Source organism: Euleptes europaea, chromosome 2 (assembly GCF_029931775.1).
Source record: "Euleptes europaea isolate rEulEur1 chromosome 2, rEulEur1.hap1, whole genome shotgun sequence".
Taxonomy (NCBI): Eukaryota; Metazoa; Chordata; class Lepidosauria; order Squamata; family Sphaerodactylidae; genus Euleptes; species Euleptes europaea.
In genome coordinates this window covers 56,731,406-56,875,584 of record NC_079313.1, presented here as the reverse complement: position 1 = coordinate 56,875,584, position 144,179 = coordinate 56,731,406, and the positions used below count along the sequence as shown (strand labels likewise).

Here is a 144,179-nt window from a genome sequence, read left to right as displayed (position 1 = left end):
GAGAGCAGATTTTCAGGGGTGGTGGTGATATTGGAGCCAGCTGAAGTCTTGACCGTGGGGGCTGTCTGAAGGAGAGTGCTCATCTGTGTAGCTGAGAAGTCTCCTTTGGAAGCCTGGTGGTAGCAGCAGCAGTCAGAGTTGGCACTTTTTAGTTGGAGGGTATATCCCTCCGGATGGGATTGGGTGAACTCCATCTTTTAAAAAACCCTTATGCTTGATCCAGATTAACCCACTGAATGGTGATGGATGGATAGCTGTAAGGTTAGATGTTGGTCAGACCAAGTCTTCTGTTGGGTGATATACCTGGAAAGTTGGTCAGACCAAGTTGGCTTCGATTACATAACCCCTACCTCAAAAGGACCCAAATTATGGGGCCCTAACAAAACCAGTCAAAAAAAGAAAGAAAAAGAGGAGAAAGCACAGATCTGTGCCTCTCAGCAAAGGTGAATAGCCAAACCCAAAAAAGCCGAAAAATTATCTGGCTTTTTCAGGAATCACCTATTTGGCTTTAGGCAAACCCCCATGTTTTGGTGTTTGGTAAATGCAAAGCCTGAAAATTACCAAAATGGCTAATTTCAGGTTTATTTTTTGGTTTGGGTTTATTGATATGCACAGCCCTAGCCATTTTCTCACATTTGTCCATCTAACCAAGGTGTGAAACTAACGCACTCGCTGTGAAACTGATCAAGTAAGCAGCCAGATAGGTTGCAGTCTCCCTTTTGGTTGATGATGGAACCAAGGAACAGAAAATCTTTAACAAATTCAATTTCTTCTTCATCAACATTAAAGTTGTGTAATTCCTCAGAAGTCATTACTTTTGTCTTCTTGATGTTCAGCTGTAATCCTGCTTTAGTACTTTCTGCTTTAACTTTCAGGGGTAGTAGTTTCAAGTCTTCACTATTTTCTGCCAGCAATGTGGTATCATATGCATATCTCAAACTGTTAATGTTCGTTCCACCAATTTTCACTCCACCTTCATCTAAATCTAATCCGGTTTTCCATAGGATGTCTTCTGCATATAGATTGAACTCCAGCACTGTGAAAATTGGCAATTTAACAGTTTGGACCTGACCAGATTTTCCCCCCACAGGTAAAAAGAAGAAGCAAGGTCACCTTTGACCACTTACAAAGGCTATGCTGGAAATGATGGGACCTACCTGGACAAAAGCCATGTGGGATTAGAACTAGCCAAAGTTGACAGAAAAAGTTGGCTGAATCTAATCCAAGGAGTTTTGGGAAGAAATCGTACTAGATAAAGTGCTTTAAATGATATTTATGAAATGCAAATCAGCACCTTCCTATTATTATCTAGAATTCTGTGTGTGTTTCAGAATTCAGAACTAATAGAAAAGAGGATAGAGCATAAAATGGTTTTAAAACTGCTTTGGTGGTAAAGGTGTAAAGCATGTTGAGGTTACCCCCCAGATCCAAAATTAATTAAATCTAATGTTGGCCGCCTTAGGTAAATGTGCACAACGGAACTGCTTGCCATTTGGCTCAAGGCTGTCTTTTCCTTTGCAATGTAGTTTTTTACCAGTTGGAATGGTGTACTGGAAAGATATTTGGAGACTTTATGTGGTTAGAAAATATATCTTCAGGCATCTTTTGGTTGACACAATGTTTGTATAATAGGCTTCCATTACCATTGCCCTATGTTTTTTGCAACTTCTTTCGATCCTGATTTGGGGATTTTACTGAAATATAAACCTTATGATTTAGAACCCTGCTCAACTGCCTTCTTTACAGAAGAACCTCTTGCATTTATTGATGTCCTGCCTTCATATTTTGGGTAAGCATAAGAACATAAGAAAGGCCCTGCTGGATCAGACCAAGGCCCATCAAGTCCAGCAGTCTGTTCACACAGTGGCCAACCAGGTGCCTTTAGGAAGCCACAAACAAGACAAGTGCAGCAGCACCATCCTGCCTGTGTTCCACCGCACCCAAAATAATAAGCAGTTCAGTTTGTACTTGAGAATATTACATTTGCACTATAGTTTCTGTGCTGACCTTATAGCACAAGAGATCTAATCTATTAAAAATACCTCCTGCTAGACCTGATATGTGGGCTTCTGAGTCCCTTAGTAAGTCAAAACAATATCTATTTTAAATCAAGGTGGAAATAGCAAAAAAACAAAAACAACCCAATATGATCATATGTTTTAAACAATTATTCTAAGTTATTTACACAGCCAAAGTTCACAGAAAAATCCATGAAATGCTATGCTGTTTTTAAAACATACAAACTATCTCCAGTTGGTCTCTAATTAGCCTTGTGGTTGACAACAACACCACAGCATCAAACAAGAATGGCCTTCTGCAGTGAGAATGGGGACTGGTGGCTTGCTGAGTCACTGAGTCACATTGCCCCAGCATGGATCTATGATCATAGTTGCTTCTCCTACTCTACCTCTCTTATGGTTCTTATTAAAAAATACTGCTGCTGCTGTTTTCCCTCGGGTTAATAAAAGTCTGGAGATTGCCCTCAATAATATCCTGGTTTGTGATGTTACATTACACCAGTGGTTTGTGCATCTGGTTATTTATTGGGTTGATTCCAGACAGCTTTTTCACTCCCATCTTGTCTCGTTTTGATCATGACTACAACCCCTGTGCCCCATGGCTTTCATCCATGCAGGTCTATGATCCCCAGCAAAGCCTTTTTAGGGTCAAAGGGCATACATTCCTTTTCCATCAGTGGAGGATTTGGTTGGATCCAACCCATTGGTGCAAGCTTTCTTAGGCTTAAACTATAATATATATACAGATGGTGGACTTAAAATTTATTTCTATGTACATACCAATGAAAATGTATGTTAATAAGAACAGATGCAGTATTAATGGTTTTCAATTTGTCTTTTATTAAATTTTGAATTAATTATTAGATGCAATTTCTGGTTTTAAGATTTAGTAGCTGTATTAACACATTTCAAGGATCCTCTCCCTTTGTTTTTGTTCATCCTTCCTTTTTTGCTTTGGCTTCAGTACTTCTGAGCCACGTTGATTAGTCCATCCTTCACTAATCCATTAATGTTCATAATGGGTCTTTGCCTTTGTTCTATTGCTTCATCATTCTCACATTATGTCTTTAGTTTTAAACCCTACTTTTGCTAGGAGGAGAGAGTTGCATTTTGACTATGGCATGTTTTTAGACACCACATTTATTGTGTATATGTCTTGACTTCCAAGTCCAATTGAAGTTAAATTAAAGATGAATGTCTAAATAGGCCAAAGTTATTAGTTTTGGAAAACAAAACATAAATTTTCACTATTGTTTCTTGTTCTGTATCAGCACCAGGATGACTTGAATTTGTTTCACACTTGGGTTAAGATGGGACCTTCATAATGTTAATTACACCTTGGAGATAATGATTAAAAATACCAATATTCTTGCTGTGTTCTTACATTAAAAAAATCTTTTAGGGTTGGTACAAATAATACCCTGTCATCTTTTTACTTTCTCCTATGAGACCCATAAGAGAAAAAGCCCACAGCTGAACAGCTGTAGTGAGTTACTGCATTCCTGGCGTTCGTGCACTCACTCATTGGAACATTTGTTCCATGTTGAGCTTGCAGTAACATGAGGTATAAAGTGCAACATTTGTAGTTCAATCCTAGACGCAGATACTCAGTTTAAACCCAATGAAATAAATGGTCTTAGACTGGAGTAACTCTGCACAGGATTGCACTGTTAGTCTGAACTCTGTGATGAATTATGTGAGGGATCCTGAATTTGAATGGACTTCATAATTAACCCACTGAGCTATCATTATTTTAGAGTCCATGACATTGGATCATGGGTCTGGATTTAGCAAATCTGAAGAATCCTGTGCACCTCAAGGTGTCTGTGCTCCCCCTGCAGAAATACCCATACCAATCATCAGCATAGCAGATGAGGACAATTGCTATCTATAGATTAGGTCAAGGGATGGTGTGTTGTAAGGAAGGAAAACCCTGCCCACAATGCCTGGGTGATCACTGATGTTTTAGTTTTCCTAGCTCAGGTAGCCCCTTGACAAATCACTGTGCAGTTAGTTTGTGCTTGTATTTTTTGTTGTTGACCTATTTATTGATTTCTGTTCTAGACTCTTGTATTGTATTTTATTTGGGTTTTTAAATAAAGAAATTTAAAAAAAGACAAGTCACTGGGGTTGCACTGACCTTATGAAAATGCCAGTGCCTAGCAGAATAAGCTAAAAGCGATGGGCAGTTATAGTTTATATTAAAACAAACAAAAAGGTTGTATGCTGTTGGGATGCTTAAATACCTGCTGGTTTGGTCCATGTTCTGTTTACCAGTTGTGAAAAATGGATTTTTGATGGACTCTTCATATCTTCATTGACGCATTCATGGCTATTCAGCAGGTTGCTTCAACTATCTCTTCCTAGCAGAATAGTACAGCACAATTAGCTCACACATTTGGATGGAATTTTACTCTTTATTGCACCACTGTTCTGCTTAGCAGGTAAAGGGTAAAGGTAGTCCCTTGTGCAAGCACTGGGTCATCACTGACCCATGGGGTGATGTCACACCATAACGTTTACTAGGCAGACTATGTTTACGGGATGGTTTGCCATTGCCTTCCCCAGTAGTCTACACTTTACCCCCAGCAAGATGGGTACTCATTTTAGCAACCTCGGAAGGATGGAACCTTGAGCAGGCTACCTGTCGGGATTGAACTCAGATTGTGAGCAGTGCTCTTGACTGTAGTAATGCATGCCCATTCCAAACAGATCAACAGCTATTAATGTTGCTGGGACAATTTAAATGAACGTCGAATGGTAAGATTCTTTTTAGAAAACAGCATATCTTTACCACTGATTTATATAATATGTGACTGATTTAAGAGTCTATTTAAATAGACATATCAGTCACATATTATATAAATCAGTCGTAAAGATATGCTGTGTTCTAAAAAAATCTTACTGTTCGATGTTCATTTAAGTTGTCCTTAGCAACATTAATAGCGGTTTGGACTGGGCGTGCTTTCACATATACTCATTACTGGAAATCCTAAATACAAAACTGCATCTGATTAAGGGAAAGAGGAACAGTCCTTAGGTCTCCATGTCTGAACTAGCAGTATCACCTTCTCTAGTTTCTGAAGTGAATGCTGGTAACATGTTTTGCTGCACAATTGAAAGGTCAGGGCCAGAACAGATGTGACAAAGATCACATCTCCATTTGTCCTTAAAAAGTCACTTGCAGAGGCACTTGGCCTCAATTCAGATTGTGGCCATGCAGGGATGGGGAGGAGGTTTAACCCTTCAGTCTCCACATGGAGTTGGGTCTCAACATCTCCTAAGGAGATTGCTAGTAAGCCCTGTTTGCTATTCCCACAATGAAGTGACTTATAAAGTCAGGCAATATCAAGAAATCTCATAAATTTCATTTAATCACAGTGACAATTACAAAATCTTTTTAAAAATCACAATACCTCATTCTGTACATTTTTCATTTAAACATAGCTTGAATCCTGCAATGTTGAAAAAGTAGTAAAATATATCACTGGTCTTTCTTTTGTTAGTCTGCTATGATCCTCTTTTTAAAAATATATTTTATTTTCTAACCATTTAAAATACAAACATACAATACATCACATCAAAACAAAAACAACACAATACAAACATTCATACAGTATACAAGCTTTAGTTGGATGAACATATAGAATTTTGTTTTCATGTTGTAATCTACTCTATGCTATGATCTTCTTCACTGTTCTATCCGAGAAAGGTTTATCTTGCCAATAATTCACAAATTCTCTGGATATGCGGGACATACCTACATTCCAACTCTGTTACAAGACGTAAACTCAGTTTACGTTACAAGATGTAAACGTTACGTTACAAGACGTAAACAAAACATACTCAGTGGCAAGATTTTGTGCTGCTGCAATAGATGCATGGCGGAGGTGGGTCCACGCCAATCCACGGTCCTGAAATGAGGGGTGACAGCTCTAATTATATGTGTTCCCCTTTTACTGAAGTGATTTTATTCATGTTAATAAGTGAATCAGCAAGTTTTATTCTGTTATACAGATATTCTATATTTATGCAAACTGGTGGTTACTCGTGCTGGTCATTGACCATAATAAAGATTATCTATCTATCTATCTATCTATCTATCTATCTATCTATCTATCTATCTATCTATCTATCTATCCATCTATCTAATCGATCTTCTTCACTATTATTTACTGCTTCCTTCTCCTACTTTGTCTTCCTCATCTACCTTTGAAATCAACTCAATGAAATTTAATTTCATCAATTTACAACTATACAACCCTTCTAAAACAAATGATTATCTTAAATATCATCAGTGTTGCCAATATTTTTTTTTTAGTTTTTGTCTCATCTTTTCTCAATTACTGTAAACTTGAAGATGAATCCAGTGGGTATGATACACAAGGAAGTCATCATGCTGGTATGTAACCTCTTCCCAGCTGTTTTGTAATATGAAAGCCACAAACACTGAAAAGTTAGGTCCATCCCACTCCTTACAGACCAAGGACTTTTGACAGATTGACCTTTATCATACAGTTGACACTCTGCCACAAGCTAAAAGCTTGAGGATCTAAAAGACACTAGTAACACTTCAAATATTACTCATTTCCTACATGAGATGCACTTTTATGCTTTGGTAAAATAATGAAAAATATAACTAGACACAGTGGCGTAGCGTGGGGGGTGCAGGGGGGCCGGCCGCACCAGGCGCAACATCTGGGGGGGGCGCGCTCGCACTCGCAGCTCTCTGCCCCGAGGGGCCGGGTCTCCATGGCTGGGGGAGGGGGGGCAGACCCCCCCCATCCCCAGCAGCCGCTCTTCTCCAGAGTCCGCTCCAGCCTCGCCTCGCCCGCCAGGGTCTCAAGGGGAAGCCTCCCCTCCGGCAAAAGGGCGCTTCACCCGACCCGCCATCCCTTTCCTCTCCAGTGGGGACCCAAGACGGCTCACGTCGTTCCCCTCTGCGGCATGTTATCCTCACCCCCACCGGGTGAGGTGGGCCAGGCGGAGAATGCACGTGCTTGGCCGAGACCACCCAACACGCGTGCACGACGCAGCCGGGATTCGACCCCTGCCCCGCCGAGCCGAGCGTCCGCCAAGCCACCCTTCCTGGCGCCGCAGTCAGCCTGGCCGCTTGCTGGCAGGGAGGCAGGCAGGCAGGCCGGCCCCGCGCCTCCGCGCCAGCCCGGGGGCACGCGCACCCCCCCAGCCCCCTGGCCCGCTCACCTGCGCGGCGTCCAGGCGGCTCTTGCTGTGGGGCCAGCAGACGTGGCGCAGGGAGGTGAGGCCCGGCCCGGCCCGCCCCCCTCGCCAAGCACCTGCGCGGCACAGGGAGCAGAGCCGGCCCGGCCCCTGCGCGGCACAGCAGCCCCACTCCCGCGGGAACGCGCCCTTTCGGCTCAAGGCCGGCCCTTCGGCTTCTGCCGCCGGCCTTTCCTTCCAAGCCAGCCCCTGGAGCACGACCTGCAGCAAGACCCCCTCCCCAAGCCCCAGAAATCAAGCTGCCCTCCCTTCTGCGCCCCCCAGCAAAGCCAAGATTTGAACCCAGGCCTCCCAGGCCCCAGTTAGCACAACATGCTCTGCAGGGGACCAGTGCCCCCCCCCCCCACAGGCCCTCTCCTTGGAAACACATTACAGCCCTGGCGGAGGCTGCGGACACCAGGATGCTCTTCTGAGAAGTGTTTGAAAATAAACTTGTATTTAGATGCATTTTACTTTAATTACATCAGTATTTTCATAACAAACAATACATGTGCTTAGGGGGTAAGGGTTTCTTTAACTAATCTAGTGGAAGAGACTCGAGTGCTAAAATCCACGCGTTAGGGGGCGCAAATTACTTACCTTGCCCCGGGTGCTGACAACCCACGCTACGCCACTGACTAGACAGTCACATGATGTTTCATAGCACTTAGGAAGTCTGTGTGATTGTGCCATGTGAAACTGACACACAAATTTCCAGATTTCCTTTTAACACAGAGGACACAACATGGAGGCATTTCTATGTAGGAAAATGTAACAGTGGAAGCAGCAATGAATCAGTCATGTGAACAGGACAAGCCACACATTTCCCAATTTTAAACAGATAGCAGGACACAAGGAAGTAAGACATACTAATAATTAAGCAGACATAAAGCAAATGGAATGGTTGGACCTTGACATTTACTGACATTCAAGTACTCAGTTAAAAAATCGTTAAAACTCCCCAGAGCTTTTAATAATTGATTTTTTTGTCCTCTTTCTCCTTTATTTTTGACCTAATGTCTCTTTACGTCTGATTTTACTATTCTTTTGATTGTTTTATTTATGTATTTGATTTGTATCCTGCCCTTCCCCGATTAATTGATTTGAAAAGTGGTAGTAAAATAAATAAATAAATGTTGGTGTTGAACATGTGGACCTAATGAGATGGTGAACTTTAGTCACCAGAGCATTTAGACATTGATCAGCCTTCTACTACTCCATAAACATGGTGATTAATCAAACCCCAAGTAGGAAGAAAATCTTACATGCCTAGTCTCCCTGACAGAAAGTTTTTGGGCAGTATGAAGCATTGTGTAGTGGTTAAGGTGTAAAACTAGGACCTGGGAAACCCAGGTTCAAATCCCCACTCAAGCCATGAAATCTTGCTGGGTGACCTCGGGCCGGTCACACACTCTCACCCCTGACTCTGGCTAGTATTTGGATGTGAATTCCCAGGAATACCAGGGTCATAATGCGGAGGCAGGCAATGGCAAACCACCTCTGAATGTGTCTTGCCTTGAAAACCCCACCAGAAGTTGTCATACATCAGCTGTAACTTGATGGCAAAAAAACAACATCATCCCCTTGGCAAATGTGTCTAAGCTGAATGATCATGCTGCATGGGAGTTACTTTTGGTTCTATTTGTGCTATATACATACTTTGCTAATGCAGGACAAAACATAGAAGAATAATCAAATATATTTTGTTACCAATATAAGTTTTGCATATATGTTGTAGATTATTTTCAGGCAATGCTGGTGTACTGGTAATGCCTAGTGGAAAGAAACCAATGCTACCACATCAGTGTTGGTGGCAGCACCTCTCTTGTTCATTCATTCGTTACCTTTATTAGGCATTAATATAAATGGACAAAATTACAGAATCAAGTAAAATGGATTGCATTAAAATAGCATTACTTAAAAGTACCAACATAGGTGTTCGCGTACCCTTTGTACAGACAGCAAAAATCTGGCAACTTGTTGGGTGACAGAAGAGACTCTATTGGATAAAAGGTACATCACCAGCTGCTGATCTGAGAAACTCTGAACACTAAGCACTAGGGGTTTAATAGAGATATTTCTCGGCCTCATATAAAACTTACACTACAACAGCACATGGGTTAAGTGTTCAGGGACCCCAATGATACACAGACAATACCTGTCGTTGAGAGGGATTCCTTTGTATCTTTTTTGTAGGATAGCTGAAGGGAGTATGTTGAGTCTCGAGAGCATAAATGCTCTGTGGATGTCGGGTGACTCCAAGTAAGACAAGTAGGAAGCTGCAGATCCATAGACTGGGATAACACCATGAAACATGGGAGAACAGTATCTATTAGCTAGGGAGGTCAGGGTCTGCATTTCTATATCTAGTATTGATCTAAATGCCATCTCTTTCCCAAGCATCAAAAGAGAGTCAAATGAAATACTGACAGACTTGATTTTTCTATTAATTAATTTCAACCACTGGCTTATGTGAGAATCCGCTAGCAATGCAGGGATATAACCAGGGTACTCAGTTAGGAAATGCAGTTGTAACCAAAACTTAATGGTCTGGATCCAAGCCCTAGCCTCCAAAAAACCTTGTCCAGTTTCAAGGCACAGAGCAGCATACCCTACACAGTTGGGGACACCAAGAATACGGAGTAAAAAGGTGCACTGAACTCTCTCAATGTCCTGGTTGAAAGCAATTACCCAAATGGGAACTCCATATAGGAGTTGGGAGATGGATTTAGCCTTAAACACTCATAGAGCGGCGGGAACTAATTGGCCACCATAGACATAAGAAAAACAAACTGTGGCCTCATTTGTATGTAACCTCTCTTGTTTTGAGGTCTTGGTGTGGTCTTCAGTTATCAGAAGAAGAAGAAGAGTTGTTTTTATACCCTGATTTTCTCTACCTTTAAGAATTCTCAAACCACTTACAATCACCTTCCCTTACTCTCCCCACAGCAGACACCTTGTGAGGTAGGTGGGGCTGAGAGAGAACTGTAACTAGCTCAAGGTCACCCAGTAGACTTCCTGTGTAGGAGTGTGGAAACCAACCTGGTTCACCAGATTAGAGTCCACAGCTCATGTAGAGGAGTGGGGAATCAAACCCAGTTCTCGAGGTTAGAGTCAGCCATTCTTAACCACTACACCACACTGGCTCTCTTAAGTGAATTGATAAGACTTTGTCCAACAACATGATATAATCTTCTGAATATGTACATCAATGTAATGACTTATAGCAGGGATAGCTAACAACCATCCTGCAAAGAATTTTTTTCTTATCCTGTCTTCCCAATTGAATTCTAATTGGGGTGCAGAAACTTTTTGCTTTGCTTTATTATTAATAAAACCCCTCAGTTTCTTAAAAGTTGTGTGATGGCGTTTCTACACATTTTCATGCTTTATCTCCATTTGGGCTTTACCCAAATGCTATAATCCTGTGCTCCATATCTGTGAAGCCCTTACTGCTAGATAATCCTGATTTTATTAGTTCAAATACCCATGAAAGTTTATATAGCAAATGTACTTCTTGCCTCAAGATGATAGAGCATGCATGCTTCTTTGGTTTGGCATTCAGTTAGGTGAAGGAGCAGTACTATGATACATCAACATTTGTTAACAATGAATTAAATTAAGCTAAATCTTAAAACTAATTTATACCAACAGTTTCCTGTTTACGACCTTCTTAAGTTTGAATCCTTTCTCTGGCCCAAGGAGACTTCTTTTAATAGAAAAGGTACTTTATTAGAAGATTTGATGGGCCAGAGGAAGGCTTCAGACTTGGCTGTGTGAAGTTAGTAGGATGACAGTCACCTATCTTCCCATCTGGTCTTTTATCCACTGCCTTTAAGATGGGATCAAGAATCAAGCATTTTAGTCACAGTGGGCAAATAGCAAGAACAGGTTGTGTGCTATAGCTGAGATCTGGCAATCCGACAGTCATTTAGGATATAATGTCAATATAAATTAACATGCAATTCCATTTAATTCACAAAATGAAAACAAAAAATTATAGCACTGTAAACCAGAACGAAACACAAGGCATGAAAATTACTTCAGACAATCGGAACAACACCAACATTATCTTTTGTTTCACTAGGAAGAATAAGATCACAGCACAAAAGTTGTGTTAATTAAAGTTCTTTTTCAGAAAATGAATGGCAGAACCTGAACGGCTTGATCCTTCTATGTCATACTGCATAGATACTTGGTTTACTCATACCATTCACTTTTTAGCATTAGGGGAGAATTGGAAAAAAATGCCCTGCAGTGGGGCCTTTCAAGAAAACCATATTATTGTGCAATAAGGATTATTCTGTTTCTGTAGGTAATTCAAACATGCTTCATCATTGGCTCCCATAGTTAGTGCCAATATATTGTAGTGGTTAGTGTGTTTGGCTAGGACTGGGAAGAACCAGGTTCATATTCTTACTCAGCCACAAAGCTAACCACTAGGCAGATGCCCTCTCTCAGCCTAATCTATCTCAGTGGAGTGGCTGGGTTATGATAATAAATTGGAGGGGGGAAGAACCATGCACACTGGCCTGAGTTCACAGGAGTAAGGCCAGGATAAGAATAGGTAGTGCCTCTCTTGTTAAAAAAACCAAACCCCCCAACTTCTATGGTACATTTTATTGATGTGAGCTCCAGTAGAACACCTGAACCATGAGGTTCATATCCCTGCACAAACAGTGGTAGTAACTGATGAGTGCTATTCAGTGAGTTGAGTTGTACTTAGACCTGGTAGAGCTAAACTTAAGCCTAGAATAGCATGGAGGGTTTCAGCAAATTACAATATCTCTGATACAACTTCTAGTACATCTAAAAACATCACAGGTAGTTACAATGGGAAATATTTTAATCAGCTGGAGAACAAGACTAAAATTCTCTCTAGTATATACCACCCCATTTTTTATTTTCTGTGGCCACGATAATGCAGCTTTTCTCATTCTTTTGAAGCTTGCACAAGAGATATTCAATAGCACCATCTGGAAGAGACAAGGAAATTTAAACTTATTTTGTTCATATGCTTGAAACTGAGGCACTAATATTTATTTAGAGTTGTGTAACAGACATCGAACAAGATCAGTTATAAGGTCCTGGCAAAATCCTCATCAGTAAAAATAAAGAATCAAAACAGTGATGGTATATTACAGGTATATTACTACAGGTATATTAGCAAGGACAGGCATAAAATGACATCTTCTTAACCTAAAACAGAGGCCCATAGCTCTTAAATGTTTGGTGGAACACATAGGTGGATTTGGCTGATTGAAATAAATTAATATTCAGGGTAGAAACTTAAGTAGGGTGTTAATAAGAAGAGTTATTTCTGGTGTTTAGGACACTTCACACGAAGTGTTACTGTTACTTTTTGAATATCTAGAACAAAGTTGTCTGTGGTGTACATGTGCAGTCTAGATTACAAATTCATTTAAAAATAGCTTTTAGTGCATTGATATGTTAAGTAATGCTGTGCTATGGCTTTCTGAAATAGGAAGCACCTGACAGAGTTTTGGCCTCAACCAGATACTATATAAAAATACTCTCTTTTCTGGAAATGTTCTTAGAGGAATTCTTGTAAAGTTCAGTAAACCAATCTTATGGCTTGGTAGTGAGAGCCAGTATTGTTGGCAGGTTTGTCTGGATTTAGCCTGGTGGTGATTACAGACTCCAGATGTGGAATGAAAAAGATAAAAGTGAGATTCACTGCATATAACCTTTCAGGATATTATCCTCTTTTAAAAGATGAGCAATGTTTACTAAGAAATATGTCATACTGAATTCACTGTGGTGTAGCTTATAATTACAACTTAACTCTAATAATCATTCAGTGTGTTATTATGGTAAGCAGATTTTAATATGAATCAAATTACATGTGACCCTGCAGACTGTCAATGCAATTCTCTAAGACATGGGAGCCTGGCTAGAACAAGAGAGCTGGCAATCCAATACATCCGATTTGCCTTCAGAACTCTATGCCTGCTCTATGCCTGCTTCAATAAATGGTTGGATTATGTCACAGCTGTGTCTCAGAGTCATTGGGTTTCATGGATAGGGATAATTTCCCTCCCCGTGCCCATGATAATTGCTAATCTCAAATGTCTTCAACATCAATCTCATACCAAAAGGGCTGGCAAGCAGCATGGATGGCACATCCCAAATGATTGTACCCTTAGCTGTGTCTGGAATGTCTTCCAGGTGTTGGAACTGAAGAGCTAGAGTATGTTACACCTATGCATTTCCCCTGTGCTATGCCTTTCTCTGTGGTCTTTTCTGCCTTGCTCAGTGTGGCTGGTGTTGATGCCCAAAGATTCCTGATGCCATATACAGTTGGTTGTGTGGTTAAAGAACTACTCCTGATTGAGTGAAATGTGAGTACAAATCCAGTCGCTTCTTTTGTGCTGCCAAATTTCCACTTGAAAAATGAAGGATTTAGTTAGTCTGCTATGAAAACACAGAAGCGACTACATTTTGCAGAGTGATTTTTCATTACCAAACACATCTGAAAATCAAATTAGTAAAAAATAGCAACATTTACTTACCCATTACCTTTTCTTTGTCCAGACCTGGCTAATATATCAACTACTTATCTAGGGTGTAAACATATGAAAGACTTTTTGAAAGTTTCTCCATTGTGCTTTGTGCACTTAATCCCCAACCCAAGATATTTTAACCTGTTCCTTTTGGGAAAGTCATCCCTTTCTTGCTTTCATTATTCAGTTCTTGCTTGTTTGGCCATTTTCTGTCTGAATAGGTCTTCCAAGTCTTTTAGCTTCCCGTATGCTATGCATGAGCTCAAGAGATATGAAATTAGAATTCAATACTTTTATTTTGCTTATTACTTGTTTTATGCATTATTTTTACTGCTTTTCAACTTCAAAAGACCTCAAAATTACTTACAAAATGCAATAATCCATTAATGGCCTTTAACATGACTACAACAGCCTTTAGGTGGAACAGCTTACCACCATGAAGGCCTTATCATCTTGGCTTCTGGAAGTTGGCAGAATTCAGGAAGCACTTTTATCATCTCCTCAGTAACCTCTGGTGGAATGGTTGACTGTTAAATGGTCAGATTGGCTCTGGCTCTTCTGGAAGATTTTAGAATCCAGGGAGTCTTCTCAGCAGTCACAGGTAGCATTTACAATTTTAGCTTTAAAAGTTGTGTAAGGTCTCCCACTTTACTCTGTGCTTTTTTTTTTTAGGCAGTTTAAACAATGGTGGATTTTCAGTGCATTCCTGACTTCTGAAGATGAAAATCCTCAGGAGACCAGGAAGGGGCTGTGCTGGCATTGGGGGCCCCCACGCCAGCGTCCCGGCTACTTATGCCACCATAAATGGCCCCAACGCCAGCGTGGAGGCCTGAACACCAGTCTCCCAGCGCTGCCACAGCAGCTCCACCCCAGGATGCCAATGGGGCCTTCCGCCAGCATCCCACTGGCTTAAAGACCTGCGCCAACATTCTGGGGGGCGTTCTGGCATCCCCAGGGGTGTTCCCGGGGTGTGCGGTGGGAAGGAACTGCCTTTAGACAGCTCTTGCTGCCAAGCAACTGCCTTTAGACAGCTCCCTGTTCCCTTTCATCTCGGCACGCCGGCAGCGAAAATGGCGGTGCTGCGCCTGCACTGACCTGGATAGTCTAGGCTAGCTTGATCTTGTCAGATATGAGAAGATAAGCAGTGTCAGCCCTGGTCAGTATTTGGATTGGAGATCACCAATGAATACCATGGTCGCTACACAGAGGTATGCAATGTCTCTTGCCTTGAAAACTCTATGGGGTTGCCATAAGACGACAACAACTTTATGGCAAAAAAAGGTCACCTTGCTTCCAAATAAGCCTGCTTAGTATTGCTCATGTAGTATGTGATTATTGATATTCAGTATTTGTATTGAGACTAGGAGATTCTCCATTTCTGCCTTATATTATTTTTCTTTCATGCCAGGTGGGAAAACTTTTTGTCTTGGATTAGTTGAAAAAATGTATTAGTCTGACATGAAGAACAGTATTGAGACAATTTATGAAAAACAACACATGCTCCTTGTTTCCAAGGCCTCCAGGTAAAATCCCTTCAGTCTGAAAAGCACTGTTTTAAAAGGAACTCCGAACAACAAAAATCTAAAGAATCACTGGAATTTGAAACAGTTATTCCAGCAACCAATTCTGAGAAAGAAATGCATTTGGAATTGAATTTGAAAATGGATTTTGAAAAATTATTGAAGTTCTGGTTTTAAATATATCTGTTCTCTGCTGTGAAACTGAAATATTGGGGGGCTCAACATGCTGACCTCTGGAAAAAGTGGAAGTGTATTTGGCTTTCTAAAGATGCATTTGTCATGTCTGTGATTTTAAAGGAATGCAGACATGGTTATGCAAGTTCCAATTTTTGTAAATTACAGATATATTTTGTACCATCAGAATCCAGGTGTCTTGTTAGCTTCTTCTGGAAATAATCACTCACACATGTTGCTTACTCAGTAAGATCTGATAGGGATGGAGGAGTTTGCTTCCAGAGACTGCTAGGAAGACTGATTGTGAAATTGAGTTCTAGAATGTAAAAGCCAGCAAAGGTAGGGTGTTTCCCTAATTCTGGAAAATCCCAGGCAAGATACCTGCCAGTAAGTTCTTCAATAAACATGCTGCATGTGCATGCACACATATCCATGTACACGACCTTCTGAGCACGACTGCTTATGTTCTGCTAACCCTGGATGTTTTTTTTTTTTTTTAAGCCCTGTATGGTTTGGGACCAACATATTGCCTAATCCTTTATGAACTTGCCCAACCACTATGGTTATCTTTGGAAATCCTGCTTCAGGTGCCCCCACCTTCTGAGATTTGGCAGGTGACAACCCAGGAGAGGGCCTTCTTGGTCATCAGGACACCAAAGCTCTGGAACTCTCTCCCCAGGGAGATTTGCTTTTCCTTCTCTGTTGCTGTCTTCCACCAGCAGTTGAAAACTTTTGTTTCATTTGGCATTCCCTCAGTGATCCCTCCTTTCTAACCAAGGTTTTTGTTTTATATGTAATTTATCTCTGGTTTTAATTGCTTGAATGATGTGTGTTTGCTGGGGTAGTTGATTTTAATGGTTTTAAAATGTAATTTTATCAGGTATGTTTTGAATTGTTAGCTGCCTTGGTGGCTCTTGTAAGGGAAGAAAGGTGGGATAAAAATTCCATAAATAATAATAAAAATGAGGTTCAATAACACCTTACTGGTGTTAGCAAGGCTGAAAGGAGCATGAAGGAGTTGCACACTGTTCCCTCCTGTCACCATGATTCTGCTACCAGGAAATGGAAGATTGTTGGCCTTGCCTGCATCATGAAAATAATGGAACAGCAGCTGAAGTTTAAAGCCTGTTGGTCTTTAATAGAAGCAGCTGATCAAAGATCAGTACACTCTCCAGAGTTTTACCTGTCACTTTGAATCACAAGTATCCTTTGCCCTCTTTTTCAAAATTCCCAGTCCAGCTTTAGGACATTCACACATAGACCTATGGACATCTATTGTCTGGTACATATTTATGCCTCCCTTCCTCCAAGAAGCTCAGGGTGGCATAAATGGCTCACTTTCCCCCATTTTACCTTCACAACAATTCTGTCTAGGCTAGGCTGAGAGAAGTTGTGACTGTGCCCAAGTTACACAAAATTCCTGAATGACTGAATTGGGGCTTGAACTTTTGTTCGCCAGATTTGTTCACCAGTCTTGACCACTACATCAGATTGGCTCTCTCCGCTTGCATCTTATTTTTATTTATTTATTTATTTACATTATTTATAGTCCACCTTTCTCAAAGTGACTCAAGGCAAATTACACACAGAGAACAAGTACAATCACACCAAAAAATGGGACATTTGCATTAAGATTTTCAAAATCTGCAACTACCAGAAAGAATGGAAGCATAGCATAAATATTCACATGACACATTAAGCAGTACAGAAATTACATAAGTAGGATCCTACTTACAATAAGCTACATAGCAGTATAGACTAGCGCTGTTGACTCGGTTCGGACGAACCGAACTCAAAAAGGGGGGGAAACCGGGGAGCCGAATTCGCCGAGTTCGGGGTGTTCCCGAATAAATTTGGCGAATTCAGCCCCTTTAAACAGATCTGCGCCTTCCAGCTGGAAGGCGCAGATCTGTTTCCCCCCCGCGCGCCTCCAGGGAGCTTCCCTGGAGGTGCGCGGCGAGCCCTTTAAATAGATCTGCGCCTCCCGGCCAGCTGGAAGGCGCAGATCTGTTTAAAGGCCCCCCCGCGCGCCTTCAGGGAATCCCCCTGAAGGCACGCGGGGGGCTGAATTTTCTCCCGAACTCCGGATCTCCCCGAATTTCCGGGGATCCGAAGCGGGGGAGTTTGGACTTCGGCACGGCCCGAATAAAAACGGGCTGAATTTTGCCGAAGCTGAACTATACCGAATTTTTTTTTCAACAGCCCTAGTATAGACCATTGCCCTTAATCATTTGTTTGTAAAACCATTTTGTCTAGTGCAACCCTATTACCTGCACAGAAAAGCCCTCTTGAATAGTTTGGTTTTGCATAGTTTGTGGAAGGCCAGGAGAGAGGGAGCTTTCCTGGCCTCCTTGGGCAGGGCTTTCCACAAGATGGGAACCACAATGGAGAAAGCACATGTATGCACAGTTATTGATTTTGCCCATTTGCAGGTTGGCACCTGTAGAAAGCTCTGCTGACTTGAGCAAAGTTGTCATGGTGGAGCATAGGAAGAAGGCTTTGTATGTGATAGCCAATACCTTAAACTTGGCCCAGTAACAGATGGGCAGCCAATGGAGTCTCTGCAGAATGGGAGTAATATGTATGCTCCATCTAGCTCCTCTTAATAGCTAAGCCACAGCATTCTGCATCAGTTGGAGTTTCCGAGTTGATTTTGAGGGGAAACCACTGTACAATGCATTACAGTAGTCTAGTCTTGGTGTTACAGTAGCATGGGTACAGGTGACCAGGTTGGCCATATCAAAGTAAGGGGTCATTTTACAAACTAGGCTGATAGAAAGCCTTATTTGCAGCTAAATTAACTTGCTTCTCCAGTAATAAAGCTTGATCCAGCATAACCACAAGGCTTTTAACTGAGTCAGCAAGGGTCAATTGAACTCTATCAAAAGTGGGGGAGAATGATGTCCTTCAAATTTCCAATGGAGGAAAAATGGGGCCCCATAAAATTGTCCCTGACACAAACTTTACCACACTCAGGGGTTCTTGTAAGGAGAGTCACCAGCAGTTCTGCTGCAAATTTAGTGTCTCTGCCTTAAAAAACTGCCCCCCAAGAGTCCTGCAAAGATTTCCCACAGACTGCCGTGCAGCTGAAAATTTCCCCATGCTTCCCTATTATTTTCTACATTTGGGGAGATGGCATTCTCCCCTCACACAAGGGGGAGATGCCATCCCCCATGAGGGGGAGATGGCATCCCCCCCATGTGTTTCATGGGCCCCCACTTGTAGAAAATAATGTGGAAGCATGGGGAAATTTTTTGACTGCATCTCAGTCTATGGGAAATCTTTGTGGGCTCTGGGGGTGGGTTTTAAAAGTAAAGACACCAAATTTGCAGCAGAGCTGCTAGTGATTCTCCTTACAAGAACCTCCAAGTTTGGTAACATTTGGGTCAGGGGTCCAATTTTATGGGACCCAATTTTTCTCAATTGGGGGGCAATAAAATTGGACCCGGACCCAATATTTACCAAATTCAGGGGTTCATGTAAGGAGAGGCACCAGCAGCTATGACACAAATTTGGTGCATCTACCTTGATCCCCCCCAGAGCCCCACAAAGATTCCACATTGATTATAAAGGAGCTGTGCTCTTTAAGTTTTAAAGAGCTACTGAACACTCTGCCTGATGCGAATCGACCAATGGGGTTCATGAGCTCTTTAAAAATTTTAAGAGATTTAACAGCCCTTTAACAGGAGTGGAAAAGGCCAAAAAGGCCAAAAATTATTTTTGAATAATGCTGTTTTCAGCCAATAAAAACGCTGAAAAGGCTTTTTGGGGCTATTTTTGGTTTGGCATATCCAAATACACACCCCTATTTGTTACCACTCTCTCAGAAAGGGAATATTAGAGATTGGACGATAATTGGCCACAGTGTTTTTCTGTAGGGATTTTTTTTTAAGTAGTGGATGAATAACTGCCTCTGAGTGGCTAAAGAAAGGTGCCCTGAGTTAGTTACTGATTTATGATAGATGTTAAGGGTTTATTCATGTGGTCCTTACATGATTTTATCAGCCAGCATGGGCAAGAATCCAGGCTACAAGTAGTGGCCATCACAGATCCCAGGATCCAGCATGGAAATATGGTTCAAAATGATCCATAAATAGTCCAGGCGGTACATTAGCCTTTCTTCTGGTATACCTACTGACATCTAGATCAGAGTGTATTTTTGATATTTTATCAGCAAAGTGACACACAGCACTTCAATATGGTTTTTAATGAAATAACAATGTAATGGAACGTATACCAGACAGTTTGCATGATTTTATCCCATTTGTTTTGAAGAACAAGGAATACCTTGCACTAGATCTTGCACATGTAAAAACATAGCAGCGATACAATCACTTTCACTTAGCGCTGGCAGAAAGCAATTTTAGCACTTCCACGAGGATGGTTTCACATGTTAAAATCTTCCATGGGATTCAACCCCACGTTTGTTATTCCAGTTCTGTCCTTAAACTTTTTCTGTTGGTTGTGGGATGCGTGTGTGTGAGAGAAATGGGTAAATGCATGGATGACTGAACAGAATTTTCTCATACCCTAAGCCTGAGGTACTTCTTTGAAGTTGGATAAAGCATTACACAGATTAAAATAACAAGCATGACTTTAGAAGATCAAGATAGATTCTTTAATAGAACAACAAACTGTAGTTAGCTTTCCCCCACACCAATATTATGGAAAAATTGTGCTGAAAATATTCATACTTTGGATATTTCCAAATACAAATATTGCATTTAGGGGCAGTTTTATAAAATGCACTTCTTCAACCAAGTAAAGATGTCTGCAAATCGCTGCTTTTTGTATGAGGGACTGAAAAGGCTGCCACCTGTCTATTCTGTTGAAGATTCAATAGCCCTCTGATTACAGACCAGTGGCTTAATATTGTGTATATTCCATCATATAAACCCCCACAAGTCTATTAGTTCCAAAGCTTATTGGTTATTCAAAGAGAGAAAGGTTCACAATTGCAAATGACTGTAGGAGACTGCTTAGCTATTGTTATAGGTAGTGTAACCTTTCTTTCCTGTACCAACAGTATACAGTATATTTTCTGTTAGAAACTGATATTAGCTGGAGTAAAAGAGCAAATTGCTTCTGACAAACAGGACACAAAGGACAGAAAAACAATTTTTGTTAATTTCTTTCCATAGCAGGGACATGGTTTAAGAAGGGTTGGGCAGGGGAACTTGCACACCATGTCCTTTGGAACATTTGATTACTTCTCTGCAGCACGTACAACTGCTGGTTAGTATGAAATATATAAAAATAAACACACCATTACACTTGAAGTATACTGCTATTTTAAACATTCAATCTTTTCTATATCGAAGAGCAAGCCTTTGAATTGCTGTTGTGAATCTTTGGGTGAAACATCATCTAACTGTGCTGTCCTAAGCAGGTCTATTCAGAATGCTACCTAAGTCTATTAATGGGTCTTACTACCAGAAAATTGTTCTTAGGATTGCATTGTAATTCCCTTTCCTTCTCTCCAATAGAACATCTTAGGAAATGAGGCAATGTTCAGGCTACAGGGCTGTGATGGCTAGATTCCTTTTTTCTGTCATCACACTCAATGGCTGTGGTTGACTTTTTCTTTCCTGGTCACTAGGGCTGCTCATGAACTGTAGATCCGGAGCTCAGACAAATTAAAGGGCTGATCTAGGGTAAACAGATTGTAGATCCCACATAGCCCCTCCAAACCTTTCCCTTAAATCCACTAACGGAATCCAAAGCCCCAAATAATTGACTAACAAATGGTAGTGTTTAATAGATGTTTGGGTGTGAGTGGTCAGTATGACTAAAGGTAATTATGGAGACATCAATTACAGCAAAGCTTTTGATGGTGTGGATCACAAAAAGCTATGGCTGATTTTAAAGGAAATGGGTGTGCCACAACATCTGATTGTTTTGATGCACAACCTGTATTCTGGACAAGAGGCCATGGTTAGGACAGAATATGGAGAAACAGAATGGTTTCCAATTGGCAAAGATGTTAGACAAGGATGTATTTTATCTCCCTGTCTCTTCAATCTGTATGCAGAACATATAATTAGGAAAGATGGATTAGATTTAAATGAAGGTGGAGTGAAAATTGGAGGGAGAAACATTAACAATTTGAGATATGCCGATGATACTACATTACTGGCAGAAAATAGCGAAGTCTTGAAACGACTACTGCTGAAAGTTAAAAGAGAAAGTGTCAAAGCAGGACTATAGCTGAACATCAAGAAGACAGAAGTAATGACTACAGGAGAATTACTCAACTTTAAGGCTGACAATGAAGAAAATGAAATTGTTCAAGACTTTCTATTCCTTGGCTCCATCATCAACCAAAAGGGAGACTGCAGCCAAGAAATCAGAAGGAGATTGAGACTGGGAAGGGCAGCCATGATGGAGCTAGAAAAGATTCTTAAGTGTAAGGATGTGTCACTGGCCACCAAAACCAAATTAATTCATGCCATCATATTCCCTGTTACTATGTATGGGTGTGAAAGCTAGACATTGAAGAAAGCTGATAGGAAGAAAATAGATTCCTTTGAAATGTGGTGTTGGAGGAGAGTGTTACGGATACCGTGGACTGCCAAAAAACCAAATCAGTGGGTTATAGATCAAATCAGGCCTAAACTGACCCTAGAAGCTAAAATGACTAAACTGAGGCTATTGTACTTTGGTCACATTATGAGAAGACAAGAGTCACTGTGATTTTAGCTTAAAATGGAACTTATTGATGTTCACCTGGCAAAATTGCCTAATGATGGAACATTAGGCCTTTCTTTCTAGCTGTAGCGGCAGATAGAAAGATTTTGTCTAAGTGATTCTCGTCATGGGGTGCCGTCTCTCTTACCCAAACCTTTAAAAGATCTGTCTTAAGCATTATTTTTCTAACTGTAGACTTGAAAACAGAAAACAAAATGTAAGGAGAGCTAATACAACCTTTTGAAAATCATATTGATTTTTGTTCTGCTAAAAACACAGAATCCTAAGAATAGTGTGTAAGAACATCTGTAAGAAGATGCCTGCTGTTTCAGGCCAAGGATCCCCATAAACATAGTCTGCCTAGTAAATGTCATGATGTGATGCCACCCTATGGGTCAGTAATAGGGTTGCCAGGTCCCCCCTCTCTACTGGTGGGAGGTTTTGGGGTGGGACTGGGGCGGAAGTGACATAATCGCTTCGTGTTTGGCCATGTGTGCATGCGATTGCCACTCCAAGGAGCCTGGTGCGCCAATTCCAGCAACCTCACAACCCTAGCCAGTAATGACCTGGTGCTTGCACTGGGGAATACCTTTACTTTTACCTTTATTTCCAACACTGATCACCCAACTTTTCCTAGGAAGCAGCCCCTAGCAAGGCATGAAGGCAACAGCCCTCCCATGTTGTTTATTGCCAAGTGATTGGAATTCATATGCATTCTGAAAACAGAAGTTCAGTTATCATGACAGATAACCAATAGCAGAGCTATGCTATATTCACCCTCCTCCATAGAGAAGCATGTTTACAATGCTTTTCTATGGAGGAGGGGGGCAACCCCTTCAGGACCCCATAAAATTGGACCCCCTGACCCAATCTTCACCAAACTTTGGGATTTATGCAAGGAGAGTCCCTTGAAGCTACCCTAAAAATTTGGGCATTTGAAATTTACTGATTTTTTTTTTTTGCACAACCCTACATGGGACTGACAACTCAAATTTCAGATGGTGCAAACTATGATGGCATGACTATTGACTGGAACAAGCTGATTTGAACAAACAAACCTCATTGGTTGCCTATTTAATTTTGACGTTAATATAAGGTGCCTTAAATTGGGACCTTTAATTTGAGCTAAGAAACAAACTTACAAAAAACAAAACAAATAGACTTTAAGGGCTGTCATTACCAGTGAGTGACAAATTTGTAGGACCATTCTTTCTGATATGAACCCATGTAACCTCTGTGTTCTCCACAGTTTTTACTTGTTGTTCCATCTGTCAGGGCTATGAGATCTGACGCAGCCCATTTGTGGGCCTGTTCTTTGGAACAGTTTTCATGAAGAAATCAAAAGAGTCTTTCCTTCTGGTTTTCAAAAGCTCTTGTATAACAGTGTTATTCAGAAAGGCTTTGGATAGAATATAACATGCAAAGATTGGGATTGGAATGCAGGGCTTGTTTTTGGATTTACGATGTTTTGCATGCTATCTGGTTTTAATTTTTTTTAAATTGCATTGCTATTGCTCATGAGCCCATTCTCTGTTCAGCTTTGTGTGAGGAAAAGGTATAACAAAAATATTTTAATTAATTAATAAATGTGAAATAGGGTTTAATTTGATTGGAAGCTTTGATTTTATTTTCTGTTTTTTATTACGTATGCATAGATAATAGATCCATTTATTTTGTTGGAGACTTTGAGGAAACACGGTTAAGATTTTGCTATTAAATTACTCTGCTAGGTTCATGCTTAAAGTTAGTCACAAAACATCATCCCTTGCATTAATAGGGAAGGCATTAAACCTACCCCTTTCTTTATAGTGGATAGTTTTAATGCTATGTGGTTATTATTACACTGTGGCTTTATATGCTAATTATTATCATCTATGAGCATGACAAAGAAATATAGTAAAAGTACTTTTATCAGTGTGTCACATTTTTATACAAACATATTTTTTTACACAAACCCAATGCAAATTCCATGTGGATTTCCTTTGGTATAATACTATTTCAGAGTTTAAGGTAGGCTACAAGTCTTGTTGTGGTAGCAATCTGCATGTATTGTTAAAATCCTTTTATTTAACCTGTATGACTGTAATAGACAGAAAGAAAAACAAATAATTATTGAAAAAGGTAAAGCACCGGGTCATTCCTGACCCATGGGGTGACGTCACATCCCGACATTTCCAAGGCAGACTTTGTTTGCAGGGTGGTTTGCCAGTGCCTTCCCCAGTCATCTCCCCTTTACCCCCAGCAAGCTGGGTACTCATTTGGCCGACCTCGGAAGGATGGAAGGCTGAGTCAATCTTGAGCCGGCTACCTGAAACCGACTTCCATCGGGATCAAACTCAGGTCGTGAGCAGAGCTTTTGACTGCAGTACTGCAGCTTAACACTCTGCGCCACGGGGCTCCTCTGATTAAATAATTATTACCTACAAATTAAAACAATGATTAGAAATCAAAGATTAGCTATGGTGTAAAATTAATTCAAATGGGAATAAACAGCACTGTATGTTTGGGGAGGACTTATATTGGTTTTATGAGTATCTATACATTCCTGAAATGGAACATATACTGCAAATAAAATAAAACCAGCAGCACTTGCCATATCATTGGCTACTTTAATTGGTTGATAGTACCTCCATTAAAAACAAGTTCCAGACTTTTTTATATACCACTGAGCTATGGCTGACAATGACAATCTATTTACAACCTTTTTAAGATTCTGAAATACAAGAGACTAGAAATAGCAGAGCGATTTGCTTAGTACTACAAAAAGGTGCTGAAAAATCTCTCCCAACTACTCTTGTGCTTAGCTACTTTTATATAGTCCTCCTTTTCCAGGGCAGTGCTATTGGGTATGGTTATGGTTTCCTTTAGATGGGGTGGGTGGGTGAGAGCGCAATGGAAGCTTCTGTTGACTTTGTAATCGTTGCTTTATTTACAAAATATACTAGGGTACAGATGAAATCAAAGAGGTACTTCTACAGGATAACAGATATGCTATTGCACATCAGGTCTCCAGAGACAGCTCATGCCACCAGGGTGCACTTTTTAACCAGCTCCAAGCTCTGCTTGGTCCTTGAACAAAACAACTGTCAGGAGAATATCAGCTGACCATTAGTGCAAGAGTCATTTTAAACACCCCCTGTATGTCATTATTACTATCCACTGTGAATCAATGTGGTTGTTGATTTAGATGGTTTTACTGATTCCTTTCTCTGTGTTTTGTATTCTTCTGTTTCTTTTCTTCTCCGCTTAATCATAGTCACCTTGAAAATCTTGAAGACCCCCTTCCTACACATGCTGAACTATGTGGAAATTGTTTTCCTGTCATGTAGCCACATAATGGCACCAAGCAGGTCTTTCTGCCTCAAAATAGCAGCTAGTACTCTAGCAGACTGTTAGCCAAGCCAGTCATGCTGAACACTTGAAGCACATCAGATTTTCAACCTGAATCAACCTTGGATTGACTGAATTGTTTTTTTTAAATAGCAGCCAGGAATGGAAACATTAAATTTGGGCTTCTCATGTCTGTGAAAGATAAATGATGTGCTACTTCTCCTTCCTGAGGGAATTGGGGACTTATTGGCATTATTGTACTCTTAATAAAATACCTTTCTATTGTTACACTGCTTGATTGTTGTATAAATTCTTCTGTACTTTTCTTGTTGCTGCTTACAATGCTGATACTTTCCAATTTGGAGTAACGCAGGTGATTTCTATCCCAGTTGCAGGTTTTCTTTTCCAGTTGTAATGTGTTTGATATTTTAGTAATAAGATACAAGTGATAGACATAAGTGGTGTACACATGAACACATGAACACCTAAAGCTGCCTCATACTGAATCAGACCCTTGGTCCATCGAAGTCAGTGTTGTCTACTCAGACTGGCAGCGGCTCTCCAGGGTCTCAGGCATAGGTCTTTTGCATCATCTACTGGCCCAGTCCCTTTAACTGAAGATGCCGGGGATTGAACCTGGGACCAGTGTAGTGGTTAAGTTGTCAGACTAGGTAGGACCTGGGAAAACCAGGTTCAAACCCTCACTCGTGCCATGGAAGCTTGCTGGGTGACCTTGAAGCTTGCTGGGTGACCTGACACTCTCTCAGCCCTGACCCTGGCTAGTATTGGATGGGAAACCTCCAAGGAATCTCAGGGTGACACAGAGGCAGGTGATGGCAAACCATCTTCAAACATCTCTTGCCATGAAAACCCTATGGAGTAGCCGTAAGTCAGCTATGACTTGACAGCGAAAAAGAAGAAGAAAACGACAACACAAGGTAGCATTATTTGCAGGGTACTAGTTTACCACTTCATGACTTGACTACATGAAGCTGCTGGCATTAATTTTCCATTTTGGTTAATGACCAAATGTGCCTTTTACCACAGCAGGGAAATACTTCTGAATGGGGACCAAGAAGTACTAACAGAGCAAAACAGAGTTCCCAAGTAGTGTCCATGATGCACAGATTTTTGCGGCATCTGCCCTCAATCATCTGTGGGCCGCATGACCAGAGGCCCAAGGATGGCTGCTGGGTCAGTATTCTAGGAAGGGAGGCGGGCCAGCTGGCAGGGTTCCTCAGTCCTCATGGGTATCATTCCATCCGTGCTAGGTGACAGTGGATACCCTCTTACTTGTTGACACCATATCCTGAGGACGACTCACCAGACCACGCAACCAAAACCAAGCCCACCACTAGACATGCATGGTCATAGAGTGGACATTTGGCCAGCTGAAGATGCGGTTCCATTGCCTCCATCATACAGGAGGGCGCCGAGCAATGCAGCCTCTGGGAATCACCAAGTTCTTTGCCATCTGTTGCATTCTCCACAACATAGCCATCTGCCAACAGCTGACTCCACCCCTCATAGGGGGCTTGTTGTAAGGTCCACTCTGGAACCTGGTACACCATACGTTTCAACAGTGCTTATTATTATGGTTGCCATTGTCCCTAGCATAGCCTACTAGAAGCTGACACATGCAATAGCCACAATACTAATCCTTTTTGCAAATGTCCCCCTACGAAGACCAAACTTTGTGGCTTTCTCTCGCTCTTTACCTTCATTAGCATACCCAAATGGGGCTGAGGTTTCCAGGATCCACCTGACCCTTCCAGGTCTCCGTAGTGCTAGTCTGCCTGAAATTGACCAGAATTGTTTTCCAGAGCTGAGAGTCAGCCATCCAATGCAAATGCTGGTGGCAAGACATTGCTAGCAGATGATGCCACCCGCTTTACCCCCACACAAGTGGAACAGGGCACACAAGGTCCAGCTCTGTTCTGTGATCCCATAGAGCCCATTCAAAGTGTCCTCCCAAGCATTTGGAATTGTTGGCAAAACCTAGTTCTGAGCTGATCCGTCTCTCTGCGATGCAGCCCCAGGCCCAAGAACCCAGCTAATCTTTCAAAGATTACTCTTTACACCCTGCCGGCCCTCCATGCATTGTGTGTGGTATCAGATGGGGTTACCCAGTTCAGAGGCCAAGAGCATAGGACCCCTTGGTCTGTTCAAGCAGATGCATGATGGTTACCAGCAGGATGATCTGCTCCATGGGCAGACTGCAGCACCTGCAGTGCAAATCAGCCTCCCCACTAGAGTTGCCAACTGCCAGGTAGTAGCAGGAGATCTCCTGCTATTACAACTGATCTCCAGCTGATAGAGCTCCGTTCACCTGGAGAAAATGGCCGCTTGGGCAATTGGACTCTATGGGATTGAAGTCCTTCCCCTCTCCAAACCCCGCCCTCTTCAGGCCCCACCCCTAAAACCTCCCGCCGGTTGCCAAGAGGGACCTGGGAACCCTACTTCCCACCCACCCTCACATGACACCAAGAGACACACACACAAAGACCTAGTTGTGGCCAATGAAGATGCTTTATTGAAGGGCTTCAGGGGCAAAGTAGTGGAGAGAACCAGAATCCACCTCTACGTAACCTCAGTGGAAATGGGTGCAACTCTCCTGGGTGGGTTCCAAATGGGGTGGAGGACCAAGTAAGGCAGCAGGCTGCATACACTTGATGCCTTCCAAAGGTAGGTGTGTTCTGTGACCAGAGAACAGTGTGGCAGGGGGTGTCATTGGTTGGAGCTGCAGCTCTCCCTGTTGGATCTCCACCTGCAGAATGACAAACATAGACACGTGCATCCATGACAAGGAACCAGGAGCTTGTTGGTGGACACTGTTGGTGGGGTCGCTAAAGAGTCCACTTTGTGGCCCTCGGCGTGGTCCTCTGCCACAATCCCCCCCCCAGTAAAAGCTTAAGCTACCCAAAGCACCCTCATCTGTCTAGTACTCATGTCTCAACCGATAACAAATTATGGGTCTACCTTGGCATTCGCTCCACAGGAGTCTGCTCCTGCAAGGGAATGAATTCAAGGACTGTGTATTTATCCAATTCACTCAGTATGGAGGGAATCTGCCCCCCATAGCATCCTGTCCGAGGGGGAGCCCAGCAACTGCCTGATCTGCCAATCCAGTGCAGAGCGGAAAGGTGGGACCCCCTCCCCCAGCAGCTGTTCCAGCCCAGTCCCAACTCACCAAATTCCCTTGTGCAAGGGGGCAACGGTGGGGGGTCTGGAGCTCTTGCTGCCCCTGCTGGTTGCCGGGCTTGGGCGTAGGAGGCTGCTTTGCCAAGGCAGCTCCTGGTCATGGACAAGGGGAAGGGGAAAAGCAGGTTGGGAGAACAGTCCCCTGCTTACCTGTCAGTGTGTGGCCATCCCCTTGGTTCCTGACTGAGTAGATGGAGTACCTGTTTGGATTCAGAACTGAGAGAGTTCAGCCACAAAGTGTGGACTTTGCTCTCCGTGTTCAGTGTTTGTGCAAAGTGTTTGCTCTGTAGTGCTAAGTGCCCTCTCTATGCTTTTCCTGCCATCAAGGTGCCTCGGTAGCTGCCAGACAGCATCCTTTGCCACATGCCTTACCTCATGAGTTGTGGGGAGTCCTGGCTGGGGTTTTGTAAAGCTGGAGGGGCATGATTGGGTGCTGGGGATGGGGCTTAGTTACTGCAGGGAAGGGAGTTAATTGGTCATGCCCTTAGTTGGCATCCAGAACTGCTTAGAGCCTCATGGGCATGGCAGTGGCAGTGGAGGAGGGACTTGGTTTTTGCTGCTCTATGGCTGCCTATAGGCTGCAACGCCTTTTTTCTTGGTGCAAGTTTGCGCCTCTAGCAAAGGGCATTCCTGGGCTGAAAGGCATTAGGGAACTGACTAAACTCCAGCCATGCTCCATGATACGCTCATAACTACGCCGGTGCAGAGCCTTGTGTCTGAGTTATGCCACTGCACAGCAACGTAGTGCCAAAGATCGATGCAACAGCACTGGGGACCTGTGCTGGTGTAACTAGCCCTTATGACAGCGCACTTGTGAGATACGCTGGTGTAAGGGTTGGCCGACTTCCTAAGGGACCCCCTCACCATTTTAGGATTGCACTGAAAAAGACAAAGACTGTATATTAGAAGCTTAGATGTTTCTAGCTTTGGCTTAGACATTAATGGCAAAACTGTAACCATAGTAAAAATCATAAGACATTTATAGCACTAACCTGGTAAATGATAAGTAGCAATTAGCTACAGCCCTATAAGGAGATGGACAGGTAGACTGAAGGCCAAATTCGATGATACCTTGTCCACACGTCCACCACAGATATGCAGCACCATTTTAGAGCCTTGATTTATACTTTTCAACATGCTGCAATGGTCCAATCTTGCCAGAGACCATGGAGTGTGTGTGTGTGTGGGGGGGGGAGAGGATGAGGAGCTCCTGTCTTCTCCCTGTGCTGTTTTCAAAAGCCAAAATGGTGACTGTTTCAGCAGTTGAAAATGATATTCGTGGGGGGGAGACAACAACCCCTAATCCCTCTGTTTTGCAGTCCCCAGTTGGATAGGCCCCCTGTAGCATTTCGTAAAATAAAAATCAAGGCTCTAAAATGGTACTGTGTCCCTGTGGTGGACTCAGGTATGCTGTATCCTCTTATTTGGCCCTGGGACAGAAAAAAGAAAAGTTTCAAAAGAGAGGAAACAAAAGAGAGCGATCCTTTTGCATAGTTAACTTGGAACACTATACTTTCTCTTTAACAGATTTGTTTCATAAAAATTGGATCTCATTACAAAAATTTCTAATATTCAGTCCAAGACATTGTGTAATCAAATGTTCCATACAACAGTTTATTTTAAAATTTATTGCCCGTTGTTCGCTTTCATTTGGCATCAACATCAGAGTTTGCATTTTTGGGGTCAATTGGAAAATTGAGTGAGAAGAAAAATTAAGATTGAATTTAAAAGGCAGCCATATGCAGATCTTAGGCTTCATATTTAATGGCAGGACTTCGACCTTGTCATGCCAATGATCAGATGCGTCAGATGAGATGTAGAAGCTATTACAGAAGCCTAAGGCCTGATGTCATTCCAATATTGCAGGAAAGTAAGCTGACAGAGGAGGGAGTTTTCAGATAGAACACAAGGTAATTGGCTTAAAAAGGAAGCTGTGGCCTGAAGTGCTGTAGTCTGGGGTGGTGGTTAGAATTTTTTTTATTTCTTTCTTCTAAAAAACAAACAAAAAAGAACAAGAGAAAAAATAAAATCTAGTAACTAAATAAGATTTTTTAAAAGAAAAATATATATTCAAACAGACAAAAAACCACAAAGGGGGCGGATGATCTAAACATAAATTTCTACAACTGGCTTTCAATTATCTAAAAATAAGTCCATATGCAATTGCTGTCTATATGCCATGCATTCAAATATTGATAAAGTTCTAAGGTTGTCAATTCACTGATTCACCCGAGGTTTTTTTTTAGCTGTAGTAATGGCACGGATGGTCCATTTTTGTTGACCATTGGTTAGCCTCCAAGAGATGGGGAGATAGTTAAAAATATATATAAGCATCCTCAAGAATTAATGAACATTCTAATACAAAATTTAGTAATAACGTCTTCCCATAGAAACCGAATAACTGGGCACACCCAAAGCATATGTTTAAGGGATGCATCCTGTGAATTACAGTGCCAACAATTAGACCCTTTATTAAAGGGTCACTGTGGTGTTGAGTGTATCCTACACATAGTCTTTTGCTGAATAAGTGTCAACTTAAGATGTAGGTAAAAACTTTAAGACCATATCCATTGCTTTGGCAAAATAGGGCAATCTAGCTCCTTATTCTATTCATTCCTGAGACTCAGCATATCATATTTACTAATCATGATAAAATATTTATAAACAAATATTGTAGATTTCGTTTAGAGTTTCTAGGAGCAAAGGGACTCTGAGACCCTTGATATTGCAGGGCTGTATTTAGATACCAACAGATGTTGCACCTGTAAATATGGCCATTCTACATCATAATCCTTCAATCGGTCCAATGTAAAAATTCCCTTATCAGTCCAAGTTTTACACAAAAAAGATTTCTTACCAATTTTTAAATCTGGATTGGCTCAAAATGTTAATTTAGCATGTGAAAATGGATCAAATTGACAGTGTATATTGTCATCATTATACACCATTGTTCTCTAGTTGCCAAAAGTTTAGGAGGAATGGGATCCACCCTAGCATAAGTAGACCCTAATTCATTCCAGTTAGAGAGGAACACCAACAGGCCTGCATAAAAATGTCTTGTCCCTTTAAGAGAGGCTTAACTGGATGTTATTTACCTCCATGCCATGAAAACCGTCACCTGTCTATTTCTACTCAAGAAGCCTCCACTAAAGGGACAGGACACTTCCCCCCACCCCCAAGGTCTGTTGGCAACCCTTGTGAACATGGAATCCCTGACAGACCAGATGCTTAAGTTTTGATTGCATTCCAGGATTCCCTGACATGTAAAGAGGCATCCTTATTGACCTGATAAGGTTCTGGCTGGTTTCGGTTCAAGTAATCTGGACTGCATTCAAATGCAAAGTTTATGCTATGATGGATAAATGAATGGCAGCATTGGCCAGAGGTGCCTTTCCCCATCTTCAGATGGTGAGTGAGCTGTGGCCTTTCCTTGCTGTGATAAAAAATATCAGTGTGGTACATGTCCTGCTATCATCTAGATTGGATAATGGGTCGTAATTGGGGCTGTCCTTGAAGAGTGGTTGGAAGCTACAAGCTCATACAGAATGCTTTAGATAGAATGCTGACTGAAGTGGGTCACAGGGACCATATACTCCAGTCTTGTTCCACTTGCTCCCAATCAGCTTCTGAACCCATTTCAAGGTGTTGGTATTGACTTTTAAAGGCCTATATGGCTTGGCACCAACATATCTTAAGGACTGTCTACTGCCATATGATTCTGTGGAAACAGAGACCCTTTTTCTCCCTTGCAACACAACCAAGCAGTTCTGGGGTTGGACCAGTAACTCACCAATATAGACAAAGAAAGCTTTATTGAATATAAAAATTAAGCAAAAAGGTTTAAAAACACAAGTTACAGTTCTGTGGTACGGTTATCAACCTCCAGGTACTACCTGGAGATCTGCTATTACAACTGATCTCCAGCCGATAGCGATCAGTTCACCTGGAGAAAATGGCTGCTTTGGCAATTGGACTCTATGGCATTGATGTCCCTCCCCTCCCCAAACCCCATCCTCCTCATGCTTTGCCTCAAAAACCTCCCTCCGGTGGTGAAGAGAGACTTGGCAATCCTATTCTGTGGTAATAGCAACAAGAAAGCTGACTAAATACTTACTTAAAGATGTTACATAGCTAGGGTTGCCAGCTCTGGGTTGGGAAATACCTGGAGATTTTGGGGGCGGAGCCTGAGAAGGGTGGGGTCTGTAGAGGGGAGAGACTTCAATGCCATAGAGTCCAATTGCTAAAGCAGCCATTTTCTTTAGGTGAACTGATCTCTATAGGCTGGAGATCAGTTGTAATAGCAGGAGATTTCCAGCTGCCACCTGGAGGTTGGCAACCCTATACATAGAATAATTGGTAATGAAGGCCTGAGGTTTCTTGAGCATAGCAAAAGTCTGAGTAACAGCATAATGGGAAGAGAGAGGGGATAGAAGGGAATGAACTAACCTCTGATTAGCTAAACTTATGGAAGAGCAGGCCAGTAACAGGTGACCCCTAGCAACCAATCATGAGTGTGTCAAGCTCAAAGCTTCTTGACAACGTGGGCCAGATCAAGCTGGTTCTGCCTTCCCATGGGAAGATGAGCAGGTCCCCCTCCGATCTCCTTTCTCAGATGAAACACATATGCTAATTAACTAGAGTTTGCTTGGCCAGTCTTGATGATAAGACACCTGTGAACCACCCCCCCCCCCAAAAAAAACAGAACTAAGCCTCTGATGGAATTTTACAAGCTAGAAGAAGACAAGATGGGTTCTGTCTTGACAGAACCTACTCAACCACTGCAGTCTTCTTCAGGGGCCCTTCCTTGGGTGCCTTCACTATCTGTGGTAAAATGGGTGGCAACCCAAGAATGGTCCTTTTTGGTCATGGCACCAAAATGATGAAATTTCCTCCCCATGGAGGGACTGTCCCTATAATTGTACTCTAGACAGCAGTGCAAGTAGTTGTGCGCACACAACAGGGCATTAGACTTCATTTTTTCTCAGATTAATATACACACAGGGTTGCTTTGAGGAAAAAGTATAGGATAATTGGCTCCATGTACAATATTCTAAACTCCACGGATGATGGGTGGTTTATAAATACTAGGAATAACTAACATCTAGATAATATTGGAAGCCTCATGTACAACACTTTTGAAACATATTTCTTAAAGATATAACACGTTAAAGACTTGCAACAACAATGGCAACAAAATCTTTCAATAGCATATAAATCCAAGTTTTATTGCTATGGAAAGCTTTCAGCAAATTCTTCAAAATGCATTTGGTATGTAGAAAATTTGATATGGGTGAATAGAATTCAAATCTCAGCTAAGCCAAGGATTTATGAATATCCTAAGAAAGTCAGTATCTTTTCATTGTAAATTACTCATATTAGTATTCATTCAGAGTCTATGGATAAGGAAAACCTATCATTGTAATTCATTGAAAGAATTTGAATTTTGGATGCTTTTTTTCATTCTGGAAAACTTAAAAAAGCAAAATAAAAGAAAGATGTCCTTAAATGTTGCCTATTAAAAGCAAATGTAATCGCATGTATAAATAACATATGTGATTACTATTCTAATTCAAACTGAATGTCTCATTGGTATTTATGACAGTCACTTTTATATAAAGTCTCTTGCCCAAGCCACAAAGGAAAGTTGTTAAATATTTGAGAGACAGCTTCTTTGAATATTTAGTTTAAGAAGTTTTTTGCAGCCATAGCCTGGTTACTTGCTTCATTAGACACTGTTTTGGGACAGCTTTCCTTTGGGTATGGGAGTGTTGCTGAGTTGAATGATAAATACTGCATTTGCTTGCAAGGAAGTGTCACTGCAGATCATTTCTAACTTTGTTACAGAAGAAGTTTACAAGTGTAAACCAAAACTAATATTCCATTTTCATTTGTCTTTATATAACATTAGAAACCACGTTTGTCCACACACAAATACCCCTTGCAGTAATAATAAAATATTATTTATTGCACGTGGCAGAATTGGCATACAGGAGGAGTCTACCATTTTTTAATTGTCTCTTGAGTTATAAAAATAAATAAATTACTGCCTGCAAGTATAAAACTAGCATAGCCCCTCCCCCTTTTTTAAAGCTGTGCTACCTTTCACATTGCAGGAAGGTTTTTTTTTTAACCAAGGAAAGGTTTTAAAAGCATGATCTTCTAGTTGCATTCTGAAGGGACACAACCCAGTCAACCACTTACCCAACTTTTCAGTCTTTCTGTGCACTTGACAAAAATATATACAAAAGGAAATGCCTTTAAGATTTTTAAAAAAATTTTCTGTGCTGTACCCAAGCTATTCAGTGACATGGGAATAAATAATGCTGTTGCCTTAGGGCTAGTTCACATGACCAGTAAGCAGTTTGTATTGGGGAGTACATTTTCACACCATGATGTTTTCTACAATTGTTGTAGCACTTTTTGTAATCATTGAATATTTTATTTACCTGTTTTGACCATTTACATCCTGCGAGCGCACACACACATACCCCTGCCAATGAAGTAAACAAAAACTGTGAAAATGGCTTGGGTACAAAGTGTTAATCCTTCCTCTCTGTGTTGTAGTCTACACAGCTGCACTTTAAAGTTGATGCAATTGGGTAAACTATCATTCACTGTCTTGTTCCTGTCCGGAGTGTTGCCTAGATGCATTCAGGGCAAGAGCAGACTCAGAACAAGGAACAGGGCAGTAGGTCATGCATGTTGTGCATGCTGCCCCCATCCCTGATTTTGTGTAGGGTTAAGAAGAAGAAGAAGAGTTGGTTTTTATATGCCGACATTCTCTACCACTTAAGGCAGAATCAAACCGGCTTACAATCACCTTTCCCTTCCCCTCCCCACAACAGACACCCTGTGAAGTAGGTGAGGCTGAGAGAACATGACTTGCCCAAGGTCAACCAGCTGGCTTCGTGTGTAGGACTGGGGAAACAAATCCAGTTCACCAAATTAGCCTCCGCCGCTCATGTGGAGGAGTGGGGAATCAAACCCGGTTCTCCAGATCAGACCCCACAGCTCCAGACCGCTCCATCATTGGCAGTATCAGAAACCCAGCCCACTTTTTAAACATTTTTACACAGGCATTCTAATGATGGTACACACTATCGATGAAATAATATAAAATCAGAGTGCCCCACAAGAGGGAACTTCTTCTGCAAGGAGAAGGGGGTAAGCAGGGAGAAAAGGACATGTGAGAGCATCCTTTTGGGATTTGCAATCTCTTCCAACTATGACAGAGGCATCACTTACAGCTCTTTAAAAGGCTAAGTCAAAACAGTAATTTCTATACAAGGGCACTTTTTCAGGACTCATCAGCAAATCAACGTACCAACACTAATGCACTACATAAAGGATAAAAATTGGTGTTCTGGCATTTTTTTTATGTGGAGAGGGGAGCAGAGAGGAGGGCAGCTTGCCAGGGAGAAAAGCACTGCGAGAGAGGCATTGTTTTGTTCACTCAGGCCATTTCTGCATGAATGGTTTGCGACATTTCATGCAACGTGTTATTTTTTCATGACCACATGTTTTCTCCTCTGTTTGGTGTTCGAAATGTTTTGCCATAGTTTTATCTTTGTGTTTTTCACAACCACTTATACCACAATGTTTCCTTTTTCTCTGTATCAAAGGCATACTCCTTTGAGGTGCGGACATGTTTGAAATACTCTTCATTTTTTCATCCCCCCATTGTCGACATCCATTGTGTTGCCCATCTCCCTTCCCATCTCCTCATGCCACCCTTTCCCCAGCATTTAATTTTGTTAATTTAATGTAATTGGACTAGTGAAAAAATGTTGGAGCATTAGAATAACCCTCCCCAGTGCTGTGTTTAAAAGAGGGTGGTTTGTGCATTGTCCTGATGTTTCTATTTCCTATTTGTGCATATCGTTGCTTATTGTATTTTGCAGGAGACATAACCATCCAAAGTTTTTTTAAGCTGTGAAGGGGGGAAATTCAGCCCACTGTCCATTCCCAATTTGTTTGTCCATTAGCGTTCTGTGCTGTTGTTCCCACTCTACCCATTCCTACAGCCTGTTTCTTTCTTGTTTTCCTTGGAGATGGATGAAAGAGGAATGCTTAATAATGAACTCTAAAGGTTACCATTTATACATAGTGCAAATTTAATAGCACAGTGACGGATGCGGTCTGATTGTTTTTTTTGGGGTGGGGCATGCACATGTGCCAGCATTTAGATGCAAGAATCTCATAAAACAGTGGAAGCACCAACTTTTTAAAAAAGGAACTCAGTGAGGCAGCAACCAATCACTTCACACCATCGCACGATTACTAGAGTGCATGCACAAAAACAAAAAAAGGGATGAAGTGGGGAGCGTTCAGCGAATCTATAACATCATGAATGATGCCATGATCCCCAGGAGGAAAAAAAATCATTCTTTTTAGGAAAGTGTGGACAGGGTAAAATATTATCAGGAAAACAGAATACAACGGCAAAAGAGGAGACATGTGGACTAAAAATTTGAATGTTTTCCCAAGCCTCACAGATCAACCACGAGGAAAATCTGTTGTATGTGATTCATGAAGTCATCGGGGGTTACCGCACTTGTATACCCAGCGATGTATTAAGAGTTTGAAAATATTATAAAAATACTGTTCGCACTTTCTATGTATTCCCACCGATGTATTAAGAGTTTGAAAACGTTATAAAAAATACTGTTTGCACTTTGTTTGGCCCCTTTAGCTGTGAAGACGTCTTCCAACCATTTATAAGCCATGGTATCCAAAAACCCTTTTAAAGCGGTGTTTTTTATAACATTTTCAAACTCTTAATACATCGCTGGGAATACAAAGTGCGGTAACCCCCTTAGTCTCAAAGTTACAAGGGTGTTTGGTTTCACAACAGATCAGCAAACCAATGAACTAATGTTAGTTCACTGTACAGAAAATTTTAAAAATACAATGACAAACACAGATAAGAAGTGGAAGGGGGAAAACATGTGGGATAGAGGGGGTGCAGATTAACACATTAATACCATGGGGGTGTGCATTTTCATGGACAACGAATTTGGGAAAAGCTTTTTGCACATAGAGTCAAACCAATTAGGTCTCACTTCAAAACCGCTTGGGCAAGAAACAGGGAAATCATGACTAGAGCCCAAACCAACTTTGGGATGGACCCAAAAACATGCAGAACATTAAAAAGTTGCAATCTCCTACATCAATAAATCCAGCGAAAATAGGACATGCATAACAGCCCTAAGGAACAACAAGAGCTGTTGTTAAGTAGATGTTATAGCAGTGGGGCCAATGCAGCAAATGGAAGGTTTTATAGTTCACCCTGTCACTTATACCTATTCTTATGTAGTATTAGACTTGATTAGACTATGCAAAGTCAAGTCCTTGTGCGGCTTTCACTTTTCTCTTTATAACTTGTCAGTGAAAAAGACAGACATACTTCAAAAAAAATATGAAAGCTGGGAATTCAAAGATGATGGCAATAGGTTATTAGAACATTAGGACATAATAGTGAAATAGCAATTATGATTTTTTCCCAAAAGCTCTCTGATGTTGGTAGGCAAATTGGCCATAGGTGTATGAAAAATTGATTGTGCTGCACTGTTGGGAGGAAATATGATGAAGCAATATGCTGAACAGCTACAGATGGATAGGTGAAAAGACAGTCCATCAAAAAAGTAGCTCCTCGTTTGTCATTGACGAAGAGAACATGAGATGAACCTTGTAGGTGTCTGAGCATCTCTAAATTAAACATGTGATCCCTCACTTGCAATCTCATGTGGAAAATCCAAGACAATATGGATTTTACATGATTTGGAAGCACTGGCTCAGAAAAGAGGGTAAAGATAAGTAATCATTGAGATACACAGAAAAGATCATGTTTTGCACTGCATGTTTCCAAGTACTAAAGTGTTCATAGGATTTTGCATGAGCTTCTGCATGTATTCAACATACGTGCTAAAATAAGACAAGTGCTCATGAAACCATATTAGATTTTAAGACAATTGCCTGCTGTGAGGATCAAATGTCATAACAGAGGTAGGAAAAACTGTTCAGAGAGAAGCCTACTCAGCAGAAATGTCACACACAGACATTTTCTTAGAAAGTGCTTATTTCCTTTAAAAAACTAATCAGTATTAAAGATTCAAAACAGAATATGGGAAGTGAGTATAGGTCCTATTCAGATTAGTCTGAAATTAACGTGATTCAGAAAGCAATCCTAAACAAGTGTCAGAATTGAATTCCATGTTACTAAATGGGGCTTAGCCACTGGATAGTGTTCTTAGGATTGCAGCTTCATCACTCATTTTTTAAACTGAACAATTCAGATGATGTTATGGTCAGCCTGTTGATGATAGTATTCTCAACACAGACCATATTTTCTGCATTGTTTTCTTTTCTTTTTACTTAAAGTGAAATTGCAGTGCTAGGCTCTCTTATGTGGAGTCAATGTGCTATTGAGGCTTCTGAAGTCTTGCTATTGGGGCAGACAGACAGATTTTAAAGGAGAATGTAGTAGGTGTCCTTTGACATTAACTGTGGAACAATAATTCTTTACCATTATAGAATAACCCACAGGTGGATTTTTCCTGTCTGAGATGTATCTGTTTTTCTACCTTTTGGGCATCCACTTATTCTAGTTTTATATCTATAAAAATACCTATATTTCCAAGTAATATGCTTTTCTATATTTTTCATTACTTTGGGATAACATGATTTCATTTCCCCAATGAACTAATTGTGGCTTGTAAACATGAAGAAAGTCTTCTCAGCGTCTAAACTGGTTCAGAATTTGAACCAAATAATTTCTAGTATCTAATTTCCACCGCCTAATTTGGGAATCTCAATGAAACATTTTCTGATGGTTAAAAAGGTAAAGGTCCCCTGTGCAAGCACTGGGGCATTCCTGACCCATGGGGTGACATCACATCCTGATGTTTTCTAGGCAGACTTTGTTTGTGGGGTGGTTTGCCAGTGCCTTCCTCACTCATCTTCCCTTTATCCCCTGCAAGCTGGGTACTCATTTTACTGACCTCAGAAGGCTGAGTCAACCTTGAGCCGGCTACCTGAAACCAACTTCAGCTGGGATTGAACTCAGGTTGTGAGCAGAGCTTGGACTGCAGTACTGCAGCTTACCACTCTGTGCCATGGGGCTCTTCTGATGGTTACTTATTTATAAATGGCACTAAGGCAATTGTAACAATAGAGCTTACTTTAGGGGAAAATATTGTTTATTGCATATGCAAAGTGAACAATTTTTCTGTAGTTTCATATGACAAGCCCAGAAATTAATGCCATTTTGGTTTTCAGTAGGAAGCAGTGGTAGAATGGATTCAGAACAAGATTCCAAAGTCTCACACACTGGAGGAATATTTAAAATAATCTCTGTTGGCCTTCTGGGTGTTCTCTGAAGACTTATTCTAGAAGGCTGTTCAAGAGATTTGATGCTTTACTTGGGTTTTAAATGGTCTTGGTTTCTTTCTTATGGCTGAATTTTACCAACCTTTTTTTTATATGTTTGAGTCCTAAGCCACTTTGAGCATTGAATGGTGGTTTAGGTACTGATTAAATAAATAATCATGAACATAAATGCCAGGAAGGAAAGAGCAAGATGAACTTCCCTACAAATGGGAATTCTACAATTCTACAATCTCAACATGTCACTATTGAGAAGACGTCTCCCTCCGCCCCCACTGTACCCATTCTGAAGAGCAAACATAAGATGCTTGGTAAGAACTGGTATGTTGCTCCTAATTCCCCTATCTTCTAGTGGCCTCTTTCCCAGTTCCATGGGCCACTCTGGTGTCTGTGGCCCTCTGGTCTGTTATACCACTATTGTTTCACACTTGGTGGCCCTGAATATATTAAAACTAACACCAAGAAATGATTCTAAACATACATAACAGTATGACACAACATACCTAATGCTGAACAAGAAGGTACCCCAGTGTTTTGAAAACTTATGTTTTACTGCTGGTGACCTTTCCCCCCTAAACATCAGAATATCTTGAGACACAGAGTAAATGAATTTCAGCTGTAGTAAAAAAACACTGTAAACATGCTGCAATGAAGAACTTTGGACTTTCAGAGACTTTCATTTTCTGCACAGGTGGCTTCATCAACAGGATCATAGTTAATTTTTAACTTAAATTTTGTTCTAATGTTATGATGTTATGTAATGATCTGAAGTACAGTGAGGCTCAGTAAAACACCAAATAAAGGATCTGGGCTTCTAAGAAGGTCTAAAAGCTTCTTTCACTTGACCATAGTCTTTTGGACAAACATATTTGTTCTGAACAAGTTTGGGAAGCCCAGTAATTAAACAGATGTTCCAAGAGCAGCACAGTGTGCAATTCATCATTGCCGAAACAGTCAAAACAAAATGGAAATGACACCTGCTCCAGTCCAGTCCCTTGGTTGGGATAAAACTTACAGTTCCAATCAAGTCTGTACACAGGCCAAGACTGTGAAGTAAGAGGCACAATATTTTGCTTACAAAATGAGTAGTGGCTGCAGAGGGTAGGGCTACTCTCAGATAATTAAATGATTGCTCATTTTAACCTTTTCCATTGGTGTAACTTAGCAAAAGAGAGCAGGCAATCTAATCCTAACTTGACCAATTCTCAAAAACAAGGACAGGAACAATATATTTCTAGAGGCGCCTTACCAGTAAAACGGTTTCTTTCTCATATTCCATTGATTTCAGCCTTGGTGTACTCGGGGTCCTGGTTCATGTGTTCTGAAGCTGAAAATTCACACATACCTCCTTTCAGGAAAAAAAATCACAATCACACATACTGGGATGACTGTGTGTAGGGTACACGCCTGATATGTGTGGTTGCTTGGATGCCTATATACACGACCATAATGACAGAAAAGGGCTAAGGAGAGGGACAACATGCTCCTAGAGTGCTTACTCTACTGGAGCTACTGGAAAATAATCATTACTCCTAGTATAATAATCTCTTGGGTAATATTTAAATGACCAATCATATAGATGAGCCAATAGAACAGATCTCAACCTTCTAATCTGGTAGAGGGAGATTGTTTTGTGGGAAAGACTCATATGATCAGACTCCCGCTATGTGGTTGAGCCATTACCTGAGTTGTGTGGGAGCCCTCTGTAGAAAAATGGCTCTCAGCAACTATAGTAATATTGATTTAAATATTTAAGTAATAATAAAAGGCATTACTTACAGTACTCCCATTATAAGTTGCTTTCAATGATGCCATTCACTGGCCCTGGAAATGAACTATGGAAAGTTTACATCAAAGTATTAGATTGTATTTGTATATTGTACTCTGAAGTGTATCGCCTCTTGTTTTCATTACCAGTAATTTGAACATGCACATATTTTTCTTTCTTTTTTATTTAAAACAAGATCAAAATCTCATGGGAAAATGTTTTGTAATAATCCAGTGCCTAAGGGCTTGAGCTGGAAATATATATTTTGGCTGGAATATATAAGTTGTGGTAGTGGCTTTTTTAGTCTTAGTAATTCAAATCTTAGAAAATTTCCCCAAAGATAAAGTAATGACATGTGTATATGCAACTGAACCAAAATTATATGTTTTTATTCTCCCTAGCATTTCCCATTTTTTGTTTCCAAGATACAATTTAGACATGGTGCCACTAAGCAAACATGTTCCACACATTGAGTATCATATTCCTAGTTATTACTGTTTATGACAAAGTGATCCAGGAAAGTGATTTTATAAAGGGAGAAGGATTGTGAACTATACTATTATGTTAGTATGCATTATCATACTTGCTACTTTTTATATTTATGTAATACCAGTTTCTGCATTAGAAGAAGAAGAAGAGGTGGTTTTTATATGCCTACTTTCTCTACCACTTAAGGAAGAATCAAACCGGCCCAATCACCTTCCCTTCCCTTCCCCACAATAGGCACCCGGTGAGGTAGGTGGGGCTGAGAGAGCTCTAAGAGAGCTGTGACTAGCCCAAGGCACTCAGCTGGCTTCATGTGTAGGAGTCAGGAAACCAACCCGGATCACCAGATTAGCGTCCGCCGCTCACGTGTAGGAGTGGGGACTCAAACCCGGTTCTCCAGATTAGAGTCCACTGCTCCTAACCACTGCTCTTTATCACTACACCATGCTGGTTCTCTTTATTGAACATACCATATCTAATATCTATGTCTTGTGTCAGACTGCAGTAATCGTAGACCTATTACATTGCTTATTGGATGTCTCATCCTGTTAATTGCATTGATTTATACTGTGTAATCTGCCTTGAGTCTCAGTGAGGAGGGTGAACTACAAAGTAAATAAAAATAAATAAAATAGCACCAATACAGCACCATCAATCTACACAGTGCTTTATGTATTCTATAATTAAATAATAATTAGATATTAAATAATCAAAACTTGAGCCAAAATGCTTTCTTTGTCAATACATAATTATAACTAATCTGAACTGAATAGCAGATGATCTATAAATTGGCAGATGGTGGGTGTTAATCTAGTGCAGGGGGCCATTATGTGTTCCCTGTGGGTGCCACAGTGCCTCCCTCCTGACACCTTTCTTGGTGCCTGCCAAGTGTTTCCACAAATTGGGCAGGGCTAGGTGGGGCTTTCGCCAAGCAAGGTTTCTGATTGGCAGTGATCCCTGGTCTAGCACCCACCTGGATGACTTACTGTTTAAAGGCAGGAAGTGACTCAACAGATATATAACTAATATGGCTGCTGTCCAAAAGCAGAGTTACACACAACTCTTTCTGAGCAGATGTAGATCTGTTTCCGTAATATTGTTTCCAATTATATTGTTGGCTCATTGCAGTACAGGGATTTTTTTTTTAAATTCTGTATAAGTCGTTGCTCTGTTTTGCTTGCTATTCTGCTGGCGTATGGCAATCACTGCCGTCTGGGTGGTGGAGATAATTGTAAAAGCTATACTTTTACTATATATGTGTGTGTGTATTTATTTTGCTGTCAAGTCACAGCTGACTTATGACGACCCCATAGGGTTTCTAAGGCAAGAAACATACAGAGATGGTTTGCTCTGCTTAGTGACCCTGGTATTCCTTGGTGATCTCCCATCAAAATACTGACCAGGGCCAACACTGCTTGGCTTCCAAGATTTGATGAGATCAGACTACTCTGGGCTATCCAAGTCAGGAATACACACACTATATGCTTCCCATCCCCACTGAACACATGTAGTATTGCTGCCAAAGCTGACAAACAGAAACAAACCTTTTACTTGTAAGTGCCAAGAGAAGGAAATCAGTGCTGCAGACTAAGGAAGGGGAAATGGCAAAATGCCATCTTGGCCCTCCCCCAAACATCAAGCAGCATCTGCCACGCTGTCTTAACATGTGTGCACTGCAGTGACAAAACAAGAGGGACTGACAGGACAGACAGACTTGGATAAACTGTGAGGGATCAGTGATGACAATCTCAGCTTTCTTGATATGTCCTAGCAGTCATGGGTACACTTAAAGGGGGGTAGTGTCACTTCATTTTCCTAATAAAGATTTCCCTGTCCCAGCTGCTATTCTGCATTGGGGTGGGGAGAAAAATACTCTTTTAATTAGTTAAATTAAAGGCCAAATGAAACACAACAGGGGAAATGATATATGTGCTTGCTCTCTCCCTGTCATGTAAATAAATGGTATATATGTGCCTATTTTAAAACAAAACATGAAGAATTCAGGCAAGGGAAATGAAATCCTGCCCCTTCTTACACCCAAACTTGATGAATTTCATTGGATTAATCTTTAGAAGAAGAAGAAGAGTTGGTTTTTATATGCTGATTGTCTCTACCACTTAAGGGAGACTCAAACCGTCTTACAATTAGCTTCCCTTCCCCTCCCCACAACAGACACCCTGTGAGGTAGGTGGGGCTGAGAGAGTGGACCTAGCCCAAGGTTACCCAGGTGGCTTCATGTGTAGGAGTGGGGAAACCAACCCAGTTCACCAGATTAGCCTCTGCCGCTCATGTGTAGGAGTGGGGAATCAAACCCAGCTCTCCAGATCAGAGTCCACCGCTCCAAACCACTGCTCTTAACCACTACACAATGCTGGCATTATTTTCTTTCCCAGCCTGGTTGGGAGAAAATTAGCACCTGGATGTAGTGAAGTGATATGAAGTAATAGGCAGCTTTTAGTTCTCCTTGAGTCTACACTCAATTTTCTGCTTAAAAGTGGACCTCTTGTTACTTGCCTTTTCATGTTAATGGGCAAATTTTCATAAACACATGAGCTTCTCTTACATAGTATCATATATTCATGCTATTGCCTGCTTTCTTGGGTTGCCAAATGCATATCTTGTGCGCACTACGCAATTGCCTATAAAATGGGGATGCTTTCTTCTAATTGATTACAGAAAACTGTTTTTTTTAAAATGAAAATAAACAGAAAGTGAAAAAATTGTACACTTATAGACATGAAGTTGCCTTATACTAAATCAGGCCATTGGTCCATCAAAGCCAGTATTGTCTACTCTGACTAGCAGCAGTTCTCCAGGGTCTCAGGTCTTTAACAAGAGATGCTGGGAATTGAACCTAAGACCTTCTGCACACCAAGCAGTTGCTCTACCACTGAGCCACAGCACTAGTACTAACATGGCAGTGCTCTATAGTTTAAGTGGATTTGTCACTAGCATACTAATGCTTTATCTCTGATGAGAATACATCTTTTAAATACTCATAAACATACTTTAAATATGATCCCAGGCTGAATGAGAAAGTCCTCTTCATGCAGCTGGCATCATCTAATCATCAGATGATCTAAGTGTCAGATATGGTTGGACAGAACTATGCATTTTCAATCCATGCAGATTTTTAATTGCCTTTTGCCTTGTTTGTTCAGTCAATGAATAAGGCAGGAATTTAGAATTCATTTGTTATTGAGGCTAGATGAAAATCAAAATGGTTGTCTGAAACCAGTGAACGTTACACTGAAAGTTAAATTTAGGTTTCTATACCAACAAGATTGTCCATATATAAGAAACAGTTTTGCTAAAAATTTGACACATTATCTATATTTCTTACATTATTCATATTTGCTGTAAGCTTCCTTGTTCACATGCATGGCTTGCGTAGGAAGGCACTTGTTGGGGGAAGGGATTAGACTATAGCAGGAGGCCCATAACTTATATATTGGACCCTCCTGGTCGCTCATTGCTTCTCACCAATGTCAAATTCATGGGACGAACCACCCGGGGCCAATTATGTTGCTGTTCCCCTATAGTTTTATTACAGGCATGTGCAGCAAAATTTCATTTGTCTTAACAAAACTTGTGGTGTTCCTCAAAAATTCATAGGTGAAGGAATCACTGAACTTTGTTGCCTTAGGCAAATACTCTGTGGCATCTTTAGTTGGGTTGCCAGGTCCCTCTTCGCTACCGGCAGGAGGTTTTGGGGGCAGAGCCTGAGGAGGGTGGGTTATGAGGTGGGGAGAGACTTCAATGCCATAGCGTTCAATTGCCAAAGTGGCCATTTTCTCCAGGTAATCTGATTTCTATCGGCTGGAGATAAGCTGTAATAGCAGGAGATCTTCAGCTAGTACCTGGAGGCTGACAACCTTAACTTTTAGATTAATAGACATGGGGATGATGCAGGTACCTATTATCACCCCTGACTTCATTTGGAAACAGAATGTGAACTCAAATATTTTCTCACCACATCCAGTCTCACCTTTTGGAAATACACTGAGAATAAATAAGTCAAGATGGAGTGAAATGGGCTCTAGTCCACGAAAGCTTATGCCATTAAAATTGTTGATCGTTAAGAACTCTTTGTGGAAGTGGCATGGATGCACATTATTCAGCTTTCACAGTTGGAAACAATTTTCTTTTGAGCCTGTTTGAAAGAGGATAGCGGGAAGATAAAACGAATTTCTCACATCAACACTTTATGCAGAGTTGAAGTGTACTGAAAGCTAGCTCTAAATTATAGTTGGCACAGAGTTTACGGAGAAGCTTGCAAAAACAAATAAGAAGGCTCGGCAAAAACTACAACCTTCTGTCCAACCAGAGTCTGCAATATCAAATGAATTAACTATGCTAGTTCTGGGTCCTGTAAGGGAAAGTCTAGGAAAAACTCCTAAGATCCCAACATTAGTAGCTTTCTCCAGGACTTACTTTATCGAACTTTAACAGAATGCAATATCACTTTGAAATGCAATACACTATACATGCACAGAGGGGAGCCCCTGTTGCTTACACCCAATGGCTTCTCGTGAAATTTATTCTGTTTAGAAGAGAACAGATGTTAGTTAGACACAGAAAACTCACCTTGTTCTCTCAGAATCCAGCTGAGCTGCTTTTACTTTCTGTGCTACATCACCGGCAATAAAAGATCTACAGGATAGATCAGGCTTGCGGGAAAATGTGTAGCTGTCATTTTGATTGCCCTCTCACAGCAAGGAAAGAAGAAAATGTAAACTAAGATAAAGCCATGCTATACTTCATCCAGCAGCTTCACAGTAAAATAAAACTCTGATAAAATCTAATAAAATGTGAGAGTTACGACTTGTTACTGATTCAGTTTATGAACTTCCAGGCTGAGAACATCAATGTTTTCTCCCAGATGATTTTTATGTACGAAGTTAGGTCTGAAGCGAATGTTGAAAAGACACATTTGAATGCTTTCATTTTCAAGTGGCATCTTTAGCAGCAAACCTGAAAAGAGAAGTTTTCCTTTCTGGCTTGGCTGTCTATAAATGATCAGGTGCTTTTGTGCCAGACCTTTTCTACACTTCCCTCAAGGCAGTCGAATAGAAAGGCGGGGGGAGGGGGGACTAACCCTTCCTCCACATATTGTTTCCATAATGAACCCCCAACTGATATTTTCTCTACAGAGGAAAACATACTCATTGTACGGAGGATTTGCATTCTTAATGACATGGGTTAAATTTCTCTTCAGCCCTAATCCTCCATGGTGACCTTTAATTAAATAAAATCAGTATGGTGAGCCAATCACAGATCTCCCTGCCATACCTGGAACAATCAAAGTTAAATAAACTCTCATTCCCTAGTTTCTATATGATGGTGTACATCCAGGTCCCTCTTTGCCATGTTCTTCTTCAAAAGATTATTTGCCATGTTCTTCTTCAAAAGATTCTCATTGGAAGGAATATGTCATCCTTTCATCTCCTCTCTATAGTTCTTCAGTGTACTGTTCCCAGCTTTTTAAAAATTTTGTTCTGTTCAGTTAACGTATTTCCATGTTGATCTTTTAGCATGCCTAACCATGCTTTAAATTTCCCCTTGATTTCCTGGGTCTTTTGGAACAGATCTTCCTTTTTTGTTGTCCTCTTCTGTTTCTTTACACTGGTTATTATAATAGTTCTCTTTGTCTCTACATGCCAGTCACTGGAATGCTTGGACTTCTGATTCCAGTCCACTTTAGTTCACTCACTCCCAGGATTGCAATGTTTAAATGTTACATTTCTCATTTTATGATTTCAATCTTACCCTGATTCATACTTCTTACGTTCCACGTTCCTATTATATGTATTGAACAGTTTTGGTCTTTCCTTTTGCATCCACTTACATCAACAACTGAATGTTCTTTCAACTCTGAGTCATTAAGAATAACACTACTTGTACTTGTCCTCTGCTCTTCCCCCATAGCTGATTGATGCTATCCCACCTGGGGCTCCTATGTTCCAGCACTATATCTTTTTTTCCATTTTGGATTGTCTCATCATAGGGTTTTCAAGGTGTGAGATTATTAGAAGTGGTTTACAATTGCCACCTTCTGACACAGTACTAACTAGGGTTAGCTGTAGTGTCACTGCTGTTGTGTATGACAGATCCTCCACCATTGTCACCTTCCACTACTGTTGCTGCCCAGTAGCAACCCTTCAAGGTTTTATCTGCCACCATCGCCATTGGAACTGTCCATTCTCTTCTGCTGATGTGGCTATTGATTCCTGAAGAGAGTGGATGCATCTTAGTCTTGACAGAGGCTAAACTTCTTACGGTATTGTTTTCAGTTTTGCTTACACACCAAACCCCAACACCATGTTAAGGTGTGCATCCAAGAGGGGGGAACCCCACAGTACCCTTTCTAATTTTGATAATCTAAATGTTTTGAGTGTCAAATATTCAATTACAATAAATGACATACCACTATATTTGATAGTCTGGATATCAACCAAAGCTCCAATAAAATGAAACATGTACTTCTGAAGTCAGCATTTCTGCTATGATGACAGATGCATAGAATTGTATTGTATAATTTTTTCTTTGTTTGACAAAACTGTAAACTCTTTAGTTGTATCAAGTGAATCACTCAGAAACTAAATACGTCATGACAGTGGTAAATGTACTGACTTTTCCCCTCAGCATTTCATAATTCTGAATACTTTAGTTGAATCTTTTTTATACTCCATGACTAAGAGTAATCTAGCATCCTTTAAGATACTGATTCATCTTTTGGCAGTTTCAGCTAGTCTCTTTTATTATATCCAGATGAGATTATGAAAATGCAAGCCAAGGTGTAATTTATAAACCTTTGATGTAAATATTTGAGTAGTTATATAATTGGCCTGAAATCTGAATTTTAAAACCGTTAAACACTAAAGCAGGGTTCTGCAACCTGCTTCACCGCACACACATACACAAAACCCGCCACAGTTGCAGGGCAAATCACAAAATGGTGGGAGGTTCCAAACCAACAACCTTCTTGCAATGGAGGCAGCTGCTTCCAAATAGGTATTCCCTGAAGCCACAAAGATGATACTGCCTCGTTAGGGTTGCCAACCTCCAGGAGTTGGCTGGAGATCTCCTGCTATTACAACTGATCTCCAGGCAACAGAGATCAGTTCCCCTGGATAAAATGGCTGCTTTGGCAACTGGACTGGATGGCATTGAAGTCCCTCCCCTCTCCAAACCCCACCCTCTTCAGGCTCCACCCCCCCAAATCTCCAGGTATTTTCCAACCCAAAGCTGACAATCTTATGCCTGGACTACTCTGAAGTACCTCCTGCACTGGGGAGGTAGAAGAAAGCTGCAACTGGCTCTTTGATTTGAGGAAGATACCTCTCTAAGTATGGTTTCAGTTTCAAAGAATTAGAAGGGACTGCCACAGGGAGAGGTTTCTAAGCCTGGGGCCAAGTCAAGGGCTGTGATGTGCCTGCACAGGAAGAGCCTAGCACTTTGCTAAAAGCTGCTGGGGAGTAAACTGTAGGTCTCTGTTTTCCCCTCTTGCACTTGAAACCCTTTGGATTTTATCCCCAAGACTCAAGAAGCAATTGGGTACCAGCAGACACATAGACAGATACCATACCAGGAATCACTGCAGTAAAGAAACATTTTTCTTTCTAAACTGGGAGAACATATTCCTGGAATTTTATTTTGTTTCACAAGTGAGATGAAAGTGTGAGTTGTACGGCCAACTGAAGTCATGTGTAAGGGAGGTGAACATTAATTATGAGAATTAAATACAAATAAAAGAGACATAAGCCCTAGCAGGGCTCCAATACAAGCTGCAGTCCAACCTTTTTGCGTGCAATCTACTTTTGTGTTTTGTATTATGATAATGTACAAGACCATACGAAGAGAGCCATCTTGTGGCAACCAAAAAGTACTCTGTGTAAAATAGGATGATAGCCTTTTGTATACCTTTATACTTTGGGTTTGCTTAATGGGCACTGAGTTTCCAAAGCCAAGTTGTACCTAACTGCAGGGTGGGGATGTTAGCATTCTGGCCATGCATCTGAGCGTCAAGACAGGAGGAAGAACAGTTTGGAATTCAGGCAGAACAAGAGAAACCGGGTCAGAGTTTCTGAAGCCGACTTGATCAAGGGAGTATGGGCTGATTTAGAACTAGTACTGCCAATCTGTAAAATTCTATTTCTTCTCCCTCATCGTCAGCTTTGTATATTTATAATCAATCAAACAAACAAAAACCACTACAAGTCCCCAATAATCTCTTTTCATGAGGAAACAGCCCCCTTTTGTCAGGTCCTGGAATTTCCTGTCAACTCAGAGAAGTGAGGAATGCAAAATAACCACAACTTACCCCATTTATTCACTCTGCATGTATCATTAATAGTAAATTGGCTCCCCCCGCCCCCACAGCTAATCTTGAATTTAGAAAAATTAGGTTAACTATAGACAGTGTAGGGATCTCTACATACTTGTGGACTCCCCATGTATGAATAAAAACCACTTTGTAAATTAACCAGAAGAAAACGGAAAACTCCCACAAAAACAGCCTGATCAGGACTGGATAGGCCCCAGGAGCATTCGCTAAGGGTTAGTAAAAGGCAGGAAAGGTGGCAGAATGGAAAGAGGGCTCGTACCTGAAGGCTATAGTCTGGTGGGGACATTTGTGGAGGGTATTCCTAAAATTGTTCTCACATTCCTGTGATTTCTCACAGGCACCAAGCTTAGTGTTACCTATATTCTTAAGCCTCATATTCCATTGCTTTGATTCACATTCCTAAATGGGATCATCACCAAACTTTAATGGATTCCAAACTGGGCTTTTAAAAATGGTTCCATAAAATTTATAGGGACATTTATTCACCTCCCATGTTACATGACTTTTGTCCATTCAGGACCCATGATCTCCAGCACAGCCTGTTTGGTGGTCAAAGGAGACTGCTGATGGTCAGCTAGGCAGCGGGGAAAGGGGAGAGGAATGCCAGGCAAAATTGGGAGGATTGGCAGTGCAGAGCAGGCTGGGCATTTCTGTCTAGATCCATAACTGCTGTGGGGCAGGACCTACCTCCTTTCTTGCCTCCTATTCTGTGTGAGAGAGATGATTTAGAAGATTAATAAATGCAACATGTTGAACAGTTAAGATCACTCACTTAGTGATCCCAGGCCTGTTAAAAGGGTAGGAAAAGTAAGAGTTTCTGTACATTCAGGATGTTCTTTAACTATGCAAATAATATTACAAAATTTGAAAAGAAGGCACTCCAAAATGGCCTACTGAGGATCCTCATTGCTTTCCACCATGGAATGTTTGGGTGGCTAAGTATAAAAAGGTGAGGGGAAGAAGAAAGATGGGGGAAGCGAAATTAGCCTGATCAACCCCCTAATATCCTGGAAGGGGAGCTCAGCACCAGGCAATCTGTCCAGGGACGGGCTGATCCCCATACTCACAGCCAGCACTCCCCTAGTCTCAGGATTAGGGTTCCAACCTCCAGTTACTAGCTGGAGATCTCCTGCTATTACAACTGATCTCCAGCCAATAGAGATCACCTGGATCCAGCCAATAGAGATCACCTGGATCATTTTCTTCACCTGGAGAAAATGGCCACTGTGGCCATTGGACTCTATGGCATTGAAGTCCCTCCCCTCTCCAAACCGGCCCTCCTCAGGCTCCGCCCCCAAAACCACCTGCCGATGGCAAAAAGGGACCTGACAAACCTACTCAGGATCTGCACCCATCCATGGAATCAGCCCACGTGACTGGTCTTCATTCAGGAATGTTGGATGTCGATATGTAAATTTCTGAGGATTCAGTCCATGAATCCCATCAGAGATACTTCATTGACTTCAATAAGGGAGAGATTCTCACACACACCAATGATTAATGGGGACAGGTGAGTTCATCGTCATTTTTACAATCCATGCTGGAATTCATTGCCAAGAGAAGAATACTTAATATTTACTTCTCTGTAGATGAACCAGTAAAACCTCTTTGGGAATGGCGTTTCCACATATGTACCGCATGACTGCAGGCAATTTGTCTTAAAAATGATCCATAGAGATTCCACACAGCTAGTCAAAAGGAAAAAAAACGTGGTGTAGATTGTGTAGTATCATGGCCCAGTGTCAGGACTTAGAAAGCACCAGGCAAAGGGTCAATAGCAAGGTCTTGTGCTAAATCTTCTGTTTTTAGGCTTTATGTCACAATTCCTCCCTGCCTACTAAAATAATAATAATAACTGGACTTCTTTTTCTGTGCCCCTCTTTTGAGCGTCATCCCTGGAATGAGTGACCCTGTCCTGGTCCAAAAATCTCAGATTCTATTTTCTTTTGGCTGCAAGTACTATCCTAATGATAGCTGGATCTAGATAACGAAGCACCATCCAATCCTCCCTCCAACTTCCCCTGATAGTGAACGATAAGAAGCTGTGATAACATTGAGGATAGCAACTGGTGGAGTCACAAAAATGTCTACTTGTCAGTTTTATCAGCTGGTAATATTTTGGTATCATGGTAGCATGTGGTAGCATAGGATTCTACCAGCGCAATCCTATGTGGACTTACACCACTGTAAGCCTTTTGAAATCAATGGGCTCTGACTGCAGGAAGTATGCATAGGATTTCACTGTAAAGGTAAAGGAGCTGTGTTTGCACAGCTGAACTGAAAATTACATCTTGAGGATTTTTTAAAATGTTAGCCATACAACAACACTGATTGGAAAACAGCCTAATAAGAAATAAATTTAAACAAGTGGGAACCCACAGGGATTTGTGGGAGAAAAGTTTCCTCTTTCCATTCCTGAAAGTCCCCATAGCCCCCTCCCTTTTCCTGCTTCTCTCCTTCTAGGGTTGGCAACCTCCTGGGGCCTGGAGATGGGTAACCTGATAGACTGCAGACTGGACTCTAGGATAGTTGGGTGGATAGGGAACTGCTTGAGGAACCACATCAGAAGGTAGTCCAGTTTTATTAAATGGGTCCCACTCCCAGAAAAGTGTTCTTAAGATTGCAGCCACACTTACCTAAGCACATTGCCATTACCTGGTTGGAGAACCTTATTCCAGGTATTTCTCTTCTCTCTAACAAGGGCAAAGCACTGTCCAATATTTCAGCATGACTATACATCTGGTAATAGAGCTCCTGTCCTGACTCCTAACTGCAACAGGAAGGATAAGCCTGGGCCAGAGGGGAGGCTTGACTTAGCCATTCCCAGGCCAAACCTGGCTCACTATCCATTTGGCCATGCTGTTGCTGACAACTATGCTGAACGTTTATTGTATGTATCACTTTGCTTTTACTGCATTGTCTTCTACCTTCGTAACTGTTTAATGTTAACTGTTATGGACTGTTTAATGTTGTCTGATATTTTTTATCTTTTTATAGTTTGTAATCCACCTTGAGTCTTAGCAAGAAAGCAAGGCTATAAACGGAATAAATGCATTTGTTTCCAAAACTCCTTAATGACGTGAATAAAACCAAACAAGTGACATATATAAAATCTGAATCTTTAAACAAGAATTTATAAAGTAGGCAAATGCCCTGGAACAGTCACTACCACAGAATCTAGCATTCCTGAAAGTCAATTTTTTAGCACAGCTGACACCTTTGGACAAATCTAAATTACTTATGAAAGGGCTGGATTTTTTCTATAGGCATGATCAAATATATGATCTTGAGTGGCCCCTTGTCATAGCAACATTTTCTTGAGAGTAGATTATTTGAGGGGAGGAGAAGGGAAGAAAAGGATACAAAAGAAACCAATTGCTGCATCTTCCATTGCTCTCCTCTGGAAAATGCAAGATCAGTTTTCATTACCCTTGCAGAGCAGAGAAAAAATTGGCAGGAAACCCACAATGCTCAAAGTACACCTGAAAAACGGTGCAACTATTTTACCGAAGTAGACTTGCTCATTTATTGCAAAAAATAGCTATTTTGTCCCTTCTGTATGGGCACCTTTGTAATAAAAGTAATAACTCTCAGCAGAAAATGTATGCTTAACAGAGCCACTGACTAGGGAATAGTGATTCCTAAAACATTCTGTTATCATATGCTTCACGGAACAAGAACATGCCATCTCTGATTATTATTATTATGTTGTTGTTTTTGGCAGAAGCATCAAATGAGTTGTGTCTTGAGTCACCGATAGCACCTTTACAAAAAAAATCAAAACTAACAACTGAGTCTTGGAAGTTGGAACAGCATGAAGGAAGAAGGCAAAGATGCCTAACACCAAACAAAGATAGATGAACAAGTAAATGAAAGCAGAAGACTGGGAAAGCGTATATTCTGTACCCAAGAAACATTACGAGTGACAGAGGGAGGAATGAATCATCAAAATGTCACAGAAAGTTCTTCACAGCAAGAATTGCCCTGAAAAATGTCTTGCTTTTTTCCTTAATGTAAGTATATGCACCCACTCACACACACCAACCGCTGAATTTTTCACAATGAGTGTTTTGTACCAAAACTTTCCATTTTATTTAACCAGAAGTTGTTATGAACTTTGCTGTCTGAGGGAAAATATACTAAAATATTTTTATTTTATCTTCTATTGGGTTAATTTAGAATGGTTGTACATCAACTGTGATCCCTAATTCTACCATCCTATTAATTTTGCACCTTGAGAATTGTAGAAAAAGAGAATTTTATGGCATTATTCTTGAGCTGATTTCAGATGTGTCTTGTTAAAAGGTGGGGAAAGAGACTTCTCCTGATACTGTAGAACTGCCATAATCTTTAACTAGCATAGCACTGAAGCAATAGGCAAGGCTTCACCCATAGAATTGCAACTCAAACAAGTGATAAAAGGCCCAGTTAGCATAACTGCCAACATTTCAGAGATGCAAATGGGGGCTTTGCTGTGAATGAATAACCTTTCCAGTTTCATATCAACCACCACATTCCAGATATCTACTTCCTAATAATATTGCACATTGCAAAAGGGAGTCAGATTAAAGTAGATCTCTGTAATGGAGAAAAATAAAGAAATGCCCCCCACCAATCTGATGGAGCAGCGAAGCCTTGGGGAACTGCAGGAGACTACCAGCCAGCCCAGCTGAGCACCGGCCATTTCAACAAAACACTCCTGAAATTATGGGAGTAATGGAAATGAATCTCAATGAATTTTGGTAGTGTTTTGGTTTCAGGAAGGCCCAGGAGTTGGGAGGAAGACAGAGTAAGATGGGCCACCAAACAGCTGTTAGTTGGTGTCTCCATTCGTTTAAAGCTGAAACTGAATAACAGCTGATAGTTGAGTGGACATGGTCAAGATCTACCTGCACTGGGCCCTGACCTGGATGGCCCAGGCTAGCCTGATCTCGTCAGATCTCAGAAGCTAAGCAGGGTCAGCCCTGGTTAGTATTTGGATGGGAGACCACCAAGGAATACCAGGGTTGCTGTGCAGAGGAAGGCACTGGCAAACCACCTCTGTTAGTCTCTTGCCATGAAAACCCCAAAAGGGGTCACCATAAGTCGGCTGTGACTTAAAGGCACTTCACACACACACACAAGTGCTGTAGCCTGGTTTCCACTTGCAGCAGAATGAGTTTGTACCACTTCAGAATGCAGGCTGGAGGATTACATTTGTAATGCCTTCCCATGTAAAAACTCCCTGCATATAATAATAATAATAACAAAACTAGCACGCTGGAAAGAAAGGCTTACTGTACAAGTCTTCCACTTAACAGCAATCTTTCAAGCACTGTAAAATACATCCCATCTGCAATCTGAAGTGATACAACCTATTCTGCTACCTCATTTCTATCTCAATTCATTTGATCACTCTTTTCTACTTTATTTTACTTAAGGTGCCCATCATCCTTTCTCTTCAAAGACAAATCCTCATTTGACTTATATGAATGTACAGAAAGGGTGGAAAACACACAATATACTACTGACAGCAAGTATAATGCAGTGGTTAGTGTGTTGGACTGGAATCCAGGAGATCAGGTTCAAGCCCCCAACTTGGCATGAAGTTTGATGGGGAAACTTGGGCGAGTCAACTTCTCTCAGCCTAAACTATCTCACAGGAGAACGATGTAAGAACAGCCTAAAAAAAAAACAAGGCCTGCCAATGATGGTGTGACAGGTTTCCCTGGATGTGATGTCAGTCCTATCTAGGAATTGCCAAAAATCCTACCATAGACTTTTGGCCAGTTCTTAGAGAGATGTGATGTCACTTCTGGGAAACTCAGAAGTGACGTCATGCCATTGCTGACTCCCATCCGCAAGGAGCACCTGGCAATCCTACCCAATGGCCATCCCTCCCATCACCCCAGCCTCCTTAAAACCAGACCTATGGATGCTTACTCTGGATTTAGTCCCAAATTGGTATGTATAGGGTGGCCAACCAACAGAGCAGTGCTAAAAACACTTTCCTTTGAGCAAGCACCATTCAACAGACCTGAGCTGGAGATCAGTTGTAATAGCAGATCTCCAGCTAGTACCTGGAGGTTGGAACTGGAGCAAAGATACCCAAGTACTAATATAGACTGGCTGAGATAAGGATAGTTATCTAACTGCAGTTATTTGAGAGCCTTGTACTATCCTTATCTCAGCCGGTACCTGGAGGTTGGCAACCCTATGTGCAGATAGGTTATAATTCAAGATCTCTGCGCCTCTCAGGCTGAAACGCGATGCTCACTTACTCGGGAGACATGCTTAAATGAAAGAAGACTTACTGCTAAGTAAACATGCCCAGATCACAAGGACAGTCATAGCGTGCATGAGATAAGAGTTTATTTTATGGCGGAAGACTGCCCATAAAGATAAAGAATTTTTTGTAAAAAAAGAAAAGGGATTGGGGAAAAGCAGGAAGAGAGTGAATGCGAAGCAGTCTTTTTTTTAAAAAAAATGAGGAAAGATTATTTGATAGGTACAGAAAACACTTTTTGCAACAACAATAAAAAAACAAAAAACACCCAGGGGATTTCCAGTCTTTTGTTCCTCCCCCGTCCCCTTTCCGTCTGTGCGAGTCACCCATTTCCCGAAAACGAAGGCGAGGCTGCGGTCCGCAACGGGTCTTCAGTTTCACTTTCGCTTCTGCCTCCAGTTGCCGTCGCGGGCCAGAGCAAGCGGGAGGCGGCGGGCGCCGAGAACCGCCGGACGCCGGCGCGCGGACGGGAGGGAGGGAGGGGCGCGCCCGGGTGAGTGCTGCGTCCCGAGCCGCCCAGCGAGTCCCCCGCCTCTTGGTTCGGACCCCGCCCGGGATCGGCAGCGGGAGGCTGCTCTCCCCGCGGCCCGATGCCGACCCCCGCCGCTCTCTCTCTCTCCCCTCCCCCCCTGCCGCGGAGCCGTTCCTTGCCCTTGCGGGGAACGCATCGCTCGAGATTGGGACGCGCGCCGCGTACCGTTTCCTGCCGGATAGCTTTTATTCGGGTCGATCGGGCCGTTCTCCGCCGTTGCGGGGCTGCCTGTGAGCCACACCTTGCCCGCGGTTCAATTGGGATGCCGCATCTTGGCGGGTTGACTTCTAAGTGCTAAGTGCTGACGTGTTGCGCATGTAGTAGAACGTTGCTCGCATGTTGCGCACTGTAGTAGAAAAGGGCCAGAGTCCAGTAGCACCTTAAAGACTAACAAAAATATTTTCTGGCAGGGTAGGAGCTTTCGTGAGCCACAGCTCACTTCTTCAGATACAGCTTAGAATGTGAATCCATCTGTCTTTAAGTAGAGGAGAGTGAATTCAGACAAGCATTAGTATGTAAATGTTAACAGTATGTCAATGTGAATAGCAGGCGTGATGGGATGAGGTGTGGTATGCAGAAGAGTCTGTGATGTCCAGGGGAGAGATGGGCGTGGAGAAATCAGCATTGGTCATGAGCCATGAATGCAAGGTCTTTATTCAGCCCAGGTAAATGCATTGACTTTAGCTTGAATATCAACTGTAATTCAGCAGTTTCTCTTTCCAATCAAAGGAATTTCAAAGGGAGATTGGAAAGAGAAACTGATGAATTACAGTTGATATTCAAACTAAAGTCAATGCATTTACCTGGGCTGAATAAAGACCTTGCATTCATGGCTCATGATCAATGCTGATTTCTCCACACCCATCTCTCCCCTGGACATCACAGACTCTTCTGCATACCACACCTAATCCCATCACGCCTGCTATTCACATTTACATACTGTTAACATTTACATACTAATGCTTGTCTGAATTCACTTTCCTCTACTTAAAGACAGATGGATTCACATTCTAGATGTATCTGAAGAAGTGAGCTGTGGCTCACAAAAGCTCATACCCTACCAGAAAATATTTTTGTTAGTCTTTAAGGTGCTACTGGACTCTTGCCCTTTTCTACTACTGCAGACAGACCAACACAGCTACCCACTGTGAATTATCTCTCTCTCACTATGTAAGATTTTTAAGTCATGGTTTGGCGTTCTAGGTTTTCCTTTCCTTTGCGGCAATTCAGGTTCCTTATCTTTCACTAATTGGCCTTGAAACACTTGCTTGTGGCAACGAAAGCGCAATAAAGCCGCGCAGTTTGCAACCAGACGGCTCTAGCCTGTGCCTGTTGCTGAAAAGGAAGCCTCACCGAGGTCACTGACAATGGGGACTAAGATGCAAGGCACTTTCACGCATCCTGAACAGTGCACTTTCAATCCACTTTCAATGCACTAAGGATCATTTACAAGTGGATTTTACCGTTTCACACAGTCAAATGCAGCCGCAAAGTACATTGAACGTGGATTGAAAGTGCATTATTCAGGATGTGTGAAAGCACCCGCAGTTTTCCTCTTGGCTATGTACCTGATTTCTTAGAAACCATGCACATTCTAGAGCTGTAAAGTTGCAGTCAAGAGTGCAGTTCCCATGCTCACCATCCTGCTCAAATCTAAGGTCTCATGTGTATGAGTAAGTGTACTTAAAACTAGGCTTTTTGAATCAGTGTTACTTAAAAGCTTGCTAATACTAACTTAATACATATCAGGTTATGTTCCTTCCTCACTGCTCCCTAGGGTTGCCAACTCTAGGTCAGAAAATTCCTGGAGATTTGGGGGTGGAGCCTAAAAAGGGTGGGGTTTGGAATGGGGAGGGACCTCAGCCAGGTATAATACCATAGACTTCAACCTTCAGAGCAGCCATTTTCTCCAGATCTCTGACATCTGGATATCAGTTGTAATTCTGGGAGATCTCCAGGCCTCACCTGGAGGTTGGCAACTGTACTGCAGCCCCATCCACACATGTCCCTTGCTATCCCTGGCATAGGTTCTTTGAAGATCTGCTTCCTCTGGCACTTGCAAAAAAAAGTTTGTAGGATCCAGACCACAATCTTAGCAGCTGACCAACATTTGAATGGGTTCTCTGCTAAACATGCTTAAACCAACAGTAGACAGACCTTGTATGTAAATAAGGTTTTTAAATTTCTGAGGAGTTGGATTCATAAATATTCCAGAAATTCAACAAGGGAGGGCTTATATAGAGCCATAGTTCTTTTTGTTCACAACTTTTTCTATAATGTATGTGATTTGAAATAAATAAAACCATTATTTTTCACCATAGCCTCTGCTTTAATATGACCCCACATTTATCTCTCTGCAAAAAGCTGGCTTTGATTTCACATTGATATAATACAAGCCAGTTTCCAAGGTTTTCTGAGATACCCAATGGAACTCATTGCATATCAAGGGGTGAAAATAAGCAGATACACCATTCACAGTTCTCTGTGGCTTCCTTTGATTTCTGTGTGACGTTGAGTATCAGCTACAATCCAAGATGTTTGGGGGAAGTAAAATATGGTATTGGAGGATTAACATGCACCCTAATTACTTTCCTCAATATTGCCATCAAGTCATAGCTGATTTATGATGACCCCATAGGGTTTTCAAGGCAAGAGTTGTTTGGAGGTGGTTTGCCATTGCATCACCCTGGTATTGGTCTCCAATCCCCAGGATCAGGGCTGAGAGTGTGTGGTGTAGTGGTTAAGAGCATGATTTGGAGCGGTAGACTCTGATCTGGAGAACCGCGTTTGATTCCCCACTCTTCCACCTGAGTGGCAGAGGCTACTCTGGTGAACTGGATTTGTTTCCCCACTCCTACAGGTGGAGCCAGCTGGGTGACCTTGGGCTAGTCACAGTTTTCTTAGAGCTCTCTCAGCCCCACCTACCTCACAGGGTGTCTATTGTGGGGAGGAGAAGGGAAGGTGATTGTGAGCTAGTTTGATTCTTCCTTAAGTGGTAGAGAAAGTTGGCATATAAAAACCAACTCTTCTTCTTCTTGTGTGACTGGCCCAAGGTCACCCAGCAAGCTTCCATGGCACGTGAGGATTCAAACCTGAGTTTCCCAGGTCCTAGGCTACACCTTAACCACTGCACCACACTGGCTTGCATCTCTCCCCCCCTTTTATTGTCCCAATAACCCAAGCATCATGGCTGAATTTGAACCCTGCCCTCCCCTGTCTTAGCCTACCTTTCTGAATACGACACTATTGACTTGAGCAGACAAATAAAGGACAGCTCTTCTGACCAATATTGCATGGGCAGAATCCTCCCAGAGACCCTGATAGAGAGTAACATGGCTTCTTGCAACAGAGATCCTTTCAGAGAATGGCAATGTAAAGCAGTGGTTTGACTGTCTGGTATACTGCAGGGTCCTGGTTTTCAAATCCCCATTAAGCTCACTGACCTGTTGGGCCAATCCATCTCTCTTATCCTAGCCTACCTTACCAGGTTGTTGTAAGGACAAAATGGTGTAAGGGAGAAACCTGAGCTCCTTAGAAGCTAAAAATGTAACATGTAGTGAATATCTAGAGCTGATTTCTCCATGTTCCCTCTAGTTGTCCTTCTGATGGACATTTCAGTGATCATGTGGATAAGACTGATATGAAAATGAAAATTCAGGTTGTAAGTGTATAAAACCTGACAGGAATTGGTTCTTGTAGGTTATCCGGGCTGTGTGACCGTGGTCTTGGTATTTTCTTTCCTGACATTTCGCCAGCAGCTGTGGCAGGCATCTTCAGAGGAGTAACACTGAAGGACAGTGTCTCTCAGTCTCAAGTGTGTAAGAAGAGTAATAAATTGTCAGAAAGGGGTTGGGTTTGAGCCGAGTCATTGTCCTGCAAAAAGTATCAAAGGTAATATGCTAATCATTGTCCTGTAAGTATCAAGATAATGTGCTAATGAGGGTGTGGTATGTTAATATGGAACCCTTGTATCCTGGAGTGATTTGTTAACATGTGGAATCCAAAACTAATCCGCATGGCTATTGTGGACTGTAGTCTTTGTTAGTCTGGAGATTTTCAGGACAGGAAGCCAAGCCTTATTCATTATTAAACTCTCTTCTTTTCTGTTAAAGTTGTGCTGATGTTTATGAATTTCAATGGCTTCTCTGTGCAATCTGACAAAATAGTTGGTAGAATTGTCCAGTCTTTCAGTGTCTTGGAATAAGACCCTGTGTCCTGTTTGGGTCAGTCTGACTATTTATTACTCTTCCTACACACTTGAGACTGAGAGACACTGTCCTTCAGTGTTACTCCTCTGAAGATGCCTGCCACAGCTGCTGGCGAAACGTCAGGAAAGAAAATACCAAGACCACGATCACACAGCCCAGATAACCTACAAGAACCAATGAACTCTGACCGTGAAAGCCTTCGACAGTATTCTGACAGGAATTCTTTGTAACCTCTGTTTTTAGATTCAGAATGGCTGCTGTCAAGACCCGTTTGACCAAGAAGGAGGAAGTGCTGTTGCTGCGTCTCTTGGGAAGCAAACGCATAAGCCTTCTCTATAAGGGCAGCGTTCATGGTTTCAATTGTAATGCGTTCCATAACATATGCAACCAGCAAGGCCCAACTGTGGTAGTGGCATACAATGCAAGTGGTTATATTTTTGGAGGCTTTACTGTTAAGAGCTATAGTTCCTCTGGGGCATATTTAAATGATGACAAAGCTTTTCTCTTTCGACTGAAAGGGAAAGAGAATGAATCCAGCCCATTAAAAATCCCAGTCAAAATTGCCCAAGAGGCTGTAAATGACAATGGTGGACATGGTCCTTATTTTGGAGCTGGTTCACTTGTACTGTTGTCAGGAAACCAAGCGGCCGTTACCACAGACCCTGCTGTTGCCTCCTACACTTTCCGTGCTGAAGACTTACATGGGAATGACCTGGTCCTTATAGAATGTGAAGTGTATCGAGTTGAAGGTAAGCTGAAATGGAAAGCAAATGTTTTCTGGTTCAAGTCAGCTTCTTTGTATTTTCATAACTTTCTGTTTTTTTATAGATGTTGGAGATATTATGGAGATGCAATGGAGAAAGATTGAATGGACAGTTGGGTAGGTCAGCTTCTTCAGCATACCTTTGGGCCAGATGAGAATTAAAAAGATTTGTGATTAGGATTTCCTGCAGGGTTTTTTAAAGTAATTACTGGCCCCAGGTGGCTGCTTGGAAAATTATGGAAGGGTTGTGGGGTGAGACAGTGTTTGATCCTTTCCTCTATGCTTGTTTCATGATTTAAAACACCCATCTGAAGCTGCAATTAGTTATGTACAGAGGAAAAGAAAAAAAAGCTGTCATTTCTGCCTCCTCCCCCTACAGAGAGCTATTTGTAGCTCTGGAGGCACTACTTAGATTGTAGAATAGGCATGAGAGGAAAGGTTTAAACTCTGTCCTGAGACGCAGTCCCCACCCCGCGCTCCGGGTCTTTCCGGAACCTCTTTCACCGCATCCCTCACCCGCCATTTATGTCGCGCACTGGGAGTTAGGCAAATATTCACATCAGTGGCACATCCTCAAATGGATGTTCTAGTAGAGCGTATGAACCAAACCCTCAAAGCCATGCTCCGGAAACTGGCTGGAGAACACCCGAACCAGTGGGACTTGTACTCGATCCGGTCCTATTCGCAATTCTTGAAATGCCGCAAGCCTCGACGGGATATGCCCCTTTTGAGTTGCTGTTCGGGAGAAAACCCCGCGGTATTTTGAGGTTGGTGGCCGGGCAGTGGACCGGTGAGGAGGCAGGAGGGGGAGGACAGGAGGTCCAAGTATACTAACAGCTGCAGGAGTGCCTTGAGACGGCCCGCCGGCTAGCCGCCCAAAATCTGGAGGAAGCCCAGGCGAGCGACAAAGAGAGGTACGACGTAGGAACTAAGGCACGTCATTTACAGGAGGGCTCTAAGGTTTTGGTGAAGGGACGGATCTTCGGGCCGGAGGAGAAGACTCCATGGAGAGGTCCCTATGTGATACGGAGGGTATTGGGACCATGGTCCTATGAAGTCCAATGCGGAGCAAATCGGCGCCAGTGTAAACGGCTTCATGTGAATGATATAAACGAATGGGTCCCCAGGAACAGTTGTCACATGGCGGGGGAACCACGTGACTTGCCGGAAGGCAACTTGCCATGGTGCGAACCCCAAGCACCAGACGGGTCCCCCAAAATAGCCACGACCCTCACCCCGACGCAGCAAGACCAGTTACGGCAGGTGGTGTGAGACCTACCCCCCGGTCTTTGCCTTGACCCCCGGTTGTATTCAAGGAGTGATGCATGCAATCCGCACCCCAGAAGGGAAAGTGGCACGGATGCCCTGGCAGGCAATCCCCCGCCAGCGCTGGGAGACAGTGGAACGGGAAGTAAATGCTCCAGTTAGGGGTAATCAAGCCATCTAATCGTGCCTGGCGTAGTCCAATTGTATTGGTGCCCAAACCCGATGGTAGCATCAGATTCTGTGTTGACTACCGAGCCATGAATGACTTGGCTCAATTCGACACCTACCCCATGCCCCGGGCCGACATCTTGATAGACCAATTGGGAACAGCCCAATATGGTCTGCCCTCGATTTAACGAAGGGATACTGGCAGATCCCAATGCAGCCAGAGGACAAAAAAAAAACAGCCTTCGCATCTCCACTGGGCCTCTATCAATTTACATTAATGCCCTTTGGATTGCACGGGGCTGCGGCAACGTTCCAGAGAATGGTTGACCGAGTGTTAGCACAATGCCAGGGCTTCGCCTTCACATACATCGACGACATCGTCATCTTTAGTGCAACTTGGGAGGAACATCCACAACACCTAGAGAAGGTACTCAGGGCTCTCCACCAGGCAGGCCTTAAGGTTAACCCAGCCAAAAGTCACCTCGGGTTTAGAGAGATTTGCTACTTAGGCTATGTTGTGGGCCACGGCTCGCTGAGGCCATTGCTGGAAAAAGTGACCTCGTTAGAACACGCACCCCCGCCTAGAAATAAGAAACAACTCAGACGTTTTCTCGGGCTGGTAGGTTACTACAGCAAATTTATTCCCCACTTCGCCACTCGAGCTAGCCCATTAACAGATTGCCTAAAGAAGTCCCAGCCCAATATGATACATGGACCCCTGGGGTCGCATCAGCCTTCCAAGATCTCCAGACGGCCCTGTCTCGGGACCCAGTCCTCCGGAATCTGGATTTTTCCTGTCCGTTCGTGGTACACATGGATGCCCCCACCTCCGGCCTTGGTGCGGTGCTTACTCAGATGGAAGATGGCCAGGAACATCCGGTACTGTTTCTAAGCCGAAAACTCCAACCGGCCGAGCGAAATTATGCCACTAAAAGAAGCTCTGGGAGTGAAATGGGCTGTCAGTGCCCTACAATATTACCTCAATAATAATCACTTTACGTTAGTAACAGATCACGCCATGCTACAGTGGATTCATCGGATGAAGGATCACAATCCGCGAGTCCTGCGCTGGTACCTGGCTCTGCTACCCTTTTCGTTCGATATCCGTCATCGACCCGGCATCCAGCATCTGCCCGCGGACTACATGTCACATGTGTTCGAAGACACCAGGGACGCCCCTGCTGCGTCTTTAAGAGGGTGTGTGTGTCCCGAGACGCGGTCCCCACCCCGCGCCCCGGGTCTTTCCCACCACCTTCCCCTTACCGGTCCAACCCAGGCGGCCTCTATAGGCTGTGGCTCTTCCCCTGCAGGAGCCTGCAAGCCGGAGGAACGCCGAAGGAACACCTGCGCTGACGCAGACGACCCCGCACCGTGGTCCTGCAGCTCCAATGAGACCGCGCCGAAGGAGGACATCTGCCCCGCCCAACAGCTCATTGGCGGGCAGGCCCAAGCCCGGAACCGCCAAGCTGTCCTCCCTGCATTGCGCGGCCGGCAGGGGGAGGAGGATTTCCCCTCCCAGCCTGGAAGGCCTTACTGGGGGAAGGGAGGTTGGAGAGGGGCGGGGCTGGGGCGGGGTGAGCTCTCTGGACGGGGGGGATAAAAGACCAGAGAAGCCTGACCGCCAGGGAGGATGAACGCTGAGAGTTGCCTGTGCGGGAAGCACTAAGACAACCTGGCGACGTCGGAGGGAGAGACGACTCAGAATCCCCCTCCGACTGGTCTGAGGTGGAAGAGGTTCTCTCGGCCACTCCGTCTTCTGAGGCAGAGACGGCCCTCGGGGCGCGGGACACGCCCACGCCTGACAAACTCCCTCTCCTCCAGTAATCCTTCTTCACTTCCAAGCAGTCTCCTGGAGCTTCTTACTAACTTTATTTTAAAAATGTAGAAGATCCTAATGCAGGGTCTTTCTCCTCTCATCTAGTTCATCCCTTTGTTATGGCCTATGACCTTATGCTTTATAAAAACACCTGGAGGGCACTTATTTTGGAAAACAGGTAGCTGATGCCAGTGAATAGTGGTAACACAATCCTACACATAAACTACAGTACAGGCACAGTGTTTCTGGGTGTTCTTTACAGTCCCGACCCTGACCCCCCCCCCAGGTGATTTATGGCAGAGTTGGAAGCACTGGGAATCTGCTGCTTTTTCATCTATAGAGCAGAGGAGGAGGAAGGCTCAAAAAACAATCAGCAATGCACTGGTTGATATAAATTGCAAACAGTGGCACGGGGAGAGGGAGGGTGTGACTCTTCCTGTGTCGTTTTCCCAAATTGAATGGCCCCTTCCCCCTGTGCTGTTATTTGCAGCATGAGTTTAAATATACAGTTTTCCTTATGGTACTGTTGGTACAGGGCAAATAATTATCCCCTTGAAGAAATGTTCTGCCCCCCTGGGGACTCAATCAAATTTATTCCTTTCAATTCCAAATTATTCATTTTTTGCAGCTGGTATTTGCAGTTTGAAAATAGCAAGGGAGATTCCTCATGGATCACTAGTTGTGACATCTAGTTAAGCCCTGAAACAGTTCTGTGTTAAGGACCATTGTGTCTCAGATGATATATTACATTTCTGGTATGAGGGGAGGGAGACACACACTTAGAAGTGAGTGTTTGTATGGATTTTCCTGTGTTGAGAGATAAATATATACACTTCTTTTAAAATATTTAACAGGGAAAGAGTGAAACTGATGGAACAAATAAGAACCTACAAGCCTTACCTGAATTCTGTGCCACAATTTCGAGTTCTGATTCTTGGGCCAATTGGAGCTGGCAAGTCCAGCTTTTTCAACTCTGTGCATTCTACATTTTGGGGTTATGTGACAAGCCAAGCCATAGCAGGATCAGATTCCAAAAGTGTGACCATGCAGGTAGCGATATGCTGATACATTTAAAATTGAAATGCATTCAACTGCTTCACATTTTTAAAAACAATACTCTTTTTTTGGGGGGTGTTTCAAATGTTTTTCTTTGTCAGATATTCGTTATTGTAACTTTGACAATAGTACCATTTCACCCCAAATATTATTTATCTTGTCACCTTAATCAGTTGTCTATACCTATCTCCCAATTAACTAAAAATCATTGTAAAAGTCTAAAGATAGTTCCATTTCATACTGTGTTTCTAAGATGTGATCTAAATATCTTTGCCTCAGTATCATTAACAAGATACTTGATTTCCCCTTTCCATGTATCTGCCTGTTAGATATTATTCTATCTAAAAAAGGGTTCGCCATAAGTCGACTACGACTTGACGGCACTTTACACACACACACACACACACACACACACAAGGATCTTTGGGTGGTCTACATTGTACTCTTCTTCTTTTCAACTTCATAAAAACCCTGTGGAAAAGAAGGCTGAGAGAAATTGACTGGTCAGAGGTAACACACGTCACTGCAGTGTAAATCTGGACTCCCAACTTTTACCATACTCCTGGTCTTTCCCATTCATTCGTTAGTTCATTCGTTTGTTCATATCTTGCCTTTTTCATGGCTCAAGGCAGCTTACAAATCATAATTAAAACACCTCAATTTAAACCAACAAAATAAAACCCCAAATTACAGTGTGGTGTAGTGGTTAAGAGCAATGGTTTGGAGTGGTGGACTCTGATCTGGAGAACCGGGTTTGATTCCCCACTCCTCCACATGAAGCCAGCTGGGTGACCTTGGGCTAGTCACACTCTCTCAGTCCCACCTACCTCACAGGGTGTCTGTTGTGGGGAGGGGCAGGTGATTGTAAGCCGGTTTGATTTTGCTTTAAGTGGTAGAGAAAGTCGGCATATAAAAACCAAATCTCCTTCTCCTCCTCCTCCCTCAATAGATACCTGAAGTTTATACCCCAGGGGAACCACTGTAAATAAAATGGCCTCCTAAAAACCTCTGAAGACTCTGTCCCCTCACCTCCTTAGGAATCCCATTCCTCAAAGTGTGAGCTGCAATGGAGAGGACACAGACTCTGGTTAATGCCAAATGGGCTGAATTAAGTGGAGGAACAGCTGGTAGGTGTCAGGCTGAGGACTGCAGTTGGCACATAGATGCTGGTTGTGACCTGTAATGTCCTTCAGGGACTAGGATCCAAATTTCAAAATACGTGAAAAGGTGGTCCTTTAAATATTTAGATCCTAGACTCTAAAGGAATTTAGAGGTCATGACCAGCATCTTGAATATGGACTTCTAAACATGGGCAATCCATGTAGCTATGAAGTGATAAAATGTTGGTTAGCCCCTGACAATCAGTGTGGCCAGATCAGCTGAATCTGGGAAGGGTGATAGTTGGCAAACCAGATGCAGACAACAGAAGGCAGTCTTGGCCGTTACATCACTACACTGCTACCTGCTTTTCAAACAGCAAAGCTCTCAAGTTGCTCTGCAAATGCCAACCCCACTGCATGTGCTGCAAGTGCATCCAGTCCCTCTCAACTAGAATCACCTCTGTCTTGTCTGGATTCAGCTGCAGCTTGTTCTACCTTAGCCATCTGGCCAGAGCCTCAAAACACTGATTCATGATCCAAAAGGTCTGTATTTCATTACTATGCTTTGAACTTATTTATACAATAGAAATTATGCAGTTATATAACTGAATCCAGTTTGATCAATAATCTAGAGAATTAATGATTTTATTGTAATATAAATAGGTTCGCAAAAGAAGAAGAGTTGGTTTTTATATGCCGACTTTCCCCTCCTCACAACAGACACCCTGTGAGGTAGGTGAGGCTGAGAGAGAATGACTTGCCCAAGGTCACCCAGCTGGCTTCGTGTGTAGGAGTGGGGAAACAAATCCAGTTCACCAGATTAGCCTTCACCGCTCATGTGGAGGAGTGGGGAATCAAACCCAGTTCTCTAGATCAGACTCCACCACTCCAAACCACCGTTCTTAACCACTACACCACTCTGGTTCTCTGTTCATTTATGGAATATCCCATGGATTTTAGGAGGAGGAGGGATATAAATACTTGAAACAAATAAGAAATAAAATTTATTTCTCAGATTTTCAGCAGTATTATTACATTCTTCTGAGCAAGGATTTTTTTTGCGCAAGGAAGTTGCAGAGAAGAAATTAGGCACACATCCTACCTGAACCATTGCTTTCACGGAGAGTAACTGGACTAGGGCTGGGCATATCGGTATACCCAAGTTGAAAATAAACCTGAAAAAGCCATTTTGGTAAATTTCAGGTTTGGGTTTACCAAATGCCTAAACATGGAGAGAAACCGAACCCAAATTTGCAATCCCTGAAAAAGCCGGATAAATATTTGGCTTTTTTGGGTTCAGCTTTCCCAAGGCTTTTTGTGGTTCCTGGGGAACATTTTTGCAGGTAGAGCCCCCAAATTCGCAGCACGGCTGCAAGGGACTCTCCTTGCAAGAACCCCCAAATTTGGTGAAGTTTGGATCAGGGAATCTGAAGTTATGGGGTTTGGGTCGCACCCCCTCCATACAAAAGCTCATCAGATTCTCTGATCCTCGCCTATGCTTCTCTATGGAGGAAGGGGTGACCCCATTACCCAATCTTCACTAAACTTTGGTGTTTGTGCAAGGAGAGTCCCTTCAAGCTACCCTCAAAAATTGGGAACTCTACCTCCAAAAATGCCCCACAGGAGCTTTGCAAAAAATCCCCCATAGCCTCAATGGTGGGAAATTTCAATTAGCTACTTCCTTTCCACATCACCTCTATGTTGAAAGTAGGCTAATTGAAAGTTGCGTGGGGAATTTTCTTTCTTTCACATCTGGGGAGAAATTAACATAAGCAGTACTTACGTTCCGATCAAACCTGCAACCATTTTGCTGCTTTAACAACATAAAATACACCATTTATAACTTAGTTAACATATACCATTGTATTGATTAGTATATTTATGTAATTTAAAAATATAAATGCCTTTGTTCTTTATAAGCAAAACGGCACATATACACAATACTAAAGCTAGAGAGTGCTGAAAATTGCTGCATCCTATGCTATCTTTGCACATTTCAATCATTCCAAAATAATTCTCATGGGAGTTTTTTCAGTGGTCCCCAGATTTTCAGTTTTTTTTTCCACTGGAAAAATTGAATGCTGTACATTTTGAGTGAATAAAATGTCTTAAAAACATTTCATTCATTACAAAAAAAAAATACTTTGGAGGAGGTTTTTTCAGGGCTTTCCAAGGGGAACATGGGGAAGGGAAAACTTTCATGATTCCTCAAGAAAAATATTTCACAGGAGTTTTGTTCACCGTTTCCCAAAATTTCCCAATATTTTCTTTGGAAAATTAAAAAAAAGGTTCTCAGAAACCCCATTCCCCCTCCCCCCAGCAAATTTGGACTTACTTGCAAGTAAACTTGTTAAACAGTTTTAATAGCCAGTTTCTGCCTTAGCTTCTGTGATGTATTACAAATTCACAACAATTGTTAGAAGTTTTTATGTAAATCAATAGGTGATAAATGTCATTTATATATACCAAAGATAAGTGGATGTTTATTTATCTATTTTCATTTACAATCTGCCTTTCTCACTGGGACTCAAGGCAAACTATATGTACAATAGGACTATTTAGTCAATCAGTAAAGTGATTACCAAATATAACATTTGAATGATAGCAATATTTGAGACTAACAGCAAAGATTCCTAGTAAAACAACAGTGGGCTGGGATTACAGTAGAGCTGGGATTGAAGATCTGATATGAAAAAAACACATCTCTAATGTATACCATGCGATTTTTTTTAAAAAAACTATAGTATAGGACCTATCAAATTAAAAATGGAAGGGATGGAAATCCACTGCCCATTGTTTTCTGTGATACCATGGGACTAGAAGAAAAACAAGGAGATGGTCTGGAAATTGAGGAAGTGCCAAACATATTAAAAGGACATGTTCCTGATAGGTATCAGGTATGATCTGTTGCTTAACATTCTGTACTTTATTTCAATCAAAGAGATCTGTTTAGGACTTTTTGTTTTATATTTGCATTTTAAGAATTCACAGTTCCTGTGCTTCACCATTCACCCTCACAACAGCCACATCCTCTAGTTTTTGGAATGGGTCTTCAGATTAAGGACTTTTTTGCACATGGTGGCTTCTTGGAAGCACAGTTAGATAGAGGATGTTCCATTTGGCAATGTGTTTTTGTGAAGTGGCTTACCATGTGGTTACAGCAATTTCCTTCCACACCATCCAGTTGTCTGTTTTTATGTGGCTTCCAGCCATATGGTGAAAATTATTGGAACCACACAGAAAGCTACTCTCACAAAGAGGCTGCCATGTTGAAGGGACTGCCCATGAGTGCATTTTCAAGTGTCAGCCTGCCAGAGATTTCCTGTGTGAGTCATACCTCTGGCTGTTGTGGAAGTATACCTCAGTTCCAGCTTGTAGCATTCTAGTGTTCAGTGCAGTGTTTTTCATTGCTGTCTCCCAAGCATGGTTCTTGGACCCTTACAAGATATGCAGTTTGGAATGTACATATGTAAATTTGCTCTTTCTGTAGCAATTGTTAGCAAGACAGTTGTAGGTTGTTCTTTGGGCTTGTGGGTAGCTCAGCAACTGAAAAAAAATAGTATGAAATTCTCACATAAAGTATTGCCCATTCCTAACCTTTCAGCGATGGGACAGTGTGGCTGAGGTGTTGCCGCAGCGCCTCCAAACCCGTTTCTCGGCTGCTGAAAGGCTTTAAAAAGCCTTTTGCTGGCTTTTTAAAGTTTAAATGGGGCATTTTGCACCATAGAGAACAGTAATGCTCCGCCTGCAAAAAAAGCAGGCGCAGCCATGCCATTCTCCCCACTTGCGTGCCAGGCTGAAAGGGGATAAGAAGCTGCCTACTGGCAGCTACATCCCCCAGCATGCCCCGAGAATGCCTCCTGGGACACTGGCATGGCCGTTTGCACTGTTGGAATGCCAGTGGAAGGCCCAGCCAGTGTCCCTGGGTGGTGCTGCCATGACAGCGCCGGGAGACCGGCATCTGGGTCTCCCCACCACCGTTGGGGCCACTCTGCCACGGAAATGGCCCAGGCACCGTTGCGGGGGTCCCCAATGCTGGCACAGCCCCTTTTTGGCCTCCTAAGGACTTTCATCCTTGGAGGTCAGAAATGGGCTTCCCATGTCAAAGAAGTAGCTAGATATACATGTATGTGCAAAACTAGCCAAAAAAAAAATACACTAAAAGAAATACCTTTTAATGGAAATTGCAAGATAATGTGGTGGAGAAGCAGTACTACAGGAACCATAATGGGAGGAATGTCTGTTTTGCACATGGTGGCTTCAGTAGAACAATGTGCTGTTTTATCAAAACACTGATCAAAATATCTTTGCTAGCATTTAAGTGAGACACAGATTTGACAGGGTATTTGATAGGGCATATAATACATCCATCTCATACATTTTTATTCTGCCCTTCCATCAAGGAGTTCAGGATGGTGTGCATATTTCTCCTCCCCTCCATTTTCTCCTCACAACCACCTTGTGAGGTAGATTATTATTATTAATGACATCTTATGCTGCTTTTCTACCAGATCAGGATCCACAGTTAGGATGAGACAGAGTGATTGGCCTGAGGTCACCCAGAAAGCATCATGGAAGAGTAGGGATGGTCTTCCAGATCCTAGTCCTAACACTTTAGCCACTTCAGTAAACTGTCTCTTACACTTGTAGGTTTGTCCCTTCCCTTCCTTTCCATTTAAATTTTTCCAAAGCCCGTTCAGTATGAAGCCAATGGAAGAGGGGTGATGCATTGTTGCTGTTGCTTCAGCCTAATTGAAAGTTTTGGCATTGGCAGAAATGCCTCTCACAGTAGTGTTTCTGCAGACCTCTCCCATAATTAGCCTTTGGATATGTGCTCCCAGAGGATGATGGAAATGGCCCAACGTTGCAGTTTTAGGGCTCCATCACCAAGGGACTAAACTGTCATTTCATGTGCTTCATGAAAGGAGTTTCAGGTTGATAAATAAATAAATGTTTAATAGTACAGACTTCTTTAACTGTCTATTCTTATCTACCTTATGCATTTTATTATGGTTGTTATTACTGGGTTTCCTTCTCAGTTCAATCCATCCTCCATTATACACCCAAACGCGCCTGGCTACATCAGGAACCCAACTGTGAAAGACCAGATTCATTGTGTTGCATTTGTTATTGATGGGTCCAAGGTAGAAATCCTCCCTGAAAATCTAGCAGCAAAGCTGAGAGAAATTCGACGGAAAGCAAATCTACTTGGTCAGTTTTGTGTATTTGTGTTTCAAATAGCCTGATCCATAAATGTTTCTACAAACCAGTGTTTCAGAACTGTAGGATAAAAGGAATAGTCACTGAAATGTTACCAAATCTATAGCATTTCTCAAACAGAAGGCCCTTCATCTGTATCAGAATGCTATCCATATATTGTGTGAGCAGAGAGGTTCTTGATGAACGTCGTGTTTTTACATTTCATAAGACATTTAATACTCCCTAACAGTCATGGACTTTTTAGTTAGATCATTAGAGGTTTTATTCCATATCATTTAACGTATGAACATATGAAGCAAGCACACAAATGATCAAAATAGCTCAGTATTGTCTACCCACAATAACATAAGAAGAGAATCATACTAAAGATCCATCTAGTCCAGCAACCTGCTTTTTACAGAAGCCAACATAAGGCGCCAGAAGGTTCAGAAGCAGGGTCACAAAGCTTCCTTTCTCTTTGGCCCTAGTAACTGATATTGAGACTTGTACTTATGAATGTGAAGGTGCCTTTTAGCCATCATTGCTAATAGCTATTGATGGAACTGTCCTGCATGGGTTTGACTAATGAGTTTGGCTTTTGAAGCTCTAATGGGCAGTGAGCATCACAGGTGAACTGTGCATTTTGTCTGTTCTGAATCTACTTCCCAAAGACTTCATTGGGCACCTAATAATTCTAGTATTTTAGGAGAGAAAGAAGTTCTGTGTACCCACGTTTGACTACCTGGGAACCTGGGAGCTGTTTCTACTCCCATTAAATAGCTGTCCCATTACAAAAGTGCCAATAGCCCCAAATGTACCAAATATGAATACGTCAAGAATCAAATTTTAACCTAGCATGATCTGTGTTGTCTGAAGATTTGTGACAATATTTTCCCAATGATGCCCCCCTTTCCTCCTCTCTGGGGTGAGAGCAAATAGCAGCTTTGGTGGCAAAATGGTTTGGAAATGATGGAGTCTTGATCAGAGTACTTCCCCTTCATCTTTTAAACTTGACAGATTTAAACAAAAACAAAAGAAAGCTCCCATTAAGTTAAGTTCCAGTTTGTTTTCCTTGATAATTTCTATTCTACATTTGTTGTCAAAGGCAATGGTCCAGAGACTGGATGTTTTCTCTCTGGCCCTGGATGCAGACTTTGCAGGAAGGGCCAGATAGCCACACTCCATCTTCAAGGCTGGTTCATTCGCCCTCTTTACTACAGAAGGAAATAGGCTTTGCAATCTAATCTGCTATGCAGAATCTGGACCTTTTGCTTCCAAACATGTAGAAGGAGAATTCATATTTACCCCCCCTTTTTTTACTCATTTTTGCTTATGGGTGGGGGGGGGGCCGCTGACTGGTTATTTTTGCTATAGTTCTATGTCGTATTAAGGGTGCCAAATGGAATGAGGTAGATATTTATATTTGATATTTAATGATTGATTTTCTGGGGCAATTTTATATTTAGAAGGTTTTAATGATGGAATTGGAAATATGTTTTTAAATGTGTTGCATGCCACCCTGAGCTTGGCTTTTGCTGGGGAGGGTTAGATATAAATTTAATAAAATAAAAATAAATATGTAAGATCAACTTTCTCATTTTTCTTAGAAGCATGTCCAGATTTATGTCTATAAATTATTGACAGATTATTGTGATGCAGTAGTATAACTAGTTCTTCTCCAGCGATTAAAAAAACTGGCTACTTTTGTTGGTCACTAAGCAAAAATGTAATCTCCTATGGTCTTATACAATAAATGACTATTACTAAGCAAAAATGTGAAACCCTTTCATAACATGAGAGCTTGAAAGTTAGTTGATTGTAATATACAACTCTTTTCATAAACCACTGTCTTGCCACAGGTGTGCCACAGCTGGTTATATTAACTAAAGTGGATGAAATTTGCAGTTTTCTTGAGGAAGATGTTTCAATTGTGTACAAAAGCAAACCTGTTGAGAAGCAGGTAAGATGTGGTTCTTACTCTGGATATTAAGTTGGTAGTCTTAAATGGGCAACATCACTTATGCATTCATGCTCAGTGCTATATGAAATAAATCCTAATCACTGCCCTGTCCTTGAAGGCTGTCTGTGGGATGAATGTACACACAAACTTTTTTGTGTGTTGTTTGCAGCATTCAGCAGTAATTCTGGGTGTCCTGATCGGAAGATGCAGATACACTGTTTTGGGATGGGCACAGAGTCTTAGAGATGTGACTTAAAGGTTGCTTCAGATTTAATAAGTTATTTTCCTACATGGAAAGCCTCCTGTGCTGAAAACAGTGTTTTGTGTGTACTGTTACATATACTTCTCTTATTATTGCATTTGGATTTGAAGTATGTGTGTTGGCAAGTCATATCCATTTAGAGCGAAACTGGGCTTGATAAAAAAGAGCCACAGAATCTATCATAATTTTTATAAAACTGATTAGCGATTAGTGGCTGCTTTGGACAAAATGGAAGGGTTGCTGAGGAGAGTGCTTAGGACTTTGTCTTACGTTTCTTCCATCATTTAAACTGCCAGCACATGGATCAGTATCCAACAATTTCATTTAGTAGGTATTATTTTAATATTTATGAGAGTATTTCACGTGTATATGGAATAGTAATGCTACAGAAGAGCCATTAATAGGAAGGGCTAGGCTAAGTTGTAATCACTTTCTCTGTTTGCAAACTGTGTCCCATGTGCAGGTGCACTGAATGACAGATAGATGCAGGGAGAGAGCTAAAGTGAGGATGGAAGGCTTGGGCGGTAGAGTATGTGAAGAAATCATGGATTTTTAAAAAAATCAAAGCTTTGCACTGTTTTTAAAAAGTGCCCAAACCAGGAAGAAATGTGGGGGAGCACAAGCTCAGTTGGAGCATTCTGAGGATAAGCAACAGCATTTGAGTTCTGCGTGCAGGCACAAGGAGGAGCAAAGGTGTGAGAAGAGAATAAGGACATATTTTAAATGTGACACTGGTGCACAAAATAAACTCACCCATGTAAATGTGTGCATGCCTAGCTTGGTTGAAGCTGGGTTGCTGTGTGTAAATTGTTGGTACTGCAACATGACATTTGCATGGGTTACAGCTGTCTGGAATGCTAACATTGCAGAGTGGCTGAAATATCAACTTTGCACAGGAAAATTCTTGCTCACCAATGTCATGTTTAAATTGGACTCAGAACTGAACAGAATATGAATGATGCTTGCTTTCCACTTAGCCTCAATCAGGGAACAGGCAGAAGAGCTGAATGGGATGCAAATGAAGAGAACATTCAGTTTGGCTAATCTCAGGAACTATATTGTGTGTGGGTCAGACATCATAATATTACCTGGATATTTTGCACATTTTTTTAAATGAAAAGGGAGAACAGAAGATACTATCTAAAAATCAGGAATAAGCTTATCCACAATTGTAAGTATATGCACAGGATTAAATGAAGTGTCTGGGAGAACTAAAAATGAAGTGGACAGAATAAAAATGATAGCAGGCCAGGTTGGGCAAACATTAAGGAGAGATTAGGATATTGGGAAAGTAACAGCTGGCTTCATAGTGCATAGTGGATGAAAAAGGGAGGAATTGCCCACAACCCACCCAAACAGAAAATAAAGCAAATGTTGAGGAAGAGTCCGAAGAGATTATAAACAAGGGAATATGATAAAATAACTGACTGATTTGTAAACTATAAACAATCTCAAAATGTGAAGTATAATATGTTTACAATATCACCATAACGAATATATATTTTTCAAATAAATATTTATTAAAGATATTGATGTTAAATCAAACGTGTTTCATCAAAAGGTAATGCTAGGGTGTGACACAAATGCGTAGTTTGAAACATCAACATTCAGTGAAGATTATTACCATTAAATCAAGATTATTACAATTTAACTGCCGTGTAGGCAGACCAGTTAAAAATTAGCTAATGTTTAAAATAAAATATAATTGAGATCCAAATAACTCACTAAAAAGCTTTGAGCAAAATACCATTGTGAAAGTTGAGTTTCCAGTTGAGCTATAAAACATTAAATCGGTATACAGAGAGAAAATCAGTATACAGAGGTCAAACCTGTATGTCATAATGGCTCGAAACTGTCCACAGGGGTGGGAGTCAGTGGAAAGTTGATGTCTATTAATTCTTTGTTGTACCCCACACACTTCCTTTGCTTTCTGTAATTAAAAGAATATAAATCACTGGCAAAGTAATAACAATGCTAGACAGGATAACATAAAAGGCATATGGAGAAAAGAAAGCCTGGCGATCCAAGATATATATTACAAAAGTGAAATCTCATATAAATATTCCAATGGAAGCAATTTCAAAGTTGACAATATTTAAAATAAAGAGAGAGTTGTATTTTTATACAGTGAGAATAGATGGTTTTGGAATGTAGTAACAAAAAGGTAGGAGACAAACACAAATGTATGGCCCTGCATCAGGTATTTACAATATATGTGCAAAAAATATCTCCAAACATCTTTTGATTTCTGGATCTATAGCAGAAAGTACCCGCTCTTTTGATAGGAAATACATAAAAGTAAAATGGATACAGATTGTTACAAACAGCCTTACTTGTTACAAACAGCCCGACTATAGCCCAGTTCTGGCAGCAATTGCCAAACCACTGCCATGGTTAACTTCCTTGGGAAGCAATAATTCAAGAAAACAGACAGGGAAATAACAAGCCATATTTTATTTCCTACACAGATGCAGTTAACAGCAGAAAGACTTGGGATCCCTCTGTCTCAGATAGTTCCTGTTAAAAATTATTCCTCAGAGCTGGACATTAAGTTTGATGTTGATATCCTCCTACTTATGGCAGTGAGGCAAATGTTGCGCTTAGCTGAAAGCTTCCTTGACAACCTCCCTTTGGACTGCAGTTCTGATCTGGAATCGCACAAGTGACCGTATTTCCGCTTTAGATGTCTTCAAGTTGATTCTACTTGAGATCAGATACTGCTCTACTAATTTTATAGAACTACTTAGAGCACTTTTCCTTGGACTCCATTACATTCAAAGATAATTGTGGTTTCTCATGAGGAAAATGTGAGTCATTACTAAATATTGTTGTATTGTTCAGTATTTTACTTCTGTTGTTTCTCCCATGAGGAGCAGTGCCGTCTGCAAATATTTATGTTCTTTTCCCAAGCTACAGTTTTCTTAAATCTATAACTAGAATTATTTTTTGTGAATCCTTTCTGTTTGATACACTAAAGCAAGAGTGGCCAGTTCATGTATTCTCAGGTTTCTAGACACAGCTTATGGCACAGAAGTCTATTGTGCGACATGAATAGAGTCCTTACTGGATGGTATGACTCCATAACGATGGGTGCCATTGAACGGTAACGGTTTATGAAGTAAAAAGGACATATGATGAGGCATATAATTACATATGTTTTATGTAACATATTTGCGTATGATACATCAGTGGCCCCATGTGAAATCTGGATATGTAGTTCCAGGGAGGAATAGTATCATTCCCTCCATTATCTATTGCATGTTTGGCCCATACTTTCTCTAAGAACCTTAGAATGATATACATGGTCCTTCCTTTCTTTATTTTATCTTCATAACAACCGTGTTGAGACAGAAAAGCCATCTTGTCTCTTTAACATCCATTTTTTCTCTTTCAAGCTGGGCAGCTTGTAATTTTCCACTCTGAGGCCAGTGTCCCATACAAACAGCAGGCGTATTATTGGGAGAGGTCTTCTCAAGGTTCCTCCTCAGAGCAGTGCTAATTAGTTCTTGAGAAACATCTGAGTGATGAGATGGGAGGGGGACTTGCTCATCTTCCCTTGGGAACTGATATCCAGCTTGAACCTGCCTGAAGCACCTAGAAGGTTCCAGCCAGGCACCCATGTGACTGGAGGTTAAGTGTCACGCGTTCTTGGTCAGCTTTTCCATAAGTTTCAGTAACTAGAAGTTAGTTTATTCCTTCTATCCACCATCTTTGCTTCCTGTTATGCTGTCACTTAGAACCATGCTTTGCTTAGCAGACCTCATGCCTTAATTACCATTTTTACTATGTAATATCTTTAAGTAAGTATTTAGCTAGACAGACTTCTTATTTCTTGTTGTAAACAGCCACTGACCTTGTAACTTGTGTTTTTAAACCTTTGCTTATTTTGTACTCAATAAAGCTTTTGTTGTTGCTATTACTGGTAAGTTACTGGTCCAAACCCTGAACCACTCAACTACATTACTGGGAAGGAAACAGGGACTCTGTTTCTACAGTCAGTGACTGGCCCCAGGTCACCAAGTGAACTTCTCATTGCCAAACAATGCCCTCCCCATTGTAATCACTGCATTTCACTGCTGGGGTAGGTGGGTGGATTGAATGTCCTTCAGCAGACGGACACTTTCACTGAGCCACACTGGGTTTGTGTGAGAAGTATTGCATCCTTATTTGGAGGCAGTATGCTCCAGAAGTGGCTTTGTTGTAATGATGTTTTCCTATATATGATTTTGAGAACAGGGTCTGAGAGATCTCATTCCATCCCTTTTTCTAACGCCTCTCAGAATTGGAATTAGTACCCATCTTACTGATCCTTGTAGGCAGCAGCAAGTATGCACACAACAGCTTGCAAATTTATTTTTACCTGTGAATGTGGCTGGTACCGAATTGGAGGAAGTTTGTGTAAGTTTAGAAAGAAAAGGGGAGTTTTCAGAAGTTTTAAAAACACTGTTTATGTGTGAAATCTACAGAGAAAATTTATTGTAGGTAAATTAACTCCACTTGAAACACGTTTTTTTTTTACAAGTAAAATTGGGGAAAAAACTAGAAATCTTCTCTAATATGTCTTGTTAGCTTTTAGCAGTTAAGGAACCAAATATTGTCATCACTGCATGAACATGTTTTAAGCAAAATCAGCAATATTACCTTTGTTGCCATCTATATATTTTTGCTGCACTTACTTGAATCAACAACAATTTCAATACCTTTATTGGCATACCCACTTGAATCAAATGCTATTTTCAAGAATGTATTTATTCGGATTCTTTACTCTGAAAGCTTGTACATGTTTATTTTTGTTTATAATGTGCTACTCTGGATGATGTTTTGTGAAGGCCTACAACCACATACAAATACATTTTTTACTTACTCTGAAAACTCTTAAGTACAGAAATGTTATACAGGTTTGAAACTTTCTTACTTAAAGTTATTACCTTGGTCCCTGCCCTAACAAGGTGCAGGGACTACGTTTTGCCCATCCTTCTGCATAAGAAAGATACTGGGCTTGAGGCCAGGTGCCTCATACATCTTTTCCTCCTGGGAGAAGCAGAAGTGTATACATTAAACATGCTTCACCTTGCCAAGGCAGGTGCTGGACTTGGAGAAGATAGTTGTGCTGTCCTGCTTGGTTGGGCCCGTTATAGTTACAGTGGTTTGGGATCAACCTTTGGCGAACATGTCGCTGTACAGGTGAGGTGTAGCCTTTGCCTTTTGTTACATCATTGAGGCACATTTTCCACCTCAAACTCAGTCACAGAAGTGGCCTGAACAACAGAGCAGAGAGTGCAAATGGGACTCCATTGCAGAACAGTTGTCTCAACTAAAACAGATGGGGAAGCATAATCAGCAATATGTACTTAAAAGCTGGGAAGCTCTGTCCATAGGGCAGTGGTGGCGAACCTATGGCACGCGTGCCAGAGATGGCACGCAGAGCCCTTTGTGGGCACGCGCACCATCGCCCCAGCATATCTAGAGAGTTGCAAATCCAAGGCAAAACTTCCTGTGCGTTTTGGCCATTTGGTCCCTCCCCTCGCCCACCGGCCACGCTAAGACCCTGTGGGATCCGCCCGGGTCTGCCTCCCGCCTTCCTTCCCCCCTGCTTCCCGGAGCCTCACGATGGGCCTCCAAGTGGCCGAGTGGCTCCGGAGCAGTACCAGCAGGCGCCGGCGGCAGTGGTGGGGCGGGCATGGAGTGGCAAAGTTGGGGCTGCTGCTTCCGCTGCTGCTGGCTGGATGAGCTGGAGCTCTTTGGGTGCGTCCTGCGGCGTGCCTCCTGCCTCCTGCCTGCGGCGCTGCAAGCACAGCCTGCCCGTCTTCCAGCTCCGCTACCTGCCGGCCGAGACCCTGCGCGACTTCCAGCGATACACCCCTTACCTGCACCTGCACTACACACTCTTTAAGGTGAGGCGCCCCCCCCCCCCGGATACTGTCCGGCCGCGTGATCCTGTGCAGAGCTACTCCGCTAGCATGAGATGAAGTGGGGAAGTTAATGTATGAGTTGTTTTTTCTAAAGGTTAATTGGGCTTCACTTAGCACATGCCATTGCTTATGCGGTTCCTGCTAAAGTTAACCAACAAGTGTGAGCTGCTGGAAGACAAGTTGTTGAATCCAGTGGTGGAGTTCTGCTAATGGGAAGGGAGCAGTATTCTCCAATTCCCCCTTTCCTAAAGAAAATTTTACTCTGAAAATAGCAGTGTTGCACTTGTGTAATATGGCTTGAATGTGTGTTATTGAGGAGCGCTAAGGTTTGGAATGTGACATTGTGTCCTTTTATAAAATAAGATCACAATCACTATATTTTTGTTAGCATTTTGCTTTGTTTGAAGAAATAAAAATGTGATCAAGTTTGCCCTCTTGTGGAAGAACATCCAGAAGCCATCAGTTTATTAAACACTATTCAGAATGCTCTAAAAATTAATGCTACATTTCTTTTCTAATGGTTGGAAAGTATTGCTGTGGGGTAAGGGAATGCAGGAAGGAAGGATGTTTGGTCCTTGTGTCCCTATAAACCTCTTGGAGTGGCACCTTATTCTGAAGCAGATATACACCCTTTTAAAGTCCATTGAAGTCTGCTAAGTTTAACCTCACGAGTGCATTCTCTCTATTTTAGAGAAGGGGTTTATGCTGGGCAGTTTAGAATGTTGGTTGAGATTGCTGCTAACACCGCTTCTCTTGGACTCCTGCAAATTTTACATGAGATCCAGAGTATAGATACATTGATACAGGGAAATAAGTTTCTATAAATATCCTCAGGTATGATGTACAGTTTATACTCAGTATTTTCCTCATGGTAATGAGGATTGTCTGGGGCACCGCTGCACCCTTCTGGACCCCAGTAAAGTGGTGGCCCTGTGGCCAAACACTACAGTAGCAGAGAAGTATGTTTTGATACCCCAGCTGTCGCTGAAAATGAGTGAAGGTGTGCTCTACCCGTTTGGTTGTTCTTACTCTGAGCTTGCTTCTAATGACCCTCAAAATATCTACCAACTTAATTAGTTACCCCCACACTTTTAAAAAGATCTCTTAGAGACAAGCTGGGGCTTGAGGGTGGAAAATAGGCTCCTAATTAATTGTGTTGCCAGTATTTGATTTCCTTTGTGAGCCTGTGGAGTAGATCTCTGGCAAGTGAAGCCAAGATAGAATCTAGTGGGTCAGAAGAGGAGGTGGGATGGAAGCTGGCTAGTCAGGGTGGAACCTGGCAAGATATGGGTGGAGCCTAGCAAAATCTGGTCTTTAATCATTTTAAAGATTTAGTACTGATTGTGTGTGTGTTAAGTGCTGTCAAGTAGATTCTGACTGATGGTGACCCTATGGCGACCTCCAAAACATCCTGAGGTTAACACCCTTGCTCAGGTCTTGCAAACTGAGAGCCATGGCTTCCTTGATTGAGTCAATCTGTCTCATATTGGGTCTTCCTCTTTTCCTGATGCCTTCAGTTTTTCCTAGCATCATTGTCTTTTCAGGGACTCTGATAGACCTCTGTATGAAAGAAAAGCAGCCTCTGTATGAAAGAACTGCATTGATATGGCTTAGAGACTAGCAATGTCTGCATGCTTGTTTCTTATATGTGCAACTTGCATGCTGATAAATAAGCAGTTGATGACAAATGGCATAGCCTTAGGGGGTTTCTGTTTGCTTCCACATATGGTGGGAAATAGGGATTTGAAAACCTTTAGAATTTAAGTTAATAAGGTAAGCTTGAGTATATATCAGGATGCCTGAAATGTTTGCAAACCTGTATATCAAGGGGCAAATTACGGATTTAAACTAACCCAAAAGAACCACTAGATGGCACGAAAGGTTTACAATTCAAACTGCAATTCAGTATAAAACTCAAGGTGCCTAGTTTTAGCTGTCTTTTTTCTGTTCTAATACTATTATTTTATATGATGGTGTTTTGGAACATGATCGGAAAAAAGTCTATTGACACTGCATATTAGAAGCCATTTTCATACATTACAGCAAATGTGTATAGTTCCTTCATGTCCATGTACCCATTTGTCTGTAAGAAAGGACTAATACTTGTACACTGTAAAAACAAAAACAGGGACCAGTGCTGGAACAAATGTGGGTTTAAAACAAAGCAAATTCTTGTCAACAGTCTTGTGTAAAAGTGATGAATTATTAGTGCAAACTGTGACTAATGGTTCTAGAGCATGAATGAGAATTGTTTGAGTCCTGTACCCAAATTACAATCACATTTGTACAAGCTCTGTACAGTGTACACTTGATTTTTCTCTGAACGTGTACTGATTCATAAGTACATTCAATGCAAGTACCATTGAATGTGCAATTTAAAGTTTCACCTTTTCCCTTGAATGTCAAGTAGCGGTGCCTAAGCACTCTGCCAGAACTTGACATGAGAAACACAGTATGTAGTTTGTTTAGGCCGAAATGTCCAGTTTATGCCTTTCATGGCATGGGACCCACCTTTGCCTGTCCTCCACTTCCAAGTAAGGAAGATGAGGATATGGAGGGCTGGCCATGCTTAGGAGCCTTGGCTCTGGCAACCAATCAGGGGCTGTACTTCAGCAAATATTTAAAGGCTTGCTTTACCCCCTTGTACTGTACATCATGTTCTGGCTCAGTAAGGGTTATAGTAAAATAGGGCTTGTTAGGCCATAACTGGGTAGGATGTAATGGTATAAGTTTGTGCTTGAAAGTAAGGAATTTTGGTGAGCATCCTGAGGCTTTCCAAACCAGTCTCTAACAACTGACCAGTTGGGGTGAGGAACCCCTCAGAGCGAGGACTTCACTATCTGAAAGCATAGAGGGAGAATGGTATACAGACTAACAGCCCATTCCTGAAGAGGAGGTAGTTAGTTGACAGACAGGGAGCCTCGATTTTGCAGGCGTAACTCTATGGCTGCAAAAGGGCCCATTGCTGACACAGAGCTGAGCTGTGGGGCTCTGGCACCTGGCCCTTCCACCCACCGAGGCGCAGAGCCCTCCCCCTGCCCAACACATATTATGCTGGCCCACCAGGGCGGGGTGCTGCTGTAGCAGCGCGGTGCTATGAAGAGGCCTGCAGCGGGCTGGGCAACAGGCTGGGGTTTCTGAAGCTGAGGTTTCTACAGCTGGCAGCTGTACTAATTGGGCCCGTGAACGCACCAGCAGCTTACCTCGCTATTTATACGAGTCGAGTACAAAAGGGTCCAAAGCGAAATAATATTTCTGTTCCCACCGCACTGCATTTCTCCGTTTTTTAAATAAAATCAGCAAGATTTCTGTCCCCACTGCGCTGCCTTTCTCCGCTGTACTGAGGTTGAAGGAAGGGGAAGGCTGTTTAAAAAATGGCGGCAAAAAAGGGAAAATAGGGGGGGAACCGAGAATTCTACTGCGTGGCGGGAGTTCAAGGGGAAAGTGAAAGTGGTTGCCGCCATCCCACCCTCTCGCATCTAAGCACTGCAAAGCCGAAAAGGGGGGGGGAACGAGTGTGGGCGGTTAGGAAGGATGGGGGCGGGGCATTGGACTTTCACCGGGGTTGCATGTTCGCATTTCAAAGCTCGGCGTGAGGAACACGTTTCATGTCAATACTTCGCCATATAAGCGGATCCTCTTACCGTGGAGAAACTGTGCACTGAAGCCGTGTCCGGCATCCTTCGGGTGAGATGAAGTGCGAACTTGCAAGGAAAGCTTGCAGAAGTCGGCGCCGCAAATGGCAAGTGTGGACATGACCTGGGAATGGGCGTAGTAGACAAAGTCCAGTAACAGTCCTAAGGTCAGTCAGGGTGAAAGGCAATCTGTCAGAGCAAGAGGCAGAGTCGACGTCAGGCTGGTCCAAGGTCAGGCAGGGAGTCCAGAAGAATTCAAGGTTGAGAAAACAGTCCGAGTCGATACACCGTCAGCCAGAGTGGAGTGTCGCAGGTTCGCCATGCTTTGCTTCCACAGCTTCTGCTGAAGCAGCCCTCCTAAATACTTGCAGCTGTCTGGGGGAGGCAGCTTCTGTAAAGACTCAATCACTATCTCCATTGCTGTCCCGGTTCCTTCTTTGTTTCTCCAGCCTGGCTGAACGCCGGCGTTGTTCTGCCAGGACCCGGCCCATTTTCCTCCGACGAGTCCCAGGAGACATCTGTTCCTCATGGTCTCCCGGCTCCCTTGGCAGCTTCCTCGATGTTCCCAGGTCGGCCGGCATCTGGTTTTCCTTAGGCTGCTCTTTAGCCGGTGACTTTAAGGTTTGTCTTGGCAATACGTCCTCATCAGCTGTTTTCTCTGCCAGTGTGGGAAGGAGGACTCTGTCCCTGGATCTGGTCTTCGTTGGAGCCTGAATCTGTTGTCAGGCAGCCTCTGACACATATAAATCCAGAGATTCTCATAGTTCAAATGATGCACAGAGTCTTTGTTGGATGAAAACTGGCCACAACTTTATTGGTTATAGCTCTAGGCATTGGAGTAGCATGGGGGTGGGATCCAGGCTTCAGCTGACCCAGCTGTCAGAAACTATAGTCCTCCTGCATGCAGCCTGCCTGCTGTGTGCAGCCTGAAATGGCAGCATGTGGGACCCACATGGACGGAAGTCAGTTGTGTGATCCACTGCCACTTGAAAGGAGGCCATCCTCACAGGCTGGGCATTTACCAACCAGGCCTCCCCCAAAACCCTTTATTGGTGTCCCCAGAGAGGCCGCAGGCCAGCTTCCCCCCCAAACTGGATTTGGTCTCATACCTCTAAAGTTGTGACAAAACCAAAACCAAAACCTGAAAAAAACGTTTATTACAAACCAAACAAACATAGGGAGCATGGGCAGGACAAAAGTGAGAAAAGAACTGAGAGCAGGGGCAAGCAGGCAGCTACTTTTATATCCGGCAGGCTGACCTGAGTGAAAACCTTAGGTCCAACCGAGCCGGCCGGGAAGTCCAGCCTACAGCAAGGGCCTGTTGGCCCATTCAAACTTTAACTGGCAGGAGGTTCTTCCCCAGGAGACCCCTGATTGGCCCATGGAGCTCACGCTGGGAAGAGGCGTTGAGAGCACAGCGAGGCGGCTTGGCTGCAGCCGCCATTACCTGCAGCCCTGTCAACCAACTGGAGGGCTCCTGACCACGTGGAACCACAGAGCTTCTCCTGCCCAGCCAAGATCCTTGTCACTGCCTGCCTGCAGTTTGCAGAGCTGCTGGCAGACTGTTCGCCTTCTCCTGATGTTGGCTTCAGGCCCCCTCTGCCTGTGCCTGTAAAACAGGCCTTCAGTGAATCAGGCAAAAAGGTCTGGATGCTGCTTCCCAGGCAAAAAGGTTTGGGTGCTGCCTAAAGGTAGCTCTGCCCCTGGGAACACCCCCTGGATGCCGGTGCAAGCACTTGCGCCAGAAAAACACCATGGGGGAGGCAGCGCCAGTGCACAAGGGTCGTGCTGCTGCATCGCTCCCCAGAGCTGGTGTAAGTCGCCCTGCACTGGTGTCCATGCTACTTTGTATGGTGCAAGTGGTACAGATGCCGGCAGTGGAGTCACGCCAGCTCCTAAGTGGCTTTGCTCCTGCTTTCAGGATTGCACAGTAAGATAAACGAAGGGTGGAGAGAAGGTCATTCTGTGCTTTGAGCCAGAGGGGATTGCCTGAAATGAGAAAGCGTGTATGTGTGATTGGCTCAAAACCACCCAGTAAATTTTGTGTTAAGTGGGGATTTGAACTTTTGGTTCTGTGTATTCTGAGCAGTTTGTGTGTAAAGTGTCATCAAGTCGCAGCCAACTTATGGCAACCAAGTAGGGTTTTCAAGGCAAGAAACTAACAGAGGTGGTTTGCCAATGCCTTCCTCTACATAGTGATCCTAGTATTCCTTGGTGGTCTCCCGTCCAAGTACTAACCAGGGCTGACCCTGCTTAGCTTCTGAGATCTGATGAAATCAGGCTATCCTGGGCAATTCAGGTCAGGGCTCAAGCAGTTTACAACTCTTTAAAATACCATTTTAACATTTCCTCTTTCCCAGCAATTCCCAACATATTGGCCCTCTCTATAAGATATGAATTTCAAAAAGATGAAGGCCAAAGGTATGACAGATCTCTTTTTGTTTTAAATATTTTTCTTCACCAACCATCACTACCACCCCTGAGACTTATAATTTGTCTCTTGTTGTTTTTGTGTTGTTTCTTGTTGTTTCCACAGGAAATGTACCACACGTTTGATGAAAGAAGGATCCAGCAAAAAATCTTTCTTTATATATAAGTTAGAATGTTGCACAAGAGAGGGTTAATGAAATAAAAACTCAAAACTGTTTTACTTGTCTCTTTTGGGGAAATGGAAAAATTTGTTTTGCAGGGAGGTTGCAGAAAATAAACTTGGCAGATTAAACAACAGGAATGAGGAAATTTAGGATATTTATAAACAGTAGATATTTTGCAATCATTATGTTTTTGGTGTATTTTCACAGATAAATGTTGATACTTTTGATATATACTGATAGAGTTCACTTGACAGTTACTGCTGAGTTGAGTAGACATAAGCTTTTAGTAAATTATATTTTTACAGTTGTTGGAATCAGGACCAAAACACAGTTTCCCAGTTTTCTTCCTTAAAACTGGTTAGGGATAACCCCTTTTAATTAGGAACTATTTCCCTTAGGAAAGGACACTCAGATCACTTCCCTCTCAGACACAGGAGCCTACTTGATGCTAGACAACTGTTCCTCTCACTCTAGCTGTCAGCTTCAATAGTCAGTTTTCAACTGTCCGTTTCTAACAGTCTCTCTCAACTGCCAACTGTAGAATTTTCAGGAGTTTTTTTTTCTTTTCAAACCTCCTGTCACTCTCACTCAAGATTCCATGACCAGGACAACTTATCATTGTTCAGCTTTCTGTCAAAGAAGGTATCATGAAAACTTGCAGGTTTTATTATAATTTGAGGGAGGAATAAATGCAGATAATGGCTTACATCCCCCGGAGGTTGTCTGTGGGCAAGAGGATTTCTATTCATGGAGTGCAAGTTTTTCACCTCCTCCCTCTCCCAGCAAGGAACCCCAAGAAAAGATTGGGGGTGGTGTTTCAAATTACCATGGAAAAAAGCATGTGAAAAATTCTCAGTCCATCAATAGAAATTCTTCTGTCCATGGAAAAACTCTGGAGGATCTAAACCAAAATATTTAAGTAACTTTACCAAGGCCATACTGTTCTGAGATTTCTATTTTGTGGGACTGCCCTTGTCCCTCAGTATCTAACTCCTTAGTAATCACAGTAGATAAACTAAGAAGGAAATCATACACATTGCACTCAACACTGTACAAAATCAACAGTTCATAGCGTTTAGGGATCACCATTGTAGGTACTGTATATAAAATAATTTAAATATATGTCTGCAGTATTTGTAGATACTTAGGTCTAACTTTTAAAAAACAGGTTAGGGATAATTTCCAGTAAGTTTTTCATTTGAACACCAGGCCCATGTCCCAGTGGAACTGGCATTATCTATGGTATATTAGGAAAAGGAGTATTGATGTATTGACATTTCTAACTTTAATATCATATTGAAGGCCTTTGGCAAGATGGATTTTCCTGTGAGTTTATTCTTTACCTCACCTAGTTCAAGGCATATTTCTAGATTTCATTATGTTTGGATCTCACAGCCAGCAGCATCTGTGGATCCTCTCTGTCTTTTAACAGAGGCTCAGACATCTCAGTATGGGGGCACTAATGAATGCGAATTGTCGCCTTCGGAATAGCCAGTAAAAATGAAAGCTGCTTTTTAAAAATGGAAATAATGTGAGACTTGTCTAACCTCTGTCCTGAAAGGAATAGAAGAAAGTAGATCTGTCCTGGCTTCTCTAGCTATTTCCTCTCCAATCCCCCCATCCTTTGCTCCTGGTCTGTTTGAAGCTTCCTTTGGACCAAAGTCTTACTTAACTCAGAGTAAATGGATGCCATTTTCCATGTTTCCAAAGGTAAAACCAAACAACTGCTGTATCATTGTTCTTTCCTCCCAGCATGCTCTCTTCACCTTTCTTTTCTGAGCTCATTGGCTGCTGCTGAGATTTCTAGGTTACATTTATTCTGAATGCACCAGTTTGGCCTTTGAATGAACCATGTAACTGGACAGCATTTCTTATTGATGTCAGCAGAATGAGAACCAAATGGTTACTTACATCATGGCAAACTGTAGAGCCAAGCCACAAGAAGAATATAAAAACAATTATGCTGTTTTGCTGCTGCATTCCAGCGGCATTTGTATGAGGATTCTTAGGGGTTGTGTTGTACCTTGAAATTACTAAGAAACATTGAAAAAGTTTTTTTTTAATTGTAGAGGACTTTTTTTCCACGTGGAGAAAGACTTTGGTGCAGAGAGAAGATTCATAACAACATTTAGAGTTGTACTCTTGGATATGTTCAACATTAAATTAAAAAACAAAAAACAAAGAGCATGGCTACTTGTTACATACCATAATAACTAGAAATATGCTGAAAATTGATAGTATCCAGCAATCTTTGGATGTGGCTTTTATTCTGGTGCCTAGCTGCCTGGCTAAGAGTTCACAGATGATAAGAGGGAGAAGGAGAGAGTTGCTCTGCAGATGTGTAACTGACAGGAGCATTTACTAATGTATCAGAAAGCAGAGTTATGCTGACGTTGCCACTGAAGAAAATCATGTCTCTTGCTAAAGTATTTCTCCAGTCAGAGTTACAGTCCAATGTTTTGGAGAAAAATTGGGTTCTATACGAAGTGGCTCAAGCTTGCTCAAGGCATACTGTTCTCTAATGCCATGCTTGCTAAGCATGGGGTAAATGTGTAGCTTTCATTATATATGCCTCCCCTCACAATAAGCAGTGTTGCAACTGGGGTAGGTGTGTGCACAGAGGCTGTTTTATGTGCATGGCCTTGACCATGACTACACACAGTGCTGCAGATGGATAAAGGCAAATGCTATGTTTGCCTAATCCATATGGCAGCCGCCGGCCGTCTTTTGCCAGTAATGTGTCTGGACTTGTAAAACGATCGACAAAGACTACAGCATGGCAGCCAGTACAGTTTCTTTCAGTTAAAAGGGAAAATACAGGGTCACATAATTTGGTGGAACTACACATAACTTATAATTTGCCCTTAAAACTCATACACTGTGGTCAGAGTACACAGACAGTTCTCATGGCGGCTCAGCAAGCTTACCCACACCCTATCCCATTCCTTGCACATCTAGCACATTTCTGCTATGTGCTGTGTCTGTCCATTGACCACTCTATCTGCCTTTCTTGGGCCACCAGGTGCAGATCTCGTCTGTTCTGTGATATAGTTGCTGCCTTGGATTGTCTTACCAAATGCCTCTTTCTTACTGCTCTGCTATAAAACAAGGATGCCTTATTCTATCTACCTGAAATTTAGCATAGAAATTACCTCGGGAAGAGGTATAGTCCCTGAAAATGACAGTCCCGGGTGCATGGAGGGAAAAGGTCACCACCAAAAATGTTTTCCCCACTGAATAAAAAGCAAACTGAATAACTAGAACTAATATATAATACTGAAGCAAAAAGTTTTTGCATGTGTATAAAATCCCTGATAAGTACATATTTTTCATCTTTGCCTCACAAAAAACTTGTGTTGAACTGTTAACTATGGAATACTTTTAAAATGTATTGTGTGTGTATTCAAAAGGAATATAAACATGTGGTTAAAGAGGAGACACTAATTCTGACTTTCATGGTCTCAAGAGTAGACCTGATGGGAGATTTCAAATTGACACCCTCTGCCTTTTAAAGATTAATTTGCAACTGTGAGAAGCCCCATAGGGCCATAGCATGGGAGGGAAGGAAAGTAATCCTTTTCTCTGCACGGGTTTGGAAATCTGAATTGCCCTCAAAGTTGCTATTTACCATAGGAGGAAATAATCTGTACTCTTTACTTTCCCCCCACCCCAGGGAAAGTGATTCAGATAGCAGAATGATGTGCATTGGTAGAATAGGGGGTTAAATCCCTCCCCCCTCATGCTGCAGCACTTATTTGAATTGGGGCCATGAACAGATTTTTTAAAAGGTTTCACATACCTAAAATAATAAAGTGAAACAAGACCTCCCCCTCCCCCCACAGATCTAAACAGGTTTTGGAAATCTTGAATTAAAGCTTCATTCACTGCAGGAGGAAGAGTATTTTATCCTTAAGGTGGGTGAAACCCTGAAAAAGCTTGTTCCATTCAGGAGCCAAAGTGGGTTTCAAAGTGACTGTAATTTAAAAAACGGTAGGAACGCCATGTGGTAGATCTCCCATTCTCTTTTAAAAGTTGATCCTGGGTAATAAGCACTGACTGGTATTACTGTAAAAATTGCCATTGGAGGGTGCAAAATGTCTTGACAGGAAAGACCACTTAGTAACAGACAATGCTGATAAGCTTCTTTTATATTGCATAAATAAATAAATAAATGCCAGCACTTTTTTTTTAAACCACCAGGTCAGCATATCATAGCAATTTCTCAGAGTTTAATATATTTTTAGTTTGAAAGAAGACACTGAAGTAGTTTACTTTGTTTTAGGATGGCTAATCAGTGAACAACAATAAATTGTTCTATCTATAAGACATTTTCTGCTGGATGGTTTCTAAGAAAGAAATATTAAGAAAGGTATAGTTTATTTAACAACTGATTTTATTTATTAAGGATTTCATACAGTGCATTACACATTGGGTTTTATGATTTGCTGTGTAGCAAAACATTCCCTGTGTATTATTTACTCAGTTAATTTAACATATTTACTTCTAGGGCAGTTTTGACACATTCCATTGTATTCTTGATAATGGTTATCCTGTTAGAATTCTCTTCAGGCAAAATCATCGTGAAATCTGTCAGAAAAAAAGTAAAATGGCTATTAATTAACAATTCAAAGCAGTATACTGAAGGACTGCAAGCACTTTCAGGAATCCTTTACTGATCTGTTTACTAAGTATGGACGCTATAATATTATACAATTCTAAATATTCACCACAGCTATAAAAGATGGTTAGCAAATCCTTTTAGGCACAGAAATGGTTCTGCCACCAGTACAAACTAAACCTGGGTTGGGAAGCAACCGTGGTTTACATAGTATCACTACTATGAGTTCATTTTAAAACAATCTCCAATCTTGTAATTTTCTTATGTGCCAAATTATTCCACCAAGAATTTGTTAGTCACAAATTAGGGTAGTCCCATGTAGACCATATACAATAGTGGCATCTAGATGGGTGTAAGGCATGGATCACTGTGGCTAGATCTGACTGAATCAGGAATAGGCACAGCTGATGCACTTTGAGTAGGGTTGTCAGGTCCCTCTTCATAACCAGTGGGAGGTTTTTGAGGTGAAGCCTGAGGAGGGCAGGGTTTGTGGAGGGGAGGAACTTCAATGCCATTGAGTCCAATTGCCAAAGTGGCCATTTTCTCCAGGTGAACTGATCTCTATTGGCCGGAGATCAGTTGTAATAGAAGGAGATCTCCAGCTACTACCTGGAGATTGGCAACCCTAACTCTGAGCCACTGCAGCCACCTGGTTTTCTAAGGTGACGGCTGTGTCAAGCAGCACTCCCAAATTGGCTTTTCATGGGCAGTATGATCCCATCTAAGACAGGAGAGATCTAAAGTCCCCAATCTGCCTTTCTACTAATGCAGAAAACCTCTGTCTTGTTAGGATGAAGTTTCAACTTGAACACCCTCATCCAGCCCATTCCTGACTTCAAGCACCAGTACAGAACATCAATAGCATACTTTGAATTAGGTGGAAAAGAAAGGCAGAGCTGGGTATTATCTGCATGTTGGTGACACTGCAGCCCAAACCTCCTGATGACCTCTCCCTTCATATAGATATTAAATAGCATAGGGGATAAGATCAAACCAGGTTATAGCCTGTCTGATGGCCATGGAGGGGGCACCAACCAGAGGTTTTGTTTATTTGAGTTATTACTGAATTCTGGATTCCCTCCCCCCACCCCGATGAACCTAAAACACTGTGACCTGCTTTTTCTACAGTACTTTTTGGGAGCTTGAGATAGAATTGTCTGGCTGGAGGCATACACAGAACCAAGAAAAACACTCAGCTACAAGCACATTAACGTAACTCCTGCTTAAATCCCACTTGAATAATAAGGATTTCACAATATTTGAGAGAGTTTCCTTTTGCATTAGATGTTTTCATTCATATGGCCGTACATTTCATAGCATGGTATATAATCCTCAATCATTTGAATGACACTGATATTTTCTGGTGTTTTACATATTCAAGGGAAATAGATGTTAATACTTATCCAACTGAGTTGTTTGTTCTAAAAATGTAACACTACGCTAAGTATTAAAGGTTTAGTATCTTAGTTTAGCCTATCCTTGTGTCTCCATCTGAAGCTACATATGATGCAGGTCTTCCATAACATTCATTTATATGAGTAGTGTTCTTAGGTATCTAAATTGGAATTTTACTGCTACAGCAGGAACAACCCATATTTTTTTACTAGTGTTATGACTTCAAAAATATATTTATTGTCAGTATTTTCTGTGTACTTATTCCTGTAATGTAAAAATACAAATGTTACCAAAAATACTAACTTTGGTATGAAGTGTTATTGGTATCAAAAAATGTTATAAATTGACAAAATAATAAGACAATATTCCTCTGGCTAGCAATATAGAACAGGAAAAGAAAACAAAGGTAGGGGAATTGCTTCTTATTGGAAAACAGAAAATGGCATCCTTATATTGTTGCGGTACTATGAACACCTTTACTTACACTGTACTGTTGAGCCTGTTGAGAATCATCTCTCACCTCTGGATTTAAGCCTATCAGTCAGGGGAGAAAAAAGATTAATTTCTAATGTATTCAGTTTACAGTGCCCTAACAACATTTCTGTTAGGGAAATTATAAGCATCATAATTAATTTAAAATGGATGATAATACCCAGCCCAACTGAATGCGATGACTAAAGGTTTGCTTTCACCTATTATATTATATTATCACCTGTTATGCCCTTTACAAGTCATGTGAATCTAGATACTACTTAATTTTCAAAGTTATACAATAAGGATGGATATGAAAGCACAATATATAGACTTAAATGATACTGCTTATTTAGCCCTTGAGCAATGTCACAACAAAAAAAAGTAATTTAAATAACCAAACAGTTATCGTTCTTGAAGTCCCTTTGAATTAACTACATAAGCAAAAAAATTGGCTTTTGCCAATGCAACTCAAAAATCTGTGCCTGCCAAAAGTTTCTTAACCTTATCTGATGTTAGCAACCCCTCATTATCACAAAAGAGGAGTGTCCACAAATCCCTAGTACTGCAAAATGTACCACATTCCAGTAAGCAATGCTTCAAAGTTTCGATCTGTCCAGAAGCACAATCACATAGTCTATCAAAGTATAGGGGTCTCCTGTATCAAGGAATAGTTTAAATTTTTTTTTAAATATGGTAAGGGTGCCTTTGGGTAAGACAATCCCAAAGGGGAGTATAACCTATGGGCTCTCTTCGTGGTACTAATAACATCCAACATATAGGTGTTTATTCACCACAGACCATGCTGCTGTCCTTCCTAATATCTCCAGCTCACTGCTGCTAAAACCCAGTTGGAGTCTAGTCTCCATTAATTTCCTCCATGGAGTAACACAGGAGTCAGATTTTAATAAATAGAGACACCCATTAGCTTCTGTGGCAAAACACACACATTCAGCCAAAGCCCAAATGCTGTTGCCCCTACTCATGCTTCCAGAGATCATAAGCCTAATTCTGCCCTTAAAGAGACATTAGCCACACAATTTGGTATCCCTGTGATCTTCTGCAAAAATAATGTGGAAAGGGGAACTAACGTCTCTCTACCACCCTTGATCCACACCGGACCTCCAGAGATAAGCTGATCACCTACCTTCTATTACATTAAAAACTGAAATATCAGCAGTGACAGACTGGCCACCTTTGCTGTAGAAAAACCCTGTATTATGGCCTTTGTTGTGACTAAGGCCCTATTATGAGTGTTCTTAAAATGGGCCCTCCAGGCTGAATTAGCTTGGAAGTTCACTCCTAAATAACAAAATTGAGTAACTTGCTCTACAGGTTTCCCATTAGCTTGCCAATTATATTTCTTTGAGTGATTAGATTTAGAGAACACAATTACTTTAGATTTCCCTTGATTAATTGCCAACCCTTCTGCTTTAAAATATTTACAATATTACAATATATAGCCTAGTCACGCCTCAAATACTCAGCGGACAACTAGTGAAAGATGATGCTTGCATTCAACAGCTCTTTTCCTTCATTGGAAAGACACTTCAGCTGATTTCCCCCTTTCACTGTTGAGTTCCACATTGTGCCCAGTGATGTTCCTGCTGTTCGTGAACCCTGGGTTTAAGTATTTCAGGGTGTGGCAGGCTACCTTGGGAAGGGAAGGGGAGAATGTCTATTTCCACATGTTTGTCTTTGATTGTAGTATCGATCGGATACCAGCTACTGTGTGGCTTGTATTAGCTAGCGAATTTGCATCTGTTGCTTAGATTATGTAACAAAGTTGCATCTGTTGCTTATGGGTAAGTAGGCTTATTTGACATAAAGGAATATTTTTATTGTATCAATTCTATAGCTACTTCTAATGAAGTACTACTGGGATCATTTAAAGTTTTCTGCTACTTAAAAACATAAGATGAGAAGTGCTGATTGCAGCAGCTTGATGGGGTCACTCTACAGCTCTCTACAGCTGCTGAGCCCATCATCATCATTGTGTCCCATGGGAAGAGCCTGGCAGCCTGGTGAGGTCTCCCAGGCAGGGTGGGTTGGTGGTCAGTGTCCCCTAGTATTTCACCCCAGTACAGGGGCCAGGCAAGCTGCCCTGATTCCCAAACAGTTAATTCTACCCCTAGAGGCAAGTGGTGAGAACAATAGAGAGGGAACCCTAATATCTCTTTGGTTAGTTATTTTGCAAGTGTCCTGAATGAGCCAGAAGGAAAAATACATTTTCTCCTTAATCATTTCCATGTTGGTTGAGTGGATTTGTGGGTTGGATCCCATGATCTGAAAATGTAGGATTAGTGGATTTCCCCCACATTTTACTTCCCCAAGAAGACCTTTCTGATTTGGGAAAGTTTACTACAAGGGTCGTGAGACCAATGTGTACTTATAGCCATGCATGCTGGGGGCTCACTGGGAAGAGGAAGGGGGGAATGCTCCCTTCTTCTACTTCCATCAGCATGTTCCACTGATTGTAAGATCCAACCTGATGCCTGGATTTTGTGGCATGTTTTAGGCATTCCAGAATAAGGAGTTACCATTCAATTTTATAAGGGTGCAAAAATAATTGCACAGTGTGCCATAGAGATAGATTTGCTGACCAAAGTTGAACTTATTCATTAACATACATTGCTATTGCAATTTGTGAAATCAACTGACCTGTAACACAATCGCTGTCTTTCAAAAGCCAGGAATGGGAAAAAGCCATGTCGTCATGCGCCAACTCCTGATTTTGCATGCGACCTTCATTTCGTTTTTCTCCATTATTGCTTCCACAAAGCCCACAGGTCTTACCTCTCATTGCTGAAGAAACTGTAACCTGTGTAGACAATGGAACTTTGCTGTAGAGGGTTGCTTATTCAAAGCTTTGAAAAAGAAATAACCAAGGAACTGTAGTACTAAGATAGGCTGATCAACTTACCCATAGTGTTTTACCATCATATGTCACATTCTCTAGGCCATAATGTGGAGCCAGAACACAAACAAAAGACTCATTTCTGTAGATTTCGATGTTTGCTGTGGAGAGATGGGACAGCTCAAAAAAGCTTGCCTATTTCTGAAACAGTAATCATTTCCAGTAACAAACAGACACACACTTTTCATTTACTTATAGAAATGTTCTGTTTCTTTATGGTTCTTCTCTACAGAATGTGAGATGCAAGATATTTTTTTCCCTGTACGACCTTTGTGGCTTGCATTCTGTAATTCAGCAGCAATGCACAAGTATGTCCATCCAATCTGCAGGATGGATAATTAGGCTAACACAGGAGTAGCAGTTTAATTGATCAATACCTAGTGAACATTTCATTCCCAAAATTTACTTTTTATGTTCTCATGATAGTATAAAGATGCATAAAGATTTTTTAATTAACTTAATTAACCTTCTGATTTTAGAAGTGATTAATCAATTTTTGAGAAAACAAAACAGTACAGATGGAATACATAGAATTAAACTTGATTCAGATGAATTGCAAGTGGTTTTTTTAGAGAAAAGATGTAACAAGATGCTATACCTTTGTCGTCCTCATACAGAGCTCTGTCTATGAGTTCTCCATTATACGTTACAAGGAGAGAGGAATTTGCGGCAGGTGAGATTGTGATGTTTCTTTGAGAAAAAAAAGATGTTCCCTTTGTTAGAACATGAAATTTCACATTACAGAAAAATATGAAACATTTCCCTCCTGTAATATTTTCAGTTAAAAAACCACTTCAAAATGACAGTTGTACCCTCTAAGGAAGTGATCTCCAGTGCGGTGCCTATGGGCACCGTGATGCCCACTGAACTATTTCCTGGTGCCTACTTCCTTTCCCCCCACAGCATCTCTTTCCCAAAGCAAAGAGCCAAGTCTGGCTTTTCTCCATCTCATTCAAGCAGAAGGTATTTCAGAAGATGGCACCGTTCTGCGTGTTCCATTCCCAGTGCAGCAAGCCTGCTGCTGCATGTGGCTGTCCTTACATTTTGTCTACAGGGAGCACCTGTCCAGAAATAGTTTCCTCCACCACAGTAGGCCATTTAGCTTCAAACCTCTCAGCATCATGTAGTTGCCCCCCTACCATGGCAGCCATTTTGTGGTGGCACCCATTGCCATTTCTCAAAACACTGCCATTCCTAAAAAAATAAAATAAATAGCAAATGCCCATAGGCTCAACAAAGTTGAGGACTTCTGCTGCAAGGTGTATGTTTATTTCTCTCTTTTTTGCCATTGTTTTGGCATGACAGTACTGGGAAGAGGTATTTTGCGGCTCTTACAGAACTGACAGCATGACATGGGAAAGCCATCTCATACAGATGCTAGCTCAGCAATATCATCCTTTATAGTCCGGTTCGTAGGACCAGAGAAAAGCCAATTTCCAACCAACCTGCGGAGTTATGCTGATATGGAACCACCATTAGAACGGCAGAAAATAAAAGTACAACAGTACTAACCGGGCATGAGAGCAAATTTATAATTATTTTTAACACAAGTTTCATCATCGATCTGTCTTCATGGTGCTCATGTCAATCCTCTTATCTTCCTTAGTGCTGGCTTGGTATTACCTGTACCTCATTCCCTGTCTGTTTGCATCTGAAACTAGAGTCTTCTTTCTTCATATGATTATAACTTCAATTTCAGTATCCATAGCAGATAGCCATATTAGGGTTTAAAGATCCTAGCCTACCCATTTGAGGGTGGCAACTGAGATTTCATGTATGTGTTACTTTTGTATCCTTCCATTCCCTAGAGGACTTCAAAGTGGTGTCACAATAGGTTTAGGCATAACCACTTGTCCTGAGTAGCTAAACCAAGATTTTAACCTGAAATTTCCACCCCTTAATCCAATGTTCTAGCCACTCTGCTGTTCTGACTCTGTTCAATAAGAGCTTGTTGGTGCTGATGCTGGGTATTTATGCCACTTTCAGGATCTCATGTGTATGAGATCTCAGTCCTCTTGTCAGACAAAACAGTAGAAATGGGAAATCAGAAGTTGGCTGTGCATTCCTAAAGTTATACCCTGTGATCCAATTGACTTCAATGGGTATAAAAGGGTGTAACTGTTTAGGATTGCACTGTGGGTATCTGAGATTTCAGAAACCTGTAAATGTTCAGTGTCTAAACAGACTCTTAAGAATGAGATTTGTTCATAGACAAGAAAAACAAGCTCTTAAGAAAGAGGTTTGTCTACAGAAAGGAGGGTGGAATTGTTATTTTAAAAGCCTGTAGAATTTATGGAAATAAAATGTATTTTATTGCTATATCAATTGAAAACCTTTACATCTAATAAAACTTACACTGCAGTCAGAAGGATATAAAGTTCTCTTGGAAGATCCGGTTTGGACTTTCTTGTGATGATAGAGAATTGTGGATTTTCAGTGCATTCTTGGGCTATTAGGGTTCTACAGTTTTCATTAAAAACACCATTGAATCTCATGTTGGCAAAATTTCTGATGCTTGTTTCATCCACTTGACATACAGCTAGGAAGACAGTAAACGGGAGTGACATCAGCAACAATGCTTATATAATCATAAGATGGGTAGACATGTGAAGGGTCTGGAAGAACCCATTCCAGCACGTCCTAAGGTTCAATCCCTTCCAGTTCAAATGGAAGAATCCATATCAAGCTCCTACATGGCTGAAATTTAATTTTAACAGATGTTGGAGAGACCTGGATCAGGAATCTCTCAGCATCTCTTCCTTTTTAATCCTCAAAGTCAGTGTCAATCCGATGATTATGTACTAATTAAACATCTGATTCCCAGCAGAGCTATATGTAGATATAAACTAGCAAGAAGACAACTCCAAGCACTGGGGTGAGTGAGGAAGAGGTAAGAGGTAATTTTGGAATGTTGACGATGGAATTTGTGCATTCATGAAAAGGGACCCATAGGAGAAATAATGATTTTTTTTCTAAGCATAAGAACATAAGAACATAAGAAAGGCCCTGCTGGATCAGACCAAGGCCCATCAAGTCCAGCAGTCTGTTCACACAGTGGCCAACCAGGTGCCTCCAGGAAGCCAATAACAAGACGAGTGCAGCAGCACCATCCTGCCTGTGTTCCACCGCACCCAAAATAATAGGCATGCTCCTCTGATACTAGAGAGAGGTATGCAGCATGACTAATATCCATTCTAACTAACAGCCATGAATACCCCTCTCCTCCATGAATATGCCCACTCCCCTCTTAAAGCCCTCCAAGCTGGCAGCCATCACCACATCCTGGGGCAGGGAGTTCCACAATTTAACTGTGCGTTGTGTGAAAAAATACTTCCTTTTATCTGTTTTGAATCTCTCACCCTCCAGCTTTAGCAGATGACCCCATGTTCTAGTATTATGGGAGAGGGAGAAAAACTTCTCCCTGTCCACTCTCTCCAAACCATGCATAATTTTATAGACCTCTATCATGTCTCCCCTTAGCCGCCTTCTTTCCAAGCTAAACAGCCCTAAGCGTCTTAACCGCTCCCCATGGGACAGTTGCTCTAGTCCCCTAATCATTTTGGTTGCTGTTTTCTGCACCTTCTCAAGCTCTGTAATATCCTTTTTAGGTGCGGTGACCAGAACTGTACACAGTATTCCAAGTATGGTCTCACCATAGATTTGTACAAGGGCAGTACGATATCAGCAGTTCTATTCTCTATTTCTCGTCTAATTATAGCCAGCATGGAATTTGCCTTTTTTACAGCAGCCGCACACTGGGTTGACATCTTCATTTAGCTATCCACTACCACCCCAAGATCCCTTTCTTGGTCTGTCACTGCCAGCACAGATCCCATCAGTGTATATGTGAAGTTGGGATTTTTTGTCCCAATATGCATCACTTTACACTTACTCACATTGAATCTCATTTGCCATTTTAATGCCCATTCTTCCAGTACGCAGAGATCTTTCTGGAGCTCTTCACAGTCCGATTTTGTTCTAACCACCCTAAATAATTTGGTGTCATCTGCAAACTTGGCTACCTCACTGTTTAACCCCAATTCCAGGTCATTGATGAACAGGTTGAAAAGCTCCGGTCCCAACACAGATCCCTGAGGCACCCCACTGCTCACATCCCGCCATTGTGAGAACTGACCATTGATTCCTACTCTCTGCTTCCTATTTTTCAGCCAGCTCTCAATCCATAAGAGGACTTGTCCTCTTATCCCGTGACTATGAAGTTTGCTTAGCAGTCTTTGGTGGGGGACTTTGTCAAAAGCTTTTTGGAAATCAAAATACACAATGTCCACAGGCTCATTCCTGTCTACATGCTTATTGACACTTTCAAAAAACTCTAATAGGTTAGTGAGACAGGACCTACCCTTACAGAAGCCATAGGTTAGTGAGACAGGACCTACCCTTACAGAAGCCATGTTGGGTTTTGCCCAGCAGACCTTGCCCTTCTATATGCTTGACAATTCTATCTTTAATAATGCTTTCCACTAATTTACCCGGAACAGACGTTAAGCTAACTGGCCTGTAATTTCCTGGGTCCCCCCTGGAACCTTTTTTATAAATGGGTGTTACATTGGCCATTCTCCAGTCCTCTGGTACAGAGGCTGATCGAAGGGACATATTACATATCTTTGTTAGCAGAAAAAGGATGTATTCCTTTGAGCTTTTATGATCTTTAATGTTGCCTTGATGGAACATCCAGTGCCAAAGAATGAAGCATAATTAACATTTTATTCTCCAAATGAAATGCTTAAAAATAATCTATTGAGAAATGTAGAAAGAAATAACTCAAAGGATTCTTTTTTTAATTTTGAGGAAACGGGGCTTTAAAATATACTTTAAATAATTTATATACAATTTTTACTCTAGTACTCCTGCAACACAAATAAAAACAAATAGATAAAGGAATAAACAATGAAATAAATGTATAAAGCAATAGATATTTTTCTGTTAAGAAATAGGTGTTTTTTTTTTAAAAAAAATTAAAGTTAAAATTATTGTTTATTTTCTTAATTATTATCCCAAGAGAATGCAAAAGCACCAAAAACAGACAGGGATTTTGTCACAGTCACTAGGAAGTAACAGGTTTTTCTAAAAATAAATGATATTAAACGTGCAATCCTAGGGGCAGGCAAATGGGCTTAGGAGGTGGAATGACCCCACTGCCAGCATAAATGCCACTTGTGCTGTCTACATGGTCACTTACACCTGCACTGGGCTATTTACGCCGGCGCCAGGGAGTGGTGTGGCAGCTCCACATATGGGCGCCCTGCAGCAGCAGCGCACCTCTGGTCCAGGGGCACAAGCTTGCACCAGAGAAGACATTCCCAAGGGCAAGGCTTACATTAATCAGCTCCCTGAGTCCTTTTGCCCTGGGAACACCCCCTTTTGCCAGCGTGAACTTAACACCAGCAAAGATGGCGGTGCAGCCCATGGAACTGCATACAGCAGTTTCACCGGCATTCGGAGAATTTTCCTGTTCAGTTTGCTGGCCTGTTCAGTTTGCTGTGGCTGCAAAGTCCCAGGCCATGCTGCAATTACCCCCCCCCCCCTTTAGGATTACACAGTAAATGTTTTCTGTAAGAACTATCTGCTTCCCTAAAAGGAAAAAAAGTTTCAGTTATTTATTCATTCTGCAGGTGTGTCTTATCCGCACAATAAAAAACCTGTTTTGTTTAAAAAAAACAGTGTTTTTTATTTGTTCCATTGATGATTTAAAAACAGATTTCCTTCTAAAAGTCCATAAATTCCATAAATAAAGAATGAGCTGTGGATTTTGGCTTTATCAGCGCCATTTTGATAAAAAGTTCTGATGATGTAGAAGCCTAAAATCTAAGGGAGACCTGGCAAGGAAAGGAGAATACCATAAGGATCCCTAATTAGATCAATCAAAGCTTGAAATTCTATGTTTAAGGCTCCTTCGTAATCTCAGGACAAACAATGCTAATAAATTTGGATTAACCTGGGATAAAAGCCGTATTTGTTTACCTTCATCTTCTCTAAGTAATCGTGCAGCTAATTCTGTAAGAAAATTGAAGGCAGTTATTTCTTTCTCTGGATGATGTTGAGGTGGAGAAATAACTGAAGGCCATGGAAGAACACTTTCTGTATATAAGGTTTCCTGAAAAGCAAACAAGGAAACTATTATGATCATGTTGGCTAAAAAAATCTGATTTTAAAATGTATCATATAAACTAAATGATACACATTTTCCCCGTGTCTTCATCTCATGGTTTTAGCCATTGAACTAAGATCCGTGAATTTAAATTTAAATACAAGAGAAGTCTTGAAAAATGCATTTCTAGTGCCAACAAATTCATTTGGTGAAGAGACAGAAACTTTTATACTAGAAAGCAGTCAACCTCAGATAGAATACTCACAGCCCAGTGGGGGCAGGGCTGAAAGCACTCAAGGAGCTGACCAGGCATTAAAGGTAAAGGTAGTTCCCTGTGCAAGCACTGGGTCATTACTGACCCATGGGGCGACATCACATTCCAAAGTTTACTGGGTGTTACTGGGGTCGCTAGGAACTCTGGCACATTCATTATGTGGTCTGAACATCACAGAGGGGTGCCTGTGGTTCCCCCCCCCCCTTGCTGAATGTCCACAGGGAATGACCAGTGGTGCTGCCGTTAAGCCAGTGCCTGGCTGCTGCCATCACAGCAGTCCTCAGGATTGGGCTGCCCATGTAACAATGGGAGAGAACATCTCGTTCTGGTAGGCCAACCTCTCTTGAAAACTCAATTCGTTTCTCTTTCCCAATGCCAAACCTATGTTTCTGAATAAATTCCCTGGAGCAATGGAAAAAAGTGTAAGAGTGGACGGCTGCCCCCCTCATATATGGATACAAGGCAAGAATTAAAATATTTTTCCAGCGCACACCACTAGTGGTAGTGGTGGTGTTATAACCCCACCCTTAAGCAAGGAAATTGAAATGTACCCACCCCAGCCAACCATCAACATTATGATGAAAATGAGGAATTTCTTCAGTTGTTATAGACAGCATTAATTTTAACAAGTGAGGCAAAAAGCCCACAATCAAGCTAGGCCAAAATGGGGCAGGGGCTGTGTATCCCCTTTGTACCTTAACTCTTAGGTCAGCAACTCACCCTTTGAGAGCCCTGGCTCTATCTGTACTTGGATGTTTATACCTCAGTTTATCCTCCAAAGAACAAAGCCAAAGAGAGAATTTACATACCTCAGGCAATTTACAGATGACAAAAACTGATTTTGGAGATGATGAAGCCACACTTAGCACAAACTCGTCAGAAGGATTCTTTTGACAGACGCTGTTAAAGCCGATCTGGGATGCTAGACTAGGAAGGAGTTCCTTAGCCCTAGATGAAATAAGATATGATTTAGGCAGAATCTTTTCAACCAAAGAGTGCCATAATTTGGACATAGAAAAATGAATGGTTGTTGTTACATGGGCGAAAGCTTCCTTGATTTTATCTTCAGTTGGATTGCTGGATTTTTTGCAAGGTGGCCTTTGGAAACTTTTATTTCAAATTTCTTATCCTGGCACTGTTTCCCCTTCTTCAGACTAGCCTTTAGGAGCAAATAAAAGCAAGCTATTAGTGTCATAGAAAGGAAAATAAAGTGTAATTATCTGTTTCTGTCATGAACCTTCTGCTCAATTCTGACACTCTTAAGCACTTCTCTGCATAAGCCGTACCCTCAATAAACATTTGGATACATATCTGTATTTTAAATTGCAGTTCAGAAGAGCTTGTACAACTTATGAAAAACCAAGCCAATCCACAATCTATATATTTTGCATTTCTCTAAAATATATATATATATATATATATATATATATATATATATATATATATATATATATATATATATATATATATATATATATATATATATATATATATATGAAGGTGAATCAAATCCCAGGTTGACTACTATATACAGCTGGGGGGCTACATTTAGCTTCAAGAATCTAGCCTGATCTAGCCCAGTTTCGGCTGAGCTATGGGTATAAGCCTATGGGTAAGCTTGCCCTTAAAAGCCTTTGCTATCTATAGCCAGCACCTGGCTGAGTGCATAGATTCCTGGAATACAGCTCACATGCTGCTTTTTAGAGAGAATCATCAGAAGGATTATCTTTTGTATATCAAATAGTCAAAAAGTTGCATATTTATTATATTCACAATTGCAGTTGTTAAGGGGAAAGGCATATCTATTCTGATTTTATAGCAATTTTTTAGATGCAGCTTTGGAAATCCCAGATAGAAAATACTTAATTCTTCTCATAAGTCTGTGATGAAAAAGTGATGCAATTCCTCATTTTGTCAATGCATCTGCCCAGAAGTGTTTGGAACACTGTCACAACAATGCTTTTAAGCTGCTCAATAACATGAGTAAAATAGAAATGCTTCCAGAATTCTAATTCTCCACCATGCTCAGGATAATAATTGGGTTTTATTGTTGTTATCAAAGCTGCTTCACAGTTGCAAATTTTGGAATTCTAATAAAAGGTTTCACCGTTTATTTTGTACGTGAATTATTGTCACAAAGGGAATTCACTGGTAAAATGTGTTTGTCGGACTAAAACAAATTGGCAAAAGCTTAATAAAAATGCTTCTCAGCTACCCGAACATGGCACACACTTTATGGTTCATTACAAAGTTTACATGCCACACGTTACATATTTGTGGGATGGACTCCATAGTAAGCACCATGTAATCTTTACCTTAGCTTCATAAGGCGAAACATGAACGGACAGACATGTAGTCTCAGCAGCATTCATAGTAGGAGCCATAACCAGTTGCATATCGAACCTGACTTCATTTTTTTTGACATATACTGTTGCTTGGTAGCCTTGTTTTCTGTTGTTACTTTTAACTGCCTGAGCTGTAAAAATGAGTCTAGTTGAAGGCGTCTTTCCCAGGAAATCAGTCTGAAAAATAAGTAAACAAAGCGTATTTTCAATGCATATTGTGATCAGTTCCCTTAATGTAGGAATGAGTATTCCATAGGGAATAGTGTAAAAAATTTACCCATCAAGGCAGATACCTTGTAAAGAAGTTTTTTATAGTCCTCCTCTACTTTCCCAGTGCTGTATCCACACATCACCAGATACTGCATTCTTGTGGCATTGGATTAATGCATTCTTATTGTACTATAGCCATCGTTCACAACCAGATTTTCCTATGTGAACAAGCCAATCTAGTTGCAAATTATTGCTATAGTGCGACAATAGCACAGTATCCAGTGATGTGTGGATATCCAGGACTGCTTAAAAGCCCTTACGAGGCATCTTCCAAACCGGCGTCTGCTCATAGAATTAAGGGTGACAGATCGTTGTTGGAGCCAGTGGCTTACAACTCTAGGAAGAAAAGATATCCTTGGCTGTTATTGGAACTCCTGTGTATAAGAAAGCCAGGTCACAGAGTTTCTCCAGCATTTATTGGCGTAAGTGCTTTGTTCTAACACCAAATAGAATCCTTTTTCATAATTTCAGTCCTAATTGTGTTTATCAACCATGTTTCTAAAATCTGTGCAGATTTAGGGAATGCTCAGACCAAATTCAAAGTTTTGATTATCGCATACAAAGCCCTTCATGGCCTTGGTCCCTTTCTATCTGTGGCACTACCTCCGCCTCTATGCTCTGCCACTACACCTTCACTCATCAGAGCAGGGCCTTCTGTAAGGACCACCACACACTGGCAAAATCAACAATTGTCTGCAATGTGCATTGTCTGTCATGGCTCCCACATTATGGAATGGCTGGCCTGATAGCAGGAAGTCTGCTGTATATTTAAGATACAGTAGTCACAGAGCCACTTCTCAAAGAGCCAAACAAGATATGATGGGCTATCTATGTTGATTGGATCATGTTACAGTAGGGTTGCCAGGTCTCTCTTTGCCACCGGCGGAAGATTTGGGGGCGGAGCCTGAGGAGGGTAGGGTTTGGATAGGGGAGGGGCTTCAATGCCACAGAGTTCAATTGCCACAGCGGCCATTTTCCTCCAGGTGATCTGATCTCTATTGGCTGGAGATCAGTTGAATTAGCAGGAGATCTCCTGCTACTACCTGGCAGTTGGCAATCCCCATTCATATTTAAAGCTGAATAAAAAAATGATACATTTTTAATATTAAAAGCAGTGATTTGATGGGGATAGCTTAACCTTCTCCTCCCTAAGAATGATAATTCTTAGCCAGGCTCTCTTCCAATATCAGAGGCTGAATAGAACAAAATGCCTTGGATATTAAAATTAGACTACCATCTTCTGCTTTGTCCATAAATGGAACAGATGTGTGAATAATACACATGGCTGTTCCCATCATATTTAGTTTGGACCCATGCTGTGTGAGCAGGAACAGGATCAGCTAGATTTACATGTGCATGGACAGAATACATTGCAGATGTCCCCTACTTGAGATTTCAGATTGAAGACTCCGGCCTTTTATGCATGGCTGTTTCCCTGACCATCAGAGGTTGCCTCGCTCTCACCGCATATTTCCGCACATTTTGCCTGCGTTTTCTCAATGCTGCAGCATCCAGAAAACACGAGCAAAAGGCACGGAAACCCAAGAGGAGACCAAGGTGAACTCTGGTTGGAAAATGCATGCATGATCAACACAAAGTCCCAAAGTAGTTGGGGGGTGGGTGACCAGTAACCGTGAGGGAATCAACCATTCATAAAAGGTCTACAAGAAGACGACAATGGCTGTCTCCACATATTGTTGGATATTGTGAAATGTAGTTACAAATGAATGCTATAGCACAACAACAGGCGAATACCCACTTGTGTCTCACCCCCCCCCAAGTTTGAATCAGACTCATCTTAACCATCTTTAATTTACATTCTGAAAGCGTGCAGCAAGGTTGCAATTGATTCTTTGGTGTCTAATAAAGTTGATCATTTTAAAGACATTTTTACAAAATGGATCTAATAGACCACACAGCAAAGATTTAGTTGCCACATATAGTATGGTTTCAGAATGCAACCTGAAGATGGTTAGAGGACAAGGGACTAGGGTTGCCAGGTTCCTCTTCACCATCGGTAGGAGATTTTTGGGGTGGAGCCTGAGGAGGGCGGGGTTTGGGGAGGAGAGGGACTTCAATGCCATAGAGTTTAGTTGCCACAGCGGCCATTTTTCTCCAGGTGATTTGATCTCTATCGGCTGGAGATCAGTTGAATTAGCAGGAGATCTCCTGCTACTACCTGGAATTACCGTTTGCGGCTTAATTGTTTTCTGTACTCTTGCAACAGCGGTGGAGTAACCGTATGTGGAACACTTTCCTTTTCATTTAAAGCATTTTGGAATGATGGTGGAATTCCGCTAGTTTTAGACGGAAACACTGCTACTTGAAACTTACTTGAACTGGACTATTTTGGTTTTGGAATTTATGTTTGGACGTGACAACAGAATCTGAATCCTGCCTTCATATTCGTGTTATGTAATCAAGGCTTTGATGGAATATGTTTTTGCCTTTGTTTATTGTCTTATACATTACTAAATAGCTTCTATTTATTGTAATATTGAGCTGTGTGCTGTTTGTTTCTGTAACTACCTGGCAGTTGGCAACCCTACAAGGGACCCATGCCATTTTGTTTGTGAAGATATAACTCTTAAAATGAGGTTATGAAAGTAAGAAAAAGGGGAATAATAGAAAGATGACATTTCAACCTCCCCCTGTCAATTAATCACAGGGTTAGGTTTAAGGACCAAAGGGCTACAGCAGCCTAAGAAATGATACCTGGCAACATCGTAACTTCATTTCCCTTTAAAATAACTACATTAAAATATTACCTCCTCTGATGAGCTGGACTCGCTGCTGCTGCTGCTGCTGCTGCTTCTGCTGTTTCTGCTGCTGCAGTCGCTTTCACTACTGCTGCAGTCGCTTTCCCTGCTGCTACCGTGGGGTTTCCTGCTGTGGCAACCGCTTTCACTACTGCTGCAGCTGCTTTCCTTGCTGCTCTTGCTGCTTTCCTTGCTGCTGCTCTTGCTGCTTGATCTGCTGCTGCTGCAGCCACTTTCACTACTGCGGCAGTTGCTTTCACTGCTTTTGTCTTCAACAGAGCTGCTTGATTCCAAGGAAGATGATGATCGGCGTGTTTCTTCCTGAGTTGCACCCTAAAATCCAAATGTTTAAGGAATGGGCAGTGGGGGAGAGAACATATTTGAAACAAGCACTGACAAAACAGAGGAGCCAAGTGAATAGTTTTGTAACCCCATCCTAAACTAGTCTTTTTGCACACACATTTCAGATAAGGTTGCAGATACCAAGTTTATGACTAGGGCGTTGCCTTTTCGCTATTATTTTTTTGTTCCTCTTTATATTTGTTTTTCTTTGACAATAGGTTCAGATTGCTGCTTCTGCTGTACTTTTTTGTAGAGTCATTTGCACTATGTACATATGCTGTAATATATTTAGATGCCATGTATGCAGTACTTATATGTACTGTGGTGATCTATTGACACACAGGTGCCTTTAAAAAAGGTTTCCATTTTCTGTGAAAAACACGATATTGAGGAAATGATACAAAAAAAAAAAAGAATTCCAGGTTTAATGTGCATAAGGAAGAAGTGCTGTTTTGGGTTCAAACAACACCCTTGACAAATTTGAAACCATCCCCACTGATAACATTTTGAAGCAATGCAATCCTAAATATCTGTAATGCCATATTGGCTTTCAACATTGCAAATTTGAGTGGGCATAGCTATTTTCTTTAAAAAATATATTGCTTTTATTGAAAGATATTTTGCAATACATAATTAATAATGGCAGAAGTATACTGTTTGGAATAATAATAATAATAATGTTATTTTTATCTTTATTAAATTAGTTGCATCCCATCAGCAATGATTTAGTAGAAAAGACTCACCCCTTCAGGCCTGTCGTCACTGCTGTATTGGGCTTCGCCTTTTTGAGACCTTTTGCCAGATTTGAGACCTGGCATGTCGGGGTTTCTTCTTGCATCCTTATGCATCCGTTTGCCTTTGCTGAGGCTGTCACTCTCTTCAATGCTGCTGCTGCTGCTGCCGATGTGCCGTTGCCCAAGACTCCTCTCGTGTCTTCTCTCAGCATCCCCATGGTCTGACTGATCAGATGATGGCCTGCCGGGTCTCCTATTCTCTTGCCTTCCTTTCTGTTGCTCACTCTCACTGCTACTTCTGCTGTTACTGCTCTCACTGCTGCTGGTGGTTCTACTACCGCTGCTGCTGCTGCCACTACTACTGCTCTTGCTGCGTCTGCTGTTCTCACTGCTATTGGTATCACTGCTCCTTTTGCTACTTTCTCTGGTGTCACTGCTAGCGCTACTACTGATCTCACTGCTGCTTCTACTGCTGCTGCTGCTTTGTGGTTTCTTTGGTCTCTTTGAATGGCCCTCGTTATGCTGTCTGCTGTGAGCTTCATGACTGCTGAAAGCATCTGTTAATCTTTCTTTAACATTCTCATCTTCATTACTGTGTCTACTGGAGCTACTTAATGTCCTTTCTCCACTGCTGTCCTTTTTCACGAGCATGTCCTAGGGAACAGAACCAGACAACACAGTTACAATCTTGTTAATTTCTCCAGAATTCAAAGTGAAATTTTGTACACCAAGTGCATCTTGGTTAACATTTTGTTTAGCATTGTAGGCTAGACTGAAAATACCTCCCGATGCCAAAGCAAGTTTGCTTGCAGAATAAATAATGTGCCGTCCCTGGGGAAGCACAAGTTCCCATGTCATCTGCAACAACTGGAAAGACCAAGACCCCTGACAATACTAGTCCAGAACACTTAAGATGATGGGTCAGTATGTTCTGACTAAGAATTTGTTGCCAATAAATCTCCGGTTATGTGAGTAATCTACTGGTGGGAGCCATGAAATGGCTATGAAATACTAGAACTATTAATTAATGCAAGACTGTGAGCCTCTTCTGTGAACTAGAAAACTTGCTTTTGAAAACAGGATTTGGAACCAATCTTGCATTAATCTGTTTCATTAATGCTATCATTTATGAAACTAAATTGCCAGCTCAGGAATATGAAAATGATTGGCTTTTTAAATGAATTTTTAAACTGGTTCGGTTAGGTTTGTGGCTGGGGTATTGTATTGTTCTGACAATTAAGCTTCCATTACAAAAAAATCAATTCCAACAATCAGGACAGTTTCACTCAGATGAAATAAGTGTCTTAAATAAAGCATTTCTAAATTCTTAAAGATCAAAATTAACTGAGCTCATGAAGCATCTGTAACTTTGAGGATGTTATTGCTCTGTAAATTATACTGCTTCCCATTTTGGCAATCAGAACAGTTGTACTCAGGACAAGTAAAATTGTACTTAGGACAAGTAAAAGGTTAAAATTATCACATTCAGAGCACATGCCACCTTGGCTTTCTAGTCTGATGAACTGTGCAGGCACATAGATGAAATATGTTCAACATCTTGGTTTTATATTTATTTATTTATTTATTTGCTTTATTTACACCCCACCTTTCTCCCCAGTGGTGACCTAAAGGAGCTTACATGGTTCTCCTCTCTTCCATTTTATCCTCACAACAAACCTGTGAGGTAGGTTAGCCAGAAAGTGACTAACCCAAGGTCACCCAGCATGCTTCCATGGCGGAATGGATTGGAGTGCCTTTAGCAAAAGGCTTCCTCAGGTGGAGAGTCACGCATTTTGGGAGAGGCTCCTGCAACTGGTTAACAGCAGAATGCACAAAGGGCAGGAAGGAGGCTGGGAAAAGGTGCCAGGACATCAGAGATTTGGCGGATTTAAACGGGCGCATAAACTGAGCTTCAAAGTGGGCAGTCGGGGAAGGGGAAGGTGAGGCGAGAGGGCTGAAAGCCGTGTGAGGTGACTAGCTCCATCCAGGAGTTGCATCACAGAGGACTAGTATAACATGCTAGCCACTATACAACACAGGGTGTGAATGGTGTAATACTCTCAGATCAAGAAGTACTATCATCAGGAAAATTGTAGTATGAACCCATTATTTTTGAACTTCGTGACATCGCTATAGCACACTAGATCTGTTCCTTACCTTCCAAAAGTGTTATAACTTCCCTCAAGTGAAATATTCTGTGTAACTTTTGCCTTCTTAAGTAACTTGATTTGTTTCTAGCATAGTCAGACAACATGAATGTAGAACTTTTTCTCCATAGAACATGGGCTGGTCTTCATAGTACAGTAATAATTTTCTCACATTATTTATTTCAGTTATTTGAAACCTGTAAATCCATTCAGCTGAAAGTTGGCACTTACTTCTACCACAGAAAGCATTTGCCTGCTCCAAAAGGCTTTTGCGTTAGAGGCTAGCATTACCATTATTAGAAAAGCTTTGCAAAATGGAACAATACGATGCACATATCCTTTATTTGTTCAAAGGTAATTTGGATGGATGACCAGATGAGCAGAAGTGTCATTAAGGCATAAATCATGCCTGTGTTCAATTAACTGTTTTAGGTTTCTCTGTTGTCTAAAGTCCTGAGGTAACACACACTGGCATAAAATACTTTCATTGTACTTCACTTCACTTAAGTATTGTCCAAAATGTTTTGGACTATGGCTTGCAAGATGTCATATAATGTCAAGATGCACACTTTGGACATACCTTAAGCCAATTCTTTGACTTCTTAGTTTGATCATTAGCATTCACTTCATCTCGCTGAAATGTGACTTGTATCTTCTCAACTGGTGTCTCTGATTTGACTGAAATTATATGTTGCTGTTTTTAGTAACAATCCTACTGCATATCCTTATAATATACATAATCAGTTATGGTTTCTCAAATGTGGTCACTGGTGACTTGAAATTCAACCATAAAATTGTCCTTCAGAATTATCTTTCCAAAACTCACTAAATTGAGTGATCATATAAATAAGGGAATTTGTCATTTGTTTGCATTAGGGTATTTCAAAAAGTAGAAATTCCACACATGAGTCAAAGTATGGATGGAATTATTTTCTGAACCCTGTAAGGTTTTCTTAAGTGCAATCTTACCTGGATAGATGATGCATGCAATACTGTGTTCACCTACGATGCGGCTGAGTATGTCACTGCCAAGTCCAGCACGTCCACCTGAATACTTAATGCAAGCATTACATCCAAATATACTTGAATTAAGGCACCACATAGCTGGATGAACTGGAGCTGAGTGATGTGCAGACTGTCCTTCCAAATAGGTGCTTTCTGCTGAGTTGGTTTTTGAATATCGTGTTTCCTGGATAGACAATGGATATATTCCAATATTAGAGACCGCAACCTACTACTTGGACTGATTCACTAAAAACACTAATTAATCTGGGAGCCATAGCTATCAAAGGACATAACAACAGTACGAGAATGCAGTTTTTGGCCTGGGGGGAGGAGTCTCATAGCCTATAAACAGAATTTCACCCACTGGATTCTCAAAATTACACCTACACATTAGTACATTCATTGTATGAAGCTGTTTTTTTTCCTGCATTAGATCAACTACCTCAAGAACATCTAGCAGCAGATCTACAGGTTTTCAGAGGGGCAGAGATCTTCTCCAACACCTGCTACCTGAAATCCTTCAGAATACATATGCAAGGGATTGAATTTGAAACTTTCAGTATGTAAAACAAATGCTAGATCACTCCCCTTGCAAAGGGCCTGTCTTTATCCCCATCCTGGATTTGAATCAGATTCCAAAACTTTAGAAGTCTTGTTTAGATGTTGATAGTGAACACTGCATGTCCATGTGTCCATATGTTTGTAAGAAAGAGTCAATGTGCGTTCACTTTACAAATGAAACTGGGGATAAGTACCTGGATAAATGTGAGGTTTCGATTACACATTCAGCTGTGTTGACTGTGACATGATAATTACTCAACACACATATGAAGAAAAATCAAATATACCCTGTACATGGCATTCACTGTGAAGAGAGCTAGAGAGTACAATGGAACTTGTGTCACAGTGCCTATTGCAATGACGGGCAGCCCATTCCTGAGGGCGGGGGTGGATGTGCGGCAGCTGGGAGCAGGGCCAAATGTAAAATTTAAACAATTTCAAATGTTAAATGGGGAAAATACCACCATAGAAAACAGTGAGGCTGCACCACCAAAAAGGGTTGCATAGCAGCTGCAATTGGAGGCAGCATTCCCGGGACTAAAGAGGTTAGGATGCTGCCTAAAGGCAGCTCCGCCCCACAGAGGAACCCCTCCCAGGATGCTAGTGTGGGGACTTGTGCCACTGAAATGCTGCCAGGAGGCAGAGGCTTGATGTCCCGGGGCTGGCATGAATCCAGGGATAAAGGGGCACTTACGCCAGCATGGGGTCACGCCAGCTCCTATGCCGATTCCCCCCCCCCTTTCAGGATTGTGCTCATAGTCACAACTAATTTTAGCTCGACCAGGACTAATAATTTTGCTTGCCGTTAAGAATAAAAATTGTATTCCTTTTGGAACCAACAAGATATATGCTATCCACATACTACATTCCAGCTTGGCATGTGGCACAATCCAACATTGCCCCCAACTCTGTAGCTGCTCTGGGAAGGTAACTAGAATTACTTTGAAAAATTTCATTGTAACTATATTGCTTTTATGCATGGCTTACCAATTACTATATAAAGACTAGAATACAGCTGTTTGTTATGAAATAATAGAGAAGTTTTACCATTACATTTTTACTTTATTTGAAACATTTGAAAAGAAATAAGTTATATTGTGTCTTCTTCTATATAAAAGTAACATGTTAACATTTTAAAACAAACCGAAAGAATATAAAATCCAGTGTGGGTTACCTTTGGTTTATTTTGTTGAGCAGAATCAGGCTTAAAAGCCCAGTTTATTATATCTGGCACTCTTCTGGGAAGAACAGGAATGGACTTAGTAGCAGGTTCCTCTTCACCACTACCAACAACAGCATATGTCTTAGAGCTGCAAGATAAACAGAAAAAGGATATTTTGTCACCATCAAAAATATGTTAAAACATCTGAGTTAGGTCTGGCTATTAGATCTTGAGAACAAACATATTTTCTTAGAAATTGATCCCAAAATTGTATATACTTGTATATATTTAGACTTCAACTTAAATATAACATATAATATTGCCTCGTAGCAAATCAGACCAATGGTCTAGCTAGCTCAGAATGGTTGACTCTGAGAAACAGAAGATTCAAGGAGCTCAGCTGTCTTCTAACACCTGCTACGTAAAATCCTTTACCTGGAGATGCCAGGAATTAAATGTAGGACCTTCTGTGTAAAAAGCACAAGCTGCACCACTGAGCCATTGCTTGTTCTCTACCATGGCCTACTAAGGCATGGCCAATTCTAATTCTATTGAAGTTAAAAGTGACTATTAGGGAGTTTCTCAACACCACCAGTTGGCTTTCATCTGTTTCTCAGCTCCATGATTTGCAAGTTCGGTGGTAATTTTATGGCCTGTGTGGGACATGTCTACAGAAGCTATAGAATCAAAACAGGAAAAGAAGACGAAGAAGTTGTTGTTTAGCAAAGCTAAATGGCAAAAATTAACTTTGTTGGTGCATAGATATAGAGCTAGAGTACAATCGTATAATTAGCTAGGAAGCTGAGTTTGGGTGTCTCAAACTGAGCTCAGGTTCCCATTTACTGCAGGCATGATGGTCCCGGGCAAGAAGGTTTCTTTAAATGTGAACTACATCACCAGGTTATTGTGAGGAAAATAAGAGAAAAATGTGGGGGTATCAAAGTGATAAATGAATATGTATAATAATAATTGGACTAAGACACCAACTCATTCATCCTAGGTCTGCATGCTCAGAGTTATAGCAAGACTCAAGTTTATATTTTTCCCCAGGCACCCATGCCATGATGACACAAGACAACAGTTTGGGCTTAACTGGTTTATTTAATAAATTAAACTGATCGGTGTCATGTTTAAATATGCTAAGGCAGCCTGCTCATGGCTGCTTTTTCTGGCAGACCTGCCCTGACTCCAAACATAGCCAGCATCTTCTGCTGGCTTGGTTTATCATTGCCTGCACACAATGTGACATGAGATGCCCAGTTCCAGCCCCTCATTTAATGCACCATACAGCCATTACCAGGTTCAGAAAGATGTTGTTTAGCACTAAGGGCCTCTCCTTCCTAGCCGCATCCCACTACACAACCAGTGATGTGGTGTTCCGGACATGCCCTCCACCACTGTAGATGTCTCCAGGTGCTTGCTGATCATCCCTACCTATAGTGATCAGCCTGCCTAATCCCTGCCAAAACTACGTATGGCCTATATAGTCAATGACCAGGTCTATTTAACTTTGACACTCGAAGCAGGTGAAAAAGGCACCCCCCAAAAGCCAGTTGGGGGGAATCCCCCAGATTCCTGCTTGGTCCCATTGGCTAATCCCGTGATGCCTAAACGGATGGCGGGTGGGCAGCAGTCAGCAGCAAAAGCCTGCTCAGAGGAGACACAGCTAATTTCTTTTTTAAAAAAAGTTTGTTAGCCACCTTCCTTATTGTGCTCAAGGTGGCTTACAAATATTGAATAAACACATAGAATAAATTACCTTAAAGACATAAAACCAACATTTAAAATCACTGCTCAGAACTGCTGCTAAACTTAACCAAATGTAATCCTAAATAAAACCATCTTCAACTGCCTCCTAAAGACAATATAAACTGAACAGTCACATATCCCTATTGGCTGCCAGTCATTTTACCACACAATGGGGCTTTGTGTCTCCTTGGACTGGGGCAAACTGTTCTCAGCATTAATGCTGGGAATCCTAATATTCAGATGCAAGTCTCATTACATTAAGTGGGACTCAATCCTAGGCAAGTGAACACACCAGCCACATGTATGTGTCCTTGTTGTATAATACCAGCAGCATATTTCTTTGACAGTTTTCTTAAACAGGAAAGTGCTATCTGTGGACTGCAGGAGTATTTGTGATATGGTCATTGACTATTCCCCCCTCAAAATTTCAGTACACATTACTTTGAAAAAACAAATTATTCCCACTGATTGTATTCCATGAAAGCAAGCAATTCAGTTGCTTCAGGGTTGTTTTGGAAACATGGATGGGCTGAGGTGATCTGTATGGCGATGAACTGGGAGGCAGTCTATGTTCCCATGTTAAGTTTAATGTGCTTCACACACTACAACAAAGGCTAAGAAGACCTAATCTGCTGTATCTGAAAGCCAGATTTGCATTCCTTTTATCTTTTTCTCTCTTTCTGTCAATGCCTGTAGCACTAACGGTACTGAAGAACACATGTGGTTGTGCTTCATATGGTGCACCTCATTCAAATAAAAATAAATAAATAACACCTTATCACCCGTGGGCATTGTTTCCTTTCCAACAGCTTTCTTTTTCCGATAAAGTGCATGATAGCTTTGCTCTATGCTAGAAACTTCAGGAATAAAATCTGAACCGAAATATTCTTTTAGACAAGCTGAGCAGATGAAAGAAATTACAAATCAACTTGCATTTTAAGATAGCTCATTTGGGCAGACTAGACTAAAAGGAAGGGGCTTTTATTTTATTCACATTCAATAATTTAAATGTCTGCCAAATAGTAGGTTGTATCTTCAGGCTGGACTTTTTTTTGGGGGGGGGAGAAGGGGGTTTACTTTTAGTACTTTAAAAAAAAAGCCAAGTCTGCTTTTTCCATCTAATAAAAGTGGAGAATCAATACTTTCCCATTGAGTACAGAGAGCCAACAAATGTAGCTGCATCCCAGGTGACATGTCAATGTCTTCAGAATCAAGCAGCACAGTAAAAATAAGCTCCCAGAGCCAGTTCTGGTGCTTTAACAAGAAAACAAGTAACAAAGGTACAGAAAGTATTTGTGTTCTGTGATCCCTCTTTGAGAGAGAAAATATAAAAGGGATAAATTGACATTTTTTGAACAAGAGAGGTTGTCCATTTATCTACTATCAAAATAGTCTATGAGTGAGATTCTACAGTTAAGATTTCTTAAGAAGACTGATACAATAGACCCTTGCCCTTTTATGACCCTTCCCCTTCTTGGCTGCTTCAGACTGCAGGGTAGTGGTGGGGGATGACTAGGTCTGAGAGGTAGTTAATGAGTCCTTGAGAGAGACCATAACCTACCAGAAAAGAGTAATACGGTCCTATTCATTTATAAGCACTATATATTTGTTTAAAGCAAGTGTATTAAAATCCTTAAAACTACACTTAAAGGTCAGATGTAGAATTGACAGATGCATGATGTCAAGGGACAATCAGATGTTCTCTTTCACCCACATATACATTCATCATTCAGCGCCTGCAACATCATTGGGTGCTGTCTATTTTGGAAAGAGCCAGCACAGTTTAAACATCATGGGCATGATCATTATTTTGCATTAGCACATACTGACAGTGTTTTCCAGCACTGGCAAGTCATGCTATCACGGAAGTGGTAACAATGCAAGGATTAAAAGGGGCAGGGCCAGAATGCATGGAGGGTGAGTTCTTAGCCAGTGTGTCCAGGCGGAGGTACCAGGAGCCAGCTGTAGAATCCGGCCCCGACCATGTGGAGCAGGAGCAACTCTGGCGTGCGGCTGGACTGCTACACCCGGCTGGTGCAACAGACCATCCTGTGCCACTAGGTGGGCGAGTATGCCACTAATTGGATGCCTGTCTGCTTACCCGTACCGGGAGGTGTCATTTGAGGCAGGTGCCTGCTTGGGGCTTGGTCAGCTAATTTTTAAGTTGATAATTTTGTATGGCTCGCGAATGATGTTATAAATATCCAAATGGTCCTTGGCGGGAAAAAGGTTCCCCACCCCTGCTCTAGACAATGGTTTTCCAGACAAAGTTTTTAGATATCCTCATTCTTTCTCTTAACATTATGAAGAAAAATATGATTTTAAGTGTCTATCTGTTGGGGCACCAAAATATTGCCAAGATATGAACCAGATAAACAATTTAAATACTCTGAATTAGAACTGTATGGCATCCATTTGAAGTTTGGAAGGACTGTAGTGAGCATATGTTTTTGTGGAGAGAGGGTTATGTTGAAGAAGCAGTCAAGATTCCAGTTATGGCTAAAATGTACATTTTTGGCTATCAGTTATAGTTTAATAAATTTTCATATCCCCAAAATCAATACTTTAGACAAAGAAAGGGGTTGGATTTGGATTGGGTTGGATTCTGTGGATTTCATCTGCTAATGGTGGAACTCCTCTAGCAAAGGAGTCTCTTGCCAGTGCAGGAGGTTTTTTCACTGGCAGAACTCTCCCAAACCATAAATAATGTGATAGAACAGGATGTATATTTGTATCTCCATCCGCAATTGCCCCCATCTCATTAATTACATGTGATTATATTAGGGCAAAGTCTTGTCATGCAGAAATTTCTGTCAGGAAAGCAGAAATGTCATGGACTTTTTCAATACTCACTGAAATGGCAAGTTTCATGCTGACAAATGAAACTTGTGAGAATTTAGCATAGCCCTAGTCCTACAATGAAGCCTAACAGCCCATTCCTGAAACCTGCAGCGGCCGGGGACAGTGTGATTGCGGCGCTGCTGCGGTGCCTCCACAGAGGTTTCACGGCTGCTGCGGGGTGGGGAAAAAAGTTTTATATTTTTAAAAAACCTAAAATGAGGGGAAAGGCCCCATTGCAAACAGTAATGCTGTGCCACCAAAAATGGCGGTGCTCAACACCATTGTGTTAGGGGGCGTTCCCAGCGCAAAAGGGGTTAGGAAGCTGCCTAATGGCAACTCTGCCCCTCGGAACGCCCTGGGAACTCCTCCTGGGAAGCCAGTACAGGGATATGCGCCAGGAAAATGCTGGCGGGAGGCTGCACCGGTGTCCAAGGGCCACACTGCCATTGCAGTTCTGGGGAGCCAGCATAAGTGGCCCAATGCCGGCGTCCATGCCCGTTTGCGGTGGAACAAGTAGCACAGATGCCGGCGTAGGGATCACACTGGCTCCTAAGAGCATTCTCCCCCTTCAGGAATACACTGAAACAAACCTTTCTGAAGCACTGCCAGAACTTTACTGTCGAATAGACTGATCATTGCTAAACACATTTACTTGTAATAAGTGCATTAATTTTAGTAGAACTTATTTCCATTTAAATATTTTAGGACTTCAGTTTGTTTTCATCCTACGGGATTATAGCATCAGTGTCATTTTATTCTTTCTGTAATACTACATGGCTAAATATAGTTACACTGTATCTCTGTGTCATGCCTTCTTCATTCTGTTTCTTAACCTATTACAAATGGCATTCTCAGCCTGGGGCTTTTCCATCATGCCCTAAAATATCCCCCCCTTTTGGTTTGCTTGCTTAGCATACAGCCTGATGAAGAGTTCTAGTGAAATGAAAAACAAACTGCTTGTTGCATTTCTTTTCTTTAAGTTAGTCCTAATACAATTATTACATCAAAAAACAACTGATGAAAAAAATCAGTGCTAATCATGGAATACGTTTGTATCGAGAAAAAAATGAATTCAGCCTACCTTAGAGAGAATAAATTAGTTTCCTCTTTGCATGGTGGAATTTCAAGCTTGAATCTCTTGTCTGTAAAGTTCATAGACACAGCAGCCTTGACAGGGAGATTTACAGTCAGTCTGGCATATTCTTCCAGTCCAGCCTGAAGCAGAGAGTTTCGGATTCCCATCTTGAAACTCATACGTTTGTCTATGCTGACAACATAGAATATGGTTAAGTTTAAAATTATATAGTAAACAGTGAGGACTGTTTGTGCCACTTTTTAGGAGTAGGGGATTTTTATTTACTTGAAAGACAACTTGGTTTCCAGTCTAACAGCAGTAAGGTCTGTGTTCAGGTTATGATTGTGTGGTAGCTCAGGAGTAAACCAGGCTTGAGCTGTTAAAAAAGAAGCAGAGAAAAGGATGATGACTAGTGCCTTTGAAAAAGTGGATATTTACATGCAGTAAGTTATTTCTTACTTATCAAGGAATAGGAGGCCCAGACAAGGAAGACAATATATAATTTGAACTACCACCCTCCCCTTTAGGTAGCTGAAATTTGGTATGGTTTTTCTATGGGACTTTATGGGAAAATCTTGAATTCTCTATATGTTATTTGGGGCACAATTCCCATTTGAATACAATGCTAACCATTTATTCACTAAAAACATCCTGATCTTGAGCATCCTGAGTCTCATCTGTTCCAGTGGAAATCATTTCTAACTGCATTCCTGAGCCGCCGCGGCGGCCAGGACAAAAGGGCACACAGCGCAGGCATCTGGGCAGTATATGCCAGCGTTTGTGGCCCCAGCACCGGCGTGCAGGCCCGGACACCAGTTGCTGGCCGCTGCCGCAGCAGCACCAGGCCCGAAGGCCGCTGGAGCCTTCCACCAGTGTCTGGACACCAGCAAAGGCCATGGTGGCATCCCGGGAGGCGTTAGGCGGCCTCCTAAGACTGGGGGGGGGGGATTAGGTGGCCTCTTCAGAAATAAAAGGGGGCAGCTTGGGAATGCCCTCTTTTATTTTTGAAGGGATACACCACCTTTTAGTTGGCGTGTCTCATGTGCAACCCTATGCTGGTTGCACGGATTTTTGGTGCCGGGTGGAAGTTTCGGCCGGGCCGAAACCTCCTTAGAAGGCAGCGCTGCTGCGTTGCCTCCTAAGCCGGGCGCAGACATTCCTTTTAGGAATTCATGAAAAGTAAACAAGTTTAGGATTACAATTTTAAAGTTTTCCTTTCCCCCTTTCATTAATTACAATGCTCCCATGATAAGACCTCAGAATAGAATTCTAATCAGGATGATTCTGCCTGAGATTGTTTACATAATTAACAATTACTTCTGATATATCCTGGAACACACTTCTGGCATATTCTAACAGCTGGTGGAGATTTGTCCTAACTAAGGTACAATATAATTTTTGACCCACCCCATAGGATTGGGAATGATATTCTGTCGCCTTACCATTTCCTGCTATAGTCGTGATAGCAACATGATTCAAGCTTCTTTCCACAGGTAAACCAGTACATGCAGGCACAGTGTAACTGGCATCAACAGAAATTAAAGATTTGACCCACTGAATGTCAATACCACTTTGAAGGCCATATGCAAGATTAGTTATCCAAGAGTCACGATGTTGTGGTCTGTAGAGTTCCTGTAATGATAAATTTGCGGTCTTTAAGCAAAGAGAAATTGACCACCACATCCCATGTCAATGATATTCTCCCAGGAGAAAGCCTGTCAGTGGGATAATAACTATTGGTGATTAAAGTTAGAATTAATTGTACCTGCTCAAACTGTTAAGTAAAGACTGTTCAAGCACTTAAAGAAGAAAAAGAAAGAGAGTAAAAGAGGGATTGTATTTTAAGCTTTTGACCATGAATCTGACAAAGCTATCAAAAGAAGCACCTGGAAGATTTCCACAACTGTCTTCAGATCTTCTGATCCAACAAAGATGTTCTGGTCAAACAATTGTACGTATCCTCCCACACGAAGTTCTTTATGGGGCATCACTTTCTGGTCAGAATGCTGTGTATGGTAAGTGAAAACTTATTAGAATGGTCATAGTACTCTGTAATTAATCATTTTCTAGATTTATTTTTCTGGTCCATTTACCATTTTCAGAAGCTTCCTTGCATCGACAGACCTGTCATTATCACTGTTAGCTTCATACCTTCTTTTTCCTAGATTTCCTAAGATTTCTGAAAGATTTGGAATTCCTAGACCCATCTATGATAGAAAAAAAATACAACTGTGAAAAGGATTTGTGTATTTTATATAAATCAGACTGTAAATCAATTACATATTTTAATCAATTGTGGGCTTTTAAACCAAGGAAATCAATTATATTTAACACATTTACAGAGCAATCCAAATCAGAATAACACTGTTATAAACCCACTGGCTTCAGTGGATTTAGTAGGGTATAACTCTGCTTATGACTTCACTATTAAACCTTCAAAGAAGGGGCATTTATTGGAGTCCCATAAACAGGTCATTGACATTAAATATGACTTAACTGATAATTTAATAAAGAGAAAGTATCTGTAACATTTTGCCTTTATCAGCGTTGGAAGTATAAATGATCCTTATGTAGTAAAAAATAATAATAAAAATGGATTAAAATTCACATTCAAGGCCTGTCATGTTGTGGAAAACCCTTAATTAAAAACATAACAAATGATTTTGGTCTCATGTAGGTGGATCTTATTACTAGAAAAAAAAAAGTCATAGGATACTCTGAAGAAGAGAGGAAGTTTGAGGAGTCCAATCTTTCCCTCCGTCTACCAATTGTCTATGCTCTCCATGAAGCCACTGTTATGAATTAACGGATCCTCCAGGGTAATATGTCATGCTACATGAGGCCTACTGCAACAATTAGACTAAATTTACCCTCAATACCCTGTGAAGTATTTTCTGTGAACTTGAGCTCCATTCATGCAAGAGTGAAAGATACAATTTTATCCAGTTCCTCATTCCCACAGAGTATATTGTCCCAGAGGGATCCTGAACTCTAAACAGTAAGTTGCTGGGGGAAGGTCAGAAACTTTTCACAGAAGCTTGAATCCAGTCCTTCAAGGGAACTCGTCTAGTAGTTATGAACATAGACACCTCACAGCTGCAGTTCAATGTATTTCTTATCACATTTCTTTAAAGGTGGAAATGTCATATCTGAATGGCCCCACCCCACAATATGCTCATCAAAACTTCCAAGTGCCTATTGTCAGACTTACTAATAAATGATTATAAACATTCAGAGTTAACATGAAATCAGCGATGCCTAATTACCTCTAAAGGAGAAAACCGATTTCCAAAAGCCCTTGTCTCAAATTTGGCTGACATAAAATTTGATAATACACTTGCTCCTTCATTCAAGATGAAAACTTCAGCTTTCACACCAGCCATAACAGACTCTGAAAAAGCAAGATAACAATACACAATAAGTTCATTTTTTTTCTTCAAATAGCGCAATGCAGAGCTGATTCAAATAGCGCAATGCAGAGTTTCCTAATTGTTTAATGAGAAAACAGCATCTTAGGAAAAATGGCCAAAAAACCATGGCTGTAAGAGTAATGTACTGGGGAATAGGGTTTTGGACTGTCAGTAGGTTTGTGCCTGTGAAGTTGTGCCTTAAAATCCAATATCTCTTCTGGTTCAGTGGGAGGTATAGCAAGGATCTGTATTAGGGATGTTCATCTGCATAGAAACAAAACCAAAATAATTGGACTCCATTCTGGAAGATAGCTACTGAAGCTATCAGAATAGGAAAATTAACAAGATTTGGAAATAATGAGGAAAGGTCATCAACCTTCTGCATATTCCCTTCTACCTTTTACATATTTATTCTGTTTCAGATCCATAAGATATGTGATAGAGGGAGTGAGAGAAGGGAGAGAGATGCATGCCTATTAGGAATGTCTTGTTGTCTAGCCCAAAGAGTTTGCTCATGTTTCTTTCAAACAGAACCATCTGATCTGCATTCCTATGCACTGTGGTTCCCATTTTCTATTAATAATTGAATCAGGTAAGTGCCTTTGGAAGAGGTTGCTGATTCCATATACGATTGGAACCTATTTGCATGAGGTATTTCATTATCTATGGCTGCTCTGACAGCTAGGCAGGGGTAAACATTGCTAAGCCTGGGGTGAAGTTTTGTTTTTACCCAAAGGCAGGCATGCAGGGCTCTTCAGACTAGGATATGGATAGAGGTAAATACCCAGGTTTTGCATTCATCCTGTAATGGGGGGCAGGTAGGATATTGACTCCCTATAATACAGAGCTTGTCTGTATTGCTGGTGGGGGAGTAGAGGCAGCAGCTCAGGTAGACAGAAGCAGACAATAAGTAGTCTCCCGAGGGGTTGACAGAATCAGACATTTTGCTTGTACTAGCTGGAAGGCAAATAGGAACGAATAGAAGCAAAGGCTTTTTACCTCCAACAGCAAACACACATATACACACCAAGCCAGATTACACAAAGACATAAGAGAAGAGTGATAAGGGTAAAGATCATATCTGTGTAGAAGAGAACTGCTGATTCAAGATGTGGTTTTCCTCAATGCCTTTAATTTTGCATTTTTGGCAATGCAAATCCCCCCAACTGTTATTGCGTCAGGTAGGAGGAAAAGACAGGCATTCACATGTTAAAAAGAAGTGTGGTGTGGTTGGGCATGATACAGGAGATTGGCAAGAGGGGGATGCTACAGGAAGATAATCAGTACCCAGTGGTCAAATTGCAGTCATTGCCCTACACCTTGGCAGAGTTTGCCTATCATTGGTTGCTGCACTTGCCATATCTTGGACAGTGTACTGCTTTTGAAAAGCAGTTTGCCTCGGTTTTATTGCTTTGTATACATCTACAGGTTAGCGGGCATGTGTCTATTACTGCATGCAAAGGCATATTATAAAGTTCTTATTCTTATAACTGGACAGATTAAATTATCATTAAACCATGAAACAGACAGCAATATACAACACAGTATTGGAAAAAACAAAACTAATCTAACTTTATCCCTGCTATTCTTTATAATCAGTTATGTCTAAGGTTTTAATAAAATTAGTTAAATGTAGTTATTTATTAAAACAGTCCGCTTCGCCTGGGGAGGGTGGGGTACAAACTGAATAAAACTAAAATAAAATAAGTTATGCATATAGAATTTATTTGTAAATATGTTATTTTGCCAGGGATACACATCAAATTGTCAGAATTTTCATGCCATTTGTACTTAACACAACCAAAGCAAGTTACTTGTTTCTAAAGTCAACGCATTTAGAAGCATGTAATTCTGTTTAGGATGGCACTGTCAATATTCTCTAATACAGATTTATTCCTTGCAACAGATTATGTTTCAGTCTCAAGTGCCTCTCAGGTGTGAGCTGTTCAATTATGGGGGATCTTGAGATAGTTTTAAAGATGAGTCCAACTATTATTCAACAGCTCTGTTATGCCAACGACTGAGCCCCGTTTGTTTTTTTACGAGTAAGGAGTATTTTGCTCAAGCAAATAGTTTCTTTCTTTGAGATTTACACATATATTTGGAAAAATTAACCAAGCCCCTTTTCTAGAATTTTGTGTGTGTTGCCTAACTAGAGAAATGCAACAGTATAATAGCATCCCAATGAAACACAACGTTCAAAATTAACTCTCTCTGTATCAAAGCCTGTATCTTTAATTTTTCTTACATTTTCATTTCTTTGTTTTTATTTTTATCAATGCTATTTATTTTAATAATGCACAAAACAAAGGCAAACATGTGCAAGCTAGAATATTGACCCACGGGAGATTAACTTTGAAGAAGCCAATTGTGTTTTTTGCGAAACACAAAACAAAAAGGTGACTTTTTAAAAACAACAAACCATCTCTTGAAAAAAACAGTATACACACACACACACACATTTGTGTGCAACAAAACAATGACATAAAAGCATTCCATTCTGATAATTATTTCCTATAGCCTAGAACCCCCAAATCTGTGACGAACTCAGCATAGACCTTTTACCATCATCACCAATGTTAGGCTGTTAAGCCATGCTACAGATGTGTCACTGTATTCCTTTTAGAGCACGATGCTTGATTTTGAAAATTTTCTGCTACCATTTAATTCTGAACTAACTGACTAGCTTGAAGAATAAAAAATAGTTGGAAAATACGTATCTTACCTTGGTTAAAGATGAAAATTTTGCCCATTGCATATTTAGGCTGTTCAGATTTTGCCCTCACTATATTTAGGGCCATTCTGCTGGCAGACGCCCTAGGGAGGAAAAACAGAAATGTTATAACTTTTCCCTTTGTTATTGCTATTTGATGCCTGTTCCCCCTGTAAAATGAAATCAACGTTCTTGTTAATCTTACAATTCTTGCAGATCTGGAGCTGTGCTGGTAGCCAATGTTTTCAGGCTAGAGATGACAAAATGTTCCACTTGTGCGCTGGGTTCAAAGGCCAGAGAGTTAGCCAAAACCATTAAGATAGGAAAATCCGGTTTGGTTGAAAGAAAACTCAATGCAGCAAGTATTCGGACTGAATCAGGAAACTTTCGGTGTTGGTATATTTGTATACTAGTACGTCTTACCTGCAAAATGAAGGTAACAAATAAACCTGTCAGATCTGCCCAGAGCTGGTGTCTATCTATAGAAGGAAAAGCTGCTTTTAAATTAAATAAAATTAAATAAACACACACACAGTGTTTCCTGTTTTCCTCTCTCCTTCCTACCAACCAGCTGACCTGCCTTTATCTGCCTCTCTGTTTTCAGATGCCCATCCTTTCCTATCTTCCCTGTAGCTAGTATCCTCTTCCTGGGAAAACTCTGTCCAAGTTGTGTGGGGCTGTCGGAGCCATGTCTAGTTGTGAAGCAGGGAACCTGCAAGAACATGTGTGTGTGTGTGTGTATCCCCTCCATACACTATTTCTTTGTATCGCCTCCATACACTACTTCCTCTTTCCATCCTCCTGGCACCCCTGTATCCTCACCTTTCCCTGCTTTTTTTCTCTTCTTCTCACTCACCCACCAACCAACCCACCTTTTATCTGCCCCTCCCATCTACAGCTATAGTTATTATTTCTTTCATTTATACCCTGCCTTTCTCCACAATGGGGACCCAAAGCAGCTTATATCATTCTTCTCTCTTCCATTTTATCCTCACAGTAACCCTTTGAGGTAGGTTAGGCAGAGAGCATGTGACTGTCTCAAACTCACCCATGAGCTTCCACAGCACAACGGGGATTCATATCTGGCTCTCTAAGATCTTAGTCTGAAATGCTAACCACTACTTCACAGTGGTTTTTGTGGAGTGCAGTGGTTAAACATGAGTTCCCTCTACGCTGTTCATAAAGATCTCTTAAGCACCTTTTACAAAATTTGAGTTTTTCTAGTAAAGTACAGTGGGAGGGGAGGACCTTGTTGGTCTTGTAGGACACAAACCATTATTTAAAAATGTGTTTCTATCCTTCCATAGCAGAGTGAAAACTGGGTATATGAGTGCCTGAGAAGTTGCTTCTAAAGCTTCTCTATGTTAATACAACTACTCTTTGGAAAAGAAAAAAAATCTCATATTATGATGGTAGAGAAATTTGCCTAACAATTACTTAATGCATTCATACACACACGTTGCTGTTTCTTACCCATGTTGGGTCTGTCTTGGCAAAACCTTTTAGACACGCAACAAAAACATGCTGAACTCGGAGTGAGGAATCAGAAAGTCCGGATCCTGGGAAGAACTTCATGAAGGGTTTCATGATTGATCGGTGTCGCACATTTTCATATGCCCGCAAAAGCAGGATCATATCATCAACCTCAGGTTTGCTTATCACTTCATTAGCAAAGTCATTCAAAGGCTATAAAAAGAAAAATGGTTTAACTTTCATAACACTGGTACTGGCAGTCCAAGATCCCAAACCAAAAATGCTTCTGTGCATCCAGGTTTTAGTAACTATAAACAGTGGCACAGAGATTAGATGTGGGTGTGAAATAGGGACAGGGAAGATGTCTGATTCTTCTAGTATAAATGTGGTCATGCATATGTTCTGGCACCAGTTCTGCTTTCTTATTTATACAGGCGATGGCAGTATGTACATGGCTATCTGGAAATCCATAATTATCAATCACTGTACTCATCAGTGAAAACTATCCTTAAAATAGATTTTACAAATGTGAGGGCGGGAGGGCTCCATAACATGATTAGTCCAACCAAAAAGTAAATTTGCCAGGACACAGGGTTGCCAGCCTCCAGGTACTAGCTGGAGATCTTCTGCTATTACAACTGATCTCCAGCTGATAGAGATCAGTTCACCTGGACAAAATAGCAGCTTTGGCAACTGGACTCTATGGCATTGAAGTCCCTCCCCAAACCCTGCCCTCCTCAGGCTCCTCCCCAAAAACCTCCAGGTGATGGTGAAGAGGGACTTGGCAACCCTACCAGGATGATATGATGCAGCTCTGCCCCAGCCACAATAGCCATTTCCTTTCTATGCTGGAGATCTGTAAAAGACCTGCACAACTAAGGAACAAGGCAACCATAGGAACTGTGGCCCTGACAAAGAATGGGAAGGTGACCCAGACAGGCTTGCTGGAGCACTCCAGCACAGGAGCCTAATGGGGAAGTTGACTGATGCTTGGCCCCCTCCTTCTGTTGCTGCCTTATATGTCACTCATAAGAAAGAAGTGGCAATACTGTGAACAAATCCCCATTAGAAACTTATTACAGAGCTGTTTCACTTAGTAATCTGTTTTCAGGAGTATAACTGAAGTATTAAAGGCTGTGTTACTGTGATTTTCCTTTCAAAATTATACTTCATTCTATGCATTGGGTTGAATCCAGCCAGCTTTTCACTCAATTCCCCCCAATTTTCCTCTTTACAACAGGTCCTGTTTCATATGGCTTTTTCAACACAGGTTTCCTGATTTCCATCCATTTTGGGTGATCAAAGGGCACCCTTCACCCCTGTTTTACTAGCAGAAAAACTGGCTGGATTTAATTCATTGGCTTGAATCCCACTTATGATTTCCATGTACCAATGGGATTAGTGTACATTGTGTATAACTATCTTGTCTCTGCCCCCACCTGCAATCCAAATATCGTCTGAAATATGGCTCCTGGTGAATGGGGACACTCAAGAACTGCATGTGGGGGGTGTCAGAAGTTCAAAAGGGGAGGAGGAATTCTCTCCCAACCAATCCTCTTCTGGATAAACCCACTAGTATCAGTGAACCACAAATGATGTTAAATATAATACTTTCCCAAAGTGATTACAATAGTGTTTATTAACACTATTACTGCTGTAAAGAAATGTCACACAATTGTTCCAACTCACCAATCAACAAACTGCAAACAGAAATCTGAAGCTTGTTAAGGAAACAACAACAGCAACAAAAGCCATAGAAAGGGCTGAGTATGATCACCTTCCTAGTCTTCCCATCATTTTAAATCTTGAAATTCTGATTTCATAAACATTGGTAGTAAAACAGTAGATTGTAGATAAAATTGTATTATACCTTGAGAACTGATTCAGGGCAGATGTTTAAGGCAACGCAGTATTTGTGACATAGTGTTGCATAGGCAAGGAAGGTAGTTTTGAAAAGGTAATGATGTGGATGTTTATGAACCACTCCCAGGAAGGACTGTGGAGAGAAAAGTTAGTCATTATTGCAATTAACATAAAAAATAAACTTGCATATCAATAAAATCCAATTTCCTGAACCCGGAATTTGTTTCAAGGATGTGAGGCTAATCTGCACATGTGTAGATGTCATCTCATAATCAAAGCTGAGAAAAGCTAAAAAAGTAACAGTGGGCGAAAATGCACGGTCGCTTTATCCTTCTTTAATCCCTGTTTTAGCCAGGATCGAACGCACATTAGGCAAAACACATGCGTTCGATCCAGGCTGAATCCTGGCTGAAACAGGGATTAAAGGAGGATAAAGTGACCATGCGTTTTCACCCAACAATGCTTAGTATTTGGAGAATGATTTGAGTTTTCAGAGAAGTTCATATATTATCCTAGCAGTTTTCACAACAACCTTGTAAAATAAGTGAACATTATTCCCATATTGCAGAGGAACAGCTGAGAGCCAAGGGCTTATTTAAAGCCCCTAATTAATAAATTGATGAAAGAGATGAAATTTGAAACAGGGAATCCCAGTATAGTCTCTTACAGTGTAATCCCATGCTGAGCTACTACAGTCTTTGAGATCCATAGGTTTATGCTGCATAGGATTGCACTATTAGCCACCCAAGCTCTCAAGAGGTAAAGAATGTCTGCAAGATTTGACCAATGTATTAGAACAGTTTAGAATGACAGGACGATAGAGTTACTTTAATAAACTGGTATAAAGGCAAATATGGTCCATGCTACATACATTTCAAACGCCTTGATAATGTGCAGGCCATAAAACAGGCCTCCCCATAAAATAGTTTACCAGTGGAACAGTTACAGTCATTCATAGTCTACAGTTCTTTTAAACGTGTTGTCTGGCTTCACATGGCTACCTAATTCCATTTCAAAAGCCAGCAAAGCAGTCAGTTCTGATAGATGTATATGTGCATGTATGTAATTTCTTCCATTTGATTCTGCCTCTCGAACAAAACAAACAAGTGTGTGCATTCACATACCCTTCTCAATTCAATTATTAATACATGGATGAAGTGTGGCTACCCAAATCCAGATTCGAGTCTGAGAGCACCTTAGAGACCAACAAGTTTGTCAGAGAATAAGCTTTCAACAGTCAAAGCTCTTTTCACCATACTCTCAAAAGTTTATACCCCCCAAATCTTCAGACCAACATATACCTACCCTTTGAAACTACCCTAATTCAATGTCTGATGTCAATTATGATGCACCTATGAATCTGGGAGTGTGGAGATCTGATTCACTCTCATAAACAACTTTTTTTATTGAAATTTGAAGCTTTCAATACCATGTAAAAAAAGTCAATTTAAGAAATGGCAACATCACCAATCAAAATATGCAAGACATATTTTACCTTAGCTTCTTCTATAAGTTCAAGAGATGGATTGCTGGAATGGAAGCCTATAATCATTATCTGTGCTGCTTCAGCGTCAGTGATTTTTTGCTTTTCATATTCATGTTTTAGGAGTCTAATTGCATTGGGATTATTAGCAGAAGCAACTACATTCCAAAAATGGCTCCTAAAAGAAAAAAGACAATAGTTATGTCTCAGTCCCCATTCTTTTAATTTACAACTGATTCAGATTATGCTTTTTCTGTGGTAAAATGACTTCCTGTAGTCTTTTACCTGCATTCTGACTGGCTAGAACACTTTTTGTATACTGAGTCATAAAGTTCATAATCTGCTTTGTGCATAAACTGGGTAAGCCGCTGGAATTTTTTTACAGAGTCTTCCGGAATCTTCTTCCACGTGTTCTGTGCCAGATATTGCAAGTCATCGAGAATCTGTTAGGAATAATTTTTTATTTTTAACAAAAAGAACATGTCAGACATTAGTCCATACTGTGGGCAAAGAATATTGGCACAGCACCAGAGTTCCATGTGCCTTTCTAGCTTCAAAACTTACCTGGCGTTCAAGTTGCATGGCAGGAGCGGAATGCTGCTCTGACTCCTCGCTGAACTCAAAGGCAAGTGATCCACAATCCTTGAAGTTAGCTGGAAGCGCTTCTGGCCTGTGTTGCTCTTCATTGACCAACTGAATGTTTTGCCTGGAGTGAGAAAACCCAGTTACATTTCAAGCAAATAGTAAGTACAGAAAGTGCTTTCTGTGTCTATGCATTTCTGTGTCTATGCCGCTGGCCAGATACACCATGCTATTTGCTTCCTCCGAAGACTTCATGACAGCATATATGGCTCTCTCATCCACCAATTTATCCTCACAACTGTGTGAGTTGGATTAGGCAGAGAAAGAGTGACAGGCTCAAGGTTACCCAAAGAGTTCATGTAGGGTTGCCAGGACCCTCTTCGCCACCAACGGGAGATTTTTGGGGCAGAGCCTGAGGAGGGTTGAGTTTGGGGAGGGGAGAGACTTCAATGCCACTGCGTCCAATTGCCAAAGCGGCCATTTTTCTCCAGGTGATCTGATCTCTATTGGCTAGAGATCAGTTGAATTAGCAGGAGATCTCCAGCTAGTACCTGGCAGTTGGCAACCCCAGTTCATGGCAGAGTAGGGGTTCAAACCTGAGTCCCCATTCCTTGTCCAGCACTCTAGCCAGTCCACCACACTGGCTATCTCTGATCTTTGAGCAGTGAAACAACTATAATCGTCAATCAATTGTAATTGTCAATCATAAATCAACCATTTATCATTCTAGTTTGTATGCATAATTACAAAATGTGTTTTCTTAATATGTTGCCTTTCTTATCAATACATTTTTTCCTCAGTATTGCCATAATTATTTTTATTAATCTCTCTCACACACAATTGAGAGCATCAATAGTTTGTGACATGATGGCTCTATATAAATATTGCTTTTAGATCTTATAATTATATTGGAGTGGTATTGTGTTTGAAATTCATATCCAGCTTGCTCAGAAATCATTTTACTAATATTATTTCTAGGAATATTGTAGAAGGCTTTCACGGTCAGAGTTCATTGGTTCTTGTAGATTATCCGGGTTGTGTGACCGTGGTCTTGGTATTTTCTTTCCTGACGTTTCGCCCACAGCTGTGGCAGGCATCAGAGTTACTGATGCCTGCCACAGCTGTGGGCGAAACGTCAGGAAAGAAAATACCAAGACCATGGTCACACAACCCGGATAATCTACAAGAACTGATATTTCCAGGAAGCTCCTTTTCAGATGGTTTCCACACTTCAGTTTAATGCATAATAGCATGCAGTTCTTCACATAAAGTTGTGTTTGTTTTGGCTTTTAAAGATATTTATCAGATAATATTGCTCAAAAATAAACTAATCAGAAACTGGCAACTTTGCTAGCAGAGTTTTGAGTGTTGTTGCACATGTTTCAGATTTACAGCTAACCATGTGTTTCTAAGATGCGTTTATGAAATGAAATATGACCAAAAATGATACTGTAGATGCTCAGGGTTAGTCTTGGTTAGGGAGTTTGACTGGATTAAGATTCCAAAGGGATAAATTGAAACCATTTGCAACATTAGATCAGTAGTAATATACCTGGCCTCCGTTATGATAGCTCCTCCATTTATCACATTAAATGGCATGTACCGATGGATTTCTGAAACGATCACTTGGTCAATTACAGGTCCCTCTTGTGCAGGCTTGATATAATAGCTAGATGTAACTCCAGCTTGAGAATTCTTATTTAATAATGAAAAAAAAGAGAGAATAGGAACAGAAAATAATTTATTATATATGGTTTTATAAAACCATTGCAAGTCCAGAAATGGCAACACATTTTGGCCGTCAAGTCACAATTTATGGTTACCCCATAGGACTTTCAAGGCAAGAGACATTCAGAGGTGGTTTGCCTATGCCTGCCTCCGCATCATGACCCTGGTATTCCTTGGAGGTCTCTCATCCCAATACGTGCCATGGTCAAGGCTCATAGTGTGTGACTTGTCCCAGCAAGTTTCCATGGGAGAGCGGTAGTCAAACCTGGGTTTCCCAGATCCTAGTCTGACACCTCAACCACTACATGATGCTGGCAATACACAAACCCAAGCTGATCCATAAAAGGTACTTGTGACCCTCCCAACTGCCATTATTTCTCTAGGAGTTCTTGCTGTAGAGGGAGGGAAAGAGGAAGAGAGAATTATCTTCTTTGTGCATAACTGTGGGCCAAAATATCCATTATGTGTGACACAAGTCAGGCCATGGGTACCTGACTTGACTCTCGGTCACACAGTCACATAGACATGAACTAGAAATTAGACATGAACTAGAAATTAGACATGAACTAGAAATTAGACATGAATAGAATCTGATTAATAGGATTTTGCCATCAGTTCCTCTTCTTTCAGACTGCTAATTGGTTCAGATTATGATCCATGGGACTTCTGATGGGAAGTCTGACAAACTTGGCCTTATATTTTTCCAAACCAATAGGCTGAGTACTCTCTCAGTATATCAAAAATGAAACTGCCCAGGACTTTCATGAAACCTCAAAAGTTTCTTTTTAGGCAGTTTGCTTAGCTCTGTTAAAGCTCCAAGTGTTTTTAACCAGATTCTGGACACGAAACAAACTTAAAGTACGTGATGCACATTTGCAGAATCTCATTTTACATTACAATTTAGAACACCAAAAATTTCAAAATCTTAGTCTTGAACATTATCCATGGATACTTGAAATTAATGAACCCATTCATGTAACAAAGATCTCCCATCACTAAAGAGATATGCCATCTAGACAGGGATCACATCATTTCTCTTTACCATTCAGCTTCTAGCATTCAGCTCAGGAGTGTCAAACTCATTTGTTATGAGGGCCAGATATGACATAAATTTTACTTATCTGGGTCCTGTGTAACATAAAATTTAATGCCAGGTACTGGAGATATAAGCTTTATAGAAGACACAGGCAAAACCAATTAGTGATATTATTTTTACTTTATTTTTTTACTTAAAATACAAACCTGCTTAAAACAATAACACTCTTACTTTCTTTTCCTCAACAGTCTTTGACACCTTGAGAGAGAGAGAAAGTGTGTGTGTGTGTGTGGGGCTGCCTTGGCTGGTGAGCCTGCATCGGGTTTTCCAGTCCAGATTGGGAGTAGGGGGCAGCCCTCATGGGGGCGGATTTGGCCCATGGGACATTTGTTTGACATCCCTGATTCAGATGGTATTAAAATAAAATTTATGTTGTAATAGGAGTATCAGTAGCACCAGTTGTAATGAATCCTATTCCATAGTGGGGAGTGGGATCAGATGAACTTAAATGAACCAACCAGCAGTACAAATCTACAATGCTATTATCTTTTTTATCAGATGTCCCAATCTATTGTTACAGTTGTGTTTTCATTATACCAGGCAAGGGTAAAGCTTTAAGCCCTCTGGAGATGGACAACTCTACTGGAATATGATGCAATCTTTGAAATCAGTTTCCAGGGATTTAGGGACAGGCTTTTTGGGAACTTACAGGAATCAATTAAGAGCCTTCACCTATTCCGTGCCTCACTAAGTTGATATCATCATCTCCCTTTGGCATCCCTAAGTAGATATCATCATCTCATCCAGCACTATCAAAATTCAGTGGGCAATGCAAGCATTGGTTACCAGAGTACAGCCTTGACATCATAGGAACCTACTTTGATAGAAAGTAGTCCTGGGTTATACTAAGTCCTAGATATAGTCTGCAAACCCCAGAGAATCACCCTCACACATATTAGTCTATTTAATGTAATTAATTCATCTATTTAATAGGGTGATATTAATGCAGTTGTTTGCAACCAACTGCTTATGTATCTGTTTGCATGCGTAAATTGGGCTTCACAGTATTACAGATCAAATTTGCCATGGTTATGGAGTAACTACCTATCCACTTTACAGGACTGCCAGGTTTCCCCACTATGGCAGGCAATGTGTGCTGACAGTCCCTGTTTGCTTCCACTGTTTCCTCAGCTGCCAGGAGATAAATAAATTAAAGAAGCTGTCAGCATGACAGCATTACCATAAAATTTCCAATGATTCCTAGAGGAGCATGATGTCACTTCTGCATTTGCCCCAGAATTGACTTAGCACCATTGTGTGGGCTGGCAATTCTACCATTTTACTTACCTGTTTGCATTCTGTACATGGAGTAGCATATGAAGAACCAACAACTTTTTCCACTCTGATAGGACAGTCATTTAAGTCCTTAGATTTCATCACTAACATTCGGTTTGCTTTATCACTATCTAGAATAGTGTATGTTGTGTTGCAACGACCTTCAATATCATCCTGCAAAAAACATTAAATATTTATTTATTTGGGTTTATATCCCGCCCTTCCCCAGCCAAGGATATCCTGTGTCATTTGGTGACTATAACTCCCCTTTATACACTTTTTAAATCAACCTCTCAATTTTCTTCTTTTCTTTACATAGATTTCTTGTCAAGACTCAAACACCAGCTTCTATTGAAAGATCACTGAGAAAACCGCTACAGGCTTAAGTGGAATTGTGGCTTAGCCCAGTGGAAATTCCTTATTCACTTCCAATTAGGGCTTATTGTATATGAAGCATAATTTTAAAATTTTAATTAAAATGTGTTGAAATGATCTGTCAGAATTAAACCTCAAAAGCAAGAGATTTCTGAGTTGTGGCTGGCACTTTGCTCCTCAAAATCCCATTATATCTAATGTACTGCTCATACATTCCTCTGTTGGAAGCCTTAATATAGGAGATGAGCAGACATGCTGTAAAAGAAGCAAGAATTAATTATTGCCTAAGAACTCAGGAGTCTTAACCATCTTCTTCCTTATATTAGCAAGTTTAATTCAGATCTAGAATATTACAGCATGAATTTGTATTTATCAGAACTGCAATCGCTGTAAATGTCTAAAGTCTACTTAATTGAAGCTTCACTTTTCAAGGTGACTTATGTCTGAAGTCTTCCACATGCCTTAGAATGTTTGTTAGCTAAGGAGCTGATTTGCACTTATCTGACAATAAATGTGAAGGTTTGTAAGTTGCACTGGAAGTGACACTTCCATAATGGTAGCTGGGCTAATCAAGTGTGCTGCCTCTAGCCATTCAAGGCTTTCTACCCTTCCCCAAGCAAACTACCTGTGGGTAAATTTCACAGATGGAACCAAGGATGTTTCACAGATGAAGACTGGAAGCATTTTAGCAGGCCATATGTTGTCGGTTCCTGTATGAACTATTTGATTAGATATTAAAATGGATAATGTGACACCATATAAACAATTATCAAAACTGTGCAGAGAATGGGACTTGAGCCTGGAACCCTGCCAGTGTCTATAGGGTCTTACCACTGGTCATACCACTGGTCATACCACTTATCCATCTTCCTTACCACTGGCTACCTTGACTGGCAGCAGCTTTCCAGGATCGTATGCAAAGAAGGCCTGATGCTATCTGACTTCTTTTAACTGAAAATGGCAGTGACTGAACCTTCTGCATGCAAATTATGTGCAGCTCTAGTACAGATCTCCTCTCAATTTCCCATTTTATTTCAAAGGGACTCAGAAGGAAGTTCAAATGATCTAATTTGGTTAACTTGAAAACTATCACCTTACTTTACTTTGGATCAGCTTACAGATGTAATAATATGACAGTCTCTGATGCCTTCTAGAGGCAAGTGCAGTGTGCAAAAAGAATTATAATGTACCTAAAAGTAAGTACAACGTATTATAGATACTAAGCCTTAATACAATATAACAAAGCGGCGGAATAGTCTTAGTAGTCCCCAAACCAATTTTCTCAATCAATTACTAATATATTAAAATAATTGTTTTTAAAAATGAAATCAAACAGGCTGAATTTCAAGCTACAAATAATTTCAAACCTTTTCACATCAACAACTATATCATAGTTGGTTTAATCAATGTAAATATATGGCTTAAAATATAATTCATCACAGTCTATAGTCAAAATCTCAATACAAGGCAGGTTGCAATGTTCTTTCATAATTCAGTACAGTGCAGCCCTGAGTCCACCCTGCCTTGGGGCTTATCCCCTGAAAGGATTTTAACCCAGAATGACTTATTTCGTTGGAACTTGTATATTTAAAAAGCAATCTATCCGATGATTTCTTTCCATAATACAACTCTAAGAATTTTCAAAAGTAGATACACTGAAATCATTTAGCATACATATTAGCAATGACTGGATGTTAAACTTGTTTGAGACATGATAAAAAGTTCTATATCAGGGCCTAGATCAAGGGCCACTTACTTCATATGATCAAGAGCTGCCAGACATACTTCACTCATCAGTATTCCTTACGTCTCAAAAGAATCAATTTTTTGTTGTGCCCTTCTAGCTGCTAAATCACCAAATTCCTCAGAGCACCCACCCCTTGACATCCTCTGGCCAGCCTTTTGCTCTTGTTCACTATGGGCTCCCTAGCTTGGGATTCCACAAATCAAACTGATTCTGCTATTTCATTTGCTTCTAGAGTATCCTCTGCTCTTCTGATTTATAGCTGAGAGGTAATGGGAGGACAGGCAGGGGCAATAGGGACAAAAGGGGAAATTGCCGTGGGCCTCACACACATCACAATACTATGATGTAAAAACTCATTATTTCAATCAGGTCCTTTTCCTTTCAAGGCAGTAATATTGGCTGATGAAAATGAAAGGCCCAGGGCAAAAGTAAATCTAACACTTTGGGTCATTGATGGGTCATTGGTGTCAGTGGAGGGATTTGCTCTTATTATTCCATTTGATCCTCAAATTGAACTTGCATATAGTCATTTAACATCTACTGCTTTTTCCTATGGTCCAAGAAAAGCAAGCACTTCAGCTAACAACATGGCCAGTAGTATCCTTTTTAAAGAATCCCACGATCTTCCATTATGAAACCAAATAAGTAATGAGAAGATCCTTTTTGCAGGAGATCAGTACTTCACTAGTCAATCTGTTAAAACATTAACACTGCAATGTATTCAGGTCTGATTTAAAATATAGGTGGCTTTTTGAAAATATTAAATCAATTTATCTATATTTTTTTAACAAAGATACAATTTGCAGTTAAAATTAATTGGGGTTTCAAATTAATAGTCATCCCCTGGGCCTCTTTCAGTATCATTCTAAGCAGAGTTATACCATTTTAAGGCCATTGACTTCAGGAGACTTACAGGGGTGTAACTCTGTTTAGGATGGGACTATTAGAGTCTTAACAAGAGCCTGGGAAAACAAAATAACAAATATTTCTTGTTTCCTAATTGTATAAATAGACTCAATGAGCGTAACTCCTTAACTCCCATTGATTCATTGAATTCAAGTCTCACCTGTACTAATGAGGGGTTTAGCTTGACTCCTTCATTATCTATATTGATTCCATTCCCTTGTTGTGATCTACTTGATGAAACAGTGCCTAACAATGGCATTGACTCTACTATGTGCTGGCTCAAATCTCAGCCATGAATTTCCAGAATTCCTCAGGGAAGCCACTATCTTTCAGCTTCAGCCTTCTACCTATAATCTTGACAGATACTGGCCTACTTCACAACATTGCTGAAATGATTCTTGAGATAATAGATATAAAATGCTTTGAGCATTTAAGAAAAGAGGCATAAACGTACTAAGCCCATAATTTAGTACAAAGTTAGTCATGTTGAAGTTCCTTCAATTTCATTGGGACTGACATAACTATGTACTGGATTGTTGCTTAAATATATAACTTTCCTTTGAAGGATACAATTTGAAATTGTCCTATAGATGTCAGTAGCAAGTAAGAATCGCAAGAATTTCAGCCTAAAAGAACTGATCCAGCAAAATCAATTTGAGGTTTGCCACTGTCCAATTAACCTCCCTAGTAACTCAAGCCTTGATGCTGGCATTGACAATTGCCATCTCACACAAGAAGCTCTAAGATAGGAGTTGTTCATAAATAAAACATATAAACAGCAGTAGCTTGTACAAGAGGTGGGGGAGGGGGGAGCCCCAGTACCACAAGTAGAACTGAAATTAAGAGCTCACCTCTAGTAAAGTATATTCACGTTGTTTATCTTTTATGATGGGTTGCATGTTATTCAAAAATCCTTTGTAAAGGTTAACACCGTCAACTGAGTGGTCAGCAGGAGCCATGATCTTTTTGATGCGCCCATTTTCCAAATGAAATGCAACACGCTTGTCAAGATGTGCTGCAATTGACTTTGTCAGTTTAGGTGATGGAATGAATTTGGGTACTGGAAAATTGCCGTTGTATTCAGATACGTCAATGTCAAACATCTGTGACACACACAAAAAGTCAAAGAGTAAATTTTCCATTTGTACAACTTGCCCCTCCCTTTGACCATCTACATAGATGATTTAAATTCCAGGCATTTGGACTCTTGACCACACATTCTTCCAGCTGGGGCTATATCACTGAATATTGGTGCTATTGTTGTACTATAATGACGATTCAAAACTGGATTGATTTATCTACACAGGAAGATCTTGTTGTGAATGACTCGTACAGCTCAATATCCAGTGATGTGTGGGTATAGCCTTAGGCTTCTTAAACTGAAATGTAAAATTATGGCATGATTTTCTAATTATTTTTAGCATCCATTTCAGTTTAAGTAAACTAGTGTATGTGGAACAAGAGGAAAACTCATAGAAAACCATGAATTTCAGTTAAAAGAAATCATAATCTTGTGGCACTGTAAAGACTAACCACATTTTATTCAAGAATAAGCTTTCAGGGACTAAAATCCACTTCTTCAGATGCACTGAGTAGATTTTTTCTATGCAGTCATTTTATGTAGGAGTTATTAACTAACAAACAGCATGTCCAGGGGCCACGAAATGCAAGAAGTATGTAAGCCTCAAATTTAATCAAGAAAAATGCAGAGATTATTCACAAGTTAACTCCTGTAAAGGATGGGTATACCCGTGTATTTCTAATGTAGTTAGCTGTAATGAGAAGAATCCCAAGTTGAAATTTGTCTGACACATTGCATCTGAAGAAGTAAGTAAAAACATGTATTGGAATGTAATTGTGTTATACTGCTTTCACACATGCTCAATAATGCACATGCAATCCTCTTCCAATGCACTTTAGCGATAATTTACAAGTGGATTTTGCCATTTCACTGGACAGTAAAATCTAGTTACAAAGTGCATTGAAAGTAGGTTGAAAGTGCATTATTCAGGGCAAGTGAAGGTGCCACAAGGTTCCTGTTTATTTTTGCTGCAACAGACTCCCATAATGATCTGTCTGGAATTAGTTTTAGTCCAGGAACTCTAGGCTAGAAGACAGTACTAATAATAAGTGAGATCGGGGCTTTTGTTCTGAGAGCCTAGATTTGACAGGGAAGTTTATCAGTAAACCAAAGCAGGCCTGCCCATGCTCTCTCACTTTCAGCTGTTGCTGCTGTCATCTCCTTCCGCTACACCAGCTATGAAAATGTAGTAAAGCCTCTTATAGCCTGGTGCTTGAGCCTCTCTCAGGCCCTCAGCTGCAGAAAGTGTATTGTTAGCTTTCCCTAGTCTTAAGAGTTGAAGAAAGTATTTATGAGAGATGAAGAAGGCAAGGCAGTGGCCCCACTGATGGGCACTTGCTTGATGGTTCTGTTGTACAGATTGGCATGGGGCACACTGAACACTTTGCAAGCCTTGCTTTTATAGTCTTCCTTTAATCTTAAAGCAGGACTGTATAATTTGTGAAAACTGTCAGCTTTTCCAGGGGCTAGGGAAAGCCCCACTTTTTGCTGCTTACCTAGAAACTGGAGGGAGAGTGATGGGGATGCCCGCCTCCAGGTGGGACCTGGGGACCCCCCAGAATGACAGCTCATCTCCAGACTACAGAGATCAGTGCCCCTGGAGAAAAGGGATGCTTTGGAAGGTGGACTCTGTGGCATTGTATCCCACTGAGGTCCATGTCCTCTCCAGGCTCCACAACCAAATCTCCAGGAGTTTCCCAACCTGGATCTGGCAACCCTACGTCCCATCACCCACTGGTAGCCAGAGGGGACCTGCCAACTCTAGAGAGTGATGTCATGTACTTGGAAGGTCACAAATTATTCAGTGACTCAGTACATGGCTTGAAGACAGCATGGTTTGTTACTTATGAATATCTTTCCTTCTCTGCTGGTAGACAGAAGGGTCAGGATGGGCTCCTTATAACACTACGGTCTAATTCTTGCCTTTTGTATCATCATGCCTCTATACCAAACACACTGCTGTACTTGGCACACTATTATGCATGAGTTGTGCCAGGCCACAGCCTGAAAAGCATCCACAAAGCACTGGCCTTAGGTTTGTCAACTCTTGTTTGGGAAATTCCTGGAGCTTTTCGGGAGAGGAGCCTGGGTAGGAGGGACATCAGCAGGGTATACTGCCGTACAGCCTACCCTCCAGAGCAGCTATTTTCTCCAGGAGAACCGACCTTTGTCATCTGTAGATCAGTTGAAATTCTGTGAGATCTCCAGGCCCCACCTGGAGGGTGGCAAATCTAACTGGTTGTGACTCAGGGGCAGCACAGTGGAGGCAGGGCTATGTTGCAATCCTGTGTGGATCTATTCCCCTACCTAGTGTTCACACATAAAGTGTGAAGATTGTTTATAAAATATATAGATTAGAACAGTTGCTCTCTACTATTTAAATAGCCTAGGGAAATATCTCCCGAGGACTGCAGAAGATTATTTATTTGCACTCTTTGGAAATGTATTATCAGCTTACAGGGAAGGAGAGCAAAGGGCTTCATACAGTCAAAAATCTAAGTAATTTTTTAAAAGATAGCAGCAGGTAGTTCAGAAGTTCCCAAAAGGAGCATAAAATGTCATTTGCACACCTGCAGTTAAAGAAATAGTCATATGAAATCAATTACTGCAAATATGCAAGGGCATGTAGCTTCCATAAAAATATATATTTCTGTTTGTTTACTGGTTACAAAAAAATATGTGATTAAATAATTTCAGGCACTACAGTCAGGGAACAATTGAACTGATCCCTCAAATAATTATTGTGCATCTGAAATTATATCCCACTGTCTTCCTGATCACAATGCAGAACAATTCATTCAAGCTTGAGGTTCACTTGTCATGAGAATTATCTGGTAAAGTGTGAAATAGAATTTAGGTTGCATAAAAAATAGTGTTAGTTGCATTCTACATGGATAAGCAAAATGTATGATTTAAATTATTTTTCACAACTCCTGACTACATCATAAAGAAAGTTAATTTCAGCTTTTAAATTGGGTTGATTTACTTACCCGCATAAGATACAATCCCGGCCTAGAACCACAGATCTCCGTTTTACATGAAAGTTTTATTCCAGCACCTGGAGACTGTTCAGATAGAACCCTGGTCACCTGCATGAATTCATACTTGTATGTGTAACATTTGTCTTGACTAAAGACAGGTTCTGAAAAAAAAAAATCCAAACAAGTATTATAGGCGCTACATGTAAAATATTCTGTTTAGTATATCTAAAATGGAAAGATAATATTCCAAAATGAATATACGTTTGTTTACATTGCTTTTATTTCTGAACAAACTCATTGAAATTTTGTCGTAGGCTTTACCAAGACCACGGTTACACAGCCCGGATAACCTACAAGAACCAATAAACTCATTGAAGGTGGTATAGGATAATACTTACGCTTATTAAGTTGCTGGCAACCTGAAAGATAAAAAGGCATTTGTTTTAATTTATTTATTTAAAACATTTCTTTCCCACCTTATCTCCTCAAACTTAAGAAGGCTTAAAATCATGTTAAAATAATTATTTGGTTTTATGGGAATGTTTAACGCATATTTTGGGAAAACATAACCACAATATAGGTAAAGGAGATTTTTCAGTGATGTTTTGTTCATGACGTATTCTTTTAAATATTACTTTTAAAGAATTATGCATGAACATATAAAGTTGTCAGACCACTGATTAATCTATCTCAGAATTATCTACTTTGATTGGCAACAATTCTTCTGGATCTCAGGCAGAGAAAAAGCCTTCTTGAACACACGTACCCTGAAATCTCTTTCCTAGAGATGTCAGAAATAAAATCTATGACCTTGCACACTCTGCCACTGCGACATCTCTGCTACTCGAGTGCAAAGGATCAAGAATCAATGTTAAAAATTTCATTTGAAAGATCTCTTATGTTTTTGCAGCATATTCTTGTGCTAGAGAGAGAAGTGATACTTACCCACAAGGGTTAACAGCAATGCTAGGACAAAGACCTTCATGATGGAAAAGGTGAAAGCTCAGTGTACTGGTCTCTCTTATATAGTGAGGCATATTCTGTCACATGATTAACTTGAAAATCATTTTGATGATCAAGCACATTTTAGTATTGGTCAATCAAAAACCAAACATTCATTAGGAAAAAACCCCCACTGTTGCTTCAAAACCACTAGCTGGCAGTAGTGTGGTATACACTTCATTAAAAAACAAAAAAACACCCTAAAAACAAGAAAGCAAAATCTTGACATGCTTGTGAATTATAGTTATAGTAAATGCATTAATATAAAATGCCATTTTCAGTAGAGGTGATCAT

The 144,179-nt window shown here is 41.2% G+C and overlaps 2 protein-coding genes across 2 annotated transcripts; one reads left to right on the top strand and one right to left on the bottom strand.

The window, feature by feature from the left end:
• The first annotated feature begins 61,915 nt into the window (after nucleotides 1–61,915).
• On the top strand, nucleotides 61,916–77,921 carry LOC130473593 (interferon-induced protein 44-like). Its single transcript, XM_056845148.1, has 7 exons — nucleotides 61,916–62,414; nucleotides 62,494–62,545; nucleotides 66,533–66,728; nucleotides 70,579–70,731; nucleotides 72,874–73,045; nucleotides 74,893–74,993; nucleotides 77,724–77,921. The coding sequence occupies exons 1-7, from the start codon at nucleotides 61,916–61,918 to the stop codon at nucleotides 77,919–77,921; spliced, it is 1,371 nt and encodes a 456-aa protein (XP_056701126.1).
• A 13,958-nt stretch (nucleotides 77,922–91,879) lies between these two features.
• Nucleotides 91,880–143,868, bottom strand: LOC130473226 (vitellogenin-1-like). The gene is made up of 32 exons (XM_056844753.1): nucleotides 143,829–143,868; nucleotides 142,893–143,044; nucleotides 139,673–139,924; nucleotides 135,806–135,967; nucleotides 133,247–133,389; nucleotides 131,677–131,818; nucleotides 131,398–131,555; nucleotides 131,125–131,290; nucleotides 129,637–129,762; nucleotides 127,767–127,979; nucleotides 126,499–126,716; nucleotides 126,306–126,397; nucleotides 123,437–123,561; nucleotides 122,264–122,377; nucleotides 122,057–122,176; nucleotides 121,613–121,802; nucleotides 120,456–120,546; nucleotides 120,177–120,362; nucleotides 114,518–114,653; nucleotides 112,747–112,966; nucleotides 112,358–112,455; nucleotides 109,640–110,284; nucleotides 108,564–108,887; nucleotides 105,496–105,702; nucleotides 104,218–104,339; nucleotides 103,990–104,128; nucleotides 102,780–102,912; nucleotides 99,153–99,336; nucleotides 97,396–97,487; nucleotides 96,804–96,898; nucleotides 96,542–96,701; nucleotides 91,880–91,983 (listed from the first exon to the last, which is right to left on the bottom strand). The coding sequence occupies exons 1-32, from the start codon at nucleotides 143,866–143,868 to the stop codon at nucleotides 91,880–91,882; spliced, it is 5,349 nt and encodes a 1,782-aa protein (XP_056700731.1).
• Nucleotides 143,869–144,179: the final 311 nt, after the last annotated feature.

Bases quoted from the DNA above. Each gene is read 5' to 3' on its own strand.
- LOC130473593 (XM_056845148.1), top strand. From the start codon at position 61,916: ATGGCTGCTGTCAAGACCCGTTTGACCAAGAAGGAGGAAGTGCTGTTG. The intron at 70,732-72,873 runs GTATGATCTGTT...TTTCCTTCTCAG, and splicing joins ATGTTCCTGATAGGTATCAG to TTCAATCCATCCTCCATTAT. The intron at 74,994-77,723 runs GTAAGATGTGGT...TTTCCTACACAG, and splicing joins GCAAACCTGTTGAGAAGCAG to ATGCAGTTAACAGCAGAAAG.
- LOC130473226 (XM_056844753.1), bottom strand. From the start codon at position 143,868: ATGAAGGTCTTTGTCCTAGCATTGCTGTTAACCCTTGTGG. The intron at 135,968-139,672 runs GTGAGCTCTTAA...TGTTTTTTGCAG, and splicing joins GTGAATATACTTTACTAGAG to GATGATATTGAAGGTCGTTG. The intron at 91,984-96,541 runs GTCAGTTGATTT...TTTTTCTGACAG, and splicing joins AGACAGCGATTGTGTTACAG to ATTTCACGATGATTTTGCCT.